This window comes from Lemur catta, chromosome 6, assembly GCF_020740605.2.
Source record: "Lemur catta isolate mLemCat1 chromosome 6, mLemCat1.pri, whole genome shotgun sequence".
Classification (NCBI taxonomy): domain Eukaryota; kingdom Metazoa; phylum Chordata; class Mammalia; order Primates; family Lemuridae; genus Lemur; species Lemur catta.
In genome coordinates, this window is record NC_059133.1 from 43,567,942 (window position 1) to 43,712,120 (window position 144,179).

The window sequence follows — 144,179 nt, forward strand, 5'->3', positions numbered from 1 at the left end:
CATCGAGCATGTAATGAAAGAACGTTAAATGTTCAGAACAATAGTACTTTGGTATACCAACCCATGATCAACTGCAGAATTCAACAGAGCCTCTCTTGCAGCCTTTGTGGCTTCTCTCCAACCCGCAATGATGGTTTGTGGATGAATCTTTTTTGCAATTAAAGATTCTGCTTCCTATTAATAAACAGTTACAGAAATAAAAAATTACAAATACAAAGTTAGTAAACACTCATCAATAATAAAGATGTAGGAAGGACTCGATTACTTCTGGTATTGAAAACCACAGCAGCAAACAATAAAACAAAGTTAGAGTTGCTCAGTTACTCTTACCCTCAGTAATTCTGCTGCTAAAACAGTAACAGAGGTGGTGCCATCACCAACTTCATCATCTTGAACTCTTGACATATCTAGAAAAAGAAATTAGTTACCAACTTAAAATTACTTCTCTGTAGCTTACTAAGTTCTCCAAAAATAACCACTATCAATCTAAATCTCACTTACCTAAGTTCCTAACCTGACAAATTCTTTGGAACTTTAAGGCATGAAATACAATAGTTTTACCACCAATTATTACATGACACTCCTAAAGGTATATTTTAATAATGACAACAATTAAAACGTGGTGGACATCGATTACTTGAAAGTACAGACGGTCAACACAGGGTATTAAAAGTTATTTTAGGGCCAGGTGCAATGGCTCTCGCTTGTAATCCTAGCACTCTAGGAGGCCTAGCCAGAAGGATTGCTTGAGCTGAGAGCCCAGGAGACCAGCCTGAGCAAGAGTGAGCACCCATCTCTATAAAAATAGAAAAATTAGCCAGGCATCATGACGTGCAACTGTAGTCCCAGCTACTCAGGACGCTGAGGCAAGGATTGCTTGAATCCTGGAGTTTGAAGTTGTAGCTGAGCTACAATGATGCCACTGCACTCTACACAGGGCAACAGAGAGAGACTCTGTCTCCAAAAAAAAAAAAAGTGATTTCAAAATGTTAAACATTATATACACTCACCAACTAAAACTTTAGCTGCTGGATTGTCAACACCAATGTTTTTGAGAATAGTGGCACCATCATTGGTTACCATAAGAGCGGAATCTCGTCCACTGCTTAGAAGAATTTTGTCCTAAAGGGGAAATATTTGGTTCAAGTTAAGACGTAAGTACATCTTGAAGAATAGATGAGTCAATCAGTACTCTCATATACTGCTAATGCATAAATACTCTCATATATGGCTATTTGGCAGTATCCATTCAAACATTTTCAATGCATACACCCACAACCAAAACTTGGAATCTACCCCTAGAAACACTAGAAGCACACAAACGAGGTTTGTTTCGGCACTATTAATAGCAAAAACAATGTAAACAAACTAAATGCCAATCAATACAATCATAATCAAGTTATAAAATAATCAAGCTACAGAATACTATTTGACAACTATTTGCTTACGCTGAATTTAAAAGAGCAAGCTACAGAAAAAGCACTCATAGTGTTTTATACAAACATTACTTGAGAGTATGTAAGAAAATCCACAATACATAAGATACACACCTATCTACAAAAATGAACAATATTGGGAAGATGTACATCCAAATGATAACAGTGGTACCACTGGGGAGATGTGTGGGATTGGGGGTGGTGATCCAAGGGGACTTTCATTTTTGAAAGGAGAATACATTCCTCTCACTTTTATAATTAAGAGTTTTAAAGATAAAAAAGCATTAAAAATGTTTGTTATTCATTATATTTCCACTAAGGTCTCTAAAACACTAGTAAAACTTATAAAAATTCCCTATTTTTCTTACCATGCCCTTGGGTCCCAACGTGCTCTTTACCAAGTCTCCAATGGCGATGGCACCAATAAAAGACGACTGGAGTAACAATCAGAAAGATTGTAAGAATCAATTTTACAGAGAAAAGTACAATTTATCTTTAAAAGAATGAGGCGAACAAGGCTTACCAGACGAGCTGTCTCTGCTCTCTCTTCATCAGCTCCAGCCTTGAAGATGTTAACAGGTGCAAGGGAAAGGGACGCCTAAAAAGTAAAATCAAGAAACATTCAGCTTGAGTAATCCTTTTAACATACACTTATGTTTATTCCACTAGTCTCACAAGTATATATCTAACGGAAAATCCATTTAAAACACAGTATTTTCAAACAAGTGAAGCCTTCATCATTGGAAAAGGCATTTAAGCGGGAGGGAAGGACTTAACGGAGGGCAACACGGGGCTTTTTGGATTTACAAAGGCGCCAGGAATACAAATTGTACACCAGAGATTTTTACTGGCAGGTATGGCAAGACTAAACACGATCTTAAACTAAGGATGAAGCAGGCAGAGGTCGCAGGAGGCCGCGGGAACGCGTGGCCTTCATCTTCCCCCCTCGGGGAGATCCCTCCCCGGCACTCCAGGCTCCGCCCTCCCTCTCAGGGCGGAGCCGGCCCAGCACTAGAAATTTCTACGATTGAGGTGAGGCCGGGTCTCCAAGTCCCAAGACTGTGGAGAGACCGAGTCAGAATGGGACGCCGGCCGCACGGCCCACCTCTGCCCCCGGCCCGCACGGAGGCCCCACTGGCTGGCGCGGCGCAGGCCCCACGCCGCGCGGCCCGTGCGTGCCATGTGCGGCAGGCTTCGGAGACAGATATAGGGAGCCTCCGACGCTGAGAGGACAGAGAGAGCAGTTGGGTAGCAGGGCACGGGGAGGCAGGAGCAAGAGGCATGCGGTAGGGGGCCAGGCTTACCATGGTTCCGAGGGGTTCGGCAAACAAGCAACTCCCTCACGCCTCGCGCCCCCCGTCCTGCTGCGAAAAGGAAGTCGGAAGTGACGTCACACGCCCTACTGAAGGGGGCGGGGCCCCGGCCTGCGCGCCGCCGCCGCCGCTCGTGGCGATGCCATTATGGTGGAACCCACCGGCTGGAAGCGCAGTCTTTCAAGCTGGAGGGGGCGGGCCTCCGCTTGCGCTCCGCCCCCTGAGGTGCCGCCCTCTCGAGACAGGAAAGGGACGGAGTTGAGCGGGTTTGGAGTAGAACCGCCGAAGAACAAAGACACGCTGGGCGGGGTGTTGCCGTAGCAACGGAGTTCCTGATCGCATTTTTAACTGCTTGAATTTGAGTTTTTAAAATTTATATTAAAGTCGCACATATAAACCGTTTAAAGTGTTATGTACTAATAATCAAGAACATACTTCATCTACTTCATCACTTCGTCTACCCAGGGACAGCCACTTTCAACTTTTTTAAAAAAATTTTTTTGGTTATTTACTGTCATATTTCCAAATAATATGTTATTGCTATTTTAATTTTACACATTATTAAGTATTACAGAGGAAGACGTCCTTTCCTTTTATTGAGGTTTAAACGCTGTTTCTAACTGGACGTTGACTGCCCAGAAGGACAAGGTTTTGTGAACTCTGAGGAAGGCATTTACAATACTTTATCTTTGCCCCATTTATTCATTTCCAGGAATTCTTGCATTTCATTTTTTCCTCCAATAATAACATTCTTACAAACTATCTTGATAGAAATCAAGATCAATCCCAAATATTTCAATTTACTAAAAACAAACTTAATTTTCTTTCTTCGACTCCTTAAGATGTCTAAAGCAAAATTTGGTGCTTTAAAAAAAGGTGTCAGTTTCCTGTCATCCACTCATACCCACTTTTCTCCCTTTGATTAACTGATCACTTAGCAAGCTCCTGGATTTTTTAAGCTTTTTTTTTTTTTAGAGACTCTTGAGTTCGTGCCATCTTCCTGCCTCAGCCTCCCTAGTAGCTTAGATCTCCTGAGTTTTTGTCAATTGCTAACATTGACAGGTATTTTCAATTTTTAATTGTTTCTACCCTTCAGATATACTCTAAGTGAGTTGATATACACCTGGGATTGGCAAGCTAGGAAGAGTCAAATCCACCCTGCCAACTGTTTTGTATGGTCCCAGAGCTAAGAATGGTGTCTATATTTTGAAGTAGTTGAAAAAAAATAAAAAGAACATTTCATGACAAATGAAAATTCTGTGAAATTCATATTTTGGTATCCATAAAGCTTTGTTGGAGCACAGGCATAACCATTCATTTTTACTCCGTCACAATACAGTACCAGAGTTTTGCAATGGTAGAGTTGAGTCATTATGACAGAGACAGGATGGGCCCACAAAGCCTAAAATATTTATTATCTGATCCTTTACAGAAAAAGTTTGCTGACCCTGGTTTACACTGTTCCTAAGGTCCAACATGAAAAGGGGTGTTCAGGCTGGACAAATTGTTATTTTAAAACTACCAAGAGTTTTCTGTTCTTTGTGGAAAAACTTCCTCATCTTTCAGAAAATGTACTTTAATAGGCAGATCTCAAATCACATTTGGGAATAAGAAAAGTCATAACGAAAAACTAAGATTGCTGTATAATGTTGAAAAAAGGCTGTTTTTCTTGTGGGCAAAATTACAGACCTGGAAATATTTATTATGTCTTCCGGCAGGCAAGCCTGAGACTGTGGGTGATAGGGAAACCAATGCCCCCTCCCTGCCAGGCTTTGCACAAAGAGGGCAAACATAGGTGCATTTGGATGGGGACAGGGAGGCAGTTCCTACCACCTTACAGAGCTGAGGCTAGAGGCAGCCAGATCTCTATGACGGGACCCTAGAAATTTGTCCTTTCTACATTGCATCTCTTGACCCTTCCTCCTTTTCCACCTCCCTGGCCTTTGAATGCCTCTCTTCCACTCCAGAGGTTAAACACTCAGCTTTTAGACCCAGGCTGCACAAGCTTGAATTTCAACTCTTTTATAATATATACTAGTTTTGTAATCTTGGGTGGCTATTTATAAATTTTGTAACAATTTGTATTAGATAGGTTACAGGGTCTAAGGAGGTAGTGAAACCTTGGGAATCCATTTGTCTGTGACAGTTTGACTTTCCCCTTGTTCATCTCCTCTCTGCCCCTTGGTCTTGGCTTCTGTTAGCTAAGCCCTCTCCGTGGCTCACAGACTTTGTAACCCTCTCCTTTCTGTGCTCCTATCTCTTCCCTTTGGTATGATTTGGCTTTCAGTGACTTGGCTTTTTGTTAATTGGCCAGCTTCCACTTACATCACCTCTGTGTGCCTCCATTTCCTGGTGTGCAAAATGGGAGATAATACCTATCTCACATAACTGTCACAAAGACTAAATTGCTTAGAACAGTGCCTGGCCTACAGTAAGCTCTCAGTTTAGCTCAGCTATTATCATTGTTATATCTCCAGTCTTCCAATGAGCTTTGTTAAGCACTGTAGCCAAAGTTGGATGTGCTTGGAATGATGTGGAACTAGGAAAGCACCATAGGATACCGTTATTTGATGACTAGAGGTAGTTTGGGGCCAGGGTGGTGTCATGATTTGGAGTGAAATAACTAGTTGAAGTGGTAAACCACCACCACAACAGAGTTACGGAACTTGTCAACATTCCTCAGGAACGCTGAGAATACCTGGGGAGGGAAACCAAATAAAGGACCAGGAGTCCACAGCCACACTGAAATAGTCCATCCAGACTCCTGCTGTTTGGGTAGTAGTGAGAAGGCTGGAAAACTTGATAATATCCAGAGATCACACACAACTCTGACAATTGGTGGTTGCCAATAAAGAGACACTCTAGTCATAGATTAAGGCTAAGATCGTCTTTAAGTTAAGGCTAATGAAATGTTCGTGAAAGTACTTTGTAATTGTTAAAACACTACACAATTCAAAATTCCAAGTTTCTACGAAAAGAATTTACCATTATCCGAGCAATACATTGCTTTAGATTATGTCGTTACTTTTGTTGATTGTTTATAGATACCTTCCGGATCTAGTGGTTCACAATACGGATGGTAAGTGGAGCCCTTTGAGGTTATAAAAATGGTTGTGAACTACTACTATAATTTGTTACAGTATGGGAAGGTAGAGCCATGGGTCCTAGATATTTGGCAGTGCATGGAGTGTCTGTCCTTCACAACAAAAATTTGTTCCACATCATATGTGACTTTCAGAGGTTCCACACAGGTTTTATTCACATAGGTGAATCACCTGTTATAACAGTAATGAGCATAGAACCTAAATCTGTTTTACATATATGCAGGCCTTTTTTTAAAAAAAAGTTTGAATACACATATAAAATTTCTAGGCATACCAATAAGGTATATGTAGATTGAGGACAGATTGTATTTTATTGTTGAGAGAAATTTACTAAGAATTATTCAACTATTTTGGGAAAAATCACATTATTGAAGGCAAGACTGTTTACAGTATTGGAGTCACCAATGTGATATGTTTTTGAAGTCTGCATTTGACTGTTGCATTCATGCTGATTCTACATGGAAATGCAAACATTCAACCAATTCATTGTCTTCCAATGTTCTTTAAGTAAATCCTCGAGCACAACTACTTATGCTTTTATTATAAATTATTTTCCATTTCTTTCCTTTATATTAGTAGATGTTGTATTAATTATTTTTAAAAATTACATATGTGGGTAAGTTGTATCATCAATGGCTTTCACTTGTAGTGGCAGTTTACAAAGTATTTTTTATAAAGGATGTGTTGAGTGTGAGAGTGCTAAGAAGCATTGGGGTTTTACTTAAATGCCCAATTTGGGGGAAGGAGAGAGTAAAAAATTTACATTATGCATTTTTCTCCAAGAGTCATAACAACAACCATTTACCAGGTATTTACTGTGTGCACAGTCCTTTGGTGGGTGTTTTCCAGGCTCTTTGATCACAGGTGTTTCCTGACTCTGTCCTTGGGATACTATGCATTCTGTTATACAGACTTGTAGATATTGTCCAGGTGGCTCCTCAGCTCCAGACTTAGATATCATGCAAGCCCTAAACCTCCTAGGGTTAATTGTTATTCAAATATCTGTGGTGAAGGGCTTTTTTAAAATTCCAATGTCTCAGAACAATACTTTTAGAAAATATAAAATCATGGGCTTGAATGTTGCCACAAGTGCTATACATTTTTAAACATCTCAATTTTGTATTTATCTCATTGCAGACCGGTGGCAAACAGTTTGCAGACAGAAGCCACCAGTCTATGGACCACACTTATAGTAGCAGTCCTTTAGGCTGCTAAGGCACATTACCAATTTTTCTGAATCAGGAAATAGGTAAAAAGCATTTCTGGTATTGACTGGGAAGTCATCTCAGGAATGAAGATAGGACAAGCTCATAATTACATCCTGCAAGAGAATCACCCAAGATGAAAGCAAAGAGAGAAAGAAGACTTCTTGGTACTTAGGTCAGGTGTGTAGAATGAGGATAAACTGTGTTTAAGAACATGACCTCTGCAGCCAAAGCACCTAGGGTTCAGAATCCTGGCTCCAAATTACAGGGTGGGACCTGGAACAAGTTACTTAACCACTCTGTTTCATTTTTCTGTAAAATGGGAATAATAGAAACTAACTCCTATGGTTATCCTAAAGTTGCAAAGCATTAATATATGAACAGTGCTTAACACATAATAAGCACTATTCTGTACACAGGAAGGGATGAATGTCAGCATGGGAGATGAGGAGGTAAGGTAAAAATATCTAGATTTCTATGTCTGTACTTTTGGCCTGGGTAGTTTGCTTGGAATTTTGTTTTGTACAGTTGTGAGAAATGTCTAAAATATGGTATTCTGAAAGGCTGCCATTTACAATGTCTTTAGAAAGATTGCTCAGCTTTGTTACTGAGGAAATTGCTGTTGACAGAAACCATCTAGCCATCTAACAACCTACCGGACATCTCCTGGTCTGTGGATGGCCCACAGACCATGAACTAAGTCTCCAGTAGAACTCACCATGTTTCTCTCTGTACTTATAACTCCCAGATATATTTTTAATCTCAGTGAACTGGCACCATCAACTACCTAGTCACTTAAGCCAGAAAACAGGGGGTCATCCTTGATCCTTCCATTTGTCATTCCCCTTTATTAGTCAGAGTGTTGACTATTCCTCCTTGAGGCACTCTGTTATATTGGTGGCCCTGAATAAACTACACCTTTGATGTTCATGCCTCTGCATGATCCACTGCCCATGAATCTGGGATGGCTCCATAATTTAACAGAACGCAGCAGAACTGACATTGTGCCAGTTCTGGACTTAGGCCTCAAGAAAGCTTAGCTCTTGGGAACGCTAAGCTGCCATGTAAAAAGACCACTGAGGAACTACAAAAGACTACATGGAAGAAAACTAAGGAACCCAGGAGACAGCAAGAACTGAAGTTCCAGATATGACCCAGTTGAGCTGCTCCAGCCAGTCCCCAGCTGTCTGAACCGTACTAGCTGAGGCACAAAATATGTGAGTGAAGAAGCCAGCCCTCCAGATAGCACATGGAGTAGACACAAGATGAACCATCTCTGCTGTGCCCTGCCCATTGTGATCTACAGCAACTTCGGAAATAAGAAAATGATTGCTGCTTTAAGCCACTAAGTTTTAAGGTGGTTTGTTGCACGGCAATAAATAATCCAAAAACAGTCCTTTAATGATACCCACAGGCATTTATCAGGTCTTGCCTCCATCTCTGAAAAAGGCTCCTAACCAGTCTCCCTGTTTTATTAAAATGTCATGCCCTTCATTGTATCCTCCATATTGTCAGAGTAATCTTCCTAAACTATCATTTCTCCAGTGCTTAAAAATCCTTCAAGTTCTCTCACCTTATTTAAACAAAAACTCCTTAGCATTCTATGTGATCTGTCTCTCATTGTTCCCTTCTTCTCCGTCCCCTAACCTTGTCTTTGCAGTCTATGCTCCAGTCATATGGAAACTCTTGCTGCCATTGAACATCTTTTTATACCTCTGTGCCTTTGCCAGGCTATCTCTTCTCCCTAAGACATCTTCGCCGCCTCTAACCTACAAAGGCTTTCATCAAAACACCTACCTGGGAGATTACCCCAAGAAGCTTTGCTTGAAAACCTCCACCCCTTGGCTGAGTTAGATGCCCTTTGTGTGTGCCTTTATCACACCAGTTATATAAAGAATCGGAGTGACAATTTTCTCAATTGTTGTAAAGTATACAGCTAGTACCATTCTAGAGGTATCAGAGAGAAGTTAATTCATTATATACATTATATGTCTCAGTGCTTAATTCTCTGGGAGGAGGAATGGCATTGCTCCCAAGGGCTGTTCCAAACTATAAATTCTTTTGAGGATAAGGACATACACAGGGCCTAGTTCATGGTCATTTGTTAAATAAAAAGAACATGTGACTAGCTACCATCCTTAAAAGAGCTTCAAAGAAAAATTATAGAAATAATCCAAAGCAGTTTTTAATTTTTGAGAACAAATGCCCAGGTTTTCCAAGATGCAGTCTCTGCCACCACATCTTAACCAATTTTTGTATTCTCTAGGGCCTGGCACATAGTAAGCATCTAGTCATTTGTGGACTTGTCTATCTCCTTCATTGTTTAAATGATATCCATCTTGAACTGTAGTGAACTAGGGTAGTGTCACTCAGTGGCTAAAAACAGGTTTGGAGTCCCAGAGCTGAGAACTATTAATACTAGTTTAAATGACCACGCAGATAAAACTGTGAGAGTTTGTCAATTACATACAATTTCATTTTGATGAAACACATAATCTTTAACTTACTATATGTTCATTTTGAAAATGGAGGCAGTGATAGGAGACAGAAATAAAACCTCTATCATAAAGTTTCAAGCAATGTGTGAAATATAAATACAGTAAAACTTTAAATAGGTATTCAACCAAAGTTTTATTGGGGTTTTATTGCAATCTACTTTCAGCAATAAGGGGAAAGCGACCATAAGAACTCCGGTCAGACTTTACCCAACCAAGCGGTTTTTCATGAATGCTTAAGGTCAGTGTATAGTCAGCTCAGCTTCTATTATCAACGTGAGTACCTCATCATGAATATTTATGCCAGAATGACAAGAGTAAGGCGTCGCAAGATCCTAAATCATCTAAGATTAAACCATATTTTACAGATTATAATTTTTAGGACAGTAAAGTATACCAATACTCTACAATAAATAAAGATTTTTTTAAAATGTGCTGCTTAGCCCTTGTTGAACTAAATTCAATTATCAGCTTATTCTTTAAGTACTCCAGTTAATAAAGGTTTGATTGTACTTCAAGAACTCTGACTTTTCCAAAGATACAAAATTAGTTCTTATTTGTCATGATAAAAATTAAGTTTAAAAGCACATTCACACTTGTCCTTAAAAGCATGTTTACATCATATATGAGAGAACAACTCATGCTTGATGACATGGCTTATATAATAAAAAGTCATATGCAAAGGACAATTAGAGGACAATCCTCCCATCCTCACTTCCTGCAAAAAGCCACACTAGGCCTCAGTGTAAAAGTTATATTTTATTGCCATGCTACAAAATGTATGAAGTTGGCACTGATAGGGAGAAATAGAGAACAAAAGGGTGGGAAGGGATAGAGGGCAAATGATGTTGTTACATATACAACAAGGTTTTATTTTAATTAACAGTGGTTAAGTTTTGCCAATATTAAAGATGCAAACCAAAATTTTAAAATGCTGATATGAAACAGCATTAAAATACAATTTATGCACTTATGTCTTTTATTAGAGAAATATGGAATGTTTATAAAAGAAATCAACTATAGGGGTAAAATTCATATTTCATATACAATTTGGCAATGGTAGTTCCACTGTTAGACAATCTTTTATAAAAGAAAAAATTAAAAATCTAATAAGCTACCTTTATACAAAGTTGCTATATTTATGCCTTTACGTAGGAAAAAAACATTTATAATGCAAATTAGGACATACAATAATCTTACAGTATTATACAATGTAATGAAAATAAAAACGTAACACAAAGTTTGTCCTTTATAAAATGTATATTTTGCATTTACTAATGCAAATGTGGCACACTGGTGACTACTGTACTATTAATACCAGTCTATTTCCATGCTATAATTGTCCAATTGTCAAAATTGCAATTATAATGATGCTACAAAAGAACTGTTATACCCCCAAAAAATGAGGAAGTAGGGATGGGGAGTAGGGATGTAAAGAACACAAAAGAAAGATAGGGTGCTGGTTTGGGCAGAGTATATTGTCGTATGTCATAAAATATTTGTTAATTTTTCAAGCCAAAAACATTTTCTTTACATTCTATAATTTCGTACCAATGCCTTTATTCAAATTTGGCAAACATCAAGGAAAAGGTAATTAGTACCATATACCTCACATATCAGAAATATGAATGAGATGCCAATACATCACTTACTTCTGAATGATGTCTCTGATGGTATGTCTATTTCAAGAATATATATATTTATATACACACACTACACATTGCACAAAACACTTGGGCATTACGAGTTAGGAACAGCACAGGGAGAATCGGAAAGTACTTTTTAGCTTGTTAAAACCCTTACTTGAGGCAAAAATATGGTGGCACATCGTTGGGAAATTATGAAAACATAAGGCCCCTGTCCCATTTTTAATAGAACATCATTGAGGTACGTTTTTATATGCTGTGCCACAGATTTGGGGTGGGGTGGGGAGATAAACACAAGCTTGACTTAATTCTTACAACATTGAACTGGGGGTCAACATTAATATCTATAAAAACAAAGATTGCTTGGCAAATTTTCCTAAGTCCCAAATGTGATCTATTCTGGATATACTGGAAGTAAAAAGCTTTTTGCTGAGTCTTCAAGAGTAAAGTGCATATCTCATCACTCCACAGCAGCAGTAAATAAAAGGAACTATTTGCCAATCTTCCTGGAGGGAGGGAAGGCACCATATTTTCATTTTCAAAGGAAGATGAAACTGGGAAATAAAACACACTAAGAAAAAACACAGGTAATACCAACATCAGTTTCCAACCCTGGTCTGGGATAAATGCTGTTACGATCTGTATGGTTAAAAGAGGATTTCTATTTGGGGAAAAACATATGAACAATGATTATATTTCTAAAACCAAAAAGTAGAATCACATAGTCTATCAATAGAAAATTTGAGACATATGGCCACAATTATATGCCAATAAAATATCTCATTCTAAAATGCACCTGGTAATAGGTACATTCTTCCAGGACAGAGCTTAATGCCCATGACTAGACTACTGCAAAAGACAAGGAGTATTCTAAATTACTTTTTATTAAATAGGAACACAGGTGATTTCCAGAAGACATCTAGAAATTAACACCAGTTGTATATATCTTCCTAATACTCTTATAGTACCTAAAATCAAATTCTTAGCAAATTGGTCCCATTTTCATTTTTAAAGCACATAGTATTTAAAGCATAAGCTGTAATGATTATGTTGCAGTTATCTAAAAAACATAAAAACTAATTAGAATCTGGAGGAAAAAATGAAAAGGATGAAGGGAAAAAAAGAATAAAGTATCCAACCTCCAAAGTGAATAAACAGATGAGCCCTTTCATTTGGAGATTAATGTTCTGCCTTGACTGCTTATTTCAGAGAAAACCATGTGCACTGGTTCCATCATAATTCTCACTCCATGTTACAAAAGCCATTACATAAATTTGGCACAATTAGCAATTTACTCAGAAGAAAGGATAAATGGAAAAATATATTAAAAATGGAAACTGCACACCTATACCACTGCTCTTTTTAAGAGAACAGTGAACACTTTAATAAGCACCAAGTTCATAGGGGAGAAAAAAGGGGAAAAAAAGAAAATTCTGCTATGCACACAAAATGATAACAGACACTGATACTGATTTATGATAAAGACACTGAAAATGGCACTGAAAATAAAGACACCTTTAATAATTTATTTTTTTATAATGGCCCTACTCTATCATTCTGCTAATCCATTCATTATCCTATGATAAGTTATTTATTGAATAGGTTGGATGCTATATGGCTAAAACTTTTTCATGCTAAATTAACCTTACGTTATATCTGGTAGATCCAGATCTAAATCTCAAACTTCCTCATATTTAGAGAAAACAGTAAAATATTTTGCAAGGTTACCTGACCTTCTTTCCACTCTATTTTCTCTTGTATTCTCTAGTGTTTGGGAAATTGGAACATCCTTGATTTTCCAAGAGTTTGACATATGGACTCTCTTCAGTTTATATAAACTTCAGTTCATTTTGAATCCTAAAAATTATGACACAATCTCATTGCTACAAGGCTTCCAATGCACATGCTATGCTGGCAACAGTATTAACATTTCATTGGAATCAAAAGATAATCAAAGATCCAGCTACAAGTGAAAGGACAGCAGAGCTGAGGAACACTACAGTGGGCAGAGTACAACTGCAGCCGTATAGCTGAGGGAATCACTGCTAAAGTGCTGGGGGGAGTGCCCACAGAGAACACAGTACCTTTAGGGAACTTTGCATGTTAAAAGTTATCTTCCTTTTTTTCTCAGCTGCTAAGAGATCACCTATGGACACAAGTAAAATTTAAAATTGAGATAATGTTTTTATCACCTTGAAAAGTAAACAGTATATAAATAAATACTGGACAAGGGCAACCCTGTTATAGTATAACAGTAAGTTCCAAATGAACCTTCAAAACCATAATTTGACAAAAATGCAAACTAAAAAACAACGAACACATAATCCAATTTTAAAACTATATACAAACTCAAACATTTTAAATTGAAAAAGACATTAAGCAACAAAATAAGACATCCCAAACACCAAAGAAAAAAACTGAAGATAAATGGAAACCTAATGGCACAATGCCTCCAGAAAACAATGTGTTGTCAATAATCTATAAGAGAGAATCTTTCAAGAGATTATGATTTAGATTTTAAAATGTTTTTGGGTAAAGTGACCTGAGACTGATTCTTGAGCCTACTGTAATTCTGAGTAAGATATCTGGACATGCCCTTCAAATGACATCATGAGATGAGTAAACAGAAAATCTTATCTCCCTCCTGCCTTTCAAGGTACCAACAGCAAACCATATTCACAGACAGACGTAAGACTCTTTCTAGTGACACTGAAGGCAAAGGAGCTGACTGGTATAAAAGGAGGTATGGTACTTCTATTTTCCTTTACATATGTTTTGGCTCAAGTCCAAAAGCCTTTAATTAATGAAATAAAGGATTCCTCATGTTACATGCTGGAGGCCACATACTGTGAACAGTGAATCTACAAATATTACTTTCAAAGCCTAGAATTATCTGTTAACAATGCACATTGTCAAGAGGCTTTATAAAAAGTTTTAAATGCCAACCGTGACTTAGACATGAAAGATATGCTTAAGTCCAGAATATTGATAAAATCAACCAGCATGTCATTCACTTCAACTCTCATTTTAAATAGGCACTGTGAAAATGGGAATGCTGCTGTACAATGAGTAGTATATAATGAAATTAGTGTTCTTTAAGGAGTACCTGCTCTACATTAATTCCCTTTAGTTAAAGATGCACATGAAATATTCAGAAAAAAATTTTATCAGTCTATAAAAGGAGTTAGTGTTTAGAAATGAAAATGAAGCACTTGCATCTTCATTTTTAAAAACTTCACAAAGGTGCAAACAACATAATGCTTTCCAGGCTCACATGGGCAGATCAGTACTATTATGTCTAGTTTTCCTAGATGTACCATCGTCTCGTGGCAGTGCCTTCTGCAAATTTGACATAGCAGCAGTTCTCTCGATGTCTATCACAGCATACAGCTCTGTGCGCCTGGTAGGGGTTTGCGGAAGGGGAGTGGTAGGTGTTTTTGGAGTCTGAGGGTTGTCAGAGTCACTGCCACCTTCCAAGTCAACCTGTATGTAATTGAGCTGCCTGTGTTCTAAACTTGGGCGTCTGATATCAAAGTTAAAGACTGTCGGTGTACAGTCCCGACGCCTTGAATATTCTATTTTGTGAGCACTTGCCGGCACTGTTACATTCTCTGTATTTACATAGTTATGCATTGGATCTAGATTATTATGGTAGCCATTTAGAGATGGGGTCTTTGGTCCTAAATTGTCGTCTTCATCCCTACTTAGCTTGCGGGCTTCCCAAACAGGAGGCAAAGATGGTAAATTTTCATAGTTTAATAATGCAGTTCTTCTCTGAGCGGAGTTGTTGATATTCTGGGTATCTGAGGTACTGGTGGATGTCAGACGACCTCTCCTGACCCCTGAGGCACTAGGGATAGATAGCCCATTTATGTTTTCATACACCAGTTTGTTAACAGAGGGTGCATCTCTTCGTTCATCACTGTCATAGCCAGTGTCCCATTCTGTGTTATTTGCACCACTTCCACTAACTTGATCTTTTCCAAGTTGCTCCAGTTTCTCTTTTTCCATTAATTGCTTTTGAACAGGGGTTGGTCCTAAAACAAACTTGACACCTTCAGGTTCAAGAAGAATCTGAGGGTCCCTGTCCTCAATGCTACTTGGTTCTTCTTTTGGTGTGTTGCTTTCAGCATTAGAAACCCTCGCCTCCAACGGGACATGCACACTTGTGCGGTTTTTCCGTTCTTCTTGCACACCTGTCGTGTTGACATAGGTATGTACCTATAACGAAACAGAAAGTGAATGAGTAATTTACTTAAAAGCAAAACAAAAAAAGCCTGACCATATCAGTTAATTTTATTAACTGTCTCTCTCTAAATGTACTCTTACATAAAAACTTTTGTACTTATTTTTTACTAATAAAAAGATGGGAAAAGAGGAGGAATGTAGAAATATCTTCCTAATTTGACCAAAGAATAACTACTTTAAAATAACATGCAGCATTATATTTGATGGTGAAACACAAGTGTTGTGTAAAAAAAATTAAGAACAAAATGGATTATCATTTTCATGTTGTTCTAGAAGTTCTCATCAATGCATTAAAACATGATTCAGAAATAAGAAAAAACAAGTATTGAAAAAGAAGAGATAAATTTATCATTATTTACTGATGATCTGACTCTATAAAGAGATAAACCCTACTAGATTTAATAAGAGTTCTGTAAAACACATAGATGTAAAACAGATACCACCAAGTAAGAAATTTTCACTATTTAGAAAAGCTCAATGGCATTTTGGGGAGATGATATAAAAATGTTTGCAAGCTTATACATAACATTTTAAAGATTCAAAAGTGAAATGCAAAATTGGGAAAAAAGTAATTACAGTAAGTAATATAAGAACTCACTATGTAAAAAACACAAAGAAATTTATTTTAAAAACACTAAAAACCAGACGTGAAACATCCCATGCACGTGGGCAGCTGTGTTGGGCCGCAGGAGAAGATGGCGGTCTCCAGAGGAGTCAAAGTTCCTCATAATTTTTGCTTGTTGGAAGAACTTGAAGGATAAAAAGGAGTAGGCGATGGTATGGTTAGCTGGGGCCTTGATGATGATGAAGATATGACACTTACAAGGTGGATAGGCATGATTATTAGGCCACCAAGGACATATTATGAAAACAGAATACATAGCTTGAAAGTAGAATATGGACCTAAATACCCAGAAGCTCCTCCATCAGTTAGATTTGTAACAAAAATTAATATGAATGGAATAAATAATTCCAGTGGGGTGGTGGATGCACAGAACATACCAGTGTTAGCAAAATGGCAAAATTTATATAGCATTAAAGTTGTACTTCAAGAGCTAAGACATCTAATGATGTCTGAAGAAGATACGAAGCTTCCACAGCCACCAGAAGGACAAACATACAACAGTTAATTTTAGCTAATTTCAAACTTATCTTGAATCAACAACCTTCTATTCATGTTAACATCTTGATTAAATATCACAATGCAAAATACCCACACATTAAGTAAAAGAATTCCACCTGGTAAACATGACCTGGACATTTGTGATACCCATTAAATAAGAATATATATATATATATATATTTTTTTTTAATAAATTTTTTTTTTTTTTGAGACAGAGTCTCGCTTTGTTGCCCGGGCTACAGTGAGTGCCGTGGCATCCACCTAGCTCACAGCAACCTCACACTCCCAGGCTTAAGCGATCCTACTGCCTCAGCCTCCCGGGTAGCTGGGACTACAGGCATACGCCACCATGCCCGGCTAATTTTTTCTATATATATTTTAGTTGACCAGATAATTTCTTTCTATTTTTAGTAGAGATGGGGTCTCGCTCTTGCTCAGGCTGGTCTTGAACTCCTGAGCTCAAACGATCCGCCCGCCTCGGCCTCCCAGAGTGCTAGGATTACAGGCGTGAGCCACCGCGCCTGGCCAAGAATGTATTTAATATATGTACACCATTATATTTTCAGGTAACAGGAGGAAAAATGCAGCACAATTTTTTTCTCTTGTTAAGGCATTGTCATTTAAACATAAACCTGGAATACTTGAGATAGAATCCAGGTTTACAAGATGAAAGTGTGAAGAGAGGTGTCAGATGGCAGTGGAAGCATGTCTTTTTCTGAAAAGTAAAAATCTCAAGAAGGAAAAACAGAAATGGCATGCTTTATCCATCTTGCTTAGTGAAAGAGCTGCAGGTGAAATTGTTTAAAATAGTAGGTACAATGAATATTGTCACAAATTGTGTTAATTTTTGATGCAGCATGGGTGCTAACTACCAGTAGTGTCAAAAATATGTTCAGGATTATTTTGATACCTGTATTTATAATAAAAAAATGTTGCAGGGATTGATGAGTTTCTGTTAAAAGCTATTCCTGTGTATTACATGTAACAGACATGGTAAATATTCATTTACAGTCTTTGTTTAATAAACCATGCATTTAATATTAAGTGAAGTCAGGTAAAAGGATATAGATGTATGGATATGTGATTTTGAGATTAAAGACAGTGTTAAAATGTAAATAAAATGTGGAATGTGCCCTCAAAAAAAAAAAAAAAACACTAAAAACCTCTTAATGGTAAATAACATATGGTTTATAAGAGATAGGTAGAACTAATTAATCCAGAGGTAATGTTCAACCAGATACTTCATTCCACAAATGAAAACTAGAGTAGTCAGGAACAATAAATAGCTCCATGACAACATCAGCAACAAAATCTACCTTCCTTCTAGTAAGTAGTTCAATGATTATAAAGACTACAATATGAAAAGCAGCAGAAATTCTTAATCCATTGGAGGTTCTTATATGGGAACAGGCCTTATGTCTTTCTTAATCTATAGATGTACCTCTCCTGTGAACCCACAAATCCCCCTAATGCTTTGCACTTGCATATATTTGAGCACATGCCAGCAAATACATGCTATTTCCTCTGATTATTCACTACAAAAGTAATTTACAAACAGTAAAAGTTAAAAGTATTAGCGCAGTAATATTTTAACTCCACACAATCATTATTGCTGTTAATACAGTAGCACATGCTTACTTGTTCCTCAGCCACAAGCAAAGGATGTGTAGATTCTTCACCTACTGAAGGCAGGCGAGCACTTCCCACAGAAGGATGTCTGCTTGAAGGATGGGATGAAGCATCTCCAAATGAGGGATACCGAGGATATCCATTAGGTAAGTTCTGAGCAGCAAACCCTGGAGCTGAATTTTTGTTTATTTGTGTAAGGAGAAAGGCAGGATATGGGGGCAAGGCAGAGAGAATAAAAATGAATAAGAATCTAATCTGTACTGAGAAGATTTAAAAAGGTGTTTCTGGCAAGACAGCAGAAATGAGCACACAAACACCACCCCCCACACATTTTAGATAATACAAAATATTTAATGTTTTCATTTTAAAAATATTTGAAATATTTATAACTATAACTAATAGTTTTTTAAAATTGACAACTATTGTACTTCTGTTAACCAATGGTGACTTCTAGTGTGTTATAAATTAAATATTCATAAGCTATAGCTTATAAATGTCTGTAATTCAAAATGTGAGAGGGAAAATGGGTACTTACTCGTAGGTGTTCGAGGTGTTCTGGGGACTTCCAATTCTGTCTGATGATTATTTCTTTCCACAACTGGCTCTTCTACCACATTTATACTATTATTTTGCATAATCTCTTGCAACATGTTAAATAATTCTTCTGCACGGGCACACTTAAAGGCAAAGATTCCTACAAATACAAACCAAAAGGGGAAAATGGTTATCATGCCTTTTAAAAAGCTACAGGAACACCTATCAAAGAACAGAACTATAATGTATGCATCCTGCATACAAGAAAGGCCTGTTACATAAATGTCTATTAAACTAATGATTTTCCCTGTTTGAAAACAAACGCAAAAGAAAAGTTCACAGAATAATTGTCATTTGTCTAAGGGAAATGGCCCAAAACAAAGCAGACAAAAACCAAGATTTGCACACTTAACTCTAGTCTGCTTTTTAACAGCAGGGGGAGCCCAACTCACCACTACCAAGGTGATCGTTTACCATTTAATAGGCTCTTTGCTAGGTGTTTTCCAATCATTATGTTGCTTAATTATTATAATAATTCTGTAAGATAGGTATTGCCACCCTCCTTTTATAGAGAAGATATAACAGAGGTCATGTAACTTGCCAAGGCCATTCAGGTAGTAGGTAGCAAAAAAATCAAACCATGTTCTGTTTGACTCCAAAGTTTAGGTTCTTTCCCCAACAAGTTATAACAATAAAGACACTTTGTCAATTTAGCAGGACTAATCATTTACTAAAGATCTTAAAGTTAACACAAGCCAAAATTTCTGACATAGAAAATGTGCTTAACAACATCTGATAAATGAATATAGTTTATTATCTTTTCTTAACAATCCACTTATTTTCGGAATTTTTTCTTTCAAGAGGAAAACAAAACAATAATTTAAATACTATATATAAATTAACTGAAAGAACAAAATTTAAAATAGGATAATATTTGAATAAAAAACAAAGGCTCTATCTACCTTGTCCAGTTTGACACCTTCGACCACTTTCAAAAGAAAAGAGATTCGAGTCATAGCCATAGCGCCGCAGGCAGAGGTAGTGCCATTTTACCGAGTCACGTTTGCGGGTGTATAAGATCAGCTCTGTGTCTGTAAGTTCCATTATGCCAGAACCTAACTCATTCCCATCATCATCCACATTAATGACCTAAAAACAGAAGGTGACAGCCATATAAATATTTCACCAATTCCTCAGAAAAATGCCTTGTTGCTGATTGGTTCAGTTATTTGCTCATTTATTAGTTCACTCATCAACCAATGTGTGTGTAGGGCATGAATTATAAAGCAGTGTAATACCCAGTTCATATCTGTAATAAATTTATGTTCCCACTGGGGAGATAAGATATACAAACACAAAGTCAACACTGCAAAACTGTATATGATTAATTGTCAAATAAATGCAAAAGAGGCTGCAGAAGGCAGGAAGTGTGGCCTAAGGCTCTTGAGAAACCTTCACTCAAGAGGAGGAGGGGCCGGGTGCCGTGGCTCACGCCTGTAATCCCAGCACTCTGGGAGGCGGAGGCGGGTGGATCGCTCGAGGGCAGGAGTTCGAGACCAGCCTGAGCAAGAGCGAGACCCTGTCTCTACTAAAAATAGAAAGAAATTAGCTGGCCAACTAAAATATATATAGAAAAAAAATTAGCCGGGCATGGTGGCGCATGCCTATAGTCCCAGCTACTCGGAAGGCTGAGGCAGTAGGATTGCTTAAGCCCAGGAGTTTGAGGTTGCTGTGAGCTAGGCACTCACTCTAGCCAGGGCAACAAAGTGACACTCTGTCTTAAAAAAAAAAAAAAAAAAAAAAAGAGGAGGAGGGACGTTAGCTGGACCTCCAGTACAATTAAATTTAGACAGAAAATAAAATAAGAGGGCAAACCCAGTGGGTCAGGGGATGTAGGACACATCATAAGGATGCAATGCTGAATGAGAACAAAGAAGGTACCTTTCAAAGAGACCAAAATAAGATTGGCACAGAGTTCAAATAAGGAAAGGTCTTACACTGCTGAGCTTCAGAAAATGTCCAAAGACTAATAACAGGTAACATTTATGGAGAAGTTACTATTCCCTTGGGACTGAGCAAAGTGCTATACATTTATTTTTCTTATTTAACCCTCATAACGATCCTAGACTGCACTGTACAAAAATGGAATTAAGACTTAGTGACAGCGTAACTTGTCCAAGGTCACAAAGCCATGAAGTAACAGAGGTGTGACTTACACCCAAGTTTGTGTGATCCAGAGGCTATGATTTATAGCAGACTGAGGTCAGATTATGACAGACACACTAAACGGCTACGGGAGCATTTAGCCTAAAGGTAACAGAACACAACCACAGAAGTTTTAGCAAACAAGTCAGTGAATGATGAAAGAGGAAGATTAATTTGATGGTGACTACAGGATGAATCACAGGGTGACTCGAGGTAGACTCCATTTAAGAAATCATTCAGACACATGTGAAAAGGCCCCTGAAAATTGGCATTTTAAAGACAGTACTACCAGAACTGTGTAGTTATTAGATACAGAAGACCAACAGAAAAGTAAAAAGAGAATTCCATACTGTCAGTAACAAAAAGTTGTCCTTATTTATTAAACCCAGAAAAGGCAGAGTGGAAAAAAAGAGAAATATAAAAGTCTAGTGATAAAAGTCAGAAGAAGGTAAGGTATATTAAGTGAAGTAAAAGAAGAGCATCCAACTAGGGAGTAAGGTATATAACTCAACCAGTTTTACTGACCTTAAACTTGTTCCGATGGTTATCTGGGACAGTGTCTTTATCTGGACAGCTACAACAGCTACCCATGGCTTCTTCAGAAGACCATGTGAGCACTACATGAAAAATAATTTGGAAAAAATTATTAGATGTAGGATATAAAAATCATAATGGAAAAATACTTTAGAAATCATCTAACGCACACATTATTTAGATGCAAAAAAATTAAGCCCAACAAGGCACATGGCTGAAGCCAGATTTCACACAACTAATCAATTTTGCTCAATGACAACAAGAATAAATTTTGTAAGGTAGATGTAATAGAGATCTCAAATTTCTAGTTTAATTTGCAAAGGTCCGCCTATTCTAAAATCATCTAAAAAACAAACCAATTGAACGTCTCTCGTTTACATAATACTATAGAAATACTTATGGTTACTTAATTAAGAGTTAATCATGGAATTAATTAATAATTAAGAGTTAATCATAGAATTAATCCTTTGTGGCTTATCAAGAATGTCATGTCCTTTTCTTAAAAAATTACCGAAGGGATGCTAGACTTCTGGCTTGGCAGGTATTTTGATTCTTGTTACTCACTGTAGTATCTCTTACATACTCCACAAGATTAGAGTTCATTGATAAATAAGACATAAAATCAAATTTCAAACAGTACATTAATAAGAGAGAAAGACAACTCAAAATCCAAGCAGTAATGTAACACACAGAATAGTGACAAATTGATATAGTAAGGCTATTTAATATTCCTTTCCCAAAGAAGGATAGAAATAAGATGTTATATAGGTGACATTAAGTGTTCAAGAACATTTTGAATGAACAAGGGAAAAATTCAAAGCATCACTTACAAATAAGGTAAAGAATCAGAATGAATGTGACAACATTTGAAAAAGAGGGAGAGAAGCCAGCATAGAAGCTACAAAACATTACAAACATAAATCTGGTTGAAACTTGCTTAAAATTGTTCAGTGGATCTCTACCACCTTCGGGATAAAATTTAAAACTTAGTATCACCTTAAGTCCTTCACAATCTGATTCCTGTCTACAGGTTGACTCTAAACTCTCCTTTCTCTCTGCCTCAAGCCCTAGCCTTACTCCATCCAGACTGGAGCTGCAGTTTTCCCAAAGCACTTTGTTTTCTCACATCCTTCCATGTTGCTCCTCTTCTATTTCTTTCCTTTCTCAAGATTAAACTCTGAATACTGTGCCTCTAGGTAGCCTTCCCTGACTCAAACCAACTGGTGAGTTATACTTCTTATGTATCATCCCCCCACCCCGCCCCAAATCACCCTAGGCCTCCCAGTACCATAGCATCTATCACACTTTGTACTTAATAGAAATTGTCATAAGATGGTCTGTTTGTCTATCTTCTTCCCTCCACTATGAGCTCCTTTCCATCAGGGACAAACCGTACTCAATTCCACATTCATATAATACGATAGCACACAGTAGGTGCTTCAGGCCCTTTTGTGAGCTAAATGGACTGTACCAAACAAATGCAAAGAATGCCTGGCAACTATAAGTATTAAAAAGATGAAAAAGTACTCGTATACTAGTGTATAAACCAAAAGAAATAATAAATATAATGGTAAAGTTAATTAAGACTCAGGATCGTAGCTCTCTGGGAGGCCGAAGCAAGAGGACAACTTGAGCTCAGGAGTTCCACACTGGCCTGAGCAACAGTGAGACCCTGTCTCTACCAAAAAAAAAAAAAAAAAGGACACATAATATTTGGTATTTTGCTCTATCTAATATGCTACCTAAGTATCATGGTGCAAAGATAAGTCACTGTCTATACCTCCAAAGAGCTATGAGTCTAAATGGAGACAGAGACAGAGACGCAAACAGAAAATGCACTACACTAAATCTTGTATTAGAAAATGAGCAGATTACTGTGGGCACAGAGAAGGGAGCAACTAGCTTTCTGGGTTAGGGAGGGCAGGAAGCACTATTTGAGATAGGGCTTAAAAGGAGACCAGAAACAGTATGCTCAAAAAAAAAAAAAAAAGACAAACAGGCATTTGAGACAGATAAAAGAGTACATACAAAGACAAAGGTCATATTGCATTCAGGAGACAGTGAGGAGTTCAGTATGACTAGACTACTGAGCAGGCTGGAACACAAGTAGAGGCCCAACTATAAAGCATCCTGAACAAGCTAGGGGTCTGGGACTTGATCTTCCAACCAACCTGAAGCTAGCCTGCCTCCCACATTCCCACAGCAGAACGGGCATAACTCTTATCATGGCCTTTATTACAATCTATTGTAATGTTTATCTGTTTGCACCATCTACTTCGCTGTGATCTCTCTGAAGACAGGAATCTTGTCTTCTTCATTTTCCATGGCACTAAAGCATATTGCTTGACATAGCACATGTTTTATAAATGTTTACTTTTTAAAAAGGTAATAAATGTTTAATTATAGAAGGAAGAAAAAGAATATAAAAAAATTTTAAGTAAAGGGACAATTCATAGAAACATTAAAAAATTTGCCTTAAAATTCCTTATTCATTCTGCACCCAACCTCTTTATAAATCTAAAGAGCTAAAAGATTACTAAAGCATGGCTTCTGCCTCAAAAGATGGTGTGCTTCGAAGGAATGTTTTTAAACTGTTTCTCAAAAGGAGCAGTAAAATAATCCTTCCACTTGCTACCTGTTAACCTTCACAAGCTAGCTGTGAAGGCAGAACCTCGTGTTGGTAGAAATATATAGTAATATGCTGCATTAACAATGTTTTGGTTAGCAACAGACTACATATACCACTGCAGTCCCATAAGATCATAATGAAGCTGAAAAATTCCTATTGCTTAGTGATTGATGTAGGTACAGTCATAATGTTGGAATGCAATGCGTTACTTGCATATTTGAGATGATGCTGGTGTGTAAGCAAACCTACTGTGCTGCCAGTTGTATAAAAGTATAGCACATAAAATTAGGTATAGTACATAAAACTGAACAATGATAATAAATGATTATGTTACTGGTTTATATATTTACTATACTATATTTTTTTACCATTATTTTAGAGTACACTCCTACCTATATATTAAAAAAAAGTTGACTATAAAACAGCTTCAGGCAGGTCCTTCAGGATGTATTCCAGAAGAAAGCATTGTTATCATAGGAGATGACAACTCCATGTGTGTTATTGTCCCTGAAAACTTTACAGTGGACAAAATGTGGAGGTGGAAGACGATGATATTAATGATCCTGACCCTGTGCAGGCCTAAGCTAATGTGTGTGTGTCTTAGTTTTTAACAAAAAAGTTTAAAAAGTAAAAAATAAAAAATTTTTAAAATAGAAAAAAGCTTATAAAGAAGCTGGGCGCAGTGGCTCATGTCAATAATCCTAGCACTCTGGGAGGCCGAGGCAGGAAGATCACTTGAACTCAAGAGGTCAAGACCAGCCTGAGCAACAGAGAGACCCTGTCTCTACCAAAAATAGAAAAAAATTATCTAGGCATGGTGGCACGTGCCTGTAGTCCCAGCTACTTGGGAACTGAGCCCAGGAGTTAGAGGTTGCAGTGAGCTATGATTACGCCACTGCACTCTATCCGAGGTGACAGAAAGAGACTCTGTCTCAAAAAAGACAAAAAGAAAAATAAAAAAAGGCTTATAAAGATATAAAGAAAAAATATTTTCAGATAGCTGTACAATGTGTTTTTGATTTAAGCAAAGTATTATTACAAAAGAATCAAAAGGTTTTAAAAAAATGTAAAAGTTTATAAAGTAAAAAAGTTTTAGTAAACTAAGGTTAATTTACTACTGAAGAAAAAAAAATTTTAAATAGTGTAGCTTAAGTGTACAGTGTTTATAAAGTCTACAGTAGTGTACAGTAATGTCCTAGGTATTCACATTCACTCACCACTAGCTCACCCAGAGCCAACTTCCAGCCCTGCAAGCTCCATTCATTGTAAGTGTCCTATACAGGTGTGCCATTTCTTATCTTTTTTTTTTTTTTTTTTGAGACAGGGTCTCACTATGTTGCCCAGGCTGGTCACAAATTTCTGGGCTGAAGCGATCCTCCCACCTAAGCTTCCTGAGTAGCTGGGACTATAGGCATGCAACAGTGGGCCCAGTTTTATCTCTTACACTGTAGTTTTACTATATTTTTTCTGTGTTTAGATACGTTTAGATACACAAATACTTACTATTGTCTTACAATTGCCTACAGTACTCAGTACAGTAACATGCTGTACAGGTTTGTAGCCTAGTAACAAAAGGCTATACTATACAGCCTAAGTGTGTAGTAGGCTATAACATAGGTTTGTGTAAGTACACTCCATGATGTTCTGACAGTGACAGAATCTCCTAACAATGCATTACTCAGAACATATACCTGTTCGTTAAGCAATGTGTGACCTATACGAGGGGCTGTACAACCTGCCTCCACCCACACTGAATGTTTCAGTTCAGTACAACAATTAATGAAACGCCGAATATGTGACACAAAGGCCTTTGTATGCAATGCCAAGGAGAAAGGATTTTATCCTACACATGGTGGAAAGCCACTGATGTATTTTAAGTAGGAAAGTGAGATGGTGAGATGTGCATTTTAAATGCATCCATCTGTAGGATAAATTTAAGTAGGAGTTTAGTGCAAAGGAAACGAAATCAGTTTGGGACTATTAAATGAAATATGATAGAGACCTAAAACCAGAGCAGCAGCAGTAGGAATAAAGAAGAAAAGGATGAATTTAAGGAATATTTAGGAAGAAAAGACAGTGGTACCAAGCAGCTGGCTTGGTATAATGGAAGGAAGAGGCAGTTTCCAGAATGGCAGATAAAAGGTGCCAGATTCCACTACCTGAGATAGAAAAAACCAGTAGCCGTCAAGTGGAAGTGATGATGATTTGTTCAGTTTTAGATATGTTAAATTGAGATTCCAGAGAATGACCATGTGAACATATGCAATAGAGAGTTAAGTTCACAAGTATGGGTGTGAGGGAGGAGGTAAACTATTAGAACACATGTAGCATTTAAAGCTATAAAACAGAAGACACTGCTCAAGGATAGTATGAAGAGTGGTCTATGGTTGAAATTCTGGAAGGATGAGCCAGGTGTAGTGGCTCATGCCTGTAATCCCAACACTTGGGAGGCTGAGGTGGGAGGATAGCTTGAGGTCAGGAGTTCAAGACCAGCCTGGGCAACATAGTGAGATCCCGTATCTACAAAATAGCCAGGTGTGGTAGTTTGTGCCTGGAGTCCTAGCTACAGGCTAGGCAAGGGGATCGTTTGAGCCCAGTAACTCGAGGCTGCAGTGAGCTATGATGATGCCAGCCCAGGCAAGAGAGTGAGACCTTGTCTCATCAAAAAAAAGGGAAGGAAAGGAAAGGAAAAGGAAAAGGAAAAGGAAAAGGAAAAGGAAAAGGAAAAGGAAAAGGAAAAGGAAAGGAAAAAGGAAAAAGAAAGGAAAAAAAGGAAAGGAAAGGAAAGGAAAGGAAAGGAAAGGAAAGGAAAGGAAAGGAAAGGAAAGGAAAGGAAAGGAAAGGAAAGGAAAGGAAAGGAAAGGAAAGGAAAGGAAAGGAAAGGAAAGGAAAGGAAGAAATTAATTAATTCTGGGATGATACAAATGTGTTTAAGTATAGGAGCAGAGAGAAGCCAGTGAAAGAGAAAAACAAGACTAGACAGAACAGTACAAACTAAGAAAACAAAGTATCAAGAAGGAGGGCACCATCCCTGGTGGCATGGTAGAGAGGGTTGCCAAACTACAGCGAGCAAGAGGAAAACAAGGAGGTAGCCCCCAGAGGATGGAAACTAGTCTTTCAAAAACTAGCTAAGAAGACAAAGAGTAGAGCATTTTAGAGTGTGGACAGATATGGGTTCAAAAGAATATGTGGCTTGAGTTACTTATTTTAAGATGACAAAGATTTATGTAGGCTTGTAATTAGTAGGTCAGAAAAGGTTAAAAGTATAGGAAAAAAACAAAGGAAAGAGAAGGATTAATTGATAGGTCAAGACAGAAGGGGAGACTAGAGAAAGTGAGTTTCAGGGTCCAGGTTGAGAGGTTTACCCACAGGAGGAGGAAAGCTTCATTAGAGGGAAGAAATAAGGATTGGTGGAACATAATAGAGACACTGAAGTAGATGACAACTACCATCCTGAATTTCCTTTGTAAAACAGAAGGGAAGGCTTGCCGAATGAGGGACTTGAAGAGAATGGCAGGATTAGTCACCAAGGAGCTGCCCCAAGAAAAGGCAGCAGGATTAGTAAGTAGGCTGTGATGAGAGCTGAGTGGAGGATGCAGAGCAAGACGATGCTGTTTTGCTAGCTGTGATCAGTAGTCCAAAGGGTGGACAGTTCAGCTGACACAGGGTCAGAGAGTAGGAGGGCAAAGATATTAAAGGATGTTGGCAATACAAGGGTTTGAAATGATGACCATCAGGTCCAGTTAGGAAAGAAGTAAAGAAAGAAGAGGGTGAACAAAGAAGAGAAAATGGAGGCAAAAAGGAACAGGCAGCCTCAATAAGCCTAAAGAATAGGTTTAATATGAGTAAGGGACTGAAACAGCTGGGGCACAGGCAGTCCTGGTCAATCTTCCAACTCCTGGAAGCAGATTTTTTTTAATGTTTTCGCCTAAATCTCTGATTCTTCCTCCTGAACCACAAACTCCTACGCAAGGGGGAAAGCTAGGTACCAGATATTCTGCATTTATGACCAGCAGATTAATATTTGGAGACCATATTAGAGTTATGCGAAACCTAATAATAAACACTAATATTGTAAACACTTTGATGAACAACCATGTGATCTCATCAGCACACACTCTTCCAAGTTCGTAACTTAGCAAATGGTTTTATTATGCTCCCTCAAGAGAGCAACATACAAAAGTAACTAGGGTACATTCAAGAACAAAAGGTAGCTTCTATTTGGGAAGATCAATCTGCAACAAATTTGCTGAATATTTTAAATTAGTAAATGTGTCTTAGATTAAAGCCATTTTTCCTTATGATTTGGGGGTGGAGGTGTCAATAAATCGGGAGACAAACTGGTTACATTTAAGAAAACATACTAAATTCTCTAGTTTAAAAAATAATTGTAAACTTAGTGATATTTTTAAAAATAAACTTCAACTTACCTAGATCTGGCCATTAATAGTCTTAGCCTCTGCTGCAGCATCAGTTTCATCATACTTTAAAATACCATGTTTTCTTTGTTTGCTGATTTAACCTAGAAATAGTAGGAAAAAGTTGAGAATTTCTTATTTCTTTTAAAACAATAATTTTCCTTATGAGATTTGTCAGCACTGTTAGTTCAATTAATCTATTTAAACAAACTCAAAAGTATTAAAAATTGATAAAAAATTATTTAATATACAAGATCAATTTTTCAGATTAATATAATATGTACATGTTACCATTCCTTTTCAAAAGAAAAAGCAAGAATGCAATAGTTTAAGTTTTGTGATGTTTCTGGCTTCTCCACTACAGCTATGACACTGGACAACTTGTTTCTCTATACTCATCTCCTCAGCCATAAAATGAGGGGTTAGACTAAACCACCTCCAAGGTTCCTTTCCAGCTCTAAAATCCAGTAGCCGACTAATTCTCCATCCCTGCTGACTTTCCCTAAACCTCACTCACCGTCATTCTTCTTAAAGAGCCGACTCTCTTTAAAATCCACCCTTTGTATCCTCCTAAACAAGACCACCCCAGAACCAATTCAGAGAAGTCAGTTAAATCAAAAAATAGACTGTATGAACAAGCATGCCATAGTCAGAGGACAGTAAAATTATAGTGAAAAATTACAGCCTAGAGTTACAAGAGATCTTAATATATTCTTGAAAAATTTCTGGTCAATTTATTCACTCCTTACACAGAAAAAAATCAAACTCACCAAAACAGGAACTACCTATGCTGCATCAGGCATTGTGTTAGGGGTTATGGGAATAGTCTCATTTTAATCTACATATTAACCAGAGTTAACAAATATGATTGATACCCAAATGCCCTATATATAAATCAGCATGCCAGGGGTTTGCTTACACTCCTTGCGAACTGCTGCTGCTGCTACACCTCATTTTAAGATGAGTAGCAATCCTGTCCGTCATCTTTACTATCCCCCTTCTTTTCTGCAGAAGCTCAAACATATATCATGCTTTGTCTCTGACTTGGAAAACTGCCCAAGGCTGAGCTAATTCTGCCATAAAAACACTTCTCTTATGTAAATATATATTCTCTTTGTCCATCTCTCTTCTAAGAGATTTCAGCCAATTAACTCAGGAAAATCTCTCTTCCTCTCTTTCTTCATTCCACTTATAAGCATTCTTCAATCCCCATCCTGAAATGAGTTTAATGAAAGTAAATAAGAGTAAGAGAAATAAGAGTAATCCATCTGTACCTCTGTATCAATGAAAAGTCATAGCTTTGAAATGAAGCTAATTAAATTAAAGAATCAGTATATCAACCTATAAAGCTCTTGAAAATATTAAAAAGCCCCCACATGAATCTTTTTATTATTCTGATATCTTTTTGAGGATCAATATTTATTCAGTTTTATTGTTTAATTATTCTGATTATTAACACTGCCCAAGTATTGTGGAGTTTTTGCTTGCTTTTACTGTTTTTCAGTACAAATATCCAGCATGTCAGTTGTATCAGGGATAAAAAGACATTTTGTGCCTCTTTTAAAAGGATACTTTCTAGAAGAAAACACATTCTGAGTTCCAAACACCTAATATGCCAAAGCACTCCTGGAATGAACATAACCCAATTGCCTTTGACTTTTGAATATGGAAGCCTCAGATACTCTTATGACTTCTTAACCCCCTTTGGTTTCTCTCCACTGTTGGAAGACTATGAACTAAAGGGTTAATTGGGAGGTAGTGAGAGGGAAGAGGTGGTTATAGCCACTATGTGGAGCTATAATCTTACTGCTGTAACATGGATGTTTTTCTGTAAAATAGGTTTAACAGTATGAACTATGATACTTAAAAAGAATACAATTTTACAAAGAAAATAATCAAGAGGTTAAAAATTACACTGAATCCTGTCCACTACCACCCTACTTTTCTACAGCAAACTAATTTTACAGCCCTTACTATATGCCAGACATAAGAGTCATTTAGTCCAAACAGGTAGTTTGACCTATACTTCTGTGTTCCAAATGAGGAAACCAAGTCTTATTACAACCGTTAAGTAGTTTTCTCAAGACCAATAGCTGATCAGAGGAAGAGCTATACTTAAATCCTGATCTGACTCCAAAGCCCAAGCTCTTATTACTTAATATATGTAAAAAGCTTAAAACTGTGCCTAGCATACAGTAAGCACTCACTAAATATTAGCTATGGAAATAATAATAAAACAATGCTGCATGTCTTTGGCAGTCAGTCAACCTTTCTGTGCCTAAACTGCCTCATTCATAAGGTAGAATTTCAGAGAATCACTGTGAAAACCAAATAAATTCTGGATATAAAGACATTTAGAAGAGTGTAGAGTGTTTTAAAAGACAAGGCATTATTATATCACTATTACAGGTAAAATTCTGTCTCTGATATCACAAAGGAGTCTTTTGCACTTACAAGCATAGAAAGCCTAGAACTTAAGCACTATCCTTATAATAAGTGTTACATTAATAAATTTAGTAAAGCTGTCCTAAATTATTCCAATATGATTCTTGTGGAATGACATGTAAAGAGAACACTGAACTCTATTCACAAGTGTGATTATAAATTTGTCGCTTAGGAAGGTATATTTGCTCTTTCAGTTCACCAGCACTGAGGGTGAATTTAGCTTATACTACAGTAGCTCTGTTCAAATACAGCCAGGACAGAATATCTATAGTTAGAAGCATAGCAACATAACTCTAAATTCTGGGCACAGCTAACTGCCATTTTAAATTATATTAAAACAATCAAGAGAATGGCATTCAAAAACCATGTTCTTTGTGTCTGTGGTCTGGCTGTTTGTGCTTTTTTTTTTTTTTTAAATCATTGGGTAGGTCTTTTATTATTTATACACATTCCTTTTCTGTTTATTCTTAACATTGACAAGAATTTTTTATATTTTCCTGAGGGACAAGAGTTTAAAAAAAAAAAAAAAGCTAAGGAGGGGAGAGTCTTAGTACATTCTGCTAGTTACCTAGACCAGAGCCATTATGTGAAAAGCAAGGACACCTGCATACTTTCCTTGTTAGCTGAAAACTACAAAGGTATGGGTATCTTGAAGCATCTAACCGTGAATATGGCTATATCTTCATATTCCTAAATAGATTTTTCTTCCTTTAGGTTTTTTATTGTAAGAGCAATGTTGATGAACTGCTTCACAATTCATAACTCTCCACCCACACCCACCCCCCTTTTTTTTAACTATTGAAAAAATATTTTACATTACTTACAAATCACTTCAATATCTGGTACTTTATTTTCTGGAAACTCTTTATGTCTAATCTAAATTCCTTGTACTGCAATTTAAACCAGATTCCTCTCATTTCTGTTTTCTCTGTAAGAGATAAGTAAAACCAGGATAATCAAGAAAGATAACACACATGTTTATGTATATTTAAACTGCCATCAATTCATTTTTCTGTGGATAAATCTGAAATATTAATAAAGTGGCATTTCTTTATTTCAGACATAGTTGCTTGAATTAAGCTAAAAAAGTTACTTGGTAGATAAAAATGATTTGTAAATAATTATCAATATTAAAGAGAGCATTAAAAAAATGAATTCATTCATTTCTTCATCCACACACTGAAGCATCCAACAAAGTATTTTCTGAGCACATACTATCTACCAAGCACTGAGTTAAATGCTAGAAATAATGATAAAAGACACATTTCCTGATTCCAGGGAGCTTACTGTCTAGGGAGGGAGACAGACAAGAAAATGAATACATGGCAGAGTTGCAGACCCATGTGCCATTGCTATCAGAACATTCAACTAGTGCAGAAGAAAGGGCAGAAGTAAGAGTAAGGAAGACTTCCTGGGAAGCTGGTCCCTAAACTGAGTCCTGAAAGATGGGTGGGAGTTACCTGGGACAGGGGCAATCCAGATCAAGAAGAATGCATGCAAAAGCCCACGGGCCTAAAAGAACACAGCCACCTTCAGGAGCAGCAAGTAGTTCCTAAGAGTTAGAGTGTGGAGTGTGCATGAGAGATAGGTGGGAAGGTAGGTACGTGGCCACTTCACGAAGGGTCAATTTGCACTACTCAGAGCAGTTCACGTTCTCCTTTACAATCTTAAAGAAGTCACTAACATCCTATCAAAATACTTCCCTATAGAGGCAGAAAATCTGGGTTACATACAAGGAAAATTTATCTTAACATAAATTGGTAAGATTGATAAGAACATAATTAATGGTGTTTTACTGTCTGTGATGCCCAAAATAGTAACCTTCAAGTCACAGCATCCACCTATAAACATAAACATTCTCCCATAGCATCTGGACTTGCTGTGAATGTCACTGCAGAATGACTTGAACCTCAGTTTCTCCCCTTCCCTTTCAGAACTAGAAAACTCATCCACCTTAGCCCTATATTTCACATTGAATCTGACAGCCACTTTAATCATGCATTTTGGGTTTTAGGAACAGAAATACAAGAATATATATGTACATATATAGATTCTTGTGTATGTATTGTAACAATTCTGTGCGTATTTGGCAAATACTGAGAACATGTTACTAAAATGGTTTGCTAGAAATAGAACAAAAAAAGCTAAAAATGAAAGAGGATACAAAATGCAATGTCTACATTTTTGTTTTTTTAAAGAGGCACGGTCTCACTCTGTCACCCAGTCTCGAGTACAGTGTCATGTTCACAGCTCACTACAGCCTCAATTTCTTGGTCTCCAGCAATCCTCTCACTTTGGCCTCCCAAAGTGCTGGGATTACAGGCATGAGCCACCATGCCTGGCCACACCTCTACCTTTAATAGTGCTGGTTCATAACTCAATCCTGGAGTCATCCTTAACCTTGGAATATACCTATACCCAGAGACATTGGTGTTGAAAATTTACACAGTTAAATCAGAATGCCCATAATCTCTGTCCTAAGATATGTGCAAACCCAGCAGATGAGTCACTCTGCCTTAGCTAATTCAATAATGTAATCAGTACAAAGGGCACCAATCCCAGCACCTTCAATCACAGGAAAAAAATATCATCAGCCTCTGAACTCTCAAAACAACTCTTAGTTTAGTGCTTTATATTACAATATAAAAATATACAGAGAAATCAAATACTGTCCTCCAGCAATATAAAAGGATGAACATTCTATATGAAAGATCGTGTAGCTCTCTCCATTAAAAATTTACAGATTGTACCACAGAAAGCAGAGGTGTGATTTTAAGGTAGCAGTAAGAAAGTATAGGCATTCTCCAGAAAGCACTTGTCATTAACTCAAATATATTTAATGAATATATGAGATCTTATAGAAATAGTGCAGTTTTTTATAAACACTATATATCAAAATTCCATGTTTGTATTCTTTAACTCAATTATGATTTCTATATACTAATTCTTACAACTCTGTCAAATTAATAAATGATCACTTACCCCTCATAATAAACTTCTAGTTTATAAATTCACTAATAGACATTAATCCCCTATCAGGGACTGAACTCTAGCATAATAAATACTTGCTTACAAAAAACCACATATCATACAAAACCTTTAACCCAATACCCACTTACTAAAAAATATTGTGAAATTCAAAGGAACTGCTATTTCCCAAATAAATGCCATATTCTTACTATAATCACTGACTAACTTAAAATCAATTCAGTTTTTTCTCATATTACACCTGTGCTTTTAGTTAGTGAGATTTTATTAAACTGAGCAACAGGAGGAGGTAAAACCTCAAGTATGAATTTTATAATATTTTCCTTAATATTGTACACCTAAGAATTCTTTTTTTTTTTTTTTGAGACAGAGTCTAGCTCTGTTGCCCGGGCTAGAGTGCCGTGGCATCAGCCTACCTCACAACAACCTCAAACTCCTGGGCTTAGGCAATCCTTCTACCTCAGCCTCTCACGTAGCTAGGACTGCTGGCATGCGCCACCATGCCCGGCTAATTTTTTCCATATATATTTTTAGCTGTCCAGATAATCACTTTCTGTTTTTAGTACAGACAGGGTCTCACTCTTGCTCAGGCTGGTCTCGAACTCCTGACCTCGAGGGATCCTCCTGCCTCGGCCTCCCAGAGTGCTAGGATTACAGGCGTGAGTCACCGCACCTGCCAATACACCTAAGAATTCTTAAAAAGCATTTGACTTTATGGCTTTATCTGCCTCCCCCACCCCCCGCTTTTTTTTTTTTTTTTTTTAAAGAGACACAGTCTCATTGTCACCCAGGCTGAAGTACAGTGGCGTGATCACAGCTCACTGCAACCTTGAAAGCCTGGACTCAAGCAATCCTCCTGCCTCAGCCTCCCAAGTGGCTGGGACTATAAGCATGCACCACCACACCTGGCTACTTTTTAAAATTTTTTGTAGAGACATGGGTCTTGCTACGTTGCCCAGGCTTGTCTCAACTCCTGGCCTCAAGTGATCCTGGAACCTCAGTCTCCAAAAGTGCTGGAATTACAGGCATGAGTCACTGTGCCTGGCTATCTTCACTTTTTATATAATATCCTTAAGTAGAATTAAATAAACACTAACGATAGATAACAGAGAAAATAAAAAAGTATTTATCAAAACTGAATACAGAGGTATATAAATAGAATTTGCTATAAATCTGTATTGCCACACTCAGGTGGATATCATGTTAGTTACTAAACTAGTATTAAAAGTCTAAATATTGACTATGCGTATGTATATACAAACACAATCTGCTGCTCAAAATAAGCTAAGCCAAAGGCTAAGCAACCGTAAATAACCCCCAAACAAATTGTTTCATGAAAAGCTCATCAGTTTCTGCATTTAAATCAATCTAAAATGCTCTTAAACATACTCTCAAAGGAAACTAAATTTGCTTCTTTATTTTCTACTTTTAGAGCAAAGCATTCAAAATTATGATTATAATCTAGCACAAAAACAACTCACCTGACTCACCTGACCCACTAATGAGAGTGCTCTAGATATAGTCACCCCTCGATATATGTGGGGTATTGGTTCCAGGAACCCCTGCATCTACTAAAATCCACCCATACTCAAGTCCTACAGTTGGCCCTGCAGAATCCACGTATATGAAATGTTGGCCCTCTGTATACACAGGTTTCACCACCCCCCAGTACTGTTTGGCTGGGAAAACACTGGATCTACGCAGTTCAAAGCCCATGTTGTTCAAGGGTCAACTGTATATATTAGCTAACATGTCCCACTTTCACAAAATGCTGACCAAAAAAAGTTAACCAGAAAATTTTGCATCAGAGTACATCTATCCATGTGATTAACTTTTATGGTGCTATTAATAAGCATTTGTTCAAAAAATATTTTATGATAGAAAAAATGTTCATGATATAAAGTCAAGCAGAAAATAAAAGATAAAAACTGTTATTTAAAAAAACAAACCCCACTAAATGTAATATGGTATCCTAGGGGAGATCCTGGAACAGAAAAGGGACATTAGTGGAAAAACTGATAAAATTCAAATAGTCTGTAGTTTAGTTAATAGTATTGTACCAGTGTTTATTTCTTAGTTCTGACAAACGTACCATGGTTATGTAAGATGTTAACATTAGGAGAAGCTAGATGAAGAGTATATGGAAATCTCTGTACTACCTTTGCAACTTTTTTGTCATTCTAAAATTGTTCTGAAAAAAAAGTTTATTTTAAAAGTTGCTCTTCATGCCCAGTAGCAAATTTGAGAGGATTTGCATTTTAAAAAATAATATTTTACACTTATTTTTCTCTCCCCTACCCCCACAGAAAATATACACTCAGGGAAAAAAGAGTACACTAACACACACTAAAACATAAATATTGATTCACTTGTTGGCAGAATGGAAAGAATTTTTTCCTCTTTATATTTTCTATACCATGCGAATTGCTTTTATAATCAATAATTAACTAGAGAATATATAAATCAATACTTATTAAATGTTTCTTTAGGAAGAAAAACTGTAAATGTCTAAGCAGAGCCCAAAGGCAGACTACATGCAAAACAGGTTAGGGCAGACTGTGAAGAACACAGTGGCGAAGAGAAAGTGCCAGGAGAATTTAAGAAGGCAAAACCTAATTAGTAAATGCTGGAAACCTGCCAATATGCAGAACTTAACATCCACTCTCAGGCTAAAGGTGCCTGAGGCCAGCAAAGCTATGCTCCGAATTCACGTCTTAGGGGAATGTCCTGAAAAGCTCCCAATACTAAGAATTTATAGAGATACAAAGACTAGGTTTATTCCAAACATGAATAATACAGCTGGACACCTGGTACACAACTGGCCACTGAGAACTTCTAGAGACACTCTTCAGTAAGTACCACTGTGTGTTCCCTGAGTTTTTCTACCCTACTTCTTTCCTAACACCTTGTTCCCACCTAGGCCCAGTCCTTAGTCCTAAAACCTAAAAAATGGCATCTTGGTACCATTCAGCAAAATGGGTAGAATTATCAGGGTCTAGAGATCACTGGATTATAGAATCAAATACTATTTCAGACGTCTGACAGATGCCTCTACAGAAGTTTTTTTTCCCTTGATATTTTCAAGGCAAAATATGTTCCAGTGACTCCATTAAGCCATAAGAGAACGAAATTAACCAACAAGCATTCTTCAATCAAAATTATAAAAATAAAATACATTTTGTCCCTCAAAGAATGTGCCAGTGGAATCAGACAGACTGCATTTTGATAAAGAATCTCTTCCAAGCTATAGTGTGTTAGGCTGTCTGCTCCTCCTAAAATAGCTGTAAGAGGCCAGTTCTGGGTTTTGTGTTGCTTTTTAAAAATAGTTTTTAACTTTTAGTTTATTGTTTTGTTTGTGCTTTTTTTTTTTTTTTTTTTTGTAGAGACGAGGTCTCTACAGGCTGGTCTTGAACCAGGCCTCACCTCCTGCCTCAGCCTCCCAAAGTGCTAGGATTACAGGTGTGAACCACTATGTCTGGCCAGTTTTTAATTCTTAGTTTTTTTTATGGGTCACCCTCATTCTCAGCTGAGAATACAGCAGGTCCTAGAACTGCCACTTAATAAACATTTATATGCATTCTTTTTTAGTTTACTCTTTTGAATCCTCATAGACTCTAATAAGATGCCCAGACTATTCTTAATAAGATGAAAAGTAAGGCCCTATACTCATAGCCAAAGTGATTTTGCATGTTAAAGTGCCTGACTTTTACTTCATGAGTTCTGTAACAGTGATGTTAAGCATCAGAAGCCTTTTCTACTTACTTTCTAGTTCTTGTTCATGTTTAAGAAAGTAGAGGTTACCAAAAAAAAAAAAAAAAAAGCGATCCTCAGGAGTAACTATTTAATATACCATTATTGTTGTTATTATTTTGAATACTAACATACAGTTCTTCATCTAAGCTGAGAAATGACTGATTTTAAGACCAATATTTCATGTACTACTGAGAAAGACAAAAAAGTTGTCAATTTATTAATAACTATAATCTGCCACTAATTGTAAGATAAACCCAAATTTTAGTGAATAAAATCGGGAACTGTCTCTTAGAATCCATGACATGGTATACAGTCAACGAAAGAACTACTGAGACATTACAAATAACACTAATGAAAAGTTGTTTGGACTATCTTTTCTTTGCTCCTTCCCAGATGCTAGAAGACAGTTACAATCAGGTGGTAGGATTTCAGAGCATCCAAGACTGATGTTCTTTGGAGCCCTTGTTAAATATCGATCTAAGAACAATCTTGGCCGGGCACAGTGGCTCATGCCTGTTATCCTACCACTCTGGGAGGCCAAGGTGGGAGGACTGCTTGAGGTAAGGAGTTCAAAACCAGCCTGACTAAGCGCAAGACCCCGTCTCTACTAAAAAATAGAAAAATAAGCCAGGCGTGGTGGTACATGCCTGTAGTCCCAGCTACTCAGGAGGCTGAGGCAGTAGGACTGCTTGAGCCCAGGAGTTAGGGATTGCTGTGAGCTAGGCTAACACCACCACCCTCTACTCAGGGCAACGGAGTGAGACCCCTGTTTAAAAAAAAAAAAAAAAAAAGAACAACCTCATAATGCAGACTTCTGGAAACTACTTTCCCCATTTTTCAAATAGGAAAATGAAGGTGAAGAAATTAATCAAAATTTTACTGGAAGCTAAATTTAGAATGCTTAGTTTTCCTCTCTACCATTTTAATGCACCCTTACCCTCAAGGTTTCATGGTTTGTTTTCCTTCAGATTTATCTTGCTCTTAAACTCAGGATATCAACCATCCATGGTGAAGGTAGTTCTGAAGAGCCACATTCACAATTACAGCTCAGGTCACAGGAGCTATTCCCTCTGAGCACAACTTCTGATAAAATATAATCTGAAAGCAACTGTAAGAGTATTTCTTTTCTTCTTTTTTTAAAGACAAAAAACAGTTAGAATTTCTAAGATGTTTTATTCTGTCCTACTTTCAAAATGTTTCTTTACCAGTACTGGCTAAAAAGCTGTCTACTTTAAATCCTCTTTTTAAAAAAGTCTTTGAACTTAATTCAACAGTTAGCTAATAAAGAATATTAGTTTCATATAATTATGTATATAAAATACCCATGTTGAAGACTAAAAATTTTACATTTTCCCCATGCAAATTATAAATTTTGAATTGAAACTATTAACCTTCTAAATAAAAAGTACAATATGGCTCAAGCAAGATTTTAATTTTCATATAACTTACAAATGGCATATATCTCTGCTACCTAAATGTACTTTAAACATTACATTAGAATCTAAAATAAAAGACTTTGTTTTTAGCATTCTAAATTTCTTCAATAGAAGGTATTATCAATCTCCAATAATGCCAGGAGGGCAGCATGATACAGTGAAAATAGGGGCTATGGGGTTAGAGAGATCTGAGTTCTTAACCTCTCTAATTCTACATTTCCTCATAGGTAAGTTAAAAACACTTCCTACCACCAATACTCCCTTACCTCATATGGTTGTTACAGGTTTGAAGGCAGTTGCAGTAATAACCATGAAAGTCAAATTAGGGTACTGAACAATGAAGATGGAAAAAAGAGGATGGATTAAAGTGATACTTAGGAGCTAACATCAGTAACACCTGGTGATCAGGTTGGGAAGGAAAGCTGAAGTCAAGGAAGATACTCATAGGTGACAGTACATTCATTAAGATAGGGAACATAGGAAAGTTTAGAGCAGCACATAACCTCAGTTTTGAATGTAATTTGATGCCTGTGAGAAGAATTTTGTCAAACATGAAAGAAAGAAATAATTTTACACAAAGTATTCCAGAGAATAGTTTTAAAAGGTTCCTCCTGAAGGAACTAGGTTAGTTCTGAGGAAACTAGCATAACCTTGATAATAAAACCCAAAAAGGATAGCACAGCACAATGAAAGAAAATCACAGGCTGATCTCCTTTACAATTACTGGTGCAAAAATTTTAAAATATTAGCAAGCTGAGTACAACAACAAATAAAATGGGTAAGGACTCATGACTTTTTTGGAGTTATACCAGCAATAAAGGGCAGGTTTAACATTAGAAAAACCAAAGTAATTCTCCATGTTAATAGACTAATAAACAGAAAAATCATACAACTACTAACAGATTCAGGGAAGAGAAATCTTTCCACAGGTTTCTCTCAACAAAAAAGGTAAAACTATAAGGCTGTTTTGGAACATCCAAGTAGCCTAAAAGGACCCACCTCCATGTTTCCAAGGAAAAGAGCAGGCTGCAGTGGTCAAGGAAGGGGGAAGCCACTCTACATGACAAAGATGCTACCAGCATCATTGCTTTCAAAGGAAAAAAATCAGGGTCAAAAATCCTAACCAAGTTTTTCTTATATATTTCATAGTAAATGCAGTCATGTTTGGTGTGCCCACACATGTGTTCTGATAGTCTACTAACAAATCTCTTATAACAATCTATTTGTAAGACAAAGATGGCCTATAATGTTGCCCTTGACTTACTACTAATCATTTGCATTAAAGGGGAGATGAATGCACAACTCTCCTGTTACCCTTATTCAGAATACCTTGATATAATTACCTTTTCCCTTACCTTCTTGCTCCCCATGAAAGGGCTCCCTATCTGAAGAAAGCATGATTGTTTCCACTGGCACAAATTTCAAGAAAGTTCAGTAAAACCCATCTTAATCCAATTCAACATAAATCTAGTTGGTTAAAGCAGGAAATTAAAACACACACACACACACACACACACATCCCTTAAACATTTTATTTTAGCTTCAACATATAAAAAGGCATGAATTCAGTAAATTTATAGTCAGTCTTGAAAAAAACGGGGGCCCACCAATTAGAATTTTGTTCTGTATTTCTTATACAAACCTTACCTAAAATGTATGTTACTTGAAATGGATCAAGGAATTCTATTTCTGGCAACATGGTAGGTTGGATGCCCAGATGGGTTCTATTGCCTGAATCTACAATACTATATTAAAAAAATTGTTTTTTAATATTTTTAAACTTCTTCCTAATTTGGCACAACTGTAAAAAGCTACGGGAGCTGGCTCTTGACTTTAAGGTGACCTCGCAACGCTGTTTTGAAAACTGCAGACTGTGGGAGACAGACTTATATTCTGAAACTCCCTTACATACAGCTGAAAATCCAAAGGGCTAAGTCTGCAAAGCACAACTGAATGAGCAGTAAACCTACCATGTAGAAGGTGACAGCAAGCAAACTTGCCTGCTTGACTTTGGTGCTGGCAGAAAGAAGAAAAAAATCTCTTTTGAGAATTTATAACTATAAACCAACTCAAATGAGTTTGTGGAGAAGAAAAAAGATGAAAACGGGTAAGAGACATGGAAAATAGATTATATGTCTAATTAGAGTTATAGAAGGAGAAAATAAGAGGCATTATTCAAAGAGATAATTGTCAAGAATTTTCCACAATTATTCAAAGACATTATCATTTTCCTCAGATCCAGGAAGCCCAAAGAATCCCAAGAAGGATTACAAAAAATAAAATAATAAAATGAAATGAATAAAGAACACTTCAATACATTACATAAAACTGGAGAACACTAAAAGAAAAAAGAAAAAAAAAAGAAGGCTTAAAACAGCCAAATAAAAGAGAGATTACTTACAAAGGAAGGGCAATTAAGACTTCTCAACAGCAACACTGGCAGTCAAAGGACTGGAATAATGTCAATGTGATGAGAAAACTTAGAATTCTACACACAGAGAAACTACCTTTTAAGAGATGAAATGAAGACATTTTCAGATAAAGAAAAAAGTGTCTTTTTCACCAAAAGATCTTCACCAAACGAAATTCTAAAATAACACACTTCAAGTAGGAAAAAAATTATCACAGAAGGAAGGTCTCAGATCCAAAAAGGAACACTGCGCCAAGAAAGTAGTAACTAGGTAAATAAATTTAAACAAAAATTGACTACCTAAAACAATAATTTCTCTAAAATTTTGTGTATATTCAGAAGAAGAATATGCTAAAACTAAGATGATAAGCAATAGTGTTACCAGTTGGGAGGAAGACAATCAGAGCATTCTAAGTTACTATATTATTCAGGAATAGGTTAAAGACGCTGATTAATTTAGATTTTCCCTAAGCTAGAATAAACACTAATAGAATAAAGAATGTATTATCTTATAAATATGTGTGCATGTACATGCATGCAAGGTGTGGAAAAGAGACAAAATGAGAAAAAAACATGTACACATGAAGGTATGCACACACTTAATACAAAAGAATGGCAAAAATTGGAGAAAAGCAGAGTAGGATAAATAGAAAGAACACAGACAAGGATAAAAATAAATCTATCAGTAATCACAACTGACCAAAATTCTCCAGTGAAGACTGCCATTTAGAACAAAAACAAAACACAACCTTATTCTATTTACTAGACACAAACCAAAATATATGAAAAGATAAACAATGGAAAATACTATACTAACCAAAAGTAAACTAGAGTAGCTATATTAATCCAAGAAAACAGCAACAACAACAAAACAACAATAAAAAAAAACTGTAAGACTAAAAACATTTTTAGATAGAGGGCCCTTTCATAAGGATAAAAAGTTCAATTCAACAAAAAGATAAAGCATTCCAAATTGTTTTAATATTTTGTTATATTATTTTGGTTTATTATTAATGTACTTAACATAGATTCAAAATAAAGTAAAAATTAACACACCTACAAGGAGAAATTGACAAACATACCACCATGGTGAAACATTAACATGTCTTTCTCAGTAGAGAAACTGATAGAGTGATCCCAAAATAAAACCAAACCTGAACCCAAAACAAAATCAAGACAAACAGAGAAGATTTGTTTTATTTTTTATTTTTATTTTTATTTTATTTTATTTTTTTTTGAGACAGAGTCTCACTTTGTTGCCCAGGCTAGAGTGAGTGCCATGGCGTCAGCCTAGCTCACAGCAACCTCAAACTCCTGGGCTTAAGCGATCCTACTGCCTTAGCCTCCCGAGTAGCTGGGACTACAGGCATGTGCCACCATGCCCGGCTAATTTTTTCTATATATATTTTAGTTGGCCAGATAATTTCTTTCTATTTTTTAGTAGAGACGGGGTCTCGCTCTTGCTCAGGCTGGTCTCGAACTCCTGAGCTCAGAAGATCCACCCGCCTCGGCCTCCCAGAGTGCTAGGATTACAGGCGTGAGCCACCGCGCCCAGCCATACAGAGAAGATTTGAATAGAAAAATTAACAAGCTCAATGACATATATGTAATGCTGCACTTAATAAATGGAGAACTTACATTCCTTCCAAATGCACGTGGAATATTTATGAAAACTAGCCATATGCTAGGTCTTAGTCTCTACAAATTATATCATTATGGTCAGAGACCATAATTGGAATTGTATTACCAAAAAAAATTATATCTAAAAAAAGTTATACATTTTGAAACTAAGTATATGCTTCTAAATAATTCATGGAGTAAATAAGAACTATTTTTAAAATGAACAAAACCAAGAATATTATACATTCAAAATTATGGAGAGGCAGGTGAGATGGCACTTAGAGTCAAATTTAAAGACTAATAATCCAAATTTGAATGTTTTTAAAAAGAACAGAATAAAACTGAAAGTTTTGAGAAGTAGAAAGAAAATAATAGCAGAAATTAAAAGAACAGAGAAACATTTACAATACAGATGACTGACAGCCAAAAGTTCATTCTTTGAAAGAGTAACTAAAACAATAAACCTCTGGAAAAACTAGTTGAGAAAGAGAAAACAGACAGTAATAAGAATGAAAAGAGAACACATAATTAGATTCTATAGTGATTCAACTGGTAAGAGGATATTACTGACAATTTTATAGCAACAAATTTGAAAACAAACTTTGAAAAAACATTTTATTTATTTATTTATTTATTTAGAGACAGAGTCTCACTCTGTTGCCCAGGCTAGAGTGCCGTGGCGTCAGCCTAGCTCACAGCAACCTCAAACTCCTGAGCTCAAGCGATCCTCCTGCCTCAGCCCCAGTTAACTTTATATTTATATATATATATATATATATATTTTTTTTTAGTTCTCCATATAATTTCTTTCTATTTTTAGTAGAGACGGGGTCTCACTCTTGCTCAGGCTGGTCTCGAACTCCTGAGCTCAAACGATCCGCCCACCTCGGCCTCCCAGAGTGCTAGGATTACAGGCATGAGCCACCGCGCCCGGCCAGAAAAAAACATTTTTAAATACAATTTATTAAAAATAATTCAAAAAGAAATAGTACAGGCCATGCACCGTGCCTCATGCCTATAATCCTCACACTCTGAGAGGCTGAGGCGGGAGGATGGCTTGAGGTCAGGAGTTGGAGACCAGCCTGAGCAAAAGCAGACCTCGTCTCTACAAAAAATAGAAAAATCAGGCGGGTGCAGTGGTGCGTGCCTGTAATCCCAGGTACTCGAGAGGCTGAGGCAGGAAGATTGCTTGAATCCAGGAGTTTGAGGTTGCAGTAAACTAGGAAGATGCCACTGTACTCTAGCCAGGGTGACAAAGTGAGACGCTTGTCTCCAAAAAAAAAAGAAAGAAAAGAAAAGAAATAGTACTCATAGTTTTTTTATTTTAAAACTTACTATTATACAAAACTACCACTACCAAGCATCAAATCATCAAGTGTGGTACTGGCATAAGGAAAGATATATAGATGAATAGAAAAGAACCAAAGGTCCAGAAATAAACCCATACATTTGTGGTCAATTGATTTTCAGCAAGAGTGCCAAGACAATTCAATGTAAAAAGCTAGTCTCTTTAACAAACAATGCTGGGACAAATGGATTTCCACATGCAAAACTCATACTATCTGCAAAAATTAACTCAAAATGGATTGAAGGCCTAAAAGTAAAATCTAAAACTATAAAACTCTTAAAAGAAAACGGGGGAAGCTTTATGACATTAGATTTGGCAATGATTTCTTCAATGTAATACAAAAACCATAGGCAGCAAAAGTAAAAACAGATAAACTGGGCTACATAAAAATTTAAAACTTCTGTGTACCAAAGGAAACTATCAATAGAGTAAAAAAGCAACCTATGGAAGAAAATACTTATAAATCATGTGTCTGATAAGGGGTTAATATCCAGAGTATATATATAGAACTGGTACAACTCAGCAACCAAAAACAAACAAACAAGAACAAATAAGCCAATTAAAAAATGGGCAAAGGACTTGAATAGACACTTCTATAAAGAAGATACATACATGAATGGTGAACAAGCATATGAAAAGAAGTTCAACATCACTAACCATTGGGGAAATGCAAGTCAAAACCACAATGAGATACTATCTCATGCCCAGTAGGATGGCTGCTATCAATAAAACAGAAAATAACAAATGTTGGTGAGGATGTGGAGAAACTGGAACCCTCATGTACTGCTGGTGCAGTTGCTGTGGAAAACAGTACGGTAATTCCTCCACAAATTAAAAATAGAAATTACCATATGATGTAGTAATTCCACTTCTGGATATATATCCAAAAGAACTGAAGGCAAGATCTTGAAGAGATATCTGCCTACCCATGTTCATAGCAGCATTGTTCACAATAGCCAAAAGTTAGAAGCAACCAAGGTGTCCATCAGTGGGTGAACCAATAAGCAAAATGTAGTATATACATACAATGGAATATTAATCAGCCTTTAAAAGGAAGGAAAATCTGCAATATGCTACAACATGGACAAAACTTGCAGACATTATGCTAAGTGAAATAAGCTAATCACACAAAGACAAATACTGTATAACTTTACTTATTTGAGGTACCTAGAGTAGTCAAACTCATAAAAACATAAAAGAATGATGGTTGCCAGAAGTTGGGGGCAAGAAGAAATGGGAAATTGTTTAATGGGTACACAGTCTCATCTTTGCAAGATTAAAAGTTCTGGAGATTGGCTGTGCAACAATATACATAACGCTACTGAACTGTACACTTCAAAATGAGTAAAATGGTAAATCTGATGTGTACTTTACCACAATTAAAAATGTTTTTTAAAAAACCTCATTAAAAAAGAAAGGTTTTTAAAAATCTAGCCAGGACAATATGAGAAAAGAAAATTACAGGCCAATCTGACTCATAAAATAGAAGTAAAAATCCTAAACAAAATATAAGCAAACCAAATCCAGAGATTTATAAAAAAAAGAAAATCTAAATTGGGTTTATCCCAGGAATGGTTGGTTAGCCTAAATTGCATGTCAATGTAACTGATCACATCAACAGATAATGAAAAAAAAAATTTGATCATCTCTAGAGTTAGGAAATGGAAAGCCTTTAAATATAACTCAAAATCCATTTACAATTTAAAAAACAAACAAAACAAAACTTTCAGCAAACAAAAATAGAATGAAACTTCCTTAACTCGGTAAAGGGTGTCTTTAAAAAAAAATCTACTGAACAAGTATCATTCTTAATGGTGAAAGTTGAAAGCATTTCTTTTGTGATCAAGAACAAGACAAAAAGACCCAAAACTATGAATATCTGCAGATGTCTAAAGAGTACAATACGGTTCAGGGGTAGACAAACAGACCAATGATACAGAAGAGAGTACCAAAACAAAACTACCCATATATGAAAACTTGATTTATGGCATAGGGAGCTTTGCAGATCAGGGAGAAAATGAAGGACTACTTCAATGAACAGTACTGGAATAACAATTATCCATATGAAAAAAATGAAGTATCCCTAACCTCTCACTCTTAAAAATACCATTTTCTAGGAGATTTAAGTACTAAATATGAAAGGCAAAACCATAAAGCTTTTAGTGGCTAATATAAGGAAGAATATCTCTATGACCTCCAGTTAGGAAAGGATTTCTTAAGATAAACTATAAAGGGAAAAAAAGCATATATTTAACTATACTAAAATGAAGGACTGTTGTGAGGTATGTATGTAAACCAATTATATTCCGCTGTATTGGTGGGAGGGGGCAAGTTAGAGAATGCCACCCCAAAGTTATCAAGGTATACATAAGAAATGCCAAATAATCAACTGAATTCAGAGATCAAATTATTTCAAACCTTTAATTTCCCTCCATATTTTACAAATTAATCAATTAAAGAACAATCACGCCAAAGTGAGTAGACTGATTATGAAAAGATAATATGATGCTAATGTAATACAGGGCTGCCACTGTACCAAGTACTTCACATCTTAAGTATATTACACATTTATGCCCTCATTTAAGATCAACACATTATTGTAGGGATTTGGAAACAAGGACAAAAAACAAAAACAACACATGGTTCAATAAGTGTCTATATCAATACCTGTATCTAGATCTCATTTCAAGTATTAGCAATGACGCCATGGTAAAATCTAAGTAGGTCTCAGGTTAAGTGGGATATTAGTTTGATCCTTCTCACTGTCCTTCAATCATTTTTACCAAATAGGCCACTTACTTGTAGGATATGCCAGGACCTATCTTTGGATGCTTCAAGAAAGAAGCACTCAATGCATTAAGATAAGATCTCCCTTGAAAAGAGAACTTTTTTTAAAAAGGGAAGAAATACACTAAGTAGACAACATCTTTTTAGGACTTTCCAAATAATTCTGAAATTAAAGTGCCAGAGAAATACACAATTACAAGAAACACATCATTTACTTAAGGAACTATTAACATTGTATGTATGACTGAACAGTATGAATTAGAAAGACAATACTTATCCCAAGATATATAGTTTTCTAAAAAAACAGTGAAAGTATGTGTCCATAAAGCAAAATAAACTCATTCCCATTTCATCTACCATCAAAGCAAGCTCCCCCCTTAACCCCCCCCCCCACACACACACAAGGTAGACATTTTTCATCTGAACTGTAAGCCTGGTTCACATGAAAATAAATTATTTTAACCACACACAAGCTCCACTGCTTGTAGTTTCTACATGCTGCCCACACAGCACTTTGTGAGCATGTGATTAGGAGAAATGATGCACAATCACACCACATTCCTTCCCTCGGCTCACACATCAAGAACTTGCCCTCTCAGCTGCATTCTTCTCCAAACAGCCATAGTTACCTTAGCAACCCTATGCTCCTAATATGGACAGCTGGTGCATTTAAAGTCAGTCCTTCTTGGCAGGGAAAATGCTTGTTCTTCAAATTGGGGGAGAGAGGAGAGGTTTTCCTTTCAATACACATTACAGGGGTTGATTTAACTTGATCAGCACTTTTGTTCTGCGGCAGCAATTTGTGTTGAGTTTCCACCTATTCTAAATTTTTTTTTTAATCTAAAAGCAAGTAGCTGAAAAAATAAAATCAAGCCAGCTCACATGGAACTCTAAGAGGGGAACATGAAACAAAAAGGTACCTAAAGGATTGTCTTTTATAAAACTATAAACATACCCACATTTTTGTGGATAAAGTTCAACTTTAGTTAAATTGAACTGTAATACCTGAAGCCTTAACATAGAATAAGAAATCAAAGTCAAAAGACCTGTGTCTTTTTAATATTAATATTATAGCCTAATTTTGAACAACAAAAACACTGCTAAATTTCAGAGTCCCATAACTCCAAGGTATTAAATAGACTATCAGTCTGCATTCCTTTATTCTACCACATACATGTGAAATCTCTCACCATCTTTTCACAGGCTCAAATGTAAGCCAGGTATTGAAACCCAGTGGTTAGTTTATCTGAAGACCCTCCAGACCTAGAATGACCTAGAATAGCACTGGATTACTCAAAACCAATCTAGATCTCTGCTTATACCATTAGAGCTGGGTCTAAACCAAATTAAGCCTCTCAGAATAAAAGATACTGGTTTATAATCCAGTATACCTGATTTTTACACTATAAACAATTTGAGGGGAGGGATTACTATATTTTGAAATATGTGAGATCAAACTGCTTGTTTCATATCCACAAAAGAATTCTAATCTCCCATCTATCAAAACCAGACACCTAACCTTTAAGGAAAGTAAACAGGCATGCTCAAAACTAAAAATACCTAAGTTTATAGCATTTGTTCTAAATTGTAAATATTTATTTAATACTTTTCTATATAACAAAAGTGGACCAAATCCATATAATTTAATAAATGTTCCTTTAGTGAATCTTAAGGTTAAATGAATATCACCTACATTATTCATTGCTTGTATTTTTGTGTATGTGTGTTTTTTAAACTTCTCAGGCTATGAGTTCTTCCTGGTTAGAACTTTCAAGTTAAGACTATCCTACTAATTACATCTTCTGTATAAGGTAAACTATCAGTTGGCAGAGTAGCAGTATAGATTAGTGAAAAGAACCTAAAGCCAATGCTACTACCAGTTTCCTAATTTGTAAACTGAGAATACTATCTGTTCTACTTACGCAGTGATGTGGTAACATATTAAAGTGAGAATAATGAAATTATTGTGCCATACAAAAGACTCAAAAATTACAGAAACTGGAGAAAGGGACTGTTACCTAATGTCTACTTCTCTGAATTATTATTTTTTAAAAAGGATGGGGGAAGTATTCAACAATGCATGGAATAACAAGTCAAATACCAATTTCAAGAGTTTCTAGTCTTCCCACCAAAGATCTTATAAATATTTGAGTGTTAATATACAAATAACTATTTCTTTCAAAAAGCCTCAGCCTTGGCTTAAATTTAGCGGACATATGAATTCCTTTCCTGCTATGGTTTGAATGTGTCCCTCCAAAATTTGGGTGTGGAAATTTAATGGCCAATGTGATAGTATTAAGAGGTGAGGACTTTAAGAGATGTTTAGGTCATGAGGGTTCATTCCTCATAAATAGGATTAAGGCCTTTATAAAAGAAGTTTCACTCAGTGTTAGTACTCACTTGCCATTCTACCTTCTACCATGTGTGGACACAGTATTCTTTCCCTCCAGAGGATGGAACCCTCATCAGACAACAAAACCTCCTAGCACCTTGATCTCAGACTTCTGAGCCTCCAGAAATGGGAGAAATAAATTTATGTTCTTTATAAATTACACAGTCTGTGGTATTTTGTTACAGCAGCACAAACAGACCAAGACACTTCCATTTTTCTATTCCACTACTGAATCAGTTCCACATTTCCTCCTAACCCCCAGAACTAAGTGCCCCTAAGATGCTCACCTTACACTTAAAGAAACTGCTTCCAACAAGGTACCTTTAACTCTTCCCACTGATGGGAGACCTTCCCAGATCAGAGGACTGCTGTCATTATCCCCTACTTAATGTCAGGGCCAAATCCATCCTTTCATAAGAGGCTCTCTGTCTCTCTTCTCTTCACTATTACTGGGAATACCATAACAATAGACTTATAGCTTCTAAAGTTCCCACTCTCTGATAATTTCTAGTGAGGGGATCAGACAGAAGATGCTCCTTCTGATACTGTACCACTATAGAGGAAATTGTGCTTCTGTACCCCGGATTTAGAATCCTACATTTGTATCGGTAATTATTCAGTTCTGACTCCATGTTAGATTCAGCAATGGGGATTCAAAGAACATGTTCTACTTCAAGGAAGTAGCAGGAGAAATAAGATGAATGTTCCAATATAATATAATATAGACATTAGTAAGTAATAGGTAACAGGAATGTTCTGTATTACTGGTATTATCTTTCAACTAGTAAGTTTTTGTGGACTAACACTGATACCTAAGCATTTTTAATACATTATTTCTAGAAGAAAAACACATGTTTTTCTTAGGTTCCATCATCCTTTTCTCTGACTGTTCCGACAAACTGTTAGATAGGCAGCCTTCTAAACAGATATTTGTATTTCTTTCTCTAACTCTAAACTTCCACAGCACCTAATTCACATTCTTTAACTTCAATTCTGATATAAAAAAACAAGCACAAATTGGCCTTTTCTTCAATGCCCATTTCAGTGTGCCTCACACATTTAAGGAATTTTACATTTAACAGCCTCATTTTCATAAACATCAACCTGGAGTACAAGGTACCATTTAGACAAAACAAACTGGATGAATGCTCGGCAACATGGCCAGATCTTGGGGGGAAAAAGGAGGAGGAGGACAATGGAGCAGAGTATAAGAATTAGATTTTATATTTATACATGTCAAATCCTTTTATTCTAAGGCTTGTTATGGTCAAGAAGAGTGTTTTATTCTCTGTAGGTTTCTTAAGTAATTATTAGCATGGTTTAGGGTAGCATATTCTCTTTTTCTATGCGTGTATTATCTTTTATATAAATTAAAATACAGGCACACAAAATAATAAAACCTTTTGTAGGACAAACAAAAGAATATACATCAAACACATTAAAAGGTCATTTATATAGGAAATGAATATAAAAGGGATAGAAGAAAGGTCCCTTAATAAACCAGTCGTGATAGGTATGACAGAAATTGAGGGATATATTAACACTTCTGTACTTGAGGTTAAAAACTGATTTGTCAGATGAAATCATCCTCTTTCCTAATAAATAATTAACCAAAAATTAAAACAAATCATGGTTAAATATAATACATAACATAAAATTACCATTTCAATCATTTTTTGAAACTGTACAACTATTTTTTTTAAGTTGTCACTGTCCTTTTGATACTTCTAATTATGTAGCAGGGAAATACTATATAAATGTGAATTAATCTTCCCTTGGTATTTTTTACTCTAAAAATAAAAAATTATGAAAGCTTCTGGGTACCTATACAAATAAATATATATCCTTTTATATTTTTAGTCTTTTTCGTAGGCAGGGCATTTAAAAAATAAATATATATCAAACACTTACAGGCAGTCCTAAGGGTACCAAACACTGTGATCCATTTATCAGTGTGTATCATACATTGTATTAACACAGAAGACTTAGATTTCATTTGCCAAGAGAACAGGGACAAAGACATAATAAATTCATTGAGATTAAATTTTTTGAAATTTCTGCTTTTGCTTTAGGCACTGTGGTCCAAAAAAGGAAGGATCTGGATTTCTCCTGGAGTACTGCTTCACTGCCTGTGAGCAGTGCCCTGGAAGATTAGGCAGTGTTACACCCAACTTTCAGGACCCCTTCTTTAACCTCCTAGAAGTATAGAAGAAAAAAATAAGGGAAAAAAGTTTTACAAGCAACTTGAAAAGAAAAAACCTTGGATGATTTGCTCTTCCCTTCTCCTCCTCAGCTAGTGGGTCCCTTTACTTTAATCCTTTATTTTCAGTGACAAGGATAAAAACTGACCCGATTATCTAAATCTACAACAGTTTCAAAAATAAGGTAAAAAGGTGTGTTTGAAAATGCATGTTCTCCTCAGGATATGAGATATTGAAAAGGAAAAATAAATAAGAAATAGAGTTATTGATCTGAATAATTCACTTTATAAGCATTTCCAGTTGACAGACTGAATTAATTAGTGATCACTACTACCTATCCCAAAAAGTTCCTGAGAAATTTTAACCAAAGTAACTCCTTAAAGCTGCCAAACAATTGATTTCAAGTAATCAACTCATTTGAACATTTCACCTTTCAGAAATCTAAATATAACAATATAAATTAATGATGACTCAAAATCCATTGTAAAGATGATCATTCAGGAATTTAAATATATATATAGTGGCACCTTTATATATATATTAATTTTTTGTTATCTACCTGGTAAGAAGCATTCTACTTTTAAAGTAAATATAGGCATTCAGATGGTAACATAGCTAAACAATCTCCTTTAATTTAAATCCCCTGAGATAGCTTCTATGAACTCCCTACTCCCTCAAGTCACTCACATAGTAAATTCTGAGGTAGTAAAAGAGTACCTAATAAATTTATGAGAATCTTGTAATAATCAACCAAAGATATGAAATAAACACATGGGAAAAGATTTTTTTAAAACTCAAGAGCAATTAAGCCTGTATTCAACTATTATTTGTTGTATTACTATATTAACAATTTCTTACCTTGTGGAATTCTCTTCTGAGAAAAACAGATAAAATTTTGTTCCTAAAAAAATTTCAGGTAGAAAGTTAAAATGTTAGTTTCAAAAGAGTCTCTTAAAAATAAAAAACTACAAAATGCTAACATGCGACATTCAAAATATTATGACATTTGATATTACCAAAGCTTAAGAGACAGGTCTCTAATAATAAAAGTACTTTTTATAAAAATACTTATAAAATTTATTACTTTTATTATTACAGAAATACTTATCATTCTACTAACTGAACATCAAATCATTTTTGCTAAGTACATAATGATGTGTGGCACATTTTCATATTCTAGAACACCAATAAATCAAGTGGGCTTCACTCTCTCCAAGACTTAATATTCTGAAGAATACTTTTTTTTTGGTGTAATTCACATAATCTAAAAATTCATTCCTTTAAACAGTGTTTTTTAACATATTCACAAAGTTTCACTCCCATCTAATTCCATAATATTTTTACCACCCCAATAAGAAATTCCATACTCAAAGAGTACATTTTTAATCCCAGGGAGAACATCTGAAACATATTTAATTTTAAAAGCTAGCCAGACACCGACTCTTTAAAACGTTATGATCAAAATTATGTTTTTAAAAAATAGATAGAACAATGATTGAAAGGAAAAAACAAACATCCAAAAATTATGAGTAGCTGTATTTCGATATTTGTGTTTGTGGCAATATAATGACTCTTTTCCATATATTTTCTCTACAGTTGTGATTCTATATTCTCTTTATGATTCTTAAAAAAAGGTGTATAGTACAAACATAGAGCTATATGCTAGAATTTGTACTACAAAGTAAAACCAAAAATAAAAGGTGACCTTTTTAAATGTCTACCATATTTTTTATTAAATGTTTTTCAAAGTAAATAAAATAACTATAAAGTTTTAAAAAAGATTTGGCCACACTTACTAATCTGGTTGAAACGCCACAGCTGCATCTTACTTTATGACAAATGGACTGTTTCATCACTTTTGAATCTGGGCATCTACTTCTTAATGGTCATTTCTGAAATAAAGGTGCAATTATCAAGAAAGTTATTCTTGAACATATTATAACAAAAAAACATAAAATCTTTAAGGACAATTACCTAAATTGTCGTGACCAGAGAGAACTATCAAACTACTTCTTGAGCAACCTTCTAATAAAAAACATTATTAACAGGGCTGAGGGTAGGGTGGAAGGGATAGAAGATAGGCTATTGTCCCACAGGACCAGACCTCATCAGTCCTCAATGCTTTCACTCAGCAGCACCCTGCAATTCCTAAGTGCCATTTACAGTCTGGGAAAAAAAGTAGAGATGGTAGTGGGCAAGGGGTGACTGGGAGGCATGAGAGAAAAGGGGAAGACATAGATGGGAAGTCCTTAACCTGCACATTTTGAATAATTTTTTTTTCTTTTTTTTGAGACAGAGTCTCCTCTGTCACCTGGGCTAGACTGCCATGGCGTCAGCCTAGCTCACAGCAACCTCAAACTCCTGGGCTCAAGCAATCCAACTGCCTCAGCCTCCCGAGTAGCTGGGACTATAGGCCTGCGCCACTACACCTGGCTAATTTTTTCTATTTTTAGTAGTTCCTGGCTAATTCTTTCTTTCTTTTTTTTAAGTAGAGACGGGGTCTCGCTCTTGCTCAGGCTGGTCTCGAACTCCTGAGCTCAAGCGATCCTCCCACCTTGACCTCCCAGAGTGCTACAATTACAGGCGTGAGCCACCGCGCCCAGCCCAGGACTTAGTTTTTTCATAAGTCATCTCATCAAAGAGATCTGCCCTAGCACCCTGGGCAGGACTAAAATATCTCGCTGTTTTCTTTATCTGGCAGAGAATATATAAGGAAAAATAAATTATAAATTTTGGAGACTATAATCTTCAAAAATATCAATTTTCAGACCTTTATGTCTAAACATCTACAGAGAATATACTATCCCTTTTACAAGATTCTTATGTTCCCAAATTCAAAGAATTAATGAAGATGTATCTACTGTAGTATGGTTTTTGAGGGGTTTTTTTGGGGGAGGGAGTTTGATTTTAAATCATCTATACCATAACTCTAGAAATAAGTGGTGGAAGATGTGAATTACATGAGTCCCATTAAAAAACACCACCTAGCAAAATAAATGACATTCCCTTTCTTCCTACTTCTTTAGGGATTTGTTTGGGATTACGTTATGAAGTTCCCAGTAATCTCAGGAAAAGTTTAGTTCAACATTATCCATTACCCTTTAGGTCCCATGCCCACCAGAAAAGAATCAAAAGAACTCACTAACTCTTAACATGACTAAACTAGCTATGACATGGTAGTATGTTTGAACTTAATTATTTTTTCCTTAAATAAACAAACTCCCTCTGGGCTAAGGCCTCCTCGGCCTTTTAAACATCCTACGGCTGGGCAAACTTCAGGTTCTTAAAAGAGATAGTCAAGGAACAGAGAAAACAGCAAGTATGACTCAGTGATCATCATTTAATAGTCCCTGAAGACCAAAACAAAGATACCAGTTCTGGCAACAGTTCTCTAGAATTGCCCCCAAACTGACTTCTCCACATACCTTTCATCTGAACATCTATTTTCACTTAGTTTAAGGTTCATAAAGCACTTATGTGCCTATCAGACCTTAGGTATAAAAATAAATCAAGATTACAATGAGAACAATTAGCAGGGGTTCCAAAAGATGCATGATGAAATTTAATGCTAAAATCTGCCTTGACTGGACGGGGGGTGGGGGAGTGGTGGAAAGAAGCCTTGAATATTTTGTGTAGAAATGCTCCCACTCATCTAGAAATCAGACTTTAGCAAGTTCAACTACTTGAACGACAACTAGTTAATATTAAAGTTACCTTTATTGAACAACTTCTATGTGCTACATATTTATATTAGCTCACTTAATTCTCAGAACTTCTCTATGGGAAAGGTATTAACAAAGCACATGACAGTTAAATAACTTATCCAAACCAGAGATAGCTCCAGGATTTCAAATCTCATTTTGTCTTTTTCACTATTATAATCTGCAATAACCTGGAATAAAATTATTGGTCACAAATCCTGCATTTGCCTCATAGGAGTAACATATAAACACAGGCTGCTCATTTAAAAAATCTGCTCTAAGCCAGGCATGGTGGTGCACAACTGTACTCCCAGCTACTAGGGAAGGCTGCGCCGGGAGGATTATTTGAGCCTAGGAGTTTGAGTCCAGCCTGGGCAACATAGCAAGACCACATCTCTAAAAATTAATTAATTTTTTAAAATTTTGCTCTATTCTTGCTTGCTTTAGACAAGAAGACAAAAGGGGAAGCCTGTGGCATTAAGGGATGGATCCAAAGAATATGCTACACTTAGATCTAAGAGAATTGAGCAAGCTAGTCACAGCACAGCACAGTAACTGGCTTTCCATTCTTAATGATTAATCTAAATCATCTCTAAATGACTGACCACATCCATACACTTAGAGAAGTCAGGGAAGAAATGTTAGGGTTTAATAGAGTTGATACATAGGTGTTTACTAAAAGTTTCTGTACTTTTCTGAATATATAAAATATTTTTCTCTCTTATCTCTCTTTATATATATTAATATATCTATACATATGTGAAAGCATTTTTAAAGCAATTTTTATAATTTATAATACAATTTTTAGCGTTATGATTCCTAATTTTCATTTTCTGAAAAATCCTTTCATGTGGAATACCTTAGTTCCTGACACTATCAGTTAACACTGATGGACTTTAGTTCTTCATACTTAACAGAATCTGATTTTTAATGTGTCATTAATTAGAAAATATTGTGTAGGAATATTTTCTTTCTAAATTGTAAACTGAATTATTACAGTACTATTAGATACAACTACTGCCTATCATACAGCAAAAGTAACCTATCTACTGTATTCTAAAATAATCAAGGTAATTCCTTAACTAGCAGGACACATTATGTGGCCTTGCTATACTAATGTCCTCAATTATTTGGAGAAAGTGAAAATTTCTTGGAACAAATTATTCCCATAACTAAAACACATGCTATTTAAACATAAATACAACTTACTGATTTACATAGAGGAAAAACTCAATAGATTGATTTAATATTCACAAAGGACTATATACAGATGCTAGTTTTCTAAATACTTGTGATGTGAGAATTTTCAGGAAAAATTCACATTAAAAAAAAAGCTCATACCACTTGGTTAAGTTTATGGTACCAAAAAAAACAAAAACAAAAAACCTCCCTCACAGTCTCAGTTCATTGCACATTGATGGTTAAGAATCATGAAGGGTTTTGCAACAATCTGGATGGAAGTGGAGACCATTCTCCTAAGTGAAGTAACACAAAAATGGAAAAACAAAACAACACATATACTCACTATTATATTGGAACTAACCAATGAGCACACGTGTGCACACAGGGAAGTAAAACTCAGTGGAAATCAATCAGCGGGGATGGGGGTGGAGAGGTGGGACAAAAATCCACCTAATGGGTACAATGAACACTATGTGGATGACGGGCACACCTATAGCCAGGACTCAAGCATTACAAAAGTGATCTATGTAACCTAAAACTTTTGTACCCCCTTAATATTTTGAAATAAAAAAGAATGACAAAGGCAAGGAACAGGGAGAAAAGAGAGGATATACACTCTCTTGAGACATCAATTATAATATATATTTTTCAAAATCATAGGATTTCAGTGTTTCTCAGCAACCAAACATTTTGTGTGCAGATCTATAATTAAGACTACATAGGCCGGGTGCAGTGGCTCACGCCTGTAATCCTAACACTCTGGGAAGCCTAGGCTGGAGGATTGCTTGAGCTCAGGAGTTCGAGACCAGCCTGAGCAAGAGCGAGAACCTGTCTCTACGAAAAACAGAAAAATTAGCTGGGCGTGGTGATGTGCGCCCGTAGTACCAGTTACTCAGGGAGGCTGAGGCAAGTCCATCACTAGAGCCCAGGAGTTTGAAGTTGTAGTGAGCTATGATGACCCCACTGCACTCTGCCAAGGGCAACAGAGTAAGATTCTGTATCAAAAAAAAAAAAAACAACAACAACAAAGACTACATAAAGAAAATGGATGGTCTGTATGTTTTTTTGTTTTGTTTTTTTAATAAGCCAACAGACCAAAAAAGGTCTGTATGGTTTTGAAATCAATGTTGCGGGTATCACCCACAACATTGATTTCAATATTTGCTTTGTTTTGCTTTGCATTTTAAGGAGCTGGAAGTGCACAGCATACAGAGTATGCATTATTTCTTGAAACTTTACCATATACACAAACTCTCTCTTTTTCTTTTTTAACAGAGCCTGGGAGGGGAGGGGGAGCAGAGAAACGGGCCCAGACTCCTCCAGGCCTATATACACAATCTCTCTATAACCAGTGTGTATCTATCTCATCTTTCTCTCCTTCCCTTCCTTCCTCTTGCATACACTCATACACAGTATGAACTACTGTCATTTAAATATTTGTGTTTTGTATAAAAACATGCCATTCACATTCTAGGCCATGATATGAAAATGTATTTTTTAGTAAAACAAAACATTACATCTTAACTGTGATTCTACTAAGAACAACAAGGTAAAAACTTCCAGAGTGAGTTTTCTTTATTTCTTCAACATTATGTACAAAAGACATATACAAATCTAAACATCATCAGAGTCTGCGGCTTTATTGTTTTTCAAGAATTTTCATACAATACACCAAATATTCATTATGAAGAGCACCTTGGTATTAAAGCAAGTTTGCCTTTGATACCATCCCAGGGGGTTGACTTACTTGAATACCGAAACACCTCAGTTTTTTGATAGCCTCTTCTTGAAGATGCCATCTTCATATGTGACACTGTCACCTCACTGCATTAACTTCCTCAGAAGCGGAAGGAATTTTTATGAAGCACTCCTCAGACCCTTTATTTTGCTGTGGTCCCCAACCACCAGGCCATGTACAGGTGTGCAGCCTGTTAGAGACCAGGCTGCAGAGCTCCACTCCCCACCCCACATCTGTGTCTTCTGTGCAAGTTAGGAAGAGCTGGGGGGCCGCACAGCAGGAGGTGAGCGGTGGGCCAGCCAGGGAAGCTCCATCTGTATTTACAGCCCCATCACTCACATCACCGCCTGAGCTCCGCCTCCTCCCCAACTCGTCTGGAAAAATTGTCTTCCATGAAACCGCTCCCTAGTGCTAAAAAGGTTAGAGACTGCTGTTCTAGAGGATAATCTATAACTTCAAAACTAGAAGCCAAGCAAAAAAAACGATTTTTTTTTCAAAATCCCTCCTTAAAAAACACCATCTTCATTCTTTAGTAGTTCTGGTAGGCTCTAAATATTTTTCAGCAATGTATAGGAATATAGAGATAATTTTTCCCCACAACCAAACAGTAATTTCTCATGGTAGGAACTGTACAAAGGACAATGAAAGAAGGACCAATGTCTTCAACCAGTTTCCAGCAAACTGAGAAACAGAATTCATGTCTCATGAGAAGGCCTTCAATAAATCCATATCCCAAAACACTCAAGACAAGATATACCTATTTTCTCTGAACTATTGCTGTTAAATATTTTCTCTCCTGAAATCTACAAAGATAATTCAAACAAATTCAATCATCCTCCCTAACATGTGCCCCCTTCCTTATACATCAAGAACTTTCTGAATATTCTATGTTTAAATGCAATGTAGAAAAAAGGCTAAGAAGACAAACAAGACAAACCTCACACATTTGCCATATTAGAAATAAAAGAACAGATATTGAGAGTGGGGAGAAAACCTGTGAAATCATTTTAGATTTTACTGATATAAAGAAATTGAAGTAGCTTATGAGCAAGGAAAGAATCGAAGTTCACATTATAAATGGTATTTTCCCCCAGAATTACCAATTCCAACAAATCTATAATAGACATTTTACCTTAATACACATATAACATGATACATGAATCAGAACAGATTACAATACTGAAGAGTTTAAATGAATGCATGAATTCTGAGTGAGTGTATAAGTTAAGGGAAATTAGAAATGGCCCATGCACCCTTTAGGAATGGCAGAAATCCAGTAAGTAACCTATTTTCTCGGTGCAGCTCTTTTGGCCAGTCTAAGTTAGCTAGAACACTGTTCTGGCCCAGCATGGCATTTCATATATAGATGATTGATTCACCATTAGTTAATGCCCTGGAAAAATAAGAAAATGTATACAGGTATCCCTCATCTGAAATGCTTGTGACCAGAAGTGTTTCAGATTTCAGATTTTGGAATATATGCATATACATAATGAGATATATTGAGGATTGTATCTAGTCTCATATATGCCATAACATATAGACTGAAGGTAATTTTACACAATTTTACACATTTTTAATAATTATTTTTAATAATTTTGTGCATGAAACAAAGTTTATACACACTGACCCATCAAAAAGCCAAGGTAACACTATCTCAGCCACCCACATAGACAAACTGTAGTTGTTTGGCACCACCATCATTCTGTGCACAGAAAAGATATATTGCAGCTGGGTACAGTGGCTTGCACCTTAGTCTTAGCTACTTGGGAGACTGAGGCAGGAGGATCACTTGAGGCCAGGAGACTGGCCTGGGCGATATAGTGAGATCCCTACCTCAAAAAAAAAAAAAAAGAAAAGAAAAGAAAAGAAAAGAAAGATATATTGTATATATTACAGCTGAAAGGGGTTGGGAGAGTCTTTTTTCCCATGGGGACACTGAATCAACTGTGTGTTATGTGTCTGCATTTTGACCGCAGCCCATGTATGAGGTCAGGTATGGAATTTCCTACCATGGCATCATGCTGGTGCTCAAAAACTTTCAAATTTTGGAGCATGTCGGATTTCAGATTTTTGGATTAGGGATGCTAAACCTGTACATGCCAACACCCTGTGTTCCACCTAGTAGCTCAATAAAAGAACTACTGCTCATTTGAGGCCTGCTGGTTCACTAAAACCGTGTGTACAAGAGGCATAAATCTCAAAGTAAAATAGTGGGATACAAGAGTACATATATAACATCAACTGCATTTATGCAAAAATCCATTTTATACAGCTTGCATTGGACCAAAAGCAAAAAATTCATGAAGAAATAACAGTTCTCAGTGTAATGTTATTAAAATTTATATACTAGGAAAGATCAGATGGGGGTAAGGACAAAAAGAATAGTATACTCAATACTGAAAATTTAATATTAAAGAGAACAAAAATCACTTTTAATTTCATGAACATTTCTCTTACATCAAGCATTTCTCTAGCACCCAGCCCTCATTTACAGTCTACAAGAGTGTGTGTGTGGAAGGGCACTCCATCTACTCACTTTTATAAAAATTATAGCTGCCCATTTAGTCCCAGAGGCACAAGTGAATAAAAACATTATTATAAAGTGCTATTTTGGAAGCACAGAAAAATCTGCAGGACAGACTTCTACTAAAAGAATAATTAACAAGAGATGTGGTTTATGAAGAAATACTCTAGCTTAGTTGACATCATAGAAACTATAGGGGTTTGTCTTTATGATTTTCTCCCCAAACCAAGTTGGATACTTCCCAAGTTAAATAACAGCTCTTGTTTATTACTCCTAGATATTACACATTTTTTTTTAGATTCAAACTAGAGACATATAAGTCAATTTAAAATGCAAACTGGTAGACAGGCTTAAAACTTACTGTTTAGGGAAAGCACTGATTCAAGCTTCAAAAAAAAGAAGACTTCAACGACTTTCCTAAAGCAGAAGGGGAGAGAGTTTGTTTTTCAACCTACCATTATAAGAAACAAAAAATGTAAAAAATGCTGCTTGAAGGATAACATATGTATGTTTGTCCCTTTTTTTCCATACGTATTGTCCGTCCTTCCTCTCCAGTTATGTGGATGTGGGTGTGTATGTGATGTTTCTCCCTTTCTCCTTCAGTCTTAGACACTCTATCTCCCCTGTCCTTCATGTCAGCCTGTCTCTCCTATACTCAGTTTCCAAGCACTAATATTCAGAAAGAAAGCATTTTGTAAGGCTGCAGCCTGTGGCAAAGTGAATTACAAAAATAGTCACAAAATGAGAAAAAGAATCAGAAATTATTCAATCATCAGTTGAAAACAGATAAAATTAAAGCAAATTAAAGCCATAAACTTTCAATTTTCTTTAAAAATGCCGAGACATGGAAAGGACACAACAAAAAAAGAAAATTATAGACCAATATCCCTTAGGAATATAGAAGCAAAACTCTTCAACAAAATACTAGCAAACCGAATTCAACAGCACATCAAAAAAAAAAAAATAATACACTATGACCAAGTGGGCTTCATCCCAGGTATGCAACAAAATTAATAAATGTGATTCATCACATAAACAGAAACAAACACAAAAACCACATGATCATCTCAATAGATGCAGAAAAAACATTCAACAAAATCCAGCACCCTTTCATGATAAAAATCCTCAACAAACTAGGCATAGAAGGAACACCTCAAAATTATAAAAGCCATATATGACAAATTCATAGCTAATATCATACTGAAAGGGGAAAAGCTGAAAGCATTCTCCCTAAGAACTGGAACAAGACAATGGTGCCTACTGTCACCACTTGTGTTCAACATAGTTCTGGAAGTGTTAGCCAGAGCAATCAGGCAAGAGAAAGAAATAAAGGGTATCCAAATCGGGAAAGAGGAGGTCAAACTATCACTTTTGCTGACAATATGATCATATATCTAGAAAATCCCAAAGACTCTGACAATAAACTCCTGGAATTGATAAATAAATTCAAATGGCCAACACGTATGAAAAAATGCTCAACATCACTAATCAACAGGGAAATGCAAATTGAAACCATAATGAGATATCACCTTACCACTGTCAGACTGGCTATTATTAAAAAGTCAAAAAACAAAAGATGCTGGCATGGATGAAAAGAGAAAGGAATGCTTATACACTGTTGGTGGGACTGTAAATTACTACAATCTCTACGGAAAACAGTATGGAAGATTCCTCAAAGAAATAAATATAGACTTGCCGTTCAACCCACTACTGGGTATCTACACAAAGGAAAAGAAGTCATTTTATAAAAAAGACACATGCAATCGAATGTTTAACTGCAGTGCAATGCACAATCGCAAAGATGTAGAATCAACCTAAGTGCTCATCAATACCTGAGTGGATTAACAAAACGTGGTGTATATATACACCATGGAGTACTACTCAGCCATAAAAAGAAATGAATTAATATACTTTGCAGCAGTTTGGATGGAACTAGAGACCATTATCCCAAGTGAAGTATCTCAGGAAAGAAAAACCAAATATTACACGTACTTTCTAATAATTTGGAACTAATTGATGGGCACACATGGCCACAGAGAGAAGTAAAAGTCGCTGGAAATCAAGCAGAGGGGAGGAGAGGATGGGTTAAAAACCTATCTAACTGGTACAATGAACACAATTCGGGTGACAGGCACACTAATAGTCCTGGCTTAAGCATTGTAAAAGTTATCCATGTAACAAAAATATTTATACCCCCTTAATATTTTGAAATAATAAACTATCAACAGGAAAGAAATAAAAATAAATGCCTAAACACATAAACACACCATACACAAGATCTTGATAAACTTACCGGACTCCAATAGATTCCTTTACAGAATTCTGAGCTAATATATTCAGGGGAAAAAACATTAAATTAGTAGGCTTAATACAGCAGTTATGAGGCTTCGGAGTCATAGCTCAGAGTTTATATCCCAACTCTGCTATGACGAACCATATGATCGTGAGAGATTACTTTCTCTTGGCCTATTTTTTTCATCTCTAAAATGAAACCAGTTAGTTTGTTATGAGGATGACACAGATATTATTGTAAAAACATTCAGCATAGTGTCTGGCACATAGTGAAGGCTCAACAAATATTATAGCCAAAGCATCAGGTACATTGAACATCTATCACTCTTTTTGTGTGCTTAAACTTCCCCTGTCTTATGATTTCAGAAGGTTAAACACTTTCCCACATCTCCTATACATCTAGAACATGTGCTTAGCCAAATACACATGTGCAGCCCAGACTAGGAATGGTAAACTAGAGAGCAGGAGAAGCAGAGAGCAGAGGAAACTCATTTTCACACTAACGGTGGAGCAATTTCAGCAAGGTCAAGTTTGGGGCAGAGGTGGCAGTATTTAGAGTCATCCAGAGCCAGCAGTGTCGCTGGGGCAGGCTGTGGCGTCTGTCTGTCTGTCTCTAGATGGTACTGGCATCCTCATGGGAATCATTGTGCAATGTGATTTGGGGCATTGTTTCTGGCTGCTTAGCCCTGAATCTGATTCTCTAACCTTCTCAACAATTTGATGAGCCACTGAGCTCCACCCAATATTCTCTTAAAATATATATTTGAATTGATTTTTACTATCTCCAAGAATTCTGACTGACATACCAGGTAGGGGCAACATTCATTCTCACCTGCCCCAACCCCAAGGAGGAAAAAAAAAGGGACAATTTTCAATCTCCCCAAAAAACACAAAAAGTATTGTTCATTTTCAACCATTGGATTAATCCTGGGAAGTCTTAGAAACTTTACTTTTATAAATTATGCATAATCATTTCCCTAATTTAGAAAGTGAGAAATATCTAGGCAATTTTAGATTCATTTCAAAGGAACACTGTCAAGGAGAAGCAGTGACACAGGAAAATAACTACATGCAGGGAGTAGCTCTTACTGAGTTAACAAATTATTCCAGCAAGGCTGAAACCAACTTACATACTCTCTCAACAGCTTTCTTCCCAGCAGGGGATTTTCACTTGAGAGTCTAGAACCAAGGGAGCTCCCCCCAAGAGTCATTTTAAGGTAAAAAATTTTTAAATTCTTCCAAAAGGCCATATATACTCCTCTTTTGTTTTAACTAATAACTCGGTGAAACATCTAAACAGCAAAACTATTCAATTCTCTGTTAAAACAGTGCATAATAAACCAGTGCCTGATTGTCACAGGCTGATACACCTCTTCTTCCTCTGCCAGATTTCTCTGCAGGTCTATCTTATAGTTCAGTAATGCTTTTTCCAGTGTCTAGAATACTAAAGCTCAAATCTGTTAATTTTATTACTTGTCAGTATAAATGTGGTATACGGTTTACGGGGAGGGTAAACTGGGGGACTAAATTTGGGGTTTTTTGAGAGTTTCGAGCCAATTACCATACAGAGTTGAAACCATGTTTTAATAAATAAATAAACAATCTGAGTAAAATCAAGTACAGCTTTTTTTAAAAAGAAAGTTATAGTCTTTTCAGAATAAAATTTAGAAAATAAGAAGCAAGCATTTGGAAATGTATATTAGTATTTAATCTACATCCCATGTAATAAAAAGTCACAGAAAAAATTTGGTAGAGATTGGAGGGATGGGAAGTCATATAATTTTAAGGTTCATGACAAATCACGCATCAGAGCTATGTTATATAGCACAGAAGCAGCTGAGGCCTTGAGAGTTAAGCAACTTAACCAAGGAAATCTATATTCTGATTCCAAGCTAAGTGATGACATAAAAAGATCTTCAATTCCTTAATAACTTCTTGCTTCTTTCTAGAAAGAGAAAAGTTGGTAACTTTTGTGAATCAGGCTGTAACTACTTTGTAACTAACTTGTAACTAACCTATCATCCGTCAGCTGCAAGGTACTCTGGTGAGTCACTACCTCAGACCTTAATTCCTTAACAGATTTCACTGGCATACCGCTGGGGTGGGCATCCAGTTTTTTGAAAATGTGCTAAGCCAGAAAGGCCCCAGTCCATGCAGCTGTGGCAGACTTACAGTTCTGTGGTTTCATGTTAGTTACCTTATAGTTATTGTGTTAATTAGTGTCACTTAATGTATGTTACCAAAAATAAATATATCTACCCCCAGACTAGATGTACTATTTTTTGTATAACTGGATTTCCTAATACTGATATTTGTCATCCCCAAAGAAAGTGTTTTGTTTTTTTAAAAAAGAAAGTATACGTGGAAATAAAGTCAGATGGAAAATTCACAAAAACAACACCAACAAAAAAGACATCTTCATCTTGCCCTTCAAATAAGTTGAAATAAAGTATACCATATGGCATTATTTCTGGATTTAAAATGACAAAAAATACTAAATCTAAGGCAGGGGATTTTAAAACCCAATTGTTTGTATTCCTTTTAATATAAAGTTTTGATTTATGATAATTTATAAATACCCTAGACTTAGTGATGTAGAAAATGTCATGAAGAAAGGTAAAAGCTTTTTATAGTGTCAAGAAGTTCACTTCTATGTAATACCTAGGATATGTTATACAGTAAAACCATTTTTGTGTAAGTGCTAACGGCTATTTCATTAACCATGAAGTACAGTATGTATATTGGTTGTTATTCACTGCATACCCTCAGAACATATACCTAAACACCATGAATTTAATATTATGCCAATTAACCCCCCAAAATTTTTTTCTGCTCACAATCCACCCACCTTATAAAAGGACCATGTCCCTTAGGAAAAAGTTCTTTTGCATTTGCTTACCTTATATTAAACATAGCAGGAGCTTTCTATTCAGGGGAATAAGAGGAGAAAGTTCACGCAAAATTAAACTCTTCTTAAATAAGACATGTCCAAGTCAGCCTTACAAACTAGCTATATTTGTGTTTTATGAGAAGCCTAGAAGAAACAGTGCTAAAAAGGACCTAAGGCTAGCTCTGAATTACTACCCTGTTATGAAGAGTAATTTATGCTATGAAATAACAACAGTAAAAGCCAAAATCCTTAAAAAACAAAATGGAGCTAACAGACTCCTATCAAAATAAGGTTCAAGAACAAAAAGTACATGAAACCCAAAAGAGAACAAGGAGAGAGGATGTATATAAAGAGACAAAAGAAAGTTTATAGCAATGACAGCAAACCCAAGATACATTTCTCCTCATTCAAAACTGGCAGACATGGATAAAGGGTGACAGCTCTGTGGAGTCTGGAAAAGGCCTAAAAACCTCTAGATGGCTATTACAAAGTAATGGGAGTTGTCAGATCAAATAAAATACTGACCCTGGTTTAGACTGTCTGGATTAATATTGTGCAGAAAATTCATTAAAGAGAGGACATGAGGAAAAATAGTAGCAATAAAAACGGCAAATATTTACTGAGTTATTTTTTTTTAAGTTACGTACATTATCTTCACGATTCAAAACGAACTTCATAGCGTTTATGTTCATGTTGTATATGAAAAAAACCAAACTGAGATTTACAGGATTTTAAACAACCAACTCGCCAAAGTCGTACATGTAAAAAGTGATGCCTGGGCGCCATAGCTCACGCCTGTAACGCTAGCACTGTGGAAGGCTGCAGGAGGATCACTTGAGCCCAGAAGTTCGAGACCAGTCTGGGCAACAGCGAGACCCTATCTCTATTTTAAAAAAGAAAATTAAAAAACAAAAATTTTTTTTTTAAGTGGTGAAACTGGGGCTCTAATCCAGATCCTTTGTAATGGATCATGGAATTCTTTTTTTTCCTCCACTTTTTAATCAGAAACCATGGATCATGGAATTCAACAACTAACTTAACCCTCTACTCATCTCCATGTAAATCCATCAGTTCAGAATTTTTAAGATAAAATTTTAATAAGTAATATCATGTTTTTCTAATTGAAACTCTGAAAATATAATGGATGTACTAAAACCGATACCTTTTTATTGCTTTTATTGTTAGTGGTTTGAACACCTTGTACATAAATTTCTGTGCATATTTCTATTCCATTTATAAAACCTTACAAATGGAATTCTGGGGCCAAGAGTATATATACATTCTGCTAGAACATCTAATTTTAATATTACTGAAATGATGAAGAGATAATGGTCCCTTGAGGAAAACAATTGTCTCATTCTCCCTTGTATCTGAAATGTCTAGGCACATGAACAAGTACTCATTAACTGCTGAATGAATGAAGGAGGTTTCCCTTCCCTTAGCACACAAATCTCTGAAGGAAGAATGACATAGAGCAGGTTCCCAAATGAGAAGATATCATGCCAAATACCAAACTTATTGATGGGCTGCATAAAACCCTTCTTAAGGAGAGAAAAGCATGAATATTGACACTGCCATTCAATATATTTCCACATGTTTAAAAGAATTTGGATATCTTATATTTAAAGAGTACAGTATTTTAGTAGGTATGTAACACTGAAAACAGTACTTCTCCCACTTTATTATCTAAATGCCATAATCCATTATTGTCCATGGAGAAAATTTCAGAACGTGTTCATATACACAGAGCTTCAAAGTGCTAAATATTTTAAAACTAGCTAGATTTGTCATCTTACTTTGATTTTCATTCATGGGTTCTAATGCTATTATAGCAGGCAGTGGTCGCCATAAAGATGAAAAACAGATTCAGTACAAGAAAATATGTAGGGCATTGAGCTAGCACTTTAGATGTATTCATTTAATATTTACACCACTATGGTAGATATTATTATTATCTCTATTTTACAGGCAAATAAACTGAAGTACACAGAAATTGAGAAACTTATTTCTTTGAACCCAGAAACTGTGACCACTCTCCTAATAACTACATAGTATTGACTCCCAGTAACTAGCAAAAGCATTTAGTAGTTTCTGGCATGGTTTTCAGTGGACATTAGTGATAAAAGGGCACAATGACAACATGTTTGCCAGAAAATAGGATGTTCAATCAATCCAGATGGATTATTTATTCTTTCAGTAAATATTTATTATCTATCATGGGCCAAGAACTGTATCAGAATATGGGAGTGTTCTCCAAACCTTGACAACACAGCCTAGCAAAGAAAGATACAGACAGATCATGTAATATAGATACCTAGATTTAATGTAGATAGAATACAATGGAATTATTCACAGGTGTCAAGACACAGAAGGAGTAATTAACTCTGTCCAGGGCACTTAGAAAAGTTGCACAGAAGAGGAAATACCTCAACTGCATCTTGAATAACAGACTCTTACAGAAATTTCTGGCTAATAGTCTCTCCCTCAAAATCACTCCCCACAGAAGGGCAAGGTTCTCACTGCTATGAGAGGGCTGCAGTAGAAGCACAGAATATGGCTTAGCATAGTGGTACCATCTGTGTTCTAGGGAGAGGGAGAAAGGGCTAGGGATTGCAATGGGTCTGAGAATTAAACCCATCAGCACAAAGGGGGCCAGTGATAAAGAAGGAGTCCATTTATCAAGCTTAATTTTATAACTAATACAGCTATAAAACTGCCTTTGGCATACCTGTAAATTTTTAACAAATTTTTAATAAAAGAAAGGTAAATTTTAAAACAACAAAGGAATGGGAGAGGGGAGTAAGTAGACCTTCAGCTAAGCATGATTGGCCTTAAGTTTTTCCTGAAACCTCACTTTAAAAAGCTAAAGAAGTTTTTAGAAGTATAAACTCCATAAGAATAAAGAGAATGGGGAAAGATACAACAGCAAATGAGAGATTTTATACAACCAGCTCCGTGGTTGAACCAAGAAGAAGCTCCAAAGCGCTTCCAAAAGCCAAACTTGCACCAAAAAAGGTCATGGTCACTGGTGGTCTGCTGCTGGTCTGATCCACCACAGCTTTCTGAATCCCACGAAATCATCACATCTGAGAAGTATGCTCAATGAGATACACCAAAAACTGCGACACCTGCAGCCAGCACGGGTCAACAGAAAGGGCCCAATTCTTCTCCACAACAACGCTTGACATAAAGTCACGTAACCAAGGCTTCAAAAGTTAAACAAATTAGGCTACGAAATTTTGCCTCATCCGCCATATTCACCTGGCCTGTTGCCAGCCAACTACCACTTCTTCAAGCATCTCAACAACTTTTTGCAGGGAAAATGCTTCCACAACCAGCAGGATGCAGAAAATGCTTTCCAAGAGTTCATGGAATCCCAAAGCATGTATTGTTACACTACAGGGATAGATAAACTTATTTCTCGTTGGCAAAAATGTGTTGATTGTAATGGGTCCTATTTTGATTAATAAAGATGTGATTGAGCCTAGTTATACTAATTTAAAATTCATGGTCCAAAACCGCAATTAGTCTTGCACCAACCTAATACCAACAACATTTTAGAAGCTAGAAAAGGAAGAGTGGTAACTAATCTATCAAGACCAAGAAAGCTGAAACCTAAACCTGACTGGGGAAAGCCATCAGGAAGCAAGCTGATAAAGCAGAATAATGGTTCCCAGGAGCTGGGACAGAGGGAAATGGGAAGTTATTGTTTAATAGGTAGAGAGTTCCAGTTTGGGATGACAAAAAACTTCTGGAGAAGGATAGTAGTCACAATTGCACAACAATGTTAATGTACTTCACTGAACCGTACACCTTTAAAATGGTTACAACGGCAAATTTTATGTTATTATATTTTACCAGAATTAAAAAAAAGAAGCACCAGCAAACTGACTCATGCTGGAGAGATTTGGGTATCTGAGGCTCGGTGAAGACAAAACACAGAGTGGGGCTGGAAACCAAATGACTAGTAAAAAGTTTATGTGTGGCCTCACCCATAAAACCAATCTTCTCCCTGTCCTTAATAAAAGTCTGGAGATGCACCTCTGGAGAGGGTGAACCAGAGACCCCAATCTTAGGAACACAAGTAACAAATGAAGCAAGATAAAATGCCTTACTGCAAAACAGGAGAATTATGTGAAATTCTGTTCAAGATGAGGAAAGCTGTCTCCAAGAAGAAAATGGAGCTGAGAGAATACTTGATGTGTCCAACCATATTGAAAGCTGTTTTAGATTTGTCAGAGAATTGCAGATGAATTAAATTGTGCCTATTGGCACAAATACAAAAAATTTTAAACTCGAACAATTATGTGGGAAAACAGTAAGTTGAACAAGAAAGGAAATGTAATCATAATAAATTTTGATTCAGCTGTGAAAAATATTTGCATAGTCATAATAATAAATAATAAATAATTTACTGTCCCAGAATCTGATATCCTGTAAAGAGAACATGAGAAAAGGGGAGTGTGTTATGTTCGCGGGCAGTAAAGTGATTAAGATAACTAATCACCATCTTTCTTAGAAGGAAGCCAGTAACCACTGTCCAAAATGAAAAAGCAACAAGAAGTAGAATAACTGATTTAGAAAAATGAAGACATGTATCAGAACAAATAGCTAAAAGAATTGAAACTGACTGCCTCTAAAGATTGGAAATTGGAGGTGAGGAGAAATGGAGAACTGCTGTTCTCATTAAGCCTTTTAACACAATTTGACTTTTTAAACTACGCATTTACAAATCACTTTAATTTAAAAATAAAAATTTAATTTAGAAGGGTAAAGCAGAAGGTTTAAAGGATCTAAAATTGTCTAAATTGAGTATACATTATTTTTTCCAACTATTGAGTTCTGTTAATTCTTAGAATTTCCAGTGATACAGAGGTCGATCATACTAAATGCCTTTCTTGTAGCACAATTCATTAACTGATACAGTATGCAATTCACTAGAGAAATACTTTGGGAATGTAGCAATTCTAAAGCCTAACTGTTAGAAACCACTCCTTAAATACAGTATTTATTTTTTCCCCAAGAATATATATTTGGATATATTTTATATAAAAGTTTCTATTATTTGCAACTCTTGGGTCAAATCCAAATTTTGACATTTTGAATGACTAGCATTTGTAAGCACCAATGATGGTAAATTTGAACTTTAAGTCTGAATGTCAAATGATACAAATGGACAAAACTGAAAGCCTACCTCATGGAAAAATATACAAAGTACTAAATATGCAAAAGAAAACAGGAAACAATCTTATCTGCAAGAATTGTAGCAACTTGCAACTTTTTAAGAGTCACATTCTTGTGGGCACAAATTCACCAACTAAATATAATCTAATTAACATATTTCTACACAGTCAAAACCAAGAACCTCACTCCAGAAAAAGAAAACAGTTCAAAGAATAAGATTAAAACTATGAGATTAAAACTACATCAGAATCTACTGAATGTTTAAAAAACTTAATGAAGTTCTTCTCATATAAAGATAAAAAGCTATGAGCCTTGGTTTGCTCTTCCAGCAGTAGTAACGGACTACAAGATTCTACAACATATAGTTGCTCAATTTCAGGTGTCAACTATAAAACAAATTTGCAAATAATTAAACTATTGCAAAGGCTCAGGAGCATTAAAATCATATTTGTTATATTATTTACATTACACATCCACATAATCAGACAGGAAACAGAGTCAGAGATACAGTAACCAAGGAAAGTCCCAAATATTTATCACTCAGTGCCCATTATGTGAGAGAACATGAGAGAGAAATGCACATGAAACAAGACTCCTTGCACAAGGATCTTGAAGTTTAACAGTGCAGGAAAGGAGGTAAGAAATGTGTATAGTAGGGCTGTGTCTTACTCTCTTTTCTGTTGCTTATAACAGAATACTTGAAACTGAGTAACTTTTAAGAAAGGAAATTTATTTCTTACAATTAAGGAGGCTAAGAAGTCCAGGGTTGAGTGGCTGTAGCTGGTGCGAGTATTCTTGCTGGTGGGGGTTCTCTGCTGAGCCCCAAGGTGGCAGAGGATATCACATGTGGAGGATCTCTATTCCTCTTCTTATAAAGCCACCAGTCCCACTCCTGTTGCAACCCATTAACCCACTAGGGCAGAGCCCTCATGACCCAATCACCTTTTAAAGGCCTTACCTCTCAATACTGCCACATTGGGAATTAAGTTTCAACATGAGTTTTGGAAGGGACAAACATTCAAACCATAGCAGGCTGCCAATATTAAGACATGAAAACAATTCATGAACAATACAAAACAGTGAAATGACTAAGAACTAAACTAAAAAATTATAAATTTAGAGAAGGGCAAGATAATAGAGGGCTTGAAAGTGGGCACCAAACTGGGTCTCAAAGAAGTATAAAAGCATTTCAAGAGGTAACAGAGATAAGGGAGAAAGATCACTGTCTCTCTCTAGATTTTGCTATATATTTAAATGTTTTACATAATGAAATATTTGGGGAAAATGTATGCAAATCAGAAAAGGAAGATTATCTGAAAAGAACTACCTAGAAAAATAAAGTAGTAAACAGAGAGAAAATTACCTACAACTTAAAAAAAAAAAAACCTGTTATCTTGTGTATCAATAAATGTTCACATTATTTTAATCAGCCTCATTCTATTACTTGAGAGAGAATAAAAGCAAAAGCACTACAATCCTATTTCCACAATGAGAAATTGACAAAAAGAGGTCACTTAACAGTTAGTGACAAAACTACATAAGGACAGCAGCTGAGATCTCCTAATTCCTAGTCCTGTAATATATCCATTATACAGTACTATACTATATAGTGCTAACATACTAAGTGTTTTACACTGGACTTGCTTTATTATCAAGCTCAATCTCTTATATCAAGCAAAAATTAGGATCCTATAGACATTATTAAAAAAGATTTTCATTTTTATAAGTATGCTATAATACACAACAGTCAACGGGTCTCACTTAATTAAGATCAAGAAACTTTTAAAACTAGAACCAGGGCCTTTTCAGTAACTAGAGATACGTTACTAATATCTCAATGTGTCCTCTAGCCAACAGGACATTCTAATGGTTAGAGGAAGACAGGGTGGTGCTCAGGTCAGAGTTAAAGTCATAGTTCTAAAGAACTTATACCCAGAACTTTTTCAGTGTTTTATCTAAATTATTTTGGCTGTAAATTAAGCTACATGAATAGGGATCCACTACTGAATGAACTGATCACAATTACTTAGTATACAGACGGGTATAACTCAGTTTCCTGCCTATGTTTTTATGTGTGTTTATATATGATTGGGAGAAGCTGAAGAAAGGAGTTTTGAAAGGAGTTTTGAACGGAGACACAAAAGACAATCTTCCACCCTCTAAAACGGCTGTGCCATAATACAAAAAGCAATATACCTGGAGAAGAGGACCAGAATCTTAATCCCAGCTCCGCTACTTCACTATTTATTAAATAGACCTCCTGCCCCTGGCATTTCAGCTTGCCATGTTCAGCCTCCAAAGGCACATCCAGTAAAGTACCTTAACTTAGCAGTCTTTGACGATGATAATGATGATGATGATAGAGGAGGAGGAGGAAGGGGAGGAAGAAGGAGGAGAAAGAGGAAGTAGTAGTTGTAGGAAGTATACTAGTACTAATAGTTGTACAAGTAGAAGTAGAGATGGTGGTAGTGGTGGTCGAGATGATAGTGGTAATAAGCCTACAACATGGAGAGGATCCTGTGATTCTGGTAAATGATCAAGGAAAAAACATATGGAATATTCTGTAAACTGTAATTTTAAATCATACTTATTTAACCAACACTTGTATAGTGTTCACTATCTATGCCAGCAACTGCTCTAAGTACCTTACAACTTATTTAACCCTTATAACAACTTTATGACATAGGTACCAATATCATCCCCATTTTATAGATGAAGAAACTGAGGAACACAGAGATTAAATTACTTACCTAAGTCCCACAGCTAAGTAAGCAACTGAACCAGGATTCAAACCCAGGTAGCCTGACACCTCAACCCACACTCTTAATCATTCCACTAAACAGCCATGTAGTTGTAGATGGATAATTATTTCCACTTACCTTTAGATATGTGATTTTTAGTATACATCATCCTGATTATGTCTTAGATTAATATTTAAAACAATATTATCTGAATCTGTTAACAGGAAGTAATTATATAGTAGATATCAAGAGCAAGTAAGAAACTCAGATCAGTGCTTTATCGATTATATTCAGAAAATCAATAGTGAATAATAACATTCACTAAAGTACTTCATTGACCATTCAGGACTTTATTGTTTTATTTATTTATTTATTTATTTATTTATTTATTTATTTTGAGACAGAGTCTCACTCTGTTGCCCGGGCTAGAGTGCCGTAGCATCAGCCTAGCTCACAGCAACCTCAAACTCCTGGGCTCAAGCAATCCTCCTGCCTGCCTCAGCCTCCTGAGTAGCTGGGCCCACAGGCATGTGCCACCATGCCCGGCTAATTTTTTCTATATATTTTTAGTTATCCAGCTAATTTCTTTCTATTTTTTAGTAGAGACGGGGTCTCACTCTTGCTCAGGCTGGTCTCGAACTCCTGAGCTCAAACGATCCTCCCGCCTCGGCCTCCCAGAGTGCTGGGATTACAGGCATGAGCCACCATGCCCGGCCCAGGACTTTTATTATTTTTAATTCTCTGAAAAATAGTATCAATCTATCAAGTTCAAACACAGATACACATACATAAAAAAACACATGAACTACAGTCTATTAAATTATTAGTCTGTTTCAATGACAATGTATCAGACTAGTTAAACATTTGACCAATGAAATATACCTAATGGACAGTTAGACACCATTTAACTTTAGTTACATTTCAGTGATAATTGTAAAAAGATACTATACAAACTTCCATAGCTTACCAAAAATTAAATCATATAATTTTTTATTGCCACCACCATAAAGTTTTATCTAATAGCTGAGTATAGCATTAACATTAAACAGTCTTATATTTAATAAGTATATTTATGTTATTAATAGCATTAATATTAAAAATATATCCTCTAAAGAATACATATCAGTACTTCCCAAATTTATCAGCATAATTATATTTGCAATATTCTTCTAAAAAATGGATAAACTAGAGAAATTACTAAAAGTTGGTTACAATTTTATGAAGAATCTGAGATCAAAGCAATTCAAGTGTTATAGTACCCAATTGTAACAACAAAATCAAATATACTCTTTGGGGATACAAGACAAAAAAAAAAAAAAAAACAGACTTCTGGAATTCTTATTAACATTAAGACAATAAACTAAATTTTGAAACAATTCCCAGAAGTGTTAATGCTGGAAGTGACTCTTCTCCATGAAGAAAAATTTATGCAATATAAGCACGTCTTACAAGCCAACTCAAACAGTGTTAGGGTGAAAATAAAAAACATCTGAAGACAACTTTACTGTCTTGTAATTTTTTAAAGCTCAAGGAGAAAATTTAAGGTTAGTATAAAAACATTAATTAAAGAAAATAAGAAAATAAAAATAAGAAGAAAAATTAATGAAGCACTTCTGGAAAAAGAAGGGGAGCTTCTAATTAATCAAAGATGAAGATAATAGAAAAAAAGACAAAGAACTCGTGTGTAGAAACATTCTTGGAATCTGCACTGAAAATTAATCATACAATGTAATCACCATAAAATAGGAGGTCCCACCTACTGGGCTAAAAACATAAAGAGCTTATATCACATATTTCCACACAAACCGAATGAAGACTTCCTTCACTATAAATACACAAAAGGTTTTTGTTGGTTCGATTTACTACGCCTATTCGCAGCCCTAGGATAATTCTGTACCCAATCTCAAATTGGAAATGGGATGCTACCTGTCCTCAAAATGTCGAGTTATTGGCAGAAACATAGTTCCATGTCTAATAGAACTTTTATGCTCTACTAAAAGTTTTTTAAGTGGTACTCCTGTTGAGATGTGAGACCACCTATATATTTAAAACTATAAATCAAAACTTACGGGGTACATCGTTCACTGAGATAAAGGATCAAAATTTTTCCCTAGGATGAGAATACAATTTTAGTACTTATGTTTTCATCATAAAATAGATTAGATGCTATCATTAAATAGATGAATTCATATTATGTATATCCTTTATTTTATGCAATTAGTATTCCAAGGTTACCTACACAGTGAATCCAACTTTCCCATCACTATAAAAGCAGAAAAATGTTCCAAAGAACTATTCCCAAAACATTAAGCAAAAAAAACAACTACTACACAAGAAAGTTCACACTTACTTTGCTTCCATTTCCTCATTTGGTAACATTGGGTACCATGTGATATCCAGTATTTTTTAGGAATGAAAAGTGGAAACATATTAATAAATATAAGATAGCTAGCCAGGTGTGATGGTTTGCACCTGTAATTCCAGCAACTCTGGAGGTTGAAGTAAGAGGATCACTTAAAGCCAGGAGTTTGAGACCAGCCTGGGCAACACAGTGACACCCATCTCTAAAAAGTAATAGTATCAATTATTGTAAGATTTCTACCACCAGAGGCACTATTGTGAGCAATTTAAAAAGTGAGGCATTAGAACTAGTTGTCCACTTACTGCCATTAGGCTCTGTGATGCTACTTTGAGAAAGAAGGAAAGGTTTTATGTTTTAAAAGTTATAATAATGTATACGTTATGTAAAATGCATACATTAAACAAAAAGGACATTATTACATTATAAGAGTCTATTGAAAAAATATATATCTTATAATGAGATGGTACTGACTTGGGTTATTTTCCTTCTATAATTTATACAGATGTTCCTCAACTTATAATGAGGTTACATCCAATAAACTCATCATGAAGTTGAGAAATCTTACAAGTCAAACCATCATAATCGAGGACTGTCTGTACTCTGTTTTGTTTAATCTTCCTAAATATAATATATTTTCATTTCAGTCTCCTGGTTCTATGCTTTCAATTCCCTTAAAAATTTTGTATTTAAAAAAAAAAACCTGTAAAAACAATTTAACTAATACTAATTTTCAATTGAGGGGGAAAAAACCTTGGCATTCTCATTTCTATAAAATGGCTAAGCTTTGAGCCCCAGGAGTGATGTGAGGCATAAGAACCTACCCTTCCACCCTGCTTTCTTCCCTGAGCCACCATTCCTTATCTCACTCCTAGCACTGAAGAAATAAATGCAGAGGCACTGTTCCACTACTTCAGCCAATTCCTACCAACTACTTCTGCCCAAACTCCTCTTGACAGCCCAAAGGAAAATCTATTATCATCACTGCAGAAGCTCATGGTCACTGACCACAGATAACATACGAAGGAAGGCCGCTAATTCTCTTCACACACAAAGGAGCCAACTGTAATACTTACTAGCAGCCATGCAATGAGTACCGTAATCAAAAGAATTCTAAGATCCAAGATCCCTATTCCCTGGTGTATATACCCTGCAAAATCCCTGGGACTATGAATATGATGGGGTTTCACTCTCACGATCAGGTTAACTTTAAGAAAGTAGGATTATCCAGGTGGATAATCCTGAACTAACCACATAAATCCTTCAAATATGGGTCTAGAAGTAAGAGACAAATCAGAGAGATTGGTGAGTGAGATTAGACATGAGGGATATGCTCCATAGCTGGATGTGATGGAGGAGGCCACTTGGCAAAGAATATGGGCAGCATCTACAAGCTGAGAGTGGCTCCCAGCTGCCAACCAGCAAAAAAATGTAACAACAGTCCTACAGCTGCAAGGAACTGAGGTCTGCCAATAATCTAAATGAGCCTGGAAGTCAATTTTCCCCCAGAGCCTAAAGATAAGAAATCAACCCAGATGACACCTTGATTTCAGCATTGGGATGCCCTGAGCAGAGAATCTAGCCACACTGTACCCAGACTTTTGATGTACAGAACTGTAAGCTAATAAATGGGTGTTGTTCTAAGTCACTGAATTTATGTAATTTGTTATGCAGTAAAATTAATAAGGGACTCTGGAGGGAAAGGTTGTAGGCTGCTGCTGCATGCAGTAGGTAGGTTTCCTTTTAGCAACAGCAACACCACAACAGGAAGACCTGAAGCAGAACATAAATTTGCCTGAAAACTAAAGGGTCATCATAACGGGGTATTTGCTTGGAAAACACCCTGCTTTCATTTCCTTCATATTTATCATTACCAGACTGTATGTATTAATTTGCCTGCTGCTTGTCTCACTCACTGGAATGAAAGCTATATCAGAACAGAGATGTCTCTTATTCTCTAATGAATACGCAGCACCTTAAAAAATGCCTGGCACATAGGCATGCAATAAATATTTGCTGAATGAATAGCCAATAACCAAAAATCACAGTAAACTGTGTTAAATTTGAGGTTTCTTGGAATAACTACATTATCAACTGGACAGGCTGCATCCAACCAAGTCCATCCTAACAAACAAACCCCCTTTAATACAAAACAGACAGGTGTTTCTCCATACACAGTTGTCTCATACATGCTATTACAGATGCCTATCCATTAAAGAATGCTTGTAGCCTGGTAAATGTATCGACAACAAGACTGTTTTAATAAACAATATAGTAATAAAATCCCAACATCAAACTGATTAACATGGGGAATTTACTTTCAGTTGATACAGCCAATTCAAGTCATCACCTCTTTCCACACCCTCCAGAGTTCAAGAATCCTGATATGCTTGAAGAAACTTAGAATCAGAAAATTCTCCACATGAGCAGTAGAGCACATTTCTACAGAGTGAATCACATTCACATTTAGTTTCTTTGTTGTGCTAAACTGAATGTTGCTCAAAGTAAGTTTAAAATCCCTAATATACTGCAAAATAAATATAGTAACAATTATATCTTTTATTAGATACAGACTCACGCACTTTCAAGAGCAGATAACAGCAAGAGATATCCAATTCTCCTTTAATACATCTCTTTTCTGCTAGAACCAATTATTTCTACAGCAGTTCCCAACATGGTACATCCCAAAATGATTTGTTGGTTGGTTGGCTGGGAGTCATGAATGCCTTTGCCCCATAGAATCACTGTTATAAATGGTGGTTAGGTGATGCAGTACTGTACTTCCGGTACATTATAGGGTTTTGTGGCCTGGCAACCACACTATGTACTTTATTTATTTATATCTTGTCTCAGTCTTTTAAAAAAACAGGGAGGCTGAGGCTATAATCATTATATGTAGCAATTCAATAATTTTTAAGCACTGCAATTCCTAAACAAGTCTTTCAACTGAAAAAAGTACTTCTTAAATCGAGACCATCTAAATTAAGCTTGAAAATAATCTATGTTCTAGGCCACTAGAAAATAAATTTTTTTTTTAATTTAAAAATTTAAAAAATTTAAAAAGAAAATAAGTCATGGAAAGTATATATGTTCTACTTTAGCTATTCTGTAAAATTAATTTTATAATGTAGAGAAAAAGCACTATTATGAAAAGCAGAAAAGTAGAAATGATTTTTATTACCATAAATTCAAAGAACTTTCAAAATATGTTCAGAGTTAAGGGACAAATTTTCATTTTAAGGATAACAAAAACACAGTAAACTGTTAATACACTCATTCCCCCCTTCCACCTAAAGTAAAAACAACTTCACATCTGTGACCACTGTTGGTTCATACCTCTGCATATGACTCGAGAAAAAAACCTGTATAATAATTATTCTTTAAAATTATTCCTTATCCCTATAATATATAATCAAATTTCCTCAAAGTAGGATCTAAAAAGGGATGGAATTCTTCCTCTTTAGATAAACAGTTCATACATAAAAAGATGACAGCCTGATTCATGTTAGTGCCTGTATCCACAAATTTCATTTACTGAATTATTATTGCTGAATTAAATAATCCTGCTACAGCTCAATCATATGAATAAGAACATGATCAAAAGAATGTTCTAATAGTTACTAAATCTGAAAGCTAAGAATGTATTTTCCTCATCATTGTACGTGCCTTCTCCAATTTTCATTCATTATTTATATTCTAGATAAAAACTTCCTAACACGCTGAGAAAGTACTTTATCAATTCCTCTCTATTCTTGCTTCTATTCCAAATACTGCCAATTCCTCTTCCTCTGCCAAACCTCGGTGTTTCTGCAAGCAGGGGATATAAATCTACTTTAGGTAGAACATATATAATAACCAATCATGTCATGAGAAAGTCCATAGCTTTTCAAGTCCACAGGTCTTTTGATTACAAAGTCTTAGTTTCTTCATTTCATTTGGTGGGTTTTTTTTTAAGTGAGCAGACTTAGGTTCAGAAGATTTAGCAGGTAACAATACTAGCTAAGATTTAATACCATTATTCTGGTATCATCACTTCAATTTTTCCATTGCCAATTATTTAAAGCAAGTGATATTAGTTTTCCATTTACAGTACCAATATAAACTTTTTCTTTAAATAAATGTACTTAAATAAAAGGATCATTTAAAGAAAGGTATTAAGGAAATAAGATTCCTCTAAAAACTGAAGTGTCCAAAACACTACTCTGACCAGAACTGTGGCTATTTTTCAATTCAATTCTTTCTCCACATTTTCTGGCTTCACTGGCTTAAATACTTTAAGCTGAGTATATTCAATGTATCATTTTAACTCTCTTAAATTTCCATTAATTTGAAGCAATTGGTTTCTTTGTTCTAACTTAAAGGTTCTAAGCTCTGCAATATTTAGGACATACTTAGCACTTATAAACATTTCTTATTAGCACTTATAAACATTTCTTATAAACACTTATAAACATTTCTTATTAGCACTTATAAACATTTCTTATTAACCACTTTTGCCAAAGAGTATGTGTTCTGGGATGAGAGAGACAAAAGAAGTCTAAAAGCTCCTGCTCATCTTCAGCTCCCAAGGAACATTTAAATGTCTAGGAGATTTGGTCCTCATGCCATTATAAGGGAATACTAAATCATAACCTAGAAGCAACAGCCAGTGTGGGAGAACTTAGGTGTTTATGAGATTAGATGTAGGGTCAGCACGTAGAAGATATTGAGACCTACCCACTACAATAAAGCATACATTGCATTGTGATGAATTACCAAAGAATATAAGATAGCATAATTTTTGCTCTGGAGAAATTTTAAAATATTAAGAGATATCTAGCAACAAAAATACGGACAGATTTATCACACAGTAGGCACTCAAAAAAGTTCATGGATTGATGGGTAAAATTCACAAAATATCTGAGGCCACAAATGAAAACTTACGGGATGCAGATGAAATAGAATTAAATAGATTTAATCAAGGAAAGGCATATTTCTGATTAACCTAATCCTATCTATATGCAGCTAGTTATCTTCTAAAGGCTATGAAACTTAAAGAACAAACATCAAAATGACAAGTGCTATCATTTGTCATTTTAGCAATGCTTAGCTAAATTTCTTAATTCAGATGATGGCAGCATATTTTAGCAGGTTCAAAGGCCATTTTATGCAATTTTAAAAACCACATTAGATTTTAATGGAAGCTTATCAAATTCCTGACATCTGCAATCCATCTTAATTATCTTAAATGGTCTGAGACAGAATAAGACCAAAAGGGCTCATGCCCAAATGTCTGAATACTTTGCTGAAAAGGCTGAGCTTAAAGCATACCCAAAGTGTGTTAGATGCAAGTTTGAAAATGCACAAATGTAACAATTATTTTAAACCAACAATTTTAGAAAAATAGCAGTTCCTATCTAAAGCTTATATAAATATAAGACACTGGCTTGCAAATGTCAGCAGAGTTTTAAGATCCCTTTCTAAAGTGATAGTCTCCCTCTGTTTTGCTTGGTATCTTAATTTGCTTTTAGTTTCAAAACTAAATTTGCCAACACTATTCCTCTCAAAACCTCAGGAATTCCATTACTAGTTTTAAGCTAAATTAAAGGAAAATAGACGCATTCAACCCAGGGCAGAAGTATGCACAAAGTGTTTGTTGATGCTCATAAATAGACTGAGAAAGTTAGACATGTCTGAAGGACAACGGCTGTACAGTCAACTCTGTTTTGCTCCACCATGGAACCAAACAGAGAATTACTGCTACCCTTTCAAGTGAAGCCAGCACTTAATACCTTTAAACTAATCGGGATATAACAGTCAGAACATTCTCTTTAAGTCAGAGCTTTTGTGCATGTTTTTACTTCAGGGAAGTAAAAAATCCATATAGAGCCAAGACGTTACTATCCAATCCTTCAAAACAATCCTTAAAATGCCCTCAACCCTGACTATCCACTTGCCTCCAAAAAACATATAAAATATTTTTTTAAATAAACTATAAATGCTTAACATATATTTTTATTGTCTTACCCTTGGAAACTTCTTTTCCATTCCATTTCCTTTTTCTCAGACTCCATAAATTTTCCTGACAATTACAACCATTTCCACTTCTCATCCCTCTCTGTCACCTCCCTCAAGACCTAATTCATCTCAACTCACCTGAATCCCAGGTATCAGGATTCCCTAGGTGGAACTAGTAACATCATTTCTCATTTCCCTATTCCCTCCCTTAGCTGTCCCAGCACTGCAAAGCAGCAACAAATGACAGGGGGGGAAAACACCTTACATTCATTACTGTTTCTCACTCTTTTACCCCTAACCTATACACTCTCCCCTCTAGGTACTTTGCTCTTCAGATCACCCTTTCTAACTCCCTTGCAACAAGTAATGGAAATCATAACCAACCAAGGTCCTACGCTTTGGGTAGACCCAGGTCCCTAAAAGAGGGCTACAGCAGGATGAATGTATTTTCACCAGTGTTATAAAGGGGAGCTAGAATATAGGGGGTTAAATTCTTTATGGCTTGACCTGGTAAGCTAAACTTCATTTTTATATGACTTATTAGAAACATGGATTCCTAATTCCACATTCCTTTTTTGTTTGTTTGTTTTAAATTCCCCATTTCCTCTACCCCCAGCCCCTGGCCAAATTCCTTTTTAAATAAAATTCACTCACAAGGTAGAAACATCTATATAAAACAATAAAATTACAGTGACTGTAAGTAATTAAAATAACACATTTTTGACAAAGTAAACAAGTAAATGCTAGCTGTTTGTACAACATGAGTGATCAGTGCTTGCAACCACATAATTAATAAAAATAGAGAAAATAAATTTAGTTATAAACAGCATATAACCCATCTACTAATCATACTTTTGCAGAGGATCTTATAAAACTAACATTCTAACTTTAGAAATGAAAACATCAAGAACAATTTGGCACTATTTATCAAAAATTTTAATGTATATACATTATCACAGAAATTCCACATCTAAAATTTAAAGTACTGCTGTATTTATAAAGGTGTAAAATATGTATACAATACTCATAATGCATTATTTAAAAAGCCAAACATAAGAAACAAGCTTAATGTCCAGTCTACCAAGACAGGAATTTGTAATACTGGAATGTAATACATTCCATACAATGGATACTATGCAACCACTAAAAAGGATGAATACGGTCCTAAATGTAGAAAGAAAATTTGCTATGAACAACAACCACCTCAGGGAGGGGACCTGGTAGACAGGGAGTAAGGAAAAAAGAGACTTGTCTTTCACAGCAAACCTTTTGTATCTTTAGTATTAGATCATGTGCACGTACTACCCTGTTGTTAAAAGTGAATGATTTTTAAAATTGTTAAAGGATTTAGAATATTCTTTCCAATCTTCTACTCCAGAATAGTTCTACACCTTCATCGGTAGGCAATGCTAATTAGGATTGAAAATCTAGGCTACTAGAGGTTACCAACAACCAAGGGTAGAAGACTTATTTCCTCCTTAGTGAGAAGTACAACTATGGCAACTTTGCATCAGCCAAAACAAAATAGGTGAAGAAATGGGTAAAGAATTCTTTTTTTTCCCTTCCTTTCTAAGTGGATGCAATGGGTAAAGAATTTATCTTACCCAAAACAACCTTTATTACAGGGGAAAAAAAACTGGATACAATATAATTTTGTCAGCACTCTACAAATCATGCTTCAACATAAGAGAAAAACTATCTGGCTGGAATTTTTGGTTAGGGTCTAGATCTCAAATGGCTACAGACCAGAAATATTTTGTAAAGAACCTAAGAAGTGCCAAAATTATCTGAATCCAAAAGGTAGTTAAAAACAAGGGGAAGGGGAGAGGACAAAGACTTGGGCAATAAGTTTCAAATGCCAAAACAAAATAAAAAAACCACATACTTTTAAGATATTTTTCTGTTTGGCTCTCAAATTCCAAATATGATTGAACACTGTAATCCCTTGCTTAGTAATTAAAACTCAAGAAATTGAAAGAAACAATTCAGGCCGGGCACGGTGACTCACGCCTGTAATCCTAGCACTCTGGGAGGCTGAGGCAGGTGGATCACTCGAGGTCAGGAGTTCGAAAGCAGCCTGAGCAAGAGTGAGACCCTGTCTCTACTAAAAATAGAAAGAAATTATCTGGCCAACTAAAATATATATAGAAAAAATTAGCTGGGCATGGTAGCGCATACCTGTAGTCCCAGCTACTCAGGAGGCTGAGGCAATAGGATCGCTTAAGCCCAGGAGTTTGAGGTTGCTGTGAGCCAGGCTGACGCCACAGCACTCACTCTAGCCTGGGCAACAAAGCAAGACTCTGTCTCAAAAAAAAAAAAAAAAGAAACAATTCAAACTCCTTTTCAAGTTTTTTTTTTTTTTTTTTTTTTGAGACAGAGTCTTGCTCCGTCATCCAGGCTAGAATGCAGTGGCAGGCTAGAATGCCATAGAGTCATCATACAGCTCACTGAGCTCAAGCGATCTTCCTGCCTCAGCCTCCTGACTGGCTGGAACTACAGGTGCACGCCCCTACACCCAGCTAATTTTTATATTTTTTGTAGAAACAGAGTCTCACTAGGTTGCCCATGCTGGTCTACAACTCCCAGCCTCCCAAAGTGCTGGGATTACAGTAGTGAGCCATCACACCTGGCCTCAAGCTACTTTTTATTATTATTACATTTTTTTTTGGAGACAGAGTCTCGCTCTTTTGTTCAGGCTAGAGTGCCGTGGCATCAGCCTAGCTCACAGCAACCTCAAACTCCTGGGCTTAAGCGATCCTACTGCCTCAGCCTCCCGAGTAGCTGAGACCACAGGCAGGCGCCACCATGCTCAAGCTACTTTTTTAATGCTGCTATTTAAAATGATTTTTGCTTTTGCTACAAGATAAACAAAACAATTAATTCAACAGCCCCATATTACCTTGGTAACCTCCTCTTTCTCATATTCAAACAAGTTGACTGATTATAAAACTAGAAAACAAATTCTTGAAGCAGGGTATATACATAGGGTCACATTTATGAAAAGGAGCATATTTATTTTTTGTTAAAATCTTTTATTCAGGTCTCTTGTTAACAACATTATGATTTGGCCATCTAAACACACAGTACTATGTATAATTTTAAATTTTATAGATTTTATACCTGTTTTCTTAAAAAAAAAAATCAAACTATATAGCCTGAAGGTTTGTTGTCATAACCAATTACAGTCTTACGAAGTTTGGAATATACCTCACTAAACTAAAGATGTCAGCTGGCATTTCAAACAATCAGTACATTCCTTTGCCAGATTCAAACACTCAGACTAATGCCAAAAAAAAAAAAAAAAACCAGCACACACACAAAAAAGCCCAATAACTTCATGGAAAAAAGTATATTTAAGAAAGCAGGAGGTTGGCCTGGCGCGGTGGCTCACACCTGTAATCCTAGCACTCTGGGAGGCTGAGGCGGGTGGATCATTTGAGCTCAGGAGTTCGAGACCAGCCTGAGCAACAGCAAGACCCGGTCTCTACTAAAAAAACAGAAAGAAATTAGCTGGACAACTAAAAACATATACAGAAAAATTAGCCGGGCATGGTGGTGCATGCCTATAGTCCCAGCTACTCGGGAGGCTGAGGCAGGAGGATTGCTTGTGCCCAGAAGTTTGAGGTTGCTGTGAGCTACGCTGACCCCATAGCACTCTAGCCTGGGCAACAAGAGTGAGACTCTGTCTCAAAAAGAAAAAAAAAAAAAAAAGGCAAGAAAGCAGGAGGTAAAAATTTCCTCAAGATTAACATGTGGAGTCTACATATCCTGACATTTCAAAGAAAAAGGACAAGAATGTCATCAACTGGTAATTTTCAATTTTATTCTATACAATTTTATATTTATTAGTAAACTATTTACTATATAAGCTCAAGAGTACTGAGGTATTTGATACATTCAGTTAAAGAGTACTGCTAATCATAACATTAATTATAATCATACCAAAACCAGGGATTAACAACTACACACACAAAAAAAACACTTAAATTCATAATTAAGGACAGTCACTCCAGGACCACCTAAGGCAGAACTGAGAGTTCCTTAAGCTATTTTGAAGATTTAAAAATAGCCTAATAGCCCATCTGAAATATAGCTTCATACACTAAAATAACAAAATTTCTTTTTTTGGACTGAAATTAAAACTCAATGTGGTTTCTTTGATGACAATAAAAGATCTGATATTCTGTGAAGAAAAAAATTCAGTGTGGTAAAACCAATTATCTCGTGATGATCAGAGCTCTGGTTGGAGTTATAGTATTCAGTAATAAAAATAGAAACCCAATGAATTATTATGTAATAAATGTATTTGTTTCGTGAAAAAAACTTTTTTGGATTCCAGCATCTGAAAATTAATGGCAACAGGGTAATTTAGAATTTTTTTTAATGTTCTAGAAAAGCAAAATGCAAAAATGCATACCAGGCTCTAAATATTGACACAACATTTCAGTTTAATCAGGAAAATGGTTTCTACATGCTGGGTAGAAAGGACAGAAAGATATCTATGAATCATAAATATATGTGTGTGTGTGTGTGTACACATACACACACACACACACACATACATATATATACACATACATATAATCTTTAAGTCCCAATGGCTCAATTGATGCTTCATGAAATAAGTAATGACATGGATAAAGATGACTGATCAGATCCCAAACTGTTAAATTTAACAGCAGGAAGAGCAGTTTATGTCTATATTCTCCTTTCCATTTTTCCCCTTTATGCTCTTTCATTTCACCATTACTTCAGCAATTACAACACGGCAAGGCCTTAGCCATAATTATTACATATACATCACCAATATGAAATAAAACAAATGATTATGAGCTTTTTTTTTTTTTTTGAGACACGGTCTTGCTCTGTCACCTGAGCTGGAATGCAGTGGTGCCATCATAGCTCACAGCAGCCTCAAACTCCTGAGTTCAAGCAATCCTCCCACCTTAGCCTCCAGAGTAGCTCGTAGCCCAGCTAATTTGTTTGTCCACCTTTTGTAGAGACAGGGTCTCCCTATGTTGCCCCGGCTAGTATAAGCTTAATTTTTATCTTGGAATGCACCCTCATTTTTTATACAGAGTTAAAAAAACGCAAAAAAAGCACTAAGGAGTAAAATGAAACCAAGACTACCCAAACATGACCTGAAGACCACTCAAGACTACTTAATGACTGGGTAAATCAGATGACCTGGAAGACATCAAGCACCTGCACAGAAGGTAAGAGTATATGTTATATTTAAACCTATATGGATCGAGGTACAAATCCTGGGGCTCCATCACTTCTTATTACCTGCCTGACCTTGGGAAGGTTACTTAACTCTCTGAAACCTCAGTCTTCTTGTCTATAAAATGGAAACAAGAATAATTCAGCAGAAACTCTTAACAGATCTCTATTTTACCAACTTACAAAAATGAAGCTCTCCAATCCCTCCCTAAATCAATTTCTAATTCCCACCTCAAGTTTACCACATGCACCTAGTAGAGTCTTCTAAGCAGGCCACTTTCTTAGTATGTCCCCACTCTTCTGCTCTCACAAAATGGGCTTAATGCTTAATAAGATCCAGCTGTTTGTTCCCAAACCAGTTTATGCCAACTGTACTCGTTATTGTAATTATGCAATTTAAGATCATGTAAACTAATGAATTATGAGTGGAAACGGGTTGTTCCTGTGAAAATTATGTTGAAAAGTTCAAAAAGATTCAAAGGCTAATTTTTTTTTAACTCATCATGGAATTAGGTGTATGTAAAAACAACTTCAAAATAACAGGGGGAAAAGCATAAAACTGTAGAAGGATTCTATACACAGGCATACCCTAAAGATACTGAAGCTTCTGTTCCAGATCACTGCAATAAGGCCTAGCTTTCAGCATATCTTGGCTTCCAACATGCCATCATCACTCAGCTTAATCATTTCTAACTTTTGATTTAAAGTGAAATACTTGTGACTCTTCCTTTCACTTGACCACCTAGAAGCCATTGTTGGGTTATCAAGTGGCCTGATTTCAATTTTGCTGGGTCTCAGTGAAAAAGAAGGCCCAAGAGGGAGAGATGGGTGAATGACCAGTCAGTGGAGCAGTCAGAACACACAGAACATTTATTAAATTTACCATCTTATATGGGCACAGTTCATGGCACCCCAAAATAATTACAATAGTAACATCAAAGATCACTAATCACTATCACTAATAATGAAAAAAATTGAAATACTGTAAGAATTATCAAAACATAACACAGAGACATGAAGTGAGCTCATGCAGCTGGAAAAATGACACCAACAGACTTCTTAATGTAGGGTTGCCACAATTTGTAAAAAAATGCAGTATCTACAAAATGCAATAAAACAAAGAGTAATAAAACAAGGTACACTGGTATTACACTGAAAGTGCCTTTAAATTCTCTCTGTTCTGTAAGAAAGAGATACTATCAGAATACTTAATGGATAATATTGCATGGCTGTAGATTATGCTAAAAAGACAATCCAGAACTCTAATAAAAAGACCCACCTACAAAGAAAAACCTTGACCCTATGGAAAAATAATGGTGAAGTAATGTATACTCAAGTTAAAATTTAAAATATATATTACTTTTTATGATTCCCTGCTAACCAACATTTTCAATTACCTGTTCAATATATCACATATAGAATCTTTATATGTAACTACCTCAAAATGTACAGAATTATTGTGAAGACTAAATAATGTACTTAAGCACAATGCCTAGCACTTAGTAAATATTCAATTAAAAATTTCTGTCTTACTTCAAAGGTTTTGTGTTCTTGAGATGTGGGCTCACTATGTCGCCCAAGCTAGTCCCAAACTCTTAGCTCAAGCTATCCTCCAGCCTCAGCCTCCCAAATAGCTAGGATTACAGGTGTGTGCCATCACGCTCAGTGAATTTTGACTTTTGTTGTTACCCTGATGGTCTAATGCTCTTAGAATATAGTACTGCTGTCGCCCAAAACATATAGAAAAGTAAAAGATGCACAATTTTCTTGTTATTCTGTTATTTGTGTATTCATGTCTATTATACATATATACTTCATACATTATTAGTCATACAAATTCAGTGGTGGCCATTAAAAAAGTTAACATGTCCAATATTCCTGAGCGCTCCAGGAGACTTTGGTGTCCTAGGGTTATACTTAACTATAAGGATAAGATTACAGCCATGCATTGTTAACATGTCAGCATGACCAGGTACTTGAAGCTGACAAGAACACAGGAAAAAAGAATGAGGTGCTGGCATGGTGGAGGGAGCAGCTGCTCTATGAACAAGGAACAGACAGGGGGAAAAGGTCAAAGATCCAGATTGAGGAGAGTAAGTAGGAGATAATGGCACAGACCAAAGAGAAGCAATGTAGAAACTGGCAATCATTTTGTAGGTGACAAACCTGTAAGCTAATGAGAAATATCTGGTATTTCAACCTCTAGCTCAGAACTGTTGAACACTGGCAGAGATATTAAAATGACTTTCCAAATTACTTAAAAGCAATATCATTTTTAAAAGTTCATGTCATTATGACATTGCAATCAATTTCACCCTTCATGGAAAAAATTGTTACATAAAGAAAGGTGCTCTAAAATTAGAACAATGAAGTACCTTTCTTACCTATTAAATTAGGGGGGAAAAAAGCAACACTAATAAGCCAGGCACCATGATGCATGCCTATAGTCCTTGCCACTCAGTCGAATCACTTTGGTCCAGGAGTTTGAATCTACTCTGGGCAACAAAGCAAGACCTCCCTTTTTTTTTTTTTTTTTTGAGACAGTCTCACTCTGTCACCGTGGCTAGAGTGCAGTGGCCTCATCATAGCTCACTGCAACCTCAAAATCCTGGCTCAAGTCATCCTCCTGCCTCAGCCTCCCAAGTAGCTGAGACCACAGGCATGCACTACTAATTTTTCTATTTTTTTGTAGAGACGGGGTCTTGCTGTTGCTCAGGCTGGTTTCAAACTTCTGAGCTCAAGCGATCCTCCCACCTTGGCCTCCCACTGTACTAAGATTACAGGTGTGAGCCACCATGACCTCAAGGCCAAGACCTCATTTCTTTAAAAAGAAACAAAACTAAATTAACACTAGTATCCAATCTAACAAGGAAACCATGAAACAGTACTAGTTAATACCATCCTTTGAGAAGCCATTTAACCAAATGTTTCAAGACTACAAAATCCTCACATCGTTCAACTCAAATATCACTGGGAATCTGGCCTAAGGAAATAAATTAAAATTCGAAGAAATCTATATGCTCAAAGGTGTTTTCTGCAACTTTTCTTATAATAGTGAAAATTAAATATGATGGACAGTGACACAAAAAATATGTTAAGTTTTTAAGAAGCAACAAAGCATACAATATGAATGATATAAAATGTGCATACAAAAAAAGCTGTAAAAAACTCCAAAATGATAATGATTATACAATTCCACCACATTATTAGAGTGGTGGAATTAAGAATATTTTTTTCTTTCTAATCTTTCTAAAATGTTATTTCGCTTTTTCAATTAAAATAAATTATATTTTCAAAACATGCATCCCAAATGATTACATACTGCATAATTTCATTCATAGAACATTCTCAAAATGGCAAAACTAGTGGTTTGTGGGGGGTATTGTGAATAGAAAGAGATTGTACTAGGAAGTTGTTCTGTGGCGATAGAACAGTTCTATAAGTTTACTGTGGTGGTTATACAACACTATACACGGGACAAAACTGCACAGAAATATAGGCACATGCACATGCACACACAAAGAAGAACAGGTTTAAAGAATGGTGAAATCTGTATAGGGTTTGCAGTCTAGTTAACAGTAATGTATCAATGTCAACTTCCTCATTTTTGTAATTGACAGATATATAAGATGTTTTCATTGAAAAACTGAGTGAAGGGTATATGGGACACTGTATTATCTTGCAACTTTCTGTGAGTCTCTACTTCAAAATAAAATGTTAAAAAAAAATAGACACACCAGCATGCAAAATATTAAACTTTTTTAAGGGGATAGGAAATATAGGAATGTAAAATGAGCCATGTGACTTGTAGCTTCCTAAGCACCAACCTACTAACTATTCACAAAACCCCATAGGAGGCAAATGGCAGTCTTTAGATTGAATGTAATTTACTTAAGTCAGGCTTTAATAAAAGCCTTCAATTTAAATAAAAGTATCAGTCAATTTTCTGAACATGCTTAACTGAATGTTTTGAACCTCAAAGACTATAGTTACATAATCCACTAAGCAAGAGCCCTCAGAACTTTCTTCTCTGCCAGAAAACAGTTTAAACAGATATAAATAGGATTTTCTTGCATATATTCAATTTAAATATATAAATTACTACAAAGGATATAATAGCTTACCACCTCGGGACTGTGCTCAATGATAAAAATCACATCTGTCTTAATTCATCATTTTAACTCAATGCCTAGCACGGTTCTTGATACATACCAGGCTCCCAATAACTATTTACTAAATCAATCCATCAATGGATGAATTCATGTTCTAACCAAGGTTCAATGCCCAAGTTCCTCCAGCTTAACTGGGAATGTGAGGTAAAAGGTAAGAGAAAAAAAGGGTGAATCTTCATAGGGCCCAGGTTCTACCAATTCACCAGTTCAAAGGATTACATTAAACACTATACCCTAGTACCAATACAAAAGTTGACCTTAGGAAAAACTTAAGTCACCTCCTCTAATCATGCAAATCTTAAAAGCTTGTTTAATAACTAGAAAAAGAATTGAACTGGTATCAGAAAATCTGCCTTACTTAACTTTATCACCTAATGCTTTTGAATTTTCTTTGCCAAGTACAAATCTATCAACTTTTTGATATGACAAATCTTAGCTAGAGTTATGCAAAAGTATCAAAAACCTCTTCCACACAAGCCTTAAGTGCTCAACAATTATATATGTAATTACATCTATTACATATACTTATATTTTTTGTATATTCATATAGAAATAACATATATAATATATAAAAAAACAATTACACTAAATCTCACCTTATAAGTAAGATTGGCAATTCATGCCGTTGTGTTATTCATTCAGTAATCCAAGATACTGACAATGTAACAGTGAACAGGACACAGACCATGCCCTGACTTAAGTTTACAGTCTATCGGCCGGGCGCGGTGGCTCACGCCTGTAAATCCTAGCACTCTGGGAGACAGAGGCAGGAGGATCCCTTGAGCTCAGGAGTTTGAGACCAGCCTGAGCAAGAACGAGATCCCATCGCTCCTAAAAAGAAAAAAAAAAAAAAAAAGACAAACAGAAAGAAAAATTAGCAAGGCACAGTGGTGCGATGCTGTAGTCCCAGCTACTAGCTTGTGCCCAGGAGTTTGAGGTTGAAGTGAGCTAGGATGACACCCCTACACTCTAGCTGGGGTGACAAAGTGAGACTCTCTCCAAAAAGGGAATGAGGCAACAATAAATAAATAGTTAAGCACAGTACTATGGAACTGCAATATAAGCCATGTCATAGGGATATGTAAATCCACAGGATGAAAATACAGCTACTTCTTGGGGTCATTGGTTTTATTTGAGAGTACTGTTTTTTTTTTTTTTTTAAGAGAGAGGGTCTTGCCTGCTCTGTCTCCCAATCTAGAGTGCAGTGGTGTGATGATAGCTCACTATAACCTTGAACTCCTGGGCTGAAGTGATCCTCCTACCTCAGCCTCCCAAGTACATAGGTGCATGCCACCATACAGCTAGTTTTTAAATTTTTTGTAGAGATGAAGGTCTCGATATGTTGCCCAGACTAGTCTCAAACTCCTGGCCTCAAGCAATCCTCCTGTCTTGGCTTCCAAAGTGCTGGGATTACAGGAGTGAGTGGCCTGAGAGTACTTTAAAATACTGCTTACATGCATAAAAGATAGGAAAATGCAAATTTTATATTAACTTTTAAAAATATAACTCTACAGGCATCAAAGACTTTTCAATTTACAACAGGCACACTTTGGGCTGCATCCCTATACTTCTGGGGGTACTCATCCACATTCCGCCATTGGGAGTACTCTGATAGAAAAATTTAAGCATTGTTAAAATAAATGAATTATACATGATTTTATTTAACAGAAACAATCTACAACAAAACTCTATCTATACAGCAATATCACCTTTAATATCTGAAGCAGCAAACCTTTAAATTTCTTTAAAATTAGATGACAGAGGGCCCAAGCTATTTCAACTTAACCTGACCATTGCGCTTTAGGCATTCTAACACACATTTAAGTATTTCTATAGCAGTCCCAACTTTTTAAATTAACCACAAACACTCAAAGGAAACAAATGTTAAGCTTTAATTTAACAGTAGCTGAGGCTAGAGTTTCCACCTTAGATTCCTTGCCTCCACCGCCCACCCCCCATTCTAAGTGAACCAGGGAGTCAATAAACTTCTCATCTAGACAACTGATGCAATTTCAATAAGCGCTTATGTTAATAATTGGTTTGTGTCCCCAGGAGGACTTCTGTGGCTCCACTTACATAACCCATTATGCACAGTGCTGCACTATTCTTTCTCTAGAAAGCATTCTGAATACTGATATTTGTACAAGGTTTACTTGCTGTATTAAATAAAGTCTTTTCTTGCTCTATCTTTCCCATGGAAGAGGTGAAAAGGAAGCCAATTTCTGCTACTTTGCTAAATAACTTGTCAAAGGTGAATTATTTATGTTATTGGCTAATCAGCAGAGTAATGACTTAAAAAGCAGCACCCCCAGGCAACCCCAACAGTTCACCAGTTTTCTCCTGGGGCTCTGGTTGAGCATCACAGTCTTGAACAAATAATTTGGAGCAACTTTTATGAACTCAACTGAAAACAGTCTGAACTGCTCCTTGAAATGTACTGTAAGTATTAACTGTGAAACTTGACAAAATTCAATTCAATGGTGCTGAGAGTCACAACGCACCCTCTGTAGGGTAATAGAAGGGCAGAATATACCCCAGACCTAACTTCAATATGCATAAATATGTTGGATGAATACTCTCTCCCAATCCCTCAGATTCTGTTTAAGCCAAGATTTTCAGATTTCACAGAAGCATAATCTTAAAAAAAGGAGGTGGGGGTGGGGCAACCAGCATAAGGTTGCCAACTTTTATTCTGCCAAGGACATTTAAAACAAAACAAACAACAACAACAACAAAAACCCTACCAATTACCCATCACCACTATTTCATAAAAGAATATGTTCCCACCAAAAATGGTAAAATGTAATTTTAGAAAAAAAAAATTATCTTCTAAAATTCAATAGATTTAGCTTCATGAAAAGCTAACTACATTCTCATTTCACTTCAGACAAGTGAAAACTTTGTAGCAGACTGATGCTATTCCCACAGTTCAGCAATTGGGAATCACAGGTCTAAGTGGCTAGCTCCCATTTAGAAAAGAAAACCAATGATAGCACATGCCCAAACCAAATATCAACCTATTAAATAATGTGGAAATGCAGGCTTGGAGGGGTTTAGGGACTCTACCAAGGTTGCAAATGAAGGATTTTGACAGAGGTCTAATTCCAGAGTCAGAATTCCTAACCATTATGCTAAGTTTCCTCTAATATTCTTCCAATGCTATAAAGATCCACCCTCATCCCATCACCTTGTGACCAATGAAAACCAAGGAATTTCCAAGACAGCTGGAGGGAAGGTGTACTCCCTGGCCATCACTCAGACTAAAGCTAAATGGAACTCCTGACCTTTGCCTCATTAATACCAGCCTCACTGAAACTAAGCCAAACAGCCCAGACAAAGCACACACAAAACCCCCAGCCTCCAACAACACTGACACAGGACTCTGTGGACATTCCCAAGTGCCTGTGATATAGTGAAAAACATATTCCTGAAAAACAAAAGGAATGTATTAATTCTCAAGAAGGAAATAAACACTTCCATGGTAACTCAGTCTAAAAATAATAAACTTGCCCTCAAAAAATTGCAAATCTAAGCCTTATTCTGCAAACTATTACAATCTTTTACACATTAATACACAAGTTCCCCCATTTAAATACCTAAAACAGAAAACCACATGAAATTCTATAAATTTACAGTTCTTAAGGTTTCCAAAATAAAATATGTAATTTTCATGTATGTATCATACAATGGATAAAATTATCTTATTTTATCCCTCCAGGCTAATCAGAAGATTAGAGACAAAACTACTCATGTTAACCAAAGTACTTACCAAAGAGAGTTGGAAGAAAAATATGTAATTAAACACCATTTTCTATAAAAGGCAATATTAACAGTCAGCCATAATAAGACACAAATATTAGCTCTGAACAGTCAGAGATTTTTGATATTGAAACCAAAATCAAAGTCACACACATAAATAAATGGAATACCGTATCAGAGATTTGCTTCCAAATCCTCACATATCACTTGCCAAACAAACGTCCAAAAGAAACAACCAAACATAGCTTTTAAGTAACCAAAGTCTGACACTCTGGACCAAATAAATCTCAAACAGTTTGTCCTCCCTGAAATAGGGTAATGGTAGCATAGTATTCTTGTTAGCAAGGGCAAAAAAATTTTATTTCCCTATTGGATTTTTAATGATCAGATTCTTTCTACTCCATCTGAATCTGTAATGTGAGGGAGCAGTACACAGACTATCAAATTCTTTACCCAGGGCATAAAATAATCCATTTAAGTGTCTTTTCCTTCTGTTTTAAATAGATGGCATCTTAAATAAAGGTTTTCTTTTTTCTTCTCCCTCTACACTCTCCCTTGGCACTGTCATCTTCTTAGATTCAACCAGTACAGCTATTTGTATTATTCACTAAACCCATGCTTAATATATGCCTAGCCCTGACCTATCTCCTGAACTGCAAGCCCACATTTCCAAAAGCCTCTGGGCATTTCTAGTGTTTAGCAAGCATATAAAAAACTCAACATATCCAAACCTGATCTAATTATGCACTTCCTTACCCATATTTCTAGTAACAGTACCACCATCAACACTGCCCCCACCTAAAAAGTGTGATCTTCAACTTCCATCTCCAAACTTTCCCCAACAATCCCCTCTCCCTTGCCCACCTACTAAATCAATTGCCAAGTCCTGCTGAGCCTTCATTCTCATCCCATTACCATTGCCCCTGCCCAGTATTTATACTTATATTGAAAGTTGGGTTTTCCACAACAAATCATTCTGCATACATTATTAGACCTTAGAAACTTCTCATTACCTCCCAAATGCTGAACATCTAAATATAGCATTTGAACATGCTCTACAATCCACTCCCAACTTAAATTTCAAACCTCATCTTTTATTCCCCAAAAATGAACCCTATATTCTAGGTAATCTGGTCCATTAACTCTCCTTCAAGTACACAGTGAACTTTCCCACCTCCACACTTCTGCTCACATCATTTTCTTATTTGAAAGGTCTTCTTCACCCACCTACTCCCAACCCACAAATATTTGTCTTAGAAAAGTCTTACCCTCTGCAACACTGAACTCATGATGTAGTGGAAACACACAGGCTTTGGCACCAGGCAGAAATGGATTCAAATTGGGGCTGTTACCTGCTAGCCACATAGCCCCGGCAAGTAACTTAACATATTTGAGCCTCACTGTACTCATTAGCAAGAAAGACACTTATATGTTGCTGTGAAGCTAAGATACACATAATGCAACTAGCATAGAGCTTGGTGCTCAACAAGCACTCAATAAATAGTGGCTTCAGAGCTATTCTTATAAATATTACCATATCTTCACTACTTTCCATGATTACTTAAGCTAAAAATGAACCCTTTTCCTTTTGTACAACTAATTCCAAACTTTAGATCAAAACACCCACGTGGGTATTTACAAATATTTCTTTATCTTGTAAATATTTATGCAAATATCTTACATTCCCTTCTAGATTTCAAATTCCTAAAGGCCAAAGACTTAATCTTTGTATCCTATAATGCCTAACATAGTGCTTTTCATAAAGCACTCAACATCCACCTCAGATGTTAAGTCCCCATTAGAAAAAAAAAAATTTGGTATGCCTAAACAATATAATTCAACTCTTCAGACACACTTAAGAAAATTATTTCCAAAACATGAATCTTAGTTGTTATGACTGTATATTTATTCCAACATGGTTGCCTAACATAGCCTGATCCATAGCAAATGCTCAATATTTGTTGAATTAACCTGAGTAATATAATAAAATTTACAATACCTAAGAATATCTGATTTTCCCCAATCACCTTTTTCTACTCTTACAACGCTTGAAATATTTCTCATCTAAACACATTAACTATCATACCTACAATAAGGATGCATAACTTATAACTTTACTCTTTTTCCAGATTCTCTCAATTCCAATATTCCAACCCTATGCTTTAAACAATTAAGCACTTCAAATGTCTAAGAAGCTACAGCTTCCATCTAAATCTAAAAGTTGTGCAACTAACTTCTCTCCACAATTTTTTCCAAGGACTTTTAAAATCACCCACCCTTTGCCTATTCAAGATCAACAACCTTGAAATAAATTTTCCTTTGCATAGCAGAGTTCACTGAACTTTTCACTTCAGTCTATTTTCCCTAATTCATGGTATTACCTCCCCTTCCAGTGGTGGGAAGAGAGAGAATGATGTAAGCATAAAAAAAAAAAAAAACCCTGCAGTATAAGTCCTATTATAAGCACAAGATGAGAGATGAAGATAGTGTCACTAGTTTCGTGAAGGTGGTTTGTGTATACCTTACTCTGCAAAACTCTGCAGTAACTCCATCCCTTAGGACCATAATAAAAAAAATCACCATTAAATGTGAAAAACCCTATTTCCTACAAACCTTTTAACAGTAGTTTACCACCTAAAATCTGTTCACTAAATCAGGGAGATGTAGAGATCTGTACCTACATCACTTTCACCCGTAGGAAATTCTCGGTTTATCCGAGGTAAACACTTCATAATATAAAGTTAAACAAACAAAATGCCCTGCCCACCTCTGTATGAACCTCTGTATTGCAGCAACAACTATAACAATATAAGAAATCTCTTAGGAGAAATCGAGAACAATTTTTCTTTAAGGTTAAGGAAAGTGACAGTTCTAAACAGGAAGGTACACAAACTTTGGGGAAAGGAGGCCATAGTAATTGTCCAGCCTTTGCAATCAATTCGTGCAACTGAACTCATCATACAACTCCGATTTCAGATTACCACAAGAATTAAGAGTGTAGATTAGAGAATAACATTATTTTTTTTTTACATCTGCAAAAAAACTGCGGGATTTATCTGAAGTACTAATCTTCCTCAAAGCAAGTTTTCTGTTTTGTTTTTAAACGTGACTTCCACAACAGCTTCAGTAAGCTTTCAGGCGAGTAAAGATCATGCGGGGCATGCTGGTGCCACGGTGCCCTAAGTACCCAGGACCGGCTCCGAGCGCAGTCCAAATTTACCCATGGCAACCCCGGCGCGGGTCTGGATGAAAAGCTCTGCAAAAGATCCCTGGCATCCACACAGGCAGCGCCCCACCCTGGGACTCAGAAGACGACACCCCTGGGACCCGAGCTAATTACTGAGCCCGGGGACAGACTCAGAGGAGGCGAAAAGTCGGGAATTAGAGCCCAAGATTGAGTCTAGTGCCCAGGTTCCTGGACCCAGGTCGGACACAGAAAACCAAACCGGGGAGGCGGCGGGATCTGGGGGAGCAGACAGAGGGGGTCGGACGGACGGAGGCCCAGCCCATCCTCACTCTCGAGTCCCAACAGCAACAACAGCTCCGGGAACCCCCTCCCCGGCTCCGCCCCGCCCACCCCGCGGCCTCGCAGCCCACGGCTTCCCGCCCCGCCAGCGGGGCGAAGACTGCGGAGGTCAACAACCCCCTTCCCCGGACCTCGACAGTCGAGCTCGCAGCCCGGAGCCGGCAGCGGGCAGCGGGACACGGGAACGCCAGCGCCGACGCGGGCCCGCGGCCGTCCCAGTCCGTTTTCCTGGCCACTCACCGTCGGCCCGGGCGCTGGGAGGAGGCAGGGCGCGGGTCGGCGGGCGCGGACCCTCGGACTCCGACCCGGGCTAGAGACCCTACTTGGAGCCGATCGAGCCTCAGCGGCTGTGCCTACAAGGCCTCTCTCCGGCCCGAACCCTGGAAAAGCACTTCCGGGGGAGCGGGGGAGGGAAGGGTTCTGGCACCGGAACTGCTCGCGGCCTGGAGCTGCCAGGGCCTCCCGGGCGGGGCGGGGCCTCTCCCGCCAGGCGGCCGCAAATCCGCCCCCGGGCTCCTAGCTAACCCTTTCGGCCCCGCGCCCCCTCGGTTCCCAAGGCTGCGGCTGCACCCTTTGCTTCGCTGCTGTTAGGGTCGTTCCGCTCCAGCCACCCAGTTTTACAGACAAGGAAACCAAGGCTCGGAGACTTAGGTGCAAGAGTCCAGCGCATGCACCCGGACTCCCGACTTTCTCTTTCTGAACACCCCAATGTGCCTCCTTTAAAAATAATGAAAGTTAACATTTATTGAATGCTTTCTACCTAGTGGGCACTGTATTAAGCCCTTCGGGTGCTTTAACTCATCTGATCATCCCCTAGCCCGTTGAGGTTGGTGCTGTTATCTACATCTTGCCAGGGAGGAAAAGGGTCAACGATACTTAAACCCAATACCGCAAACGTTGGCTTATTTTAATTCTTATCTGTCTCTAACAAGGTTTTTATAATACTTTAAGGACAGGAACCAAATTATATTCCTATATTCTATTATCACTTGCAACTTAAAGAGGCTAGAGTTGGAGACCTCTGGAATCTTATTGCCTCCATCACCTTATTTACTTTTACATTTTTTTACCCTGGCAAGTTATAAAATCATCTCTGGTTCTTGTAGGAATTCAAAATGATAATGCATGATAAACGTTTCAGAGTATCTGGCACTGGAGAAAAGTCAACAATTCTTTTATTTTTATCTCAGCAATACGCAATAGAAAACCTTAGTTAAAGAAACAATAAGAAAAGAGTAGAGGTTTTGACAATGGGAAAAGTGAAAGGTAGGTGAGCCAAAGAATGGCCTGGAGCCATTCTGGATACTTCTGAATCTCTGAGCCCAGCCTGTGTGAAGATCGGTGTGAAGATCTACAGAGTCAGATGCCGGGCAGGGGAAAGAGAGAGAAGGGTGGGAAGAGAGGTGGGGATTCCTCAGCCACAAAATCAGAAAGGCACTATCTGAAGCAGGTTCTGTATCTGAGGCCAGATACAGGGGAAGAAGAAAAGCCTATGAGTATGCATAGTATTTGCAAAACAAACGTACAAACATCTCTTGAAACTGTGGGGGAAGATGTTTTAAATTTTCTACTAAGAAAGACAGGGGAAATGGAAATAGTTGAGAACCAGTTATTACAAATTTAAGATGCAAACAATGTCTTGCTATTGGCTTTATTTGTAGCACTGTCTTACTTATTTTATTTTTATGATCACAGAAGTGTTTGTAAATACTTCCATAATGCCCAAATGCAAGCAGCCTTTTGTGCCTCAAGAGTGTGAAGAAGTAGAAAACAGCCTGGGTTGGCAGGACTCAATAACAACTTTTCTTTCCACTGCTAGAGGGATAGTGAGAGGACTCCTGAGTCACAAACATGATCAGGCTCTGTGCAAGATGCAGAGGTGCTAGAGGCTAGTCATTTAACCTTGTTATCTAACTGGTAAATGGTGCAGCCTGGGTTTGAACGTGAGTCCATATTTTCAGGTGCTTTTCACCACTACGCCAGAAGTTCTCCAACTTGAGAGTGCATCATAATCACCTGGAGGGCTTGTTAAAACAGATTGCCGGGCTCCACCCCCAGAAGTCCCTGGACTAACAGCTCAACTTCATCTGTGAACTTGTTTCAGATGCACATTACTGGGCCCCACCCCAGGCCTTGTGAATCAGAAACTCTAGGGCGGGACCCAGAAATCTGTGTTTTAACAGGCCCTTCAGGGGATTCTGATACACTCTCAAGTTTGAGAACCAGTGCACTAATATCTCATCTTACACATGTTCCCCTTTTTTTCTAATTATCCCCAACAGTAGTAACTCTCCTGAAACAAAAGTTCTTCCCATTGAATTAAGTAATTTATTGAAGGTTTTTTATTCATGTTTTGCTCTTGGTGGGAGATGAGGCTGGGAAAAAAATTAGTATTAAGGGAGGATTCTTTTTTGATTACTTTAAATTTGTACTGAAATTTAACCAGATAATACTGGGTTAGGGGTGGAACTAATCTTATTTGAGAATTACTCTGTGCCAAAACTTTACATGCATTTTCTAAATTAATCTTCACTGCACTGCTATGAGGTTTTATGGTCGTAATTTTACAGATGAGGATAACTGAGACTTGGTTGTAGTAATTAACTTAAGGCCACATTCTTCTTGTTAAGGGGCAGAATCAGGATTGTTCGAACAAAGATCCCTCTAATTCCAAAACTCATGTTCTTTCCACTTTGTGGCTGGAGCCTGGAGAACTAAATTCCAGTGTGGGTTCCACCACCCCAGCTATGCAACATTGAGTAAGCGATTTAATCTCTATTTCAATTTCTCCATCTATAAATAATGTTATCATAAATCTGCCCTTCCCACACTGGAATGTCAGAACAAATGAGGAAATGAAAGTGTAAGCACTTTGAGCTTTTGAAGAAAAACAGTAAAAAGGCAAGTTATTATGGTATTGTATGTTTAGGCAAGTGTTGCTATGTGAGCCTGGGCATTGAAGTCTTTCCTAGTTATCTCCTGATTCATATAGAAGAGTGCCAAAGAAACAGTTGTTTGAATTCATTTGCCAGTGTCTCCTGGAGGTAAAAGAAGATGACAGAGGATTGTATGCAACTCTTTTAAAAATTACAGGGAATCTCTCACCAGGTTCATAGGCTCCAGGTAGTTGCCAAATTGCTGGCCCATCCTCATCCTAGAGATATCTTTTCACCAAACCCTTTTCTTCTGTCCATTCCAGGCACCCCCTCCACCCATCTGTCTCCACCCACTAAGGAAGACTTAAAATTCCTGTTACTTTCTTATGTAGAAGAATTTAACTCTCAATCCTCATCTCAGGCCAGACTCCAGGCCACCTTTACTGACACAATCACCAGTTGCACAATCCCAGGGGTACCATTCACAAAGAATACAACATGAATGGTGCTCAGGAGATGCCAAATACAAATGATGCCCCCTGGAACTGTGCGAGGCTGTGGCCCTGTCCATGCATAGCTCCCACACCAAAAATCCATTAAGGTGTTTTGTTAAACAAAAGAGCCACTTACGAAGGTGTCCACCCCTTGCCAAGCTTTGAAATAATGGGGTTCTTTGTTTTAACTCAGACCTGATCCTAAACCACCACCACCACCACCGCCCACCCACCCCCCTTAAGTTCTAGGTTCCACACTCTACTATTTTCTTTTTTCTTTTTTTTTTTTTTTTAAGCAGAGTCTCACTCTGTTGCCCAGGCTAGAGTGAGTGCCATGGCGTCAGCCTAGCTCACAGCAACCTCAAACTCCTGGGCTTTAAGCCTCCCGAGTAGCTGGGACTACAGGCATGCGCCACCATGCCCGGCTAATTTTTTGTATATATATTTTTAGTTGGCCAGATCATTTCTTTCCGTTTTTAGTAGAGACGGGGTCTCACTCTTGCTCAGGCTGGTCTCGAACTACTGACCTCGAGCGATCCGCCTGCCTCGGCCTCCCAGAGTGCTAGGATTACAGGCGTGAGCCACCACGCCCGGCCCACACTCTAGTATTTTCACTCTTGCTGCCTATCTCCCCACTAGACTTGAAAGTTTCTGAAAACTTTGTCATATTTTGTCTTCCTCACCTTTTATTTGTGCTTTGAAAAACATTTGCTTTGAATAATAATGCAATGTACTAGTATATATGAACTAGGGTAAGTATATGTGACAAAGATTTGACAAATAGCCCCCTAATGTGTTGTTTGACCCAGAGAGTTTTCTTCCAAGAAATGGAGTCAAAATTTTTAAGTTGAGAAATGTCATGTAGAAAAAAAATCCCAATGTCTGGCATCTCTTAAAAATTTAGCCACTCTGACAGACATCTGGCATGCATCCACAAGGCATCAGTCCCTTTAGCTCAGATGCAGCTGCTATCTTCTGGTAGTACAATGAGTTGGCCTTACCCACATGTGATATCTTCATGGTAGACACACACAGTTTGGGGCCACTGCTATATGGAATCATATAGATGTTTCAAAGAGTATAGAATTCAAATATAGAATTTTGCCTTATAGATTTTACATGTGCTCATAACTATTTATGCCAATGTATTTTCAGGTAATTTTAAATTATTTTTCTAAGGTAGCAGACTGTGGGTACCATGTTGTACCATTTCTAAACAAGCAAGGCAAGTGCAGACATCAAATTATAAATATCATTACCACCATTTTTATAGAGTTGTAACTAATGTTATTTGTCAACTGCCTTGGAAATAGAAAAGACAAATAATAGCAACTACTTCAATAAACTTGATGATGACCAACCCTATGAGGTATGATGAAATAACAGCAAAACATTTCATGATAACCAACTCTATGCAATATGATTGATTCTCTCTCTCTCTTTTTTCTTTCCAGTGGAGAAACAAAAGCAAAGCTGGTTCAGGTAGCTAGCAAGTGATGGGGCCTGGATTAGAATCCAGGCAGTCTGTCTCCAGAGACACACTCTTAACTACTAAACTAATATTTATTGATCCTTTCCCACATACCATGGCCATGACTGCCTCCCAACTGAAAGAGATGACCAGATTTATGGAAAAATGCACATATCTCTGCCAGGCCTTTTATAGGGCACTGTAATAAACCTATACAGATCCTTCTAATCTCCCTCCCCCTCACGCCCCAAGTCATAGTGATATGTTTATAATCTTTATTTTCAAGTGGACGAATTGCCAGATGTCTAAATCTTCTTTTAATTCCCATATACTTCTTGCACAAAGTTTGTTTTTATTGAAAGTTACCATGAAGAGTCCTGTGCATGTGGTGAACAGAAGGCATCTTTCACAGACAATGGAAGCAGTTTGAAGCAATGTAATATTGACTTTGGAAACCAGTAGCTGTAGACAAATTCGGCTTGGTGGAGAAATGGGAGATAGCAAGATTGAATTTGAGCAAACATGTCACAGTGACACAAATGCAGTGAAAGCTCAAAAATAGAGGACCTAAAAGGGAATGATCATCAATTTTGGCATATTTTACATTTAATTTTTAATTAAATATCAAGAAAAAAGTATTGGAACTGACACTTTCCTTTAAAAGGCTTAAATTAATTAAATTTCTGGGTGTCCAGATTGAGCTATTTAGCGAGTGTCAGGAATTTTAAGAGGTTGCGTTCCACCCTCACTTCTTTTTTATCAAAATATGGCCCATCTCACTCTTCCTCAGCTTCTTTTTCAGCAAAATATGCATGATAAATGCTTCTTTATATCATAGAGATGTTGTGAGACATAGCTAATAAATGATTATAAAGCACAGTTCTTTGAAGTATAAAGCACTGCATAATTACTAAATACTATAATAATCATCCTCATAATAATAGTAATTTTCAACCAACACATGAACGAGACCCAGATGCCTTTAGTCACCTCCCAATTAGACAAAAGTGTATATGCCAACTATGAAATAAAGTAAAAATCTTAAACCACAGAGCAGTTCCACTCCCTTCCTCTTTCCTATGTAGAATGAAGTCAGATTGACAGACAAAGCTCAGTGCTCAGTTCCAGCCCTTGCTAGCTGTTTGACCCAGCTTGTGCAAGATAGTTTAACCTCTCCAGCATCTCTTTCTTCAACTATAAATGACAATAATAATAATAACCCCTGCCTCACAGGATTTTTGTGAGAGTTTAACAAATTAAAACATGTAGGACTCTGATCTAGTGCCTGGCAGACAGTAAGAGCTCAGTAAATGTTAGTGATGATGATGACTAGCAACGATATCTGAAAAAAAGCATGGCGGGCGGCAATCTAACCATGTTATTGCATGGAAGAGAAAGTAAAATCAATACATTCAACTCGAAGGATGATTGGAGCTGCCCTCTAGATTACCATGTTAAGATTCATCAAATATAAGCACTTTAATATTAAACTTTGATAGCAAAGGAAAAGGTGAGACACTTTTATTTTCCCAGTCTATTTTTTTTCTTTTGAATGATTGTGCATATAATAAATGACTACATTTTGGTTATTAGATGATTAGAAAAAAAAACTGAGTAAAATGTAGAAGTACCTCTTCGTCCCTGCTATTCCCATTTCCCACGCCACTCTTCTCCACAGATGTAACTGCTGTAAATGATTTGGTGTGCTGCTTTCCAGCCCTTTATCTGTGCATGTACATTCATATAAACAAAACCCAATCGGAAGATGAAAGACATGCTTAAGGGCACCATAAACCAGGGCACCCTCCCCCCCCCCACCCCCCCACCCCGCAAAAAGAAAACTTTTTAAAGAATTTAGTGTTTTTGAAATGCATACAAATAAAAATATCAAAATTTGTTCAGACTTCCTTGCACTTACAGTTTTCACACGGTTTTAATCTTAAACAATAAGATACTATTTAATATGCACTATAAGCTCTTCAGTGCTTAGGATCTTTCTTATGATCCTAATCCAAGCTTATTTTATATGTATATATACCAATTTATTTATTTATTTTTTTTTTAGAGATTGGATCTCTCTCTGTTGCCCAGGCTGGAGTGCAGTGGTATTATTATAGCTCGCTGAAGCCTCAAACTCCTCCTGCCACGGCCTCCCAAGCAGCTGGGCCTACAAGAGTGTGCCACCATGCTGGGCTAATTTTTCTTATTTCTTAGAGATGAGGTCTCTCTCTATGTTGCCCAGGCTGGTCTTGAATTTATGACCTCAAATGAACCTCCCACCTTGGCCTCCTAAATCTCTGGGATCACAGGTATGAGACACGGCATGCTACCAATATTTTTGAAAACATAAATATATTCATATTGTTTTCCAAATGGCTTTACTTGTGTGAATCTTTTAAATACTGTGACCTTTACTAAGTGGTGATCTAAATAAGGAACTTACACCGTATCCGCCGTTTTACTCCACTAAGAACTACCCCTGTCTAAGGGTTCTATTAGGACAATTTGAATTTCAAAAGCTTCCTTTCTTGGTAAAGCAAATTTCATTTTCCATCACATTTTCAAGCCAATGTAATGCAATCCTTTTTTAATCTCTACAGAGCGTATGATGGAGAGAAATCCTGCCGACCAGGAGCTTTCTAAATGGTGACTGTGGAGCGATGCCAAGGAAATCGAATGGTGCCAAACGCAGAATCCTCAAGTCGCTCTCTAAACCAACAGAAATTCACTGAGAACTGGGTTTCCCTGAGGCAGGAAGTATTTCACCTACAAAGATAGAGCACATGTGGAGATTATATTTGGCACCAGGGAATAAAGAAGAAAAGTAAAGCTACATTGTATTTCAGGAGACAGTAAAAAGAGAATATTCCCTGAAGAAAAAGCCAGGGACCTTTGGTGAAGGAAGAAAGAATGTTTAAGCAACAGTTTATAACTACACATATTTAAAATGTTTCCCTTATAGTAAATTCACTGCTGAAATTTTATTATTCCTTCAACAAGCCCAATGCACTTAGAAGATACAGAGAGAAAGAGAGAGAGAGAGGCATCCAGAGTTATTTCAATTTTTTTAAATTACATTTATTTGAAATAACCCTGGATTTAAACTACTACAGATGTTTATTGCATGTTTACTGTGACCAAGGCACAGGAAGTCAAGGGAATACCAAGAACTCTAAGTTACAGAACTAGTCCTCTATGAATAAAAATGCCAGTGGAGGAGACAAGTTATGGAAAAAGAACCATAATAATGCTAAGCATTGGGTGGTAGATGCTGAATGAATAATAGAGTCATTAATTTTTGGAGACATCTTCCATCACTCATGGTCTCAGGACCAAGTAAGAGATGGAACTTAAATACCGTCTAAAAGGATTTGTAGAAATTATGGGAAAAGAAGGGACATAAAAAAAAATCCCAGCATTCAAAAATGTACAGATGAAAGAAAGTACAGAGGACATCTAGGAGACCTTCAGAAGATCCTTTTAACTGAAACGAAAGGTTCATAAGAGAAGACAAAGTGGAAGAAAACTTTGAGTAAGTAGACTGGACCTCTAGTCTGCAGGGCCTTAACTATGAAATTAAGATATTTGGATTTTATCTTTTTAGGCAATAAATAATCCAAGCTGGTTTCCTGGCTATGAAACAACATAATTAAAGTATCCTTTTAAAAAACTTTATTTTTTTTCATGGTGGACATTTGCAAAACACAAAAAAAGCATCAAAAATAAAATAAAAATTACCACCAGAAATATGTTAAACTGCTGATAGATAAAACTTACATTATTTTTTTCTAGTGATACATTTGTGTGTGTGTATAAACTGAGATTATGCTTTATTCATTCACATTATTTTGTATTTTCTTCAACATGATTTTTAATAACTGCATTGTATTTTTTTAAATTCTCTCCTTGTCTTCTCTAACAGCATTGTATTTTATCATATAAATGCAATATACTATACTCATCCAATTTTCCATTTTTCATCCAGGACAAACAACTAAGATTAATCCCAGGTTAACCTGAGCAGTATGTAGAATGGATTGGAGTAAGGATAAACTGAGAGCAGGAGGACCAGTTAAGAAGCAACTGATAGAAAGAAGACTGCTTAAATAAATTAGGGAATATTCACAGACGGGAATAGTTTATAACTATTATTAAATACATTACAATATAACGATTATTTCAATGAATGACACTGCCCCCAGTGTACTATTATGGAGTGATCTCCAAGATGTATTTTCTGACTTTCTCCTCTTCTCCCCAATCTCTTAAATTTGTAGTGCTCCAGAAGTGAGTCTTTTCCCTTCTCCTTCATCTACATTTCCTTCCTTGGTGATCTCATCCGGTCCCCAAGGCTTAAATACTGTCTATATGCTAACCACTTGGTGGCCTATGGAAAGAAAGAGTATTCTACATGCAGAGGTGGATACATGTTTCCTGAAAAAGATTCAAAATTGTAAGTTGAAAATGCCTGCTCCACTCCCATGCTATCCACCTGACAATTATAAATACAAAATGCTGGTGTACTGCCCTTGGATGGGGTGCTTGCAAGTGAGGGGACTTGAAGCTGGGTGTATGCTACAGCTCAAGCCAAGGCCTAGAGACAGGATCAGAATGATGTTATAAAGGAATCAGGACGGGTGTACCACTATTACAAAGTCAGGAGATGGATGGGTGGGAAAAACCACTTTTGCTCTTTGACCTCTACTCATTCAGATATGTGTAGGATAATAACCTGAAACCATCATTTGATTTTGGTTCCTAATAAAGGGCACCTAAGTCATTGGGACAGGGGGTGGAGGTAGAAAATCTCTATAAACCAGTGTTCTTGAGATACAAAGCAAATGCACGTGAATCTCCGCTTCCAGTGGCTTCTCCATGTCAAAATTTCTTTCATTGTTTCTGTTAAGAGCTCTGCTTTTCACCAAATAACCCCCTTAGCTAAACTTTGCAAAGAATTCTTTCTTTCCATATTGAAAAGGTCTAGCTATTTTTACATGATAACCATTTGCCCTCCGTTATAAGTGAGTAGGTACAAACATGTAAAAATATTTATACATCTCTCCAATCTATAGAAAACCATTTCGGAGTCTTGAAAACAGACTCTTTACAGATGGAGAGAATGAGAGAAATGTCCTCAGTGTGCTGGCTAAAAACTGCAATGTCTGCCCAGCACTGTGCCTCCACTCATAACGGGATGCTCTGCTGAATGAGCCCTTGTATGTCAAAATTCAAAAAGTTCTTGTTTGCTCCGGCTGAACAAAGCTCTCACAGACAGTGGGATCTGCAGGGCAGCCACCAAGTGTGTTAAACCAATGCTCCCTCTACCACATTGCCGAATAGTTTATCGTAATGGCAGTTCTCACCTTCATGTATAGAGGCCGGTGTTCGTGTTGCCGTCCTGCACAGAGCTCCCACTGACTTCAAAGGAAATGACATAGAACAGAACCCCATGGTGTAAGGAGAAACAAGCAGCATCTGATCAGAATCAGGCTATATTTTTTTTCATTCTCTCTGTATAAATGGCTAAATTTATATACAGAATATCTAAAGGCCACCTTTCACTCCAGCAGTTTATGAATTGTCAGATATACATACACTTATTAGGAAGCTCAACACTGAACTGTTTTTTATGTAGGAGGGAAAGGGAGTGGATTGTGTCGTAGAAAAATCCATCTCAATCCCACGTATTTCTTGGTCTGTAAGACCCCCGAGAGACCAGAGTGATTTGGGTCTAGATTAGTGGTTCTGTTTTACTTAAAGCTGGCCTTAAGGCAAACTGTAAGAAAGAGGAGAGGAGAGGGTGGAGGAAAGAGAGGAAGAGAAAAAAGAAAGTATAAGTGTATGTTTATTAAATCTCTGGATTGGGGAGGTCTTTCTAAGCTTAAAAGCAAGGGGAGGAGTCACTAAAGAATAGTAGATTTAACTACAAAAATTTAACACTTCTATACATCAAAAATCGAAATAAGATAGATTTAAATGGCAAAAGAAGATAGATTTAAATGGGACAATTGTGATAGGTAAAAGATTAATATTCCTAATGTATTAGAATTTTCTACAAATTGAAATATAACAAAATAAGTTCCAGATGGGTACAGAGTTAAAACTTAAATTTTATAAAAACATTTAACAAAAATAATGTGTAAACATCTGACTTCTAGATAAGGAAGGAAGTTTGAAGCTTAGACATAACATAAATTACAAAGAGAAAGATCAACATATTCGACCATATAAAAAATTTACATTCTGTAAATTAAAAACAAAGACAATGTAAAATAATTAACTTGGGAAGTATTTGCAACAAACAATTCTCCTGAATTTATAAAGAACTGAAGAAATTTGATTTTTTTAAAAAGCACTAAAGTTTTCATAGTAAAAACATACAAAAGATTCAGACAATTCACAGAAACATAAATTAAAATGGTTAACATTTGAAAAATGTTCAGTATTACTAAGAACCAATAAGAGTAATGAATAAAAATTATTTTTCACTTTAAATTGGCAAATAAGAAAAAAATGAAACTATGTATTATAGCCTTTTCAAATATAAGCAATAAACAGAAAATGTAATGAAATAGCAACAAAACAAAGAAAATACCAGAGCATATACTAAATGAAATGTGTGTAGAACCTAAATAAAGAAAAAGACCTTTCCTTCCTTCCTGGCCAGAAGGTAGCCTCATGCGGGCCGGGGCCTGCATAAGAAGGATGTTCTAGCATCATGGCAGCCTACAGGGGTCAGGAGATTGGCAACATGCAGGGATATTAAGGAAACTAGTAGAATATTAAGAATAATGACAGTCAAGTTTTTTCCTGTCAGAAAAGAGAGGTAAAAACATGAATGGGGAAAGCTAGAATGAATCCTATATATGGATTAGAACTGAACCTAGGCCAGGCGCAGTGGCTCACGCCTGTAATCCTAGCACTCTGGGAGGCTGAGGTGGGCGGATCACTCGAGGTCAGGAGTTTGAGACCAACCTGAGCAAGAGTGAGACCCCTTCTGTACTAAAAATAGAAAGCAATTATCTGGACAGCTAAAAATATATATAGAAAAAATTAGCTGGGCATGGTGGCACATGCCTCTAGTCCCAGCTACTCGGGAGGCTGAGGCAGAAGGATTGCTTAAACCCAGGAGTCTGAGGTTGGTGTGAGCTAGGCTGACGCCACAGCACTCTAGCCCAGCAACAGAGCTAGACTCTGTCTCAAAAAGAAAAAAAAATGCTAATTCCTTCCTCCCAGGTGGGGCAATTGCACCAAGGCAACAGCACTCACTTTTGTCCCCAGGAGACCCAGAATCCCTCACTATCTACCTAACACTTTGCCATGATACACAGTGGCTGTTCCTTTAGTCTAGGCCCCCAATTAGAAGACACTTAAATAAGATCTATAGCTGGCCCACAGCCTAGAGCACAGCTGTAATCGACCTGTAGCCCATATGTAAAAGAGCAAGAAATAAATGTTTGTTGCTGTAATCCACTGAGATTTGGGGGTTGTTATCTCAACAATGTTGACTAGTAAAACTCCCTTTAAACTCCCTCCAGACTCATATATCCACTTGCCATCTGGCACTTACACTTAGATATATGAAAGGCATCTGAAACTCCAAAAATGAGCTCCCGATAATTCTCACCAAATCTGGTCTTCTTGAAGTCTTTCCATTATCAATGAATGGAAACTCCAATCTTTCTAGGACAAAAAAAACTACAGTCATCCTGATTTCTCACTTTTGCTTCTATTCCATGTTCAACTTATTAACAAATCTTGTTGGTTCTTTTTCAAAATAAATCCAGATTCTAGAAATTTCTCACCATCTTCACTGGTACCACCTTGGGCCAAGCCATGATCATCTTTGCCTATTTACTGTTACAGCCACACCAATTCACACCAAGGGCATGGTCACCTTTGCTTTTTCCATCACAGTCTCAGCTCCTAAACCTTGGTAGAGAAAGTTCCTCTAGAGTAAAAAAACAAAAGTTAATCACTAACTACCCAATAAATGCTACCTAACATCAGCTGGGGTCAAAGTTACTCATGGGTTATCTTTGAATTATCTCTAACACTTTTTACCACCTCCATCACTATCATCTTAGGCCAAGCCACCATTGTCATTGACATGGGTTATTCTAAAAGTCACTCAGCTTACTCTTGCTCTTGTCCTCCACAGTGGGCCTTTTAAAACAGTAAGTCATATTGTATCACTCCTTTACTGAAACTTTCCCTTCCTCAAGTGGTTTTCCCCATCACTAAGTGAAAAAAATCAAGTCATTATCATGGTCTCCAACATCCTTTACATGCAGCACACACACATCTCTATCTTTTGTTCAAATCTTACAACCCTCATTTTCTCATTCAGCTTTGGCCGCAGTGGCCTTCTTACTGCTTCTTAAACACACCATTTATGCTTCCACTTCAGGGCCTTTGCATTGGTTGTTCCCTTTACCTAAGATGCTCCTCCACCAAATGTCTCTATGGCCTGTTTCCTTACCTTCTTCAAGATTTCACTCAAATGTCACCTTCTCAGTGAGGCCTTCCTTGACCACTCTATTTTAAATTGTTCCCAAACTCCCTATTCATCTTCTCTGCTGTATTTCTTTTCTTTTTTTTTCTTTTTTTTTTTTTGAGACAGAATCTCACTCTGTTGCCCAGGCTAGAGTGCCGTGGCGTCAACCTAGCTCACAGCAACCTCAAACTCCTGGGCTCAAGCGATCCTCCTGCCTCAGCCTCCCAAGTAGCCGGGACTACAGGCACGCACCACCATGCCCGGCTAATTTTTCTCTATATATTTTTAGTTGTCCAGATAATTTCTTTCTATTTTTAGTAGAGACGGGGTCTCACTCTTGCTCAGGCTGGTCTCAAACTCCTGAGCTCAAATGATCTGCCCGCCTCGGCCTCCCAGAGTGCTAGGATTATAGGTGTGAGCCACCGCGCCTGGCCTCTGCTGTATTTCTGTCCATAGGATTTATCATAGAGTATGTAAAATTTAACATGTGGCAAATTTTGCTTATTTATTGCATTTATTGTTTCTCTTCCTAACTAGAATGTAAGCTCCATGAACTAAGAGGTTTTTTTTTTGGTCTATTTTATTCACTGTTTTATACTCTGAGCATAGTAAGTGCTTAATAAATATTTGTTGAGAGAATCGATATAGCTAACAGATACAATATCCAGAATATATAAAGTACTTCCATGTATCAAAATAAAACATAAAAATAGCCAGTTGAAAAATTAGCCAAGGGTATAGATAATGAATTTACAAAAAAACCCCACATAATCAATAAACCCCCCAAAAAGGGATTTAACCTCACTGGTAATACATGAATTAAACAAAAGGGGATATTTTTTCATAACCATCCGAATGGCAAAAATTGTAAAAGTCTTAAGCACTGGCAATTATGTAGAGGAGCAGGAACTCTCATCTACTGCTTGCACAACTTGGGAGGTTTGCCATATCTATTAATAGTAAAAACTAGAAATACATGTACCCTCTAACCCAGCAATTCCAGTCCTAGATATAAACCCAAGAAATGAGTGCTAACATGTCTTTTTACAAGAGACATGTACAAGAATGTTCATGTCAGCATTATTAACAACAGGCCTAAACTGGAAACTCAAATGTCCATTAACAGTAGAATAAATACATAAATTTCCTACGTGCATACAATGGAATATTTTACAGCAATGAAAATGAGAAAGGTACAGCCCAGCACAACTTGAAAGCTATCTGAAACTACCTAAAAGCCAAAGGGCAAAGGGGCCTGGACGATGTAGTTGCTTGTGACACAGCACAGAGCAGGGAAAAGGGGGAACTTGGTTCTGAGAGCAAACAGGGAAATGACAGACACAGATTGGAAGCTGGGGTTGAGTGCAGCTCTTCTTGCTGGCAAGATGGAAGGAACCCTCGTCCAGTTGGCCCGTTTCCAGACAACCCAAAATGAGCTGGAATCATTTTTGGATTATCCTGTTTGTCATTCTGCAATCTATTTCCCTGTATACTCTTCACCCCCTTTATTTACCCACTTCATTAATTAATCCTTCATCTATCAGGTAATGTATTAGGTGTTACAGAGGACAGAAGGAAATATAAAATATGTACCTTGTGCTTTGGGAGTTTGGAATCTAATTTCAAAGACAATTCTTATCGATGATGAAGTGACACATTCATTTGCTCATTAAAAAAGAAAAAAAGTATCCTAAGGTAGTATACCAATCATCCTGGGAACTCAGGCCAGAAAGGGATTGCTTCTGATTCAGGTAGACAAGGAGATTTCCAGGAGAAAGTGGAACTTCAACTATATTTTAGAAACTGATTGAGGTTTCATTGGGCACATAGGGGGAAAAGCTTGTGAAAAAGAACTCATGATGGTACAGATCCCAAGTGAGGTTCACACAAGGGCACCCAGTAGGGGTGGATTGAAACACGGGATAAATACAGGGAAGGCCAGGGAGAGAAGGGTAAGTGAGGCTGAGATTCTATATTGAAGTGTTTTGGAAGGGATGATAAGGAGTTTTAATTAATTTATTTATTTAATTATTTACTTATCATTGTTATTTTTTTAGACAGGGTCTTGCTCTGTTGCCCTGGGTAGAGTGCAGTGGCATCATCATAGCAAACTGTAACCTTAAACTCCTGGGCTCAGGTGATTCTCCTGCCTCAGCCTCCCAAGTAGGTGGGACTACAGGCACGTGCCATCATGCCCAGCTAATTTTTCTGTTTTTTTGTAGAGACAGAGTCTCGCTCTTGCTCAGGCTGGTCTCAAACTCCTGGCCTCAAGCCATCCTCCCGCTGAGGCCTCCCAAAGTGCTAGGATTACAGGCGTGAGTCACCGAGCCGGCCAGAAGTTTTAATTTAAATTAACAGGGTTTGATATCAGAATAGTTTCATCAAAAAATGTTATGTAGAAATAAACTGGTAATCTGGTAATTGCAGACTAGTTTGGAAGAGGGTGTCTGGAGGCATACCTGTGGTGTTATCAGACATACATATACTATCAGTTTTTGTCTACAGTTCCTGGCTCATAACGCTCATAGCCCTCATTACAGTCTTTTGTTATAATGTTGGGTGCTGCAGGCCTCAGGAGCAGGCCCCAGGCAACAGAATCTCTCTGATCTTCTCCTGCCCTCCTTTCACCTTTCACCTGCCCCAAGGCAGTATTCTAATCTTCTACACCCCCCTCACATTTCTGGTTGTGGGTCATAAGACTCTCTTTCCAGAGAGGGTCCTGCTGCATACCCTGGGGGCCAATCACATTTACAGTTTTTCATGAAAACCCAAGAAGACTGGGTCTGAGAGTTTCCGATAGCTGAGTAGTGGAGGATCCTGGAGGGTGGTGCCCAGGGAGGGCATGGAAGCTTCTGCCCCTTCCCCCACATCTTGCCCTATGCATCTCTTCCTCTGTATCCTTTGTAATGTCCTGTATAATAAACTAGTAAACAGAAGTGGGTGTTTCCCTGAGTTCTGTGAGCCACTCCTACAAATTAATCAAAATCAAAGCCAGGGTCATTGAAACTCCAACTCAAAGCTGGTGGGCCAGAAGTTCTGGAGGCCCAGACTTGGGACTTGTGTCTAGGGCAGGGGGGGCCAGTCTTGGGGACTGAGCCCTTGACCCTGTGGTATCTAAGACTATCTTCAGAAAGACAGCACCAGAGTGAATTGAATTGGAGCATACCCACCTGGTGTCCACTGCTTGGTGGTGGTGGGGGGAACTCCCACATACTTGGAAATGCTAGAGCCAGCCCTTAAATCCACGTCTTTTGGACTCCAAAGACTAGACGTTAACTCTCTGTTATATTTCCTCTAATGCAGTACTGCCAATTATTAATAGATTCTATTAATCTCCATGAGGAGACGGTATGCATCTGATCTAAGGTGGCAGAGGTAAGGAGTATTACTTCAGAAAGGTCAAAAGCAAAAACGTTGAAAACAGCTATTTTCAACTGGAGGAAAGTTTGAATGACTAATACACATTTTTGAGTGATCTGCTTTAGTTGTGGAAATGGGTAAGATTACTAAACGGGGCAGTATGAAACCAAGTTGAAGACCAAGGATAGAAACTTGACCCTCTTTAGTGTCAGTTGAAGAACATTCAATAAAGATGTAAATAGGCCTGCACGGTGACTCATGCCTGTAATCCTAGCACTTGGGGAGGCTCAGGAGGGAGAATAGCTTGAGGCCAAGAGTTCAAGACCAGAAGAGTGAAACCATGTCTCTGCAAAAAATAGAAAAATTACCTGGGCTTAGTGGCACGCTCCTGTAGTCCCAGCTAATCAGAAGGCTGAGGTAGAAGAATCACTTAAGCCCAGGAGTTTGAGGTTGCAGTGAGCTATGATGATGCCACTGCACTTTAGCTTGAGTGATAGAGTAAGACCCTGTTTCAAAAAAAAAAAAAAAAAAAAAAAAGAAAAGAAATAAGTAATTAAAGGAAGCAGAAGTACTTGAAATAGAAACCCTCATGAAAGACAGGGAAAAATAAATTCTCAAAAAAGATGTAATAACCAGCCGGAGCAAGAGTGAGACCCCATCTCTACTAAAAGAAAAATAGAAAGAAATGAGCTGGAAAACTAAAAATATTTAAAAAAAATTAGCCGGGCATGGTGGCATATGCCTATAGTCCCAGCTACTCGGGAGGGTGAGGCAGGAGGATTGCTTGAGCCCAGGAGTTTGAGGTTGCTGTGAGCTAGGCTGATGCCATGGCCATTCTAGCCTGGGCAACAGAGTGAGACTCTGTCTCAAAAAAAAAAAAAAAAAAGATGTAGTAATACAAAATGCTTCAGAAAGCTCAGAAAGGATGGACAAAGGCTCTTGGTTTTAATGATAAGGAAATTACTAGTGACCTTCTACAAGACAGTTTCACTCTAATGGCAGAAAAAGAATAATTAGTGAATTGAGTATGAGGCAGCAATATGAGTGTCTTTAAAAAAATGTTGGCATTACCTGGTGCCAAAGTATCACTCCACTATTACGTGCTGGTTGCAAGGGAAAAAATGTAACTTAAGAGAGGGAAGTTCTGGCTGTTGCCTCCTTAACTCAATCATAAATGTTAGCATCACTAAAAGTGGGACAATCAAAAGTAATGTGCCTAAAATGTGTTTCAACATAAAGTCCACAGCATCAGCTATAAAAATTCCTGACGAAATGTTTAACCTGAGTTGAAATCAGCCTTTTTATCTCATCTCCAGTTTGTGGGAAATACAGGAGTTAGACAAACATGTTGAACAACATCAAAAAACTATCAGACAAATCCAGAAGGTGGGACATTAGATAGGGACAGTGGCCCAGTCTTTTCAACAATTCAATGACATAAAAAAAGAGGGGAGGGGAGCACTGTTGAAATTAAAAGAGCATTAAGCAATACAACAGCCTATGCAATGCATGGTCTCTCATTGAATCCTGCGTAGAAAAAACTCAGCTATAAAAGACATTTCTTGGGACTACTGGAAAAATTTCAGTATGGTCTATATTATACAATATTAAGGCATTATTATTAGTTTGTTAGTTGTGATAATGATATTGTGTTTTAGAGGTGTATTCTAAAGTACTTAGGGGTTAAATGCCATGATTTAATTTAATTTAAAATACTTCAAAAAAGAAAGATGAAGCAAATATGGCTGATTCTTAAATCGTGGTGCAGGTATATTGGTATCTATTATGTTATTTTACTTTTCTGTATATTTGATAATTACAATAAAATTAAAAATAAACTTAGTGGTGGAAAGAAGGTGATGAACTGAGTCAAGGTTGCTCTTGCTGTGGGCATGTCTGTGAGCGGAAGGGAAGAGGCAATCAGGAGAGGGAGGGAGGAACCGATAAAGCGAAGTCAAAGAAGAAGGTTGCACAGTACAGGCTATAAGGACATGTGAAGAGTTCAGACCCAGGAGGCATGATCAACACCTAATACTCCCAGATAAGAGGGACAAAAAATGAGTGAAGAGGTGAGAACAGCGGAAGACAGCCAAAGTGGGAATGGCTGTCCACAATAGGAAACCTAAGGATGCACCAAGAATAGCAAAGGTGGGTTTGGGAACTTGAGGAGAATGAGAAAGTTCTGGAAATGCTGCTGGATACATGCTGCAGGGATGCATTTCTGAAGAGAGGTGGTACCCAGATGGCATTAGCACACATTTATAGTGAATTCAATCAGCATCATTGTAAGATTTCCTTTAGGCATGCTCATCAACCTGGGAGTGGAAGAAAAGCCAGAGAATGCTAGATTTTCTCTAAAGTGGAGGAAGGGAAGGTGACAACCCCACAAATCAAACAAGTGAATGTGGGGTGAGATTGTACCTTTGTTTTTAGCAAGACCATACATAACAAGGCAACCACAGGAAGCTCTCTGTGTGAAGCTTTGAGTAAGACTGGGAGGACATTAATAGGCTGTAATAAGAAAGGCTAAAAGGCACAAGTTGTCATGTTTGCTGTGAAGGATGGTTCAATAGGAGTGAAGGGGTGGGGACAAGGAGAGAGAATGACAAGTTGTGGGAAACATGACAAGCACAGAAGATGAAAGTTTGGAGAATATAAAATTCCAAGCGGTGTTGAGGTCCTAGCAATGGCCATGTAGGTGCATAACTGAAGTAGAAACTAGTCAGCCAAGTTCTTGAACATGGATTTGATAAGCAGCCACTAAGATAGCCCTACTGATCCCCACCCCCTGTTAGTCATGCCTTTGTATAATTCCTCCCCCTTGAGTGTAGGCTGGACCTACTGACTCACTCCTAATGAATAAAATATGGCAAAAATGATGGGCTATCGCTTCTGAGATTAGGTCACAAAAAGACTCTGGCTTCCATCTTGTTTGCCTTCTCTTGCTCTTTCGTTTGCATTAATAAAACCAGCTGCCATGTTGTGAGTGCCCAATGGAGAGACCAACCAGGCAAGGAACTCAGGGAGGCCTCTGGTCAGCAGCCAGTGTGGAACTGAGACACTCGGTCCAAAAACCCTTGAGGACCTGAGCCTGCCGACAGCCCCAGGAGTGGGCTTTGAAATGGATCCTCCCCAGCAGAGCCTAAAATGACTACAGCCCCAGCCAGCACTTGATTGCTGCTTTGTGAGAGACCCTGATAGGACAGATAAGAATGTCCAGATAGATAAGTATTGCCCTGGTTCCTGACTCACAGAAACTGTGAGATAATGTTTGTTGCTTTAAGCCGAGAAGTTGGGGTGAATTTCTACATAGCCATAGATAACTAATACAATGGATGTTGATGTCTGAGAATAACAGGAGACTAGGTAGAGAGGAAAATCATAAGCAGTGGCCATCATTAGAGGGGTTTTTTTGTTTTTATTTTGTTTTTGTTTTTGTTTTTTGAGACAGGGCGTCGCTTTGTTGCCCTGGCTAGAGTGAGTGCCGTGGCGTCAGCCTAGCTCACAGCAACCTCAAACTCCTGGGCTTAAGCGATCCTACTGCCTCAGCCTCCTGAGTAGCTGGGACTACAGGCATGCGCGACCATGCCCCGCTAATTTTTTTTCTATATATATTTTAGTTGGCCAGACAATTTTTTTCTATTTTTAGTAGAGACGGGGTCTCGCTCTTGCTCAGGCTGGTCTCGAACTCCTGACCTCAACGGATCCACCTGCCTCGGCCTCCCAGAATGCTAGGAGTACAGGCGTGAGCCACCACGCCCAGCCTATTTTTTTGTTTTTGAGACAGAGTCTTGCTCTGTCACCTGGGCTAGAGTACAGTGGCAACATCATAGCTCACTGCAACCTCCAATTCTTAGCCTCAAGTGATCCTCCTGCCTCATCCTCCCGAGTAGCTGGGACTACAGGTGTGCGCCACCATGCCCGGCTAATTTTTCTATTTTCAGTACAGATGAGGTCTCACTCTTGCTCAGGATGGTATTGAACTCCTGGCCTCAAGCAATCCTCTTGCCTCTGCCTCCTGGAGTGCTGGGATTATCATCAAAGATTTAAAACAGACCTTCTCCAACTTTAATGTACATACATATCACCTAGGAGTCCTGTTAGAATGCACATTCTGATACAGTAGTTCTGGGACCTAAAGTTCTACATTGCTAACAAGTTCAAGAGGAGGTGATGCTGCTGGTTCTTTAAAGCTGCAGTCCCCGACCCCCCAGGCCACAGAGCTGTGGCCTGTTAGGGACTGGGCCACAGAGCTCCACACCTCCCCCTCCCCTCCATAGGTGGAAAAATTGTCTTCCTTGGAACTTAGGAAATGGGGACAGTTCCCCCACAGGGTGGAGGGGGGTGCACAGCAGGAGGTGAGTGGCTGAGCTAGCCTAAGCTTCATTCGCAGTTACAGCTGCCATCAGCTCTCACCACCACCTGAGCTCCACCCCGACCCCTGCCCCATGGAAAAACTGTCTTCCATGAAACTGGTCCCTGGTGTCAAAAAAGTTGGGGACCAATGCTTTAAAGCACCCTGAGGGTTAGCAGAAGAGAGCAAAGAAGATGGGTAAAGGATGAGTTAGGAGAATCCAGATCAATATGCTCGAGGAGGGAGTCAAATTGGTCACTAAAACAAGAAGGCAGGGGAAGGCACACGCGAGCCAGGGCCTAGGGTGAGGCCAGGGAATAACAGACGGAGCAGACAAGCAGGAAGTCTGGGTGGTAAAGTAAAGCTCCAGGTGTTGCCTACAACTGGCCATAGTGTGATGTCTGAGCAGTCTCTCATGGTTAGGGGACAGGATTCTCTCTCTCTCTCTCAATTACTCTTAATATCTACCTACATCCATTAATAAAACCTGATTTAGAAAAGGCCTTTAGAACCTGGGCACGGGGGCACGTGCCTGTAGTCCCAGCTACTGGAGAGTCAGAAGCAGGAGAATCACTTGAGCTCAGGAGCAATAATTTCATTCATTCATTCTTTCATTCTTTCATTTAGCAACCCTGTACTGAGCAGCTATTATGTACTAGACATTGGGGAAACAAAAGTGGATAAGAGTCCCTACCCTATTTAATGAAACGGCAGGGGAAACAAGTACATCAAGAGCTACTGGAACAAAGGCCAGGCTCGGTGGCTCACGCCTGTAATCCTAGCACTCTGGGAGGCCAAGTAGGGAGGATTGCTTGAGCTCAGGAGTTGGAGACCAGCCTGAGCAAGAGTGAGACCCTGTCTCTACTAAGCCATTTCTACTAAAAAAAAATAGAAAAATTAGCGGGGCGTCATGGTGCACACCTACAGTCCCAGCTGCCAGGGAGGCTGAGGCAAGAGGGTCACTTGAGCCCAGGGGTTTGAGGTTGCAGTGAGCTATGATGACACCACTGTGCTCTACCTGGGGCAAGGGAGACTCTGTCTCAAAACAAAAAAAAAAAAAAAAGAATTACTGGAACACAAAGTAATAGGCGCCATCAGAGATATAAAGGTACAGTAGTCTGGGAGGGCGAATGATTCATTTTTCCCAAGAGCTCAGGGTATAGAAGAAATTTTGCAGAGTAGGTGAGGTGTGAGCTGGGCCTTTAGGGGAGTAGACATTGAAAGGGAATCAGGGAATTCTAGGCAGATCAGTTTGTAAATACATATCTCTCAGACCCCTTCCTTGTACCAATAATAAGCTCGCATTTCCTCTGTGGGAAGAAAACTCACAAACTGGCCAACATAAATATTGTCCCACTTGGCTGCTACATTTCTTGTTATAAATGATTAAATTGATTTTCTGATACAAATCAGACTCATGTGAGTTTGGTATGTATGAGCCAGTTGTTCTTAGTGCCTGATCAACCCAGGATAAGCCATGACTGAGGTTCCAGACTTACAAAGGCAGAGAACCCACAGGTTCTGGAAGGGCAGCATCTCTCCTGACCATCAGCCCACTCCTCTGTGCACCGTGGGACGGTAAGCCTAAAGAGACTTCATTCATGGTAACACTGTTCATGGAAAGGTACAAGAGGCAAATACTCTTAGATTTAGATTATGTGCCAAGGGAGAGAACCTTGAAGGAGAACCGGAAGAGACTTAATAAACACAATGAACGGATACTGAAGTTCGGGCACATCAGCCATTTGTGTGCATCAATGGTGAGCCATTGGCGCCATGCTTTTATGCCTTCAACCACAAAAAAGACCAACAAAGAGAAGAGAACTGGGTGAACTGTTCCCGGAGCCTCTTTGAAACCATATGTAAGGTCAGTTTGACATCACCACTAATGTTCTGCATGATCAAGTCTGACCAGTTTTTCTCTCTCAGTTAATAGGGCAATTCTTTTCCTGCTCTGTGACTTCTTATTGGCCTTGAACTGCTGTGGCAGCAGTAACTGAGCTAACTGTGGGCCAAGTGTGCATGTGAGCATATGAGCACACTGTCACGCCGCTGTAGGTGGCCATGCCCCCTTCTGACTTGATCTCAACACTGACATCCCAATATAAAACAGTCACCAGTCTTTAGCCCACCCTGTTGTATGTTGTACTGAGTTCTTAGTTCTTATGGGGTTTTTTTGTTTGTTTTTAAGATATGGGGTCTTGCTCTGTTACCTGGGCTAGAGTGCAGTGGCACCATCAGAGCTCACTGTAACCTTGAACTCCTGGGTTCAAGGGATCCTCTTACCTCAGCCCCCTGAGTAGCTAAGACTACAGGTGCACACCACTAGGCCCAGCTAAATTTTTTAAAAAATAGAGACAAGGTCTCGCTGTGTTGCCCAGGCTGGTCTTGTACTCCTGGCCTCAAGGGATCCTCCCACCTTGGCCTACCAACCCAAGGTGCTGGGATTAGAGGCATGAGACATAGCACCTGGCTGAGTTCTTACAGTTTTTTTTTTTTTTAAGTCAGAGTCTCGCTCTGTTGCCCAGGCTAGAGTGTCATGGCGTCAGCCTAGCTCACAGCAACCTCAAACTCCTGGGTTTAAGCAATCCTTCTGCCTCAGCCTCCCGAGTAGCTGGGACTATAGGCATGTGCCACCATGCCCGGCTAATTTTTTTCTATATATATTTTTAGCTGTCCAGATCATTTCTTTCTATTTTTAGTAGAGACAGGGGGTCTCGCTCTTGCTCAGGCTGGTCTCGAACTCCTGACCTCAAGCAATCCTCCTGCCTCAGCCTCCCAGAGTGCTAGGATTATAGGCGTGAGCCACCACGCTCCGCCTGAGTTCTTACAGTTTTAATCTCAGTATAAAATCCTACATAAATGCCCCCAGAAGAAAATTCCAAAGGCATTTTCTCCACTTAAATTTTTATGTCATACTTAAACAGAAGATCTGATTCCCATACAATGTCAAATACTTGACAGAGTTTAAATCAGGTTGTTAATTGGGCTGTTTATTAAGTTTATTTCACCGCCTTTAGACATACATACTTAGACACACACTCATGCCTCAGTGTAGACCAGATTCTTATCATACAAAGTAGGTACAGAATATTCCAGTGTATTGCTGGAGCAGGATATGCTTAGCCTTGCTCTTTATTGTTGGGTTTTGGTTTGTTTCCAAATTTTTAATATTGTAAATAAAGCTGCTATGTACATCCTTGTACAAATTGCCCTTTTTCCTTTTGGGTTGTTAACTTGGCACACATTGCCCAAGCCAGTGGGTATATAGTAAGGAATCAATTATAAGCAGAGAAAGGGCATGATCAGATTTTTATCTTTAAAATATCTGTCCAGTGAAGGTAATACCTGTTACAGGGTGATTGTGAACACCAAATGAGGTCAGGACAGTGACAGCACACTCAAGAACTATATAAAGATAGATGATTATACTCAGAATTTTGTCAGGAAGTCTATGAAAGAATCATAGTTAATTGAAGATCATCACACACTCAAAGTGTTTTTCTTGGGTTCTTATTTTATCTTTGCATGCCAAAAATGTTTTCTTGAGGTTCTTATTTAGTCTCTGCATGCTAAGGATAGTGCAGGGCTATGAGGGGCAGCAAACCCCAACAAAGAACCATTCAAAACAGACTGATTCTTTGTTCTGTGAGCAATTCTTGCTCCAGGAACTTGGGCTGGCCTCAGAAGCATGGAAGTGGCCCACGCTTGAAGCATGAGAATATCTGTGACCTGATAAGGAAAAGAAGACATTATCTAGTCTAGACACTGGCTTAAGGGATAGCTTCTCACATTTCTCTTCTCTCTTTTCATTTGATCCATTGTAATCCTCTTATATTTAAGTCCTGTTTTTGCTTCTCTTTCTGTTCTTCAGCACTCAAAATGTCCTAGCTTCACCATCTCTGGCCTCTGTTTTCTCATCTGGAAAATGAGGAGGTGATCTTGATGGTGTCTGTGGGCCCCCCAGGGGTGCTGCGGTTCTGTCACTGTGTTTGGATGGCAAGGCCCAGTGTTCTTCCAACCCAGTGTCTTGTTGCTTCAGTTTCCCCACACCAGGAACCACTGGCTCCTTGGAAAAATCTGTCACAATGTGATGTCCGAATCACCTGAAAGCATGTTAAAATGCAGGTTCGTGGGCCCCAGGCCTGGAGAACCAGAATCTCAGGGGTGAAGCCTGGAGAAGCTGTTTTTGTAAAAGACAAATGTGTATTCAATGCATGTGATCCTTGGGCAAACTGGCTGAAAGGCTGTCTTAGAGGAACACTTTGCCCTGTAAATTCCTTTAGTCTTCACCTTTCCAGTCTTCCCTCCTACTCTTTTTTTTTTTTCTGGAGACAGAGTCTCGCTGTTTTGCCCTGGCTAGAGTGCTGTGGTGTCAGCCTAGCTCACAGCAACCTCAAATTCCTGGGCTCAAGCGATCCTCCTGCCTCAGCCTCCCGAGTAGCTGGGACTACAGGCATGCACCACCATGCCAGCTAATTTTTTCTGTATATATTTTTAGCTGTCCAGATCATTTCTTTCTATTTTTAGTAGAGAGGGGGTCTCACTCTTGCTCAGGCTGTTCTCAAACTCCTGAGCTCAAACGATCCTCCTGCCTCAGCCTCCCAGAGTGCTAGGATTATAGGCGTGAGCCACTGCACCCAGTCTTTCCTCCTATTCTTCAAGATTCTGCTTTCGTTTTTAAAAATTTTTTTTAATTTATTTTATTTTTTTAGAGGTGAGGTCTTGCTGTGTTGCTCAGACTGATCTCAAACTCCTGGACTCAAGCAATCTTCTTGCCTCAGCCTCCTTAAAAGCTCTAGTTGTTGGGACTAGAGCTTTCTGGGTTCTGCTTTTTAAAACAGGCCAAAAAAGTCACATCAGCTGTGTGCAGTGGCTCACACCTGTAATTCCAGCACTTTGGGGAGGCTGAGGTCAGAGGATTGCTTGAGGCCAGGAGTTCCAGACCAGCCTGGGCAACACAGTGGACCCCATTTCTACAAAAGATTTTTTAAAAAATTAGCTGGGTGTGGTGGTGTGTGCCTGTAGTCCTAGCTACTGGGAAGGCTGACATGGGAGGAATACTTGAGCTCAGGACTCTAAGGTTACAGGAGTCTAAGCTATGATTGTGCCCCTGCATGCCAGCCTAGGCAACAAAGCAAGACCCGTCTGTATTTTTTAAAAAAAGTCACATCAGAGTCACATTGAAGATAACAAGCTCAATATATTTTAAAATAACTAAAAGTGGAACTGGAATGTTCCTAACATGAAGAAATGATAAATGCTTAAGGTAATGGACTCCCCAATTACCTTGATTTGATCATTATACATTGTATTCCTGTATCAAAACCTAACATGTAGCCCATGAATATATACAACTATTATGTACCCATAATAATCAAAAATTTAAAAAGCCATCAAGTTGTACACACCTTAAATATATATAATTTTTATCAATGTAAAAAAAATTATAAAAGAATTATTTATTTATAATACATATTATTTTTATTTTTTAAAAAAGCTTTCAAAAGCTAGAACCATCAGGCATTAGAGTAATGCACAAGTACTTTTCAGTACCATTGATCCTCAAATCCTACCTGGTCTGCAGTTGCCTAATCTACTATCATTAAGGCTGATGCTAAATGTGGCATTAGGATGCGTTTATGGGTTGAATTTTGTCCCCCCAAAATCCACATGTTGAAGTCCTAACCCCCGGTACCTCAGAATGTGACTTTATTTGGAAATAGGGTCGTTGCAGATGTGATTAGTTAAAATGAGGTCATAGTGCAATAGGGTGGGCTCTTGATTCGATAAGACTCGTGTCTTTATAAAAAGGGAGAATTTGGACACAAACAGACACGCACACAGGGAGAATGCCAGTGAACATGAAGACAGAGATCTGGGTGATGCATCCATAAGCCATGGAACACCAAAGATTCCCAACAACCATGAGACCCTGGGAGAGAAGCACAGAATATATTCCCCCTCACTGCCCTCAGAAAGAACCAACCCCAACCTTGATCTCAAGACTTCTAGCTTCCAGAACTGTAAGACAATAAATTTCTGTTGTTTAAGACACTTTATTACATCAGCCCTAGAGCAAACAAATGCAGAGACCTTGGTTATAGTTCCAGCCAGGTCAAGGGAACTGTAAGCTGTTACCTTAGCTACTGTAAGCTGCTCTGAGCCATCTCACTAGGAAGACAGAAAATATCCCCTATTCGTTAGGAGATGTGTATTCAGTGAGATCTCTGTGAATGCACCTGTGAAGTATTCACTATTGATGAAATTATTATTCACGAAGTGGCAAAGAGGGAACTGCTTTGAGAAGATCGTAAAGCAATTAATTACTTAGTAACCAACAGTTAATCTTTACTACGTATAAAGGGAGACACCAGGTGGTAGGTGCCTTCACGTATTCAAAACGTACTTGCAGTATAGATGAACTCCTGTGCTCTTGCCCAAAGTCAGTTCCTCCACCTCTTTGCTGGGATGCATCCCCCCTCACCTGCTCAAGGACATCACACCAGCATTCTCCCCTTTCTCTCCTAAATCTCCAATTTTCACCTCCCATCAGTGTATAAACATGCTATTATTTTTCCTATCTTTAAAAATCCTTTCTTTGACAGGTATAATCTCAACACTTTGGGAGGCTTAGGCAGGAGGATTGCTTGAGGCCAGGAGTTCGAGACCAGACTGAGCAACAGAGTGAGACCCTGTCCCTACAAAAAAAAAAAAAAAATGGCCAGACATGGAGGTACATGCCTGTAGTCCCAGCTACTTGGGAAGCTAAGGTGGGAGGATCGGCTGAGCCCAGGAATTTGATCTGGCTCAGCCCAGGACCAGCTGAGCCAGAAGCTACAGTGAGCTATGATGGCAATACTGCACTCCAGCCTGAGTGACAGAGTGAGACCTTGTCTAAAATTAAAAAAAACAAAACAAAACAACTCTTCTTTAACTTTGCTCCCCCTGTGAACTACCTTTCATTTTTTCCCTCCCCTTTGCAGCAAAACTTCATGAAAGAATTGCTATCACCTCTATCTCCAGTTCCTCTTTTACCATTTTTAATTTTTGGTAAACTGTATTTTAGACATTGAGAAATGCACACATAATCCTAAATGCTCAGTTAATTTCCCCCAAAGTGAGCACTCCAGGCAACCAGCACCCAGATCAAGAAATAGAATCTGATCAGCACCCCCAGAAGCTCACCTTCTGACCACTCCCAGGCACTAACCCCGAGGTAACCACTATTTAAACTTCTAGCACCATGGATTAGTTTTCCTGTTTCTGAACTTCATTCAAATGAAATCACACAATGTGTATTCTTTTGTATCTGGCTTCATTTCCTTGACATTATATTTAAGTAATTAATCCATGTTGTTATAAATAGCGATGGTTCACAAATTCTGATTGCTTTAGGCCAGGGATCAGCAAACTTTTTCTGTGAAGACCAGATAATAAGTACTTTAGGTTTTGTGGGCCATAAAGTCTACTACTCAGCTCTGCTGCTGTAGCTCACAAAAGCACCCACAGACAACACTTAAACAAATGGCCATGGTTGGGTCCCAGTAAAACTTTATAAAAACAGGACCTGTGCTGGATTGGACTCTCAGGTTGTCATTTGCTGACTCCTGTTTAGGCCATAGTATGCCATTGAATGAATATGCTGTAATTTTTAAAATCCATTCTAATGTTGTTGGGGATTTGTGATATTTCCAGGTTTGGGTTATCTTATTTCAACCCTCCCCTCTTTTTGTGCTTTTAAATCAATTTTATTGAGGATAATTTACATTTAATAAAATGCACCCATTCTCTTGTAAATCCATTCCAATCTGGCTTTCCCCCACCACTCCAACAGAACTCCTGTTAGCAAAATCACCAATGAGCTCCATGTTGCAAAATCCAATGGTCAATTCCCACTCCTCATTTTATTTGACTTCTCTGCAGGATTTGACACACTTGATACCTACCTCCTCCTTGGCACACTTTCTTCACTTGGTTTCAAGAATTTAGCATCTAGGTTTTCCTCCTATCTCACCGATCACTTCATCTGGGTCCCCTTTGCTGATTTCCCTTCTTCTCCCGGCCCCTTAATTTTGAAGTGCTCGAAGGCTCAGTCCTCGGCCCTCTTCTCTATCCACACTCACGTCCCTGGTGCTGTCATCCAGCCTTTGGCTTTAAATGCCATCTGCATGACAACAACTCCCACATCTATATTTCCACCCCAACTTTCTCTCCAGCCTCGAGACTTGTACATCCAACAACCTGCCCCACCTATGCCTTCTTCATCTTGATGGTCAGAGTCATCTGAATCATTGTTTTGTTGTTGTTTTTGTCACACACCACATCCAAGGCATAGCAACTAACTTGAACTTCAAATTCTATCCCAAATCTGACTGCTTCTCACCACCTCTGCTATTTACAGTCTGGTCCAAGCCAGCATCATTTCTCTTCTAGATAATTCCAATTGCATTCTATCTGGATTTCATGTTTGCACACTTGCTCTCATAGTCAACTCACAACACAGCAGGCACAGTGACCTGGTTATAACATAAGAGAGAACATGTCACTCCTCTGCTCAAAACTCTCTAACAGAGTCCCATCTTGTTCAGAGTAAAAGTCCCACAATGTAGAAGTAGAAGTCCCCACAATGGCCTACAAGCCCACATGTGACCAGGTCCTTCTTACCTCTTCCAGCCTCCTGGTCCCCCTCCCTCCCTGTGCTCTAGCCCCCCTTTGTGTGCCTTGACACACCAGGTGCACACCTGCCTTGCTGTTCCTTTGTCTGGTGTACTCCTCCCCTAGAAGTCCACCTGGCTAATCCTCTCAACATCTTCGAGTCTCTGCTCAAATATCATCTTTTCAATGAGTCCTGCCATGAGGATTCTGCAAGCAGTCCCCCACACTTTCAATTCCCCTTATTCTGCTTTATGCTTTTATTTTCCATAACACTTACAGCCTCCTAGCATACACTACAGTATTCACTTATTTAGTATTTCTGTTAATATTATTAATCTCCTGTCTCCCCACACCAGAGTATAAGGCCCATGAGGGCATAAATCTTGGTTTTGCTCACTGATATATTCTAATCAGTAGAATGTAGGCATGCAATAAATATTTATTGAATGAATGCAAGATTAAGGAAATAGAAATCTGTATTTCTCTTTAAAAAGCATCAGTCTCCTTTTTTGCTGCAAATTCTCACCCCAGTTTGAAAGCTAAAGAACTCATCTGTCAAGCTCCCAGAGAGTGGTTTGGCAATTATATCAACTACTAGCAGGTCCTCTTAGGTCGATGGACACCTGAGGCTATTTATTTTATTGGTGAAAGCTTGATGTGAGAGCATTTTGGTCCAGTTCACGAAAACAGCAGTGTTCTAACCAGCAGCTCCAATAAATCTTACACATTCTTGAGCCCATAAGTCCTGGCCTCTTGCCTCTCTACACATCCATTCATCCAACTAAGAAGAACCTCTTGTTGGAGGACACAGGGGCACTTGATTAGTAAGAGCAATGGGAAGGAACAAAATCCTCTTCCCTTTCTGCCCTGGGGACACAACTTCAGAGCAACCAGCTCTCTGCTCAGGACAGGCAGAATGTAACAAGTAAGACTTTGCATCTCTTTCCACATACACCAAATAGCTTGCCCACTGTCCAGAGACAGATACAGTTAACATATGGTGCCGTACACTGATGTAGATTTATTCCGAGGCAAGTTATGTTTACTTCTGGGACTGTTTGTTAGTTACTATATGGCCATCAAAGTCTATAGAGGCTAATAGGCTAACAGATGGTTCATCCAAAGGAATGTATTTCCCATAATAATTTTCTGATTCCATCTCTCTTTGCACATAATCTCTATTAGTGAACTTTTCACATTTTGCACTGGCATTGTTTGTTTATATTTTGATCTTCCCATCTATTTCTCTTGCTCATCCTTTGCCCCCACCACCACACTCACAGTCTCTCATACCTGGGACTATGGTTTATTAACTTGGCAGCAAAGGGTAGTAGACAAGGCCACAGGCTCTAAAGCTCTATTGCGTCAAGTCTGAGCATTAGCACCTACTAGCAAGATCTTGGGCAAATTATTTAACCTCTCTGTGCTTCAATTTTGTGGCCTGTTAATGAGAATAATACTACTGTCTCATGAGTTTGTTGCAAGGATGAAGTGAATTTATACACACACACACACACACACACACATATATAAATTACTTAGCATAACACCTGGCACATAGGAAGCATGACTATATATATATATATATACACATACATATATATACACACACATTTTTTTAATGTCATCAGAAGCACTTTGTGTCTTTGTGAGTAACAAAAATTATCTGAAGTTGTCTTTCAGTGTGACCCCTGCATTGGAATCACGAATGATACAGCTGTTCGGTGAAAGGATTCTAACAAGTTATTAAGGGGAAATAATAAATCTGAGCCTGTGCACACACCAGAATACACACTACCAGAATACATTTCATACATTTCACCTTCCAGCAGGGCTGGGCCAATCCCATGGAACAAGCTCCCCAGCAGACATTCTGAAAAGGAGACCTCAGAGGGCTGGGGATTTCATGTGACACCACCGGAGCATGAAGGAGGAAGTGGTGGCAAAATTTAGGACAAGTTTTACTTGCTTCCTCCTCACTCCTCAAAATGCATATTAAATCTCTGTGGCCATTATATACATACACGAGTACCTTTGGCCTAACCTATGGTAGTTATATCCTTTAAGGTTTGCTGTGGGCTGAATTGTGCCCTGCCCAACACTCCAAATTCATATGTTGAAGCCCTAAGCCCCTATGTAATTATATTTGAAGATAAAGCTTTTAGGAGGTAAATAAGATTAAATGAAATTATAAGTATAGGATCCTAATCCAATAGAATTGGTGGCTTTGTAAGAAGAGGAACAGGAAACAATCTTTTTTTCTTTTCTTTCTTTTTTTTATTTTTTGAGACAGAGTCTTGCTCTGTCACCTGGGCTAGTGTCAGCCTAGCTCACTGCAACCTCCAACTCCTGGGCTCAAGGGATCCTCCTGCCTCAGCCTCCCGAGTAGCTGGGACTACGGGTATGCGCCACCATGCCCGGCTAATTTTTTTCTTTATTTTTAGTTGTCCAATTAATTTATTTATATTTTTTAGTAGAGATGGGGTCTCACTCTTGCTCAGGTTGGTCTCAAACTCCTGAGCTCAAGTGATCCTCCCACCTGGGCCTCCCACAGTGCTAAGATTACAGGTATGAGCCACCATACCCGATCTTTCTTTCTCTCTCCTCTCTCTCTCCCCCTCCCTCTCCCTCTCTCTCCCTCTCTCTCTCTCTCTCTCCATGCTGAGGAAAGGTCAGGTGAGAATGTAGTGAGAAGGTGACCCTCTGCAAGCCAGGAGGAGAGCCCTTATAGGAATTGACTGGCACCTGATCTTGACTTCCCAGTCTCCAGAACTGTGAGAAATTTCTGTGGTTTAAGCCACCCCGTCTATGGTATTTTGTTATGGTAGCCCAAGCTGACGGAAACAGATTGAAACAGGCAGCATGACCACAGGATCTCTGATAGTGGAGTTTATTGCTGGGGTTCAGGGGGCAGCATGGGATGTCTGTCCTCTGCCTTCTTAGCTGGGCAGCCATTCTTGGTCTCAGAGTTTCCCCAGGATGTCTATAGGCTCATGAAGAAATGAAATAAAATTTCAGCATGGATTGGGATACTGCCTATTCTTTGTTCATTTATTATTTACATTTCCTGGTCGAGTTGATTTCCTGCTGTTCAATAGAGAGTGTCCCTATTAGGCAATTTGACACCAAGTTCTTTCTTGGCCTCCTTCTGACTAGCTCATTCCCAGGGGACTTTGGCTCCAACCAAGTGTGACTGGAGCGGTAGGTTTGGTTTTACATGGCAAGAAATATGACAACAGAGAACAAACCATTAGGGGCCTGTTTCTTAGAAGGGGGCTGTAGGCCTAGCAGGCACTTAAGAGCTTCAAGGGTTTCTCCTCAGTGTAAACTCTTGCCCTTTCCATGACAACGAAGCTTGAAATTCTCCTATTCTAGTGCTTGTATTGGTTTCCTAGGGCTGCTGTAACTAAGTACCACAAACCTGGTAGCTTAAAACAACAAAAATTTATTCCCTCACAGTTCTGGAGGCTGGAAGTCTGAAATGAAGATATCACTGTGCTCCCTCTGAAGTCTCTAAGGGAGAATCCTTCTTTGCTTCTTCAAACTTCTGATGGCCTCAGCACTCCTTAGCCTGTGGCAGCATAACTTCAATTTCTGTCTGCTCCGTCTTCATATGGCCTCCTTCTCTGTGTGAATTTCTGTTTGTCGTCTCCTATTCTTATAAGGACAACAGCCACTGGATCAAAGCCCACTCTAATCCAGTATAACCTCATTTGAACGTAACTAATTACATCTGCAGAAACTCTGTTTCCAAATAAATTCACACCCTGAGGTTCTGGATAGGCATGAATTTGGAGGGACACTGTTCAACCCGCTACACTGCCTTAGTTAAGAATCTTTAGTTGAAAATTACAGAAAAACATGTGAGACAGATTATGGAAAAAAAAAAAAGATTTTATTAATAAGACACAAGAGTGTTTTACAGAATCCCAGGGCAGTAAATCCATCAGGCTCAGGATGAGGAAGCAGAGAACTGTGCAGCTCTCAGATATATTAGTTCTCTTTCTTCTTCTTATCTGAGTTTCCGCCCTGCCCGTCAGCATCATTCTCTCTGCAGACTGGCTTTTTTTGTGTTTCCATGCCCACAGCAGGCAGCAGATGGCCAACCCATTGCTCCAGAGTTTACATTTCCATTCAAATGACCAGTTGAGATTGAATAGTTTTGGTCCCAATTCCAAATTCTTGAGAGAGAACCTGATTGGCCCATCTAGGATCAGGTGTTCAATCCTGGTCCAATCAATTGTGGGTGGGTGGGCGGAGTGATGTAGTAAATCCCACTGGGGGATGGAGGCATCCTAGTGGGTGGAAAGCCAACTCAGAGAAAGAGCCAACTCCTCAATAGCCTGAAAAAGGTCTACACAAAGCTTGTGTTTTATAGCATCCAGAAGCATACAAAGTGTTTTCATTGATACCCTCATTTGATTTCTGCAAATTCATATGGAGTAGGCATAACTGGCATATTACCCATTTTACAGATGTAGAAACAGATTCAGAGAGATTGAATGATCAGTCCATAAAGATGGTTGGGGTCAGAGGTCACACACAACATTATGTCTTCTGGGTCCTGACCTCACTCTTTCACTTTACCACACAACACAGAAATGTAACTGACTTTGTAGTTTTTATTACAACCAATTGTCACTTATGCATAACTTGATTACTGAAGTTTATAAACATAATTTTATGAAAATAAAATTTAGTAGTCTAAAGATTACAGTCTACTCTTGTCCAGTAGATCCAAAGTTTTTTCTACTTCTCATTTTCCTTCTTTCTCAATTCACATTTTCTTCACAATTTTACCCCGTCAGCATCATTATTACCCCAGAAAGTTTCACCAGGATTTAGCACACTAAAATAAAAAGGAAAAGTATTTTCCTTTTAACATTTAAACTCAAATCCCTCCTTCTTTGCATTTTATGATTTCCTCCTACTAGTTGTGGCATCCAATCAATGCTGGGGAAATGGGCTATTTTGGGATGCACCTTTAATCCTTTTCTTCATCTCTTACATTTTCTCTGAGGCTTGTTTCCCACAGTCTCTGGTTCAGGCTCCCTCTTCTCATTTTTTCACTCATTGGATTCCCCAATCCTGCCACCTCTTAGTGAGAAATTTTTCTTCCTGTTCACTGAAACTCCCTGAACTACCCCAGCCTTGTTTAATTCCCTTGAACTTGCTGTCTCTATTTTATATTTGCCTCTTTCCGTTACCTCAGGGAAAAATCATTGCTCTTCTCTTTACAGATAAGTTTTCTCTCCCAAACCTTCCTAGAACCATTAACCTCACATAATTTCCTCTAACAATTAAATCAATCTTTCTCAACTTCCTCCTTCCCATTAGCTTTCATTTTTAGCTTCTCATACTTTTTCTAGGAAAAAGCCCAACAACAACCTAAGCCTTTGATAGGCCTTGCTGCCTTTTTCTCTTTGCAACTGTACTTCTGGAATAAATGGTCTTTGTCCTTGATCTTCGTTTTGTCCTCCTCATTCCTTTTTCTTTTCCAGCCTGGTGTCATTCTCTGCCATTGTGCTGAAACTTATCTCTCTCTCTCTCTCTTTTTTTTGTGTCTTCCATTTCTCTCATTTTGTTCATGTTTTCATTTAAATAAACAAACATAGTTACAATAGCCATTTTAATATTCTTATCTGCTAATTCTATCTATCTCTATGATTTCTGTTTCCTTAGAGCAATTTGTTTTTCTGATTATGGGTCACATATTCCTGTTTCTTGACATGTTTAGTAATTTTTTATTGGATGCTGGACATTGTGAGTTTTAAGCTGTGGAGTGTCTAGATCTTATTATCTTCCTTCAAAGACTGTTGTTTTGTAGTAGCAAGCAGTAAAGGTACTTTTGGTTTAGTATGATCCTTTTCGGGTTTGTTTTAAAGCTTTGTTAGGGCAGACCTAAAGTAGCTTTTATTTTAGGTACAGTTTAGTAACATTACTAAGGCGTGGCCCTTCTACTGTTTCTATTGAATGCTCCTCATGATCAAGGAGGACACTCTCCTCTGGCTAGTCAGAACTTGAGCAATTTGCAGCCCTTTGTAAACTCAGAAACTGTTCAATTCACAGAGCCTAATTTCTCTTTTCCCAAACTGTGGAGTTTCACTATATTCAAATAAGACTCAAAATGACCCCATTCATATTTCTGGAACTTTCTTTCTGGCTACCTCTCTCCTCTCTGCAACTCTGCCCTACAACTTTAAGCTGCTTCATCTCTCCTGAATTCTGATCTTTGTCTTCTCAACTCAATAAGACTGCTGTGTTTTACCTGAGGTCCCCTTCTCTGCTCTGTGGCCAGACACGTATCTCCAGGCAGAAAGCCCAGAGGCACCTCAAGGCCACCTTCTCTCAGGGATCATATCCCATACTACCAATTGTCCAAAGTCTGAAACCAGCTGTTTCATATATTTTGTCTGTTTTTAAATTTTTTATTTAATTTTATTTTTTACATTTTGCAAATAAATAATCATACATGTTCATGGGGTACATAGTGATGTTTCCATACATATAATGTATAGTGATCAGATCAGAGTAATTAGCATATCCATCATCTCAAATATATATCATTTCTCTGTGTTGGGAACATTCAATATCCTCCTTCTAGCTGTTTGAAACTGTATATTATCGTTAATTATAGTCATCCTACAGTGGCATAGAACACTAGCACTTATTCCTCCTACCTAGCTGTAATTTTCTATCCTTTAACAAATCTCTCCCTGTTCCTCCTTCCTCCTACCCTTCCCAGTCTCTAGTATCCTCTGTTCACCTGTTTTTCTAGTTGTTCAATGTTAATTCCAGTTCCAGTTACTTCATTATGGCCAGAAATTGGAGTGTCTGAAAACGTTCTTTTGAAAAACATCGGTAACTGCTTCTAAGTAAATCCAAAGGCTTTTCCTTATTCCTCTTGTTTTTAGGGCAGCATTTGGGTTCCTGGCCACTGCCTTCTTAAAACTGCCCTCCCTGAACCATTCTGCTCTCCTTACCACTCTTTCCTGCCTTGTTATTATCTTTCTCCAGGGGGCCTGGCGAGTGGCAAGCTCAATTAGAAAGCAGGTTGTAGCTGATGCTGGCAATTTCCAGTTTGATCAGGGGATGTGATTGGAGGAACCTAGGCAGTGGTCTTTAGGCAAAAGTCTCCTTTTTAATCCCTACAGTTAGCAGTTAACAAATATTTGTTGACTGATTTGGGGCTTACTGTACTTATCTGTTAGTAGGATGGTTGAGAGTTGGTTGTGTTTAACATGTTTGTATTTCAGTATGAATGCTATTATTTCTTAATCTCATGTGGGGGAGTTCTCAAGATAGTATGGTTGACTAATTTGAAATTCAAATCCTCAAGAATATCATCTTTGGCCAGGTGCGGTGGCTCACGCCTGTAACCCTAGCACTCTGGGAGGCTGAGGCGGGCAGATCGCTTGAGGTCAGGAGTTTGAGACCAGCCTGAACAAGAGTGAGACCCCATCTCTACTAAAAATAGAAAGAAATTATATGGACAGCTAAAAATATATATGTAGAAAAATTAGCCGGGCATGGTGGCGCATGCCTGTAGTCCCAGCTACTTGGGAGGCTGAGGCAGAAGGATCACTTGAGCCCAGGAGTTTGAGGTTGCTGTGAGCTAGGCTGACTCCACGGCACTCTATACTCTAGCCCCGGCAACATAGAGAGACTCTGTCTCAAAAAAAAAAAAGAATATCATCTTTGAAAGATTTATTATATTCCATTTTTATCTTGGTAGGTCCTCTCAACTTGTATAATTCCCCTATTGGTCCTTTTTCAGTTCACATATGTGTGTCTGTTCTGGGTGGTTTAGCAATATGCTAAAATTTTTAGACTTTGTTTCTGATGTCAGATAAGATTATGTAGGTTAGTATCTCTATTTTAAATTATGTTTTCATTTATCTTGGTTAACAATTCCTGATCCCTACAAGCAGAGGCATCCACAAATCCAAGATGATCGTGCTGCCAATGAGATTCAAACCTCATTTTTCCCTTGAGGATATGTCCATTAATTACATATAACTCCTACATGTATTTAATATAAAACAAATTTAACTGCATCAAAAATATGTCTGTGATAAGCAGAATAATGGTTAAAAGTAATATAGTATTCCACATCTGTCAAAAGAAGATAACTCAGATATTCTTATCATTTGCTGTAACTTTTATTGATATTAGATGGCATTAAGATAACCAAACATCAAGCGAAGAGTAATTATGTGTCTTTCAATTATTCTTCTAACTCTCTTTCAAGAAACTTGTCAACACAGGCTTGGCGTGTTGAGAAATAATGCCACTTTAAAGAAATCATTATCAAGCTCAAACTGACAACTCAATGCTTAAAATCAAGGACAATTAAAATGTTTGCTTATACTAGGAATTAATTTGATGCCCTTGAGACCTCACTTTGTCTCCTTTAAGAGTGTTTTTTAAATGAACAGATTGATTTTTAAGAAATGCCCCTCATGGTTAAGGGTTTACTTAAACAAATAGAATGTTCAAAAATCCAGTGCTGTTTTGGCATCCTCTGGCTGCCTATGTTTAAAAGAGAATTTAAACTGAAGTAGTAGCCACAAATACACAACAAGAAAATCAATTCTGAATAATAGCCGCTACTCTTTGTTTTAGCCTAGAAAACAAAGGTTTAGGCAAGGGTATATGCTAATGTTTCATTAGAAGGGAAGGGGTATAATTTTAGGGCAGGAAGAATAAGTAAAAAGAAAGTCAATCGGGAGTGGAGAAAAAGCAAAGTGGTGCATTAGGAAGCTGGCTTCAGCTTCATGAGAACACACAGAGGGCTGCCTGGCTGGGCCTTACGGAATGACCCCACCCAGAGTGGTCCACCAAGGAGTAAGGGGAATGAGTTAATGTGCTGGCTCCTTTGCATCTCCTCTCTCTCTGTGGTCTAATTAGACCCCACAGGGTGAAAACTCCCTAGCACTCCTCAAGCTGTGTGACCCAAGACCCCTCCAGGCAGCTCCTGGGGAAGCCACAGCCTGAGGCAGCGCTGTCTCTGAGTCTGGAAGTGGTGGGAGGAGTCAAAGACTCCACCCAGGTTCGGCTGGCTGGAAAAATGGTTTCACTTCAACTCTCCCTGCATGGGTGCAATGGAGGCCATGCCTGAGCCGTCCTCACACCAGAGAAGGTGAGCGCCACCAGGGCTGTCCATTTAGCGAGCAGCTTGGAAGCCAGTGAGGCAAATCTGGGAAGCACATGAAAAAGTCCAATATTCCTTTTATTGTTATTCAGGCCCTCATCTCAAAATTCCATTTAAAATTACTTATTTTATTTTATTTTTATTTTTTTTGAGACAGAGTCTCACTCTGTTGCCTATGCTAGAGTGCCATGGCGTCAGCCTAGCTCACAGCAACTTCCCACTCCTGGGCTCAAGTGATCCTCCTGCCTCAGCCTCCCAAGTAGCTGGGACTACAGGCACACGCCACCATGCCCGGCTAATTTTTTCTATTTTTAGTTGTTTGCCTAATTTCTTTCTTTTTTTAGTAGAGACAGGGTCTTGCTCTTGCTCAGGTTGGTCTTGAACTCCTGAGCTCAAGTAATCCTCCTGCCTTGGCCTCCCAGAGTGCTAGGATTACAGGCGTGAGCCACTGCGACCAACCTAAAATATACTTTTTGAGCACCTACTACTTGCCAGCCTTTCTACCGTGGGCACTAAGATAAAAGAAAACAAGGCCCTTCGCCTCATGGTTAAGTTACTATAATTCATACTAAGACCCTGAGACTTTAAATGAGAGAAACAAATTATGTCTGGGAGAGAGCAAGAAAAGCTATGAGGAAGAAAAAAACATGGATGAGTAAGGCAGCATTGTCTAATCCAGCTGAGACATGTGAAAGGGAAAGATAAAGACTGGTGAGAGATGTAGAAGATTAACCAAGAGTCCTGTCTCCTGAGCACAGAAATAAGGCCATCCCTGAGTGACCCCCTGCAGCAGATTAGGATCTTTTGCTCCCTGAACTTTCTACTGTGATGGCTCCATATGAAGCATTGTGGCAATTAACAAAAAATCCAACTAATCATGCCTTAAACCATAAAGGCATTCATTATTGACTTGATAAGTTCAAGGCAGGCTATCCCAGAGTAGTTTTGGAAACCAAAAGTATTGGTGGGCATGGTGGCTTACACCTGTAATTCCAGCACTTTGGGAGGCTGAGGGAGGTGCATTGCTTGAGTCCGGGAGTTCAAGATCAGCCTGGGCAATATAGTGAGACCCTATCTCCATAAAAAATAATAATTATAAAAATTATCCAGGCATGATGGTGCACCCCTGTAGTCCCAGCTACTCACTTGGGAGGCTGAGGCAGGAGGATCACTTGAGCCCAGGAATTTAAGGTTGCTGTGAGCTAGGCTGATGCCATGGCACTCTACCCTGGGCAACAGAGTGAGACTCTGTCTAAAAAAAAAAAAGACAGTGTCTTGCTCTGTCACCCAGGCTGAAGTGCAGTGGCATGATCATAGCTCACTTCAGGCTCAAATTCCTGGATTTATATGATCCTCCCTTCTCAACCTTCTGAGTAGCTGAGACTACAGGCACCCACCACTGTGTCCAGCTTAAGCCAGTTATATTTATAACTTATTGGCAATTATAGTGAAGCTAGCAAAGTTGACGGATTAGCCCAGATGTATTTAGACTTTATAGATGTTCATTTGATATGAAACAGATAAATGAGTTAGCTTTATCACACAAGGATGGATTCTACCAAGAGAAATATTAATATGAAAACCTACCTTAAGTCACTCGAATTCTCAGTTGCTGACTCCCTCCAATGCATATATCACTTTGTTGACAGGTGAATGCTTTAGACAAGCATTTATTTATCACAGACATTTTAAAAGGAGGGATAGCAAATTGACAATCAAGAGTTGATGCAAGCCAGGCGCGGTGGCTCACGCCTGTAATTCTAGCACTCTGGGAGGCTGAGGTGGAAAGACTGCTTGAAGTCAGGTGTTCGAGACCAGCCGTGGAGCAAGAGCAAGACCCCTCCCCCCCGCCCCCATCTCTACTAAAAATAGAAAAAATTAGCCAGGCGTGGTGCTGCCTGCGTGTAGTTCCAGCTACGCAGGAGGCTGAGGCAGGAGAATCACTTGAGCCCAGGAGTTTCAGGTTGCTGTGAGCTAGGCTGATGCCACGGCAATCTAGCTCAGCGACAGAGCAAGACTCTGTCTCAAAAAAAAAAAAAAAAGAAGAAGAAGATTTGATGCAGATCAGAAAACAAGTTGAAAAGGTCTTATACATATTGCAAGCACAGTATCTGCAGTCCAAAAACGACTTAGACTTTGGAACTCTTCCATTCACTGAACATGACTTGAACAGCAGTAGTACCTGCCAAGGCTGAAGTCACTGCTAAAATGGCTTTTCTAATACAAGACCATCCCCAGACTCTGTCTGCATCAGAAGTATGACCTTTGATTTCATCTGTAAACTACACAGCTTTATTTGACTACGATAATCAAAAAAGCCAGAAACTTTAAATATAACTTATTTCATTTGATGATTTTAACTGAAATCTCTTTTTACAGGAGAAAGAATTTTCTCATCGGCAGTATTTTTAAGGAACGTCTGGCTTCAAAAGCTTTTATTGCTTTTTTTCTTTCTATTGTGAAAATATTAAGTCAAGCATTTCTGGGGAGGCATGCAACAAAAATGCCAACATTAAACTAAGTCCTGCTGATTTCCCGGAGGATTATTTCTGCAATAACAAATGGTTGCTGTTGTTTTTACAGAAACATCAATAAATAAACTGCTGTAGAAACAGACCACATGGATAGAGTGATCAATAAAATTAAGTATTTCTTCATTTTAAAGCTAGTTCTAGGCTGGGCGTGGTGGCTCACACCTGTAATCCTGGCACTCTGGGAGGCCAAGGTGGGAGAATTGCTTGAGCGCAGGAGTTCGCTTGAGCAAGAGTGAGATCCTGTCTCTACTAAAAATAGAAAAACTTAGCCAGGTGTGGTAGCACTTGCCTGGAGTCCCAGTTCCCCCAGAGGCTGAGGCAGGAGGATCACTTGAGCTTAGGAGTTTGAGGTTGCTATGAGCTAGGCTGAGGCCACCGCACTCTAGCCTGGGCAACAGAGCAAAACTGTCTCAAAAACACAAAAAAAAGCTAGCTCCAAAACATCACAGAATTACTAGTGGAGAATACAGATAATTAGACTTGAAAAGCAAAGGATTTATGTAGAGTCAGGGGATTTTTAGCCTCTCACCCAGGCAGTCTTATGCACCAGTAGTTGGTTATCCTTTCTCATCTGCTCAGAAGCTTCAAAGCATTCACCCAAGATCTTGATGATTTAGCGCTGACATAATTGGGCATTGACTATCCATCTCTCATCAAATGCATGCTTATCAAAATTAAGCATTGGAAAGCCGGGCACAGTGGCTCACGCCTCTAATCTCAGCACTTTGGGAGACTGAGGAGGCAGGATTACTTGAGGCCAGGAGTTTGAGACCAATCTGGGCAATAGCGAGACCCTGTCTCTACAAAAATAAAAAAATTACCAGGCATGGTGGTATGTGCTTGTAGTCCCAGCTATTACAGAGGCTGAGACAGGAGTATTGTTTGAGCCCAGGAGTTCAAGGTTACAGTGAGCTGTGATCGTGCCACTGTACTCCAGCCTGGGCAACAGAGGAGACTCTGTTTCACTGAAAAAAAAAAAAAAAAAAAAGCATTGGAGATTGGCCATTAATTACATAATGATCTGAGAGGGAGATAGCCTGTCGTACATGCCTTGTAATTTCAAATCCCAATCCTGAGTTCGAGCCAGCCTAGGCAATATCGTGAGACCTCCACTTAAAAAAACAAAACAAAACAAAAAAACAACAAAAACAAAATCTGATGACACCAGCCTGGGTCACCTAGTGGTATGAGGGCTGCAGGGAGATAAGCAGGAATGTGACCCAGGGTGTTTTGGGGGCTGATTTGAACCAAATCAATGAAAATCTTTCCTTACTTTTGATAACTGCCTCCACACACTGATAAGCACCATTTGCAAAGTGACTATGCCTGTGCCCGAGTTCTGGGTTTTTCCCTGGGGCCAATCATTTTGCAATATGTCTCTAGGGCAGACTCCAAGTTCCCTAGTTAGAGGACTGTAAACAGCATAAAAATCAGGAGAGTTTCTTTTACTTGCCTGCTAGATAACAAATTAAACACATCAGAGGATAGAAAAGCCTCTAAGTTGTTTGTTGTTGATGTCATGTTGTTTTAGCACAAGGGACTAACCAGGTTGGTTTCTTTGTACCCTCTGCTCTTTGAAGCACAGTTTGCAGGTGGGAGGTGGTGGCAGCGGCAGCCACAGGGAATCGAAGCCCGTATGCAACAGCGCTTTGCACTCTTCTTCCACCAAGGTGGCACCGCGGGCCCAGGAGGTGCCAGGCCTGAAATCCTCCGGGATCCAGCCGCCTCTGGCTTCCAAGGCTGGTGTAATTGCTCTGTTCTCACAGAAGTGCTGACAGAACATGACAAATAGAAAACAGATGTGAACTGACCTTCCAAAAATGTATTTCAAGACTTCTTAATCTTCATAGGGATCCTTCGGAGTGAGACAGGCCACCTTCAGGCAGCGACGGGCATGGCATCTTGCAGGGCTGGTGCTTCTTTCTGCCTGTGGTCCTCCCCGCTGCCCTGTCAGCTTCCCTCAACGCCCTTCTCACACTCGCTCATCTCCCCCGCCTGTCCCCATGCACAGTCTCAGCTCTCTAGCTGTAGCCACCTTTCACTAAGCGTTGGGCCTGTCGCTGTCCCATTGTTCCTGTTGAGGCTGTTGCTGTCCCACTGTTGCTATTGGATCCATACTTGCTCTGAAATTGTCACTGTCACTGTGTCTGTTGCTAGCTCCAAATACTTTTTTGACACTACATGTTGGTTTGGAATCACGGAGTACACTGGACTTTTGCCCACTTAACAATTTAACTTAGAACTCTGAGTAGATACTTGGGAGGCTGAGGTGGGAGCATCACGTGAGGCCAGAAGTTCGAGATTAGCCTGGGCAACACAGTGAAACTGCTGTCTCTAAAATAAAAGAAAAGAAAAAAGAAATACTGAGTAGAGGGGTACAAAGCCCAACTGGGGAAATAAGATCCCATGTTTCTCTCTTACTGCCTTCCTGGTCCCTGGCTCCTAGGCCAAAGTGCTGCTCCTTGTGTACATGAGTGCACACTTGGCACCATCATGATTCTATGGCTTTTGAATTACTCAGCTGATGTTCTTTGTGAACACCTGCTCACATCCTGTAAGAATTAAAGTAGGATTTCTCAGAGTTTTGCCCTCACGTCTACAATACTTTGTTGAAGACTTTCTTCCTTGCCAAGTTGTTACTATTCCGCAAAACAACAGACAGCAATGTTTCCACTGAGAAAAGTACAAGGCAGTGCGAATTCATTCCCAATGTCACTGATGAGCAATCAGCTACATCACTGCTCATCCAAATCAGTCTGACTTCAAAGTCTTGGCACTTCTCAGTAGGCCAAGCCAGCTCTCACCCTGGAAGTCGAGGGGATTCTCTGCTTAAGAAGACAGTGCATTGTCCTACTTCCAGACATCACATGGCAAGGAATTCCCATCTTATTTTGAAGTAAACTAAATAGAATGTTCTGGACAGAAATGGATAGAGATTGTGGGACTCACACATTTGAATATTTTCCTATTCTTGTATCACTTAAGACTAAACAATTTGCCCAATTTTGGAGATAATTAAAAATGTACTCTTTATCAGAATATGCAATCATTGTTTAGTTATTTGCATTTTGCAAATACGCTATTTGTGTGCATTAGCTCAGTTAAGATGATCTTAGAAGCAATGTCATGTCAATTGTTCAGAGTAGGCAAATGAGGTTTATAGAGGTCATTTATCTATGAAGAGCAGAGCAGGATTCGATTAGACTTGTCCATAACAGTGGCTCCAAAATTTTTGTATTATGAGGGTGAAGGCAGCTGTTTGATGAAAATGTGGGCAGAGACTTGTCTCGAAGCTACGTTTGCTAGTAGCTAGCCCATTGCTTTACTTAGCACATGTACTTGGGTTAGATGGAGGGGGAGATGGAGGTCAGGAGAAGGTTAGCCTGCCACTGCAAGCTACTTCTTGGGCTGCCATTGCTTCTCTGATGCTAAGATCCACTCCCTTTCAATTGATATATTTTACAATGTGAGATCCCAGGAAGAAGATGTTAAAGACAAATCTGCAATTAGTAGATTTTTGATCGATAGTTTTATTAGCTCAAAGTTCTATTCTCCGCCTGTTTTCCTGGCTCATTCTGTATCACCAGCCCT

General features: G+C 37.9%; 2 protein-coding genes and 1 pseudogene across 3 annotated transcripts in view; 1 reads left to right on the forward strand and 2 right to left on the reverse strand.

Annotated features, from left to right (window-relative positions):
- The window catches only part of CCT2 (chaperonin containing TCP1 subunit 2), a 16,664-nt gene extending 13,826 nt beyond the window's left edge, over positions 1–2,838 (reverse strand). The window contains exons 1-6 of the mRNA XM_045553385.1: positions 2,741–2,838; positions 1,960–2,034; positions 1,805–1,870; positions 1,011–1,122; positions 331–407; positions 62–174 (exon numbers count right to left, since the gene is read on the reverse strand). Coding sequence (XP_045409341.1) covers positions 62–174; positions 331–407; positions 1,011–1,122; positions 1,805–1,870; positions 1,960–2,034; positions 2,741–2,743 — 446 coding nt within the window. The 5' untranslated portion in view covers positions 2,744–2,838. The remainder of the gene's footprint in view (positions 1–61; positions 175–330; positions 408–1,010; positions 1,123–1,804; positions 1,871–1,959; positions 2,035–2,740) is intronic.
- A 6,832-nt stretch (positions 2,839–9,670) lies between these two features.
- On the reverse strand, positions 9,671–99,594 carry FRS2 (fibroblast growth factor receptor substrate 2). 2 transcript variants are annotated; one of them, XM_045553387.1, is made up of 10 exons: positions 99,431–99,563; positions 53,696–53,791; positions 52,758–52,800; positions 31,789–31,892; positions 28,532–28,623; positions 21,464–21,555; positions 19,696–19,882; positions 18,735–18,893; positions 18,209–18,372; positions 9,671–15,420 (listed from the first exon to the last, which is right to left on the reverse strand). In XM_045553387.1, exons 6-10 carry the CDS (start codon positions 21,527–21,529, stop codon positions 14,470–14,472), a joined length of 1,527 nt encoding a protein of 508 aa, XP_045409343.1. In that variant the 5' UTR covers positions 21,530–21,555; positions 28,532–28,623; positions 31,789–31,892; positions 52,758–52,800; positions 53,696–53,791; positions 99,431–99,563; the 3' UTR covers positions 9,671–14,469. The 2 variants fall into 2 exon arrangements, with proteins under 2 accessions (XP_045409343.1, XP_045409342.1); XM_045553386.1 differs by lacking the exon at positions 31,789–31,892 and having other exon boundaries at positions 99,431–99,594.
- Positions 16,143–16,577, forward strand: LOC123639529 (annotated as a pseudogene).
- Positions 99,595–144,179: the final 44,585 nt, after the last annotated feature.

Bases quoted from the DNA above. Each gene is read 5' to 3' on its own strand.
- FRS2 (XM_045553386.1), bottom strand. From the start codon at position 21,529: ATGGGTAGCTGTTGTAGCTGTCCAGATAAAGACACTGTCCCAGATAAC. The intron at 19,883-21,463 runs GTCAGTAAAACT...TTCTGTTTTTAG, and splicing joins ACCATCGGAACAAGTTTAAG to GTCATTAATGTGGATGATGA. The intron at 15,421-18,208 runs GTAAGCATGTGC...GTTTCGTTATAG, and splicing joins TGCTTGTGGCTGAGGAACAA to GTACATACCTATGTCAACAC.